The 144179-nt window shown below is 39.5% G+C and overlaps 3 protein-coding genes, 1 long non-coding RNA gene and 1 other non-coding gene across 13 annotated transcripts; 1 reads left to right on the top strand and 4 right to left on the bottom strand.

Annotated features, from left to right (window-relative positions):
• Positions 1-11679: 11679 nt before the first annotated feature.
• On the bottom strand, positions 11680-11752 carry TRNAA-UGC (transfer RNA alanine (anticodon UGC)). The gene has a single exon. It is a non-coding gene; the product is annotated as a tRNA-Ala (tRNA).
• Positions 11753-13284: 1532 nt separating this feature from the next.
• LOC140790099 (uncharacterized) lies at positions 13285-14760 on the bottom strand. The gene has a single exon (XM_073140026.1). It carries the CDS (start codon positions 14678-14680, stop codon positions 13502-13504), a length of 1179 nt encoding a protein of 392 aa, XP_072996127.1. The 5' UTR covers positions 14681-14760; the 3' UTR covers positions 13285-13501.
• A 19802-nt stretch (positions 14761-34562) lies between these two features.
• Positions 34563-113195, top strand: LOC140791375 (phospholipase A1-Igamma1, chloroplastic-like). Of its 5 annotated transcripts, none has more exons than XM_073141921.1 (2): positions 34563-36155; positions 113076-113195. In XM_073141921.1, the coding sequence occupies exons 1-2, from the start codon at positions 34816-34818 to the stop codon at positions 113077-113079; spliced, it is 1344 nt and encodes a 447-aa protein (XP_072998022.1). In that variant the 5' UTR covers positions 34563-34815; the 3' UTR covers positions 113080-113195. The 5 variants fall into 5 exon arrangements, with proteins under 5 accessions (XP_072998022.1, XP_072998018.1, XP_072998019.1 ...); XM_073141917.1 differs by lacking the exon at positions 113076-113195 and adding an exon at positions 98692-98758; XM_073141918.1 differs by lacking the exon at positions 113076-113195 and adding an exon at positions 98439-98658.
• Positions 38609-50376, bottom strand: LOC140791377 (uncharacterized). The gene is made up of 3 exons (XR_012109560.1): positions 50219-50376; positions 49882-50060; positions 38609-38696 (listed from the first exon to the last, which is right to left on the bottom strand). It is a non-coding gene; the product is annotated as an uncharacterized lncRNA (long non-coding RNA).
• Positions 87963-125005, bottom strand: LOC140791376 (uncharacterized). 5 transcript variants are annotated; one of them, XM_073141922.1, is made up of 13 exons: positions 124770-125005; positions 122627-122862; positions 122425-122551; positions 106846-106973; positions 106666-106735; positions 106458-106560; positions 102493-102610; positions 95881-95962; positions 92508-92569; positions 92166-92238; positions 91998-92081; positions 88823-88903; positions 87963-88480 (listed from the first exon to the last, which is right to left on the bottom strand). In XM_073141922.1, the coding sequence occupies exons 2-13, from the start codon at positions 122824-122826 to the stop codon at positions 88292-88294; spliced, it is 1317 nt and encodes a 438-aa protein (XP_072998023.1). In that variant the 5' UTR covers positions 122827-122862; positions 124770-125005; the 3' UTR covers positions 87963-88291. The 5 variants fall into 5 exon arrangements, 4 of the variants coding, with proteins under 4 accessions (XP_072998023.1, XP_072998026.1, XP_072998025.1 ...); XM_073141925.1 differs by having other exon boundaries at positions 106893-106973; XM_073141924.1 differs by lacking the exon at positions 124770-125005 and adding an exon at positions 123814-123988.
• Positions 125006-144179: the final 19174 nt, after the last annotated feature.

The following is a 144179-nucleotide window of genomic DNA, read 5'->3' as shown; positions in this document are numbered from 1 at the left end:
TAATAGATGATGGTCCATCTCTATGAAAATCCATGCCTATCTGATCTCTCTCAAAGAGTGAGAGAACCTGCTCTGATACCAATTGAAAAAAAACCCTAGGCACACGTATGTATCTAAATACTAGGCAATGATATCACTCGTTCGCTTAAGTAAAAGTTCAAAGAAATATTAAGAATGAAAGCATAGACGAACGCCAAGATTTTAACATGGAAAAACCCAAACAGGAAAAAACCACGGATCCAAACTCGGATCAAAACCAATTACTAGTGTAGTAGCAGTTACAAGACTAACTCACAAAACAACCCGTCGATCCAAATGACTTTGTTCCTCTCAGTCTTGCTCGCTAGAACCCACGATTCACTACTTCTTGTGATTGAAGTCCAATCTCAGTAGCCCTCGAGATTGATCTTTCGTCTAGATAACCCTTAAGACGAAAGATTAAGTTTTGTAGATGAGTGGAACCTTGATAGTTGAAGAATCAATTTAGCCTCAAGAAGTCTCCTTCAATAATGCTTCTTCAACCACCCTAGAGATAGGGCATCACAATCCTTATATATGATCTCCAAGATAGAGCCAAATCCAAGTCTTATCCGTACTCACGAAAGTACAAGATAGAGCCAAATCTAAATCTTATCCATACTCACGAAAGTATAAGATAGAGCCAAATCTTAATCTTATCCGTACTCACGAAAGTCCAAGATTGTCAAACTTCGTTGGTGCATTCGAACGCGTCCCGGGTGCGTTCGGCATGACTTGATCTCATCAACTTTGCTCCAATAATTTTGCAATTCTTCAAACCAGATATTTTCTAGACTTGTGTAAAGCTCATATACATGTAAAAAATACACTTAGAATATTTTGTACACAATTGCCAACAATTAAAAACCTAACAATCTCCTCCTTTGGCAATTTATTACAAAACAACTAGATTACAAGATATTACACAGATTTCAAAATGAGCATTCAACAAGTCTAGGAGATTTCGTACTTCAATCCCTGCAAATAATAAAAATATACCAAGCCAAGATCAAGTGAAAATAACTTGAAATGAATAACAATCCAAACACAAGTTATCAAGTAAGCATTTCACAAGTATTCACGCAAAGTTATTATGCAGTAAACATAAACTAGTAAACTCCCCCTACGCTAGTACTCCCCCTACACCAGTAAACTCCTAACTTTAAACACACGTCTAGACTCACACTCACTCTCACCCTTTTTGACACAAATGACAAAGTCTAGGAACTCGGAGGAAACTGACGCTGAAGAATCGTCAACACAGAATCAAGGACAGTCCCCTGACGAGCTTGCTCAGCTAGTAAATCATTTACTGCCGAATGGAGACCATGCACTTGAGTACTAAGCTGATCGAAACGGTCAGAGTAGTGTGGTAACTCCCCCTCAGAGTGAGATGTGTCACCGTCAGAGCTATCATCAGAACTGTCGAGGTGCGAGGAGAGACCAGCGGCGGAAGAGGACGGCTTGAGAGGAGACGACTGATCATGAACTGTCATCAGAAATGACTCCCCCTTTTTATTTAAATCACTAAAAAATACAAAAAAATCTTTTTGGAGATGCACTTCTAAAAAATTCAAAATAGATTCAAGACATATAATATGACAATCAAATGAAATAAGTCATACACATATCAATCAAATCATTAAGAGCATATTATAATCAATTCTAATGCATAACTCAAGATTAAATTAATCTTGATTGATCATAACGATACGCATATGCAAGATGAGCATAGATAACATGAACCAATCTTCTTAAACAAACTTTCCTATATAAACAATGATGCAACACAGTAGTCAAACCGACTTAGTATTTAAATTTGCACTTTTCGACTTATTCTCCATAACCGAACAAGAATTTTTCCTATATTATTTTTTTATATATATAAACCATATAGGTGCAATGATGGCTTTCACACATGAGTAGGTAGCCATTTTCTTGTAGTATATATCAAACAATGTGCAAGAAGATATTCACAAACATCAAAAAAATTTATTTAATTTGCAAGCAATGTACTGAGTCAAACTGGACTCTAAACAAGATGGCTTTCACACAAATCAACGTCAATAGTGAGCTATTTATGAACACATTTGTGATGACTAAGCATGAGGTCAAACTGTGCAAATCAACGTCAATAGTGAGCTATTTAAAAAAAAAATTCATGATGTCATGCTCACTCAAGAATATACACATGTTATGAGTGCATTAATTTCAGTATAATTATCATAGAAGTCGAGAGAGTGAATAAATCATAAATGATACAATATACTACAAGATGACAAAATTGACTATAATAACTCATAATCAAGAGAAAAATCATATTTATATGTCAAGAGTATATTATTGAATCTAGGAGTGCATCAAATTTTTTTTTATATATGTCAAAAACTCTCGACAAATCTGAAACTAAAACTAAAGAAAATTTCAGAGTACAGAAAACCTAAAAAGAAACGAAAAGAAATAATGCAAACCAAAACACGCAAACCAAAACAAAAAAAATCAATTCAAAGCACAAATTCCTAAAGAAATACGAAGAACCTGAAATCTCTGTAAATCCAAAGATTTTGTAAACAAATCACCCAACTGTTTCTCCGTCTCAACATGTTCTAGTGCTATTGTTTTGTCTTGTTACATTTCAGATTATGTAAAGTTCTAACAACATAGCAATTATCAGATGTTCTAGATCCAAAACATATAACTTTACCATCATGATCTAGAATAGTACAATCATTTTTAGAGAATTTTACCTCATAACCTTCTTCACAAAATTGAATGATACTTAATAAATTTGCTTTCAAGCCATTAATATAAAGAACATTTTTGAGACTAGGAATCCCTGGAGTACTTACCTTTCCTTTACCTATTACCTTAGATGAATTACCATCTCCGAATGTCACAACTCCCCCTTCATGTTTGTCGAGATTAGAAAATAAAGACTTGTCACCCGACATATGTCTTGAACAACCACTATCTAAATACCACAAATCAAAATTTAAGGCTTTCAAGGCAGTATGCACAACATAACATTTCAAATCAGATTTCTTGATCCATATGGCCTTTGTTTTCATCCCATAAATGAAAGCACTTCTACGTTTTTGCAAAAGTTTGCAATGAGGTCGAATATGCCCTAGAATGCCGCAATGATAGCATGTCGGAACAAACATTTTTCTACTCACCTTTTGTCGAGGAGTGTGACTAGAGTTTACCTTTGGTACCATTGAAGATTCACCAGTTTGTAGATTCAACTTCAATTTAGAAGCATTCATCCAGGATTGCTTTGTAAATACGGTTGATAACCTCAGGTTTTTTTCCTTTTGTATACCTGCAGAAACAAAGACAGTTTTATTATTATTTGAATTACTAGTGTATCCAATACCATACCTGTCTTTTCCAGAAATCTAAGCTTTTAATATCTCGTCAAGTTTGTTCTCCCCTTTAAGAAATGTCACTTCCTTTTGCAATCGATGTTGTTCAATTTCATTAGCCTTCATCTTATTTTTCGCATTGTCAAGTTGTTCAGAAAGGTCTTTAACACGTTCAAGTTCCAATTTGTACTTCTCCTCAAATTGATTTCTTTCTGATTCGATTACCTTGAGTCGTTGAAGTAGTCTAAGATTACTTTTCTTGAGTTTAAACGACTCCAGGTACAAGTCATTATATGCCTTTTGAATTTCAGATTCATCTTCCTTAGTTGGTAACATATCAAAATCATCTGTACTATTAGTATCAACAACAGAGTTAGTATTAAGTAGAGAAGATGTAAAAGCTACAAAGTTTTCTTCGTCTTTTTCAGAATCAACATTAGATTCATATGAGTCATCCCAAGTAACTTTCATAGCTTTGCCCTTCCTCTTAAGACGATTAGGACATTCTTGTGCGATGTGTTCAAAATCAGAACATTCAAAACATCGAACTTTATTCTTAGAATTCTTATTTTTCTGTTTGACACCATTGTTGCTCACACCTGTATTCGAACTCGCAGTATTCTTCTTTTTCACAAATGCTTTGCTTTTCTCAAGTTTTTCAGCATTCAACTTGTTTGGCTTCTGAAAGAATTTATTAAACTTTTTGACGAACATGGCCAACATCTCAACATTTAAATCACCTTCATCATCAGACTCCTCTATACTTTGTTCAACTGTGGATATGGCAATCCCATTGGACTTCCTCGATTTTGAAAGGATGGACTCAAATGTTTGTAGATTTCCTACCAATTGTTCAACTTTCATAGAATCGATGTCCTTACTTTCCTCAATAGCTGTAACTTTCGCCTGAAACCTCTCTGGAAGAGACGTAAGAATCTTATGGACAATTCTGTTTTTAGGAATTTTCTCTCCTAGGTTGAAACTAGAGTTGACTATATCACTCAGCTTTGCATAAAACTCATCAAATGTCTCATTCTCCTCCATACGTAGAGTTTCAAAACTAGTAGTCAACCTCTGAAGTTTTGAAAGTTTTACAGCCATAGTTCCTTCGTGAGTAGTTTCTAAGATCGTCCAAGCTTCTTTTGCTATCTCACAAGTAGAAATTCTTCTAAATTCTTCCGAGAAAACACAACTAAAAATTGCATTTATTGCCTTGCTATTGCATCCAACTTTTTCATAGTCTGACCTATCCCATGACTCTATCGGTTTATCAACAAGTTTATCATTCACCATGTATATTGGTGGACTCCAACCGTTCACAACGACAAACCATACTCGTTAATCTATAAACTTCAAGTAAGCTCTCATCCTAGCTTTCCAATATCCATAATTTGATCCATCTAGGATAGGAGGTCTAATAGATGATGGTCCATCTCTATGAAAATCCATGCCTATCTGATATCTCTCAAAGAGTGAGAGAACCTGCTCTGATACCAATTGAAAAAAACCCCTAGACACACGTATGTATCTAAACACTAGACAATGATCTCGCTCGTTCGCTTAAGTAAAAGTCGGAAGAAATATTAAAAATGAAAGCAGAGATGAACGCCAAGATTTTAACGTGGAAAAACTCAAACGGAAAAAAACCACGGATCCAAACTCGGATCAAAACCAATCACTATGATAGTAGCAGTTACAAGACTGACTCACAAAACAACCCGTCGATCCAAACGACTTTGTTCCTCTCAGTCTTGATCGCTAGAACCCACGATTCACTACTTCTTGTGATTGAAGTCCAATCTCAGTAGCCCTCGAGATTGATCTTTCGTCTAGATAACCCTTAAGACGAAAGATTAAGTTTTGTAGATGAGTGGAACCTTGATAGTTGAAGAATCGATTTAGCCTCAAGAAGTCTCCTTCAATAATGCTTCTTCAACCACCCTAGAGATAGGGCATCACAATCTTTATATATGATCTCCAAGATAGAGCCAAATCCAAGTCTTATCCGTACTCATGAAAGTACAAGATAGAGCCAAATCTAAATCTTATCCGTACTCACGAAAGTACAAGATAGAGCCAAATCCTAATCTTATCCGTACTTACGAAAGTTTAAGATTGTCAAACTTCGTTGGTGCATTCGAACACGGCCCGGGTGCGTTCGGCATGACTTGATCTCATCAACTTTGCTCTAATAATTTTCCAATTCTTCAAACCAGATATTTTCTAGACTTGTGTAAAGCTTATATACATGTAAAAAATACACTTAGAATATTTCGTACACAATTGCCAATAATTAAAAACCTAACACCTTCGTCTATATCTCTTAATCACATCCACCATCCACCTTTATCTCCATACCCATCCATAACCCTAACATCCACTACACCCGTCACCACCACTATTACCCATGTTATTCCATATTTTTATTCTTGCTACAGTTCGAATCTGCAAAGTACATAAATAAAAAAGTTGTAGAATGGGAAGTTACAGATCTAACCCAGTTATTTTTGTAATTTTCTGACTATCGGAGAATATTTGACTAATATTTTCTCATGGTTGCATGGACTGATTTCTATAATACATCCAGATTTTGAAGGAATCATTGCGTAACCTATCTTTGGTTTCAGAACCTATCAATTGGTATTAGAGCCTAACAAATTGGTATCAGAGCCTATCAATTGGTATTAGAGCCTATCATAGTACTAGAGCACGACCATCTTTGAGACCTTCTTCTAATGTTAGAGGAAGCACAAGACCCCATTTGAACTCTCACACCAGCCCAGGTGGAGAAGCGAAGAGCAAAGGGCCGTTGCTTTTAATGCGATGAACGTTTGACCCCCGATCATTGGTGTTCCAAACCGATTGAGAGTGTGATGCTCATCGAAGGTCTCGAGGAGGACGATGAGGTTGTTGGTGATGGAGAGTGCTCAGAGGAGGTCCATGTGGAGGCCATGGAGGAAGCCGTGGAGGAGGCCGCAGAGGAAGATATCCAAGATGAAATATCGATGCATGCATATTCAGGTACTTCCGCGCTGAGGACATTGTCAGTGGACAGACTCGTTAGAAAGCATTGTACGCACATCTTTATCGATTCGAGGAGCACACATAACTTTCTAGATGAGAGGTTAGTGAGGAGATTAGGCTTGGACGCTGAACCGACCGCGGGGTTTGACATTGTTATTGGAGACGACACGAAGCTTTGGGTGAAGAGCTTGTGTCACCAATTCGGTATACGGGTGCAAGGACACAATATTATTGTGGACTTGTATCCGTTGGCATTACGAAGGGCGGATAATGTCTTTGGCACTTAGTGGTTATAGAGCTTGTGATCCGTCACATTTAATTTTTAGAGCATATGGATGAAATTTAAGCAAGGAAACAAAGATGTGCGGCTTGATGGCCCTCGATCTCCGCCGATTCCAGCGAAGCAGCCGATGGTGGGGTTGCCTTGTGTGAGTGATTTGGCCTATCTTCTTCAGTTAGGACCTGCAGAGGATGAGCCTCTAATGAGTCCAGGTACTACAATTGAATTATCTAATTTATTAGATAAATTTATTAGACTATTTGAGAAACCAAAGGAGTTGCCACCAAGGCAAATGACGGACCATCGCATAGAGATTGTGCTGGGATTGCACCGACGAACGTGAGGCCGTATTGGTATCCACATGTGCAAAAGGAAGTTATCTCCAAGATGGTAGCCGAGTTGTTAAACCAAGGCATCATCCAACCAAATCATAGCTCTTACTCATTACCTGTGCTATTGGTGAGAAAAAGGGATGGGACATGGCATTTTTGTGTCGACTACCGGGCCCTAAACGCTATCACCGTCAAGAACTGGTATCCCATTCCGATCAAAGAGTAGCTGCTGGACGAGCTTGCAAGGGCAACTATATTCAGTAAACTTAACTTGAGGGCCAGGTATCATCAAATTAGAGCTCACCCAGCAAATGTGCACAAAACTGTATTTCAGACTCCAGACGGGCACTACCAGTTTTGGGTGATGCCCTTTGCTTTTACCAATGCTCCAACTACTTTTCAAGGCCTTATGAATGATATTTTTTGGCATCTACTACAAAGGTATGTCTTGGTATTTTTTTTGATGATATTTTGGTGTACAGCATGACTAAATTGGAGTATTGGCAGTATTTGGAGGATGTGCTGAATTTATTGAAGCAAAACTAGCAGAAGATTAAGAAGTCTAAGTGTCTATGAGTGTACCACAAGTGGAGTATTTGGGTCACATCATCACAGTGGAAGAAGTGGTGGCAGATCCTCAAAATGTAGCTTGCATGACCGCTTGGCTGATCCCTACTTCCACCATAGGATTGCAAGAATTCTTGGGGCTGACCGAGTATTATCGCCGCTTCATCGTCGAGTATGGCAAGATCATTGCTTCTCTCACCTCTTTGCTGAGGAAGGACTCTTTTAGATGGACGGATGAAGACACTACAGCCTTTGAAAAATTGAAAAACAGCAATGACAACGACGCCTGTTCTAGCTCTATCAGACTTCACTAAAGAGTTCGTTGTGGAATGTGATGTATTGAGAGTTGGCATTGGAGCTATACTAATGCAAGGAGGACGTCCCATAGCCTTTTTTAACAAGGATTTATCACAAAAATCCTAAGAATTATCGACCTATGAGAGAGAGATGTTGGTAATTCTGCTTGCGGTGACAAAGTTGAGGCCTTATTTGATCGATAGGCGATTCATTATCCGAACCAATCAAAGGAGTCTTTCATACTTTATGGGACAGCGTATTCACACTCCGGTATAGCAGAAATGGGTCACAAAATTGTTGGGGTATGATTACGAAATTCAACACAAAAATAGAACGGAAAATAGAGCGGCGGATGCACTATCGTGCCAATCTGATACTGTCGATCTTGTAGCATATTCTTCTCCTACTTTTCCCTTCCTTGACGAGCTGTGGTATGCAATGTTTTGAGATTGTTACAGGAGGTATTGGATGATCCAGAGCACCATCTAGAGTTGGAGAACCGAGGCAATTTACTACTTGACCGTGGGTGCATTTGGGTGCCCGCAAATGATGGAATGCAACTTAAATTGTTAGAGCACTTCCACCAAACTCTAGAGGCTGGTCATGAGAGTGTTAGGAGGATATCACAGAGCTGCACATGGCTAGGACTGAGGCGGGATGTGAGAAGTTTTGTCCGTGCTTGCAAAATTTGTCAGAGGGCTAAAGCAACCACATTAAAATTGGCCAGATTACTTCAGCCTCTGTCAATGCCGAGCCGTGTTTGGGAAGACATTTCTATGGATTTCATAGAAGATCTTCCATTGGTATATGGATATTCCATTATTTTTACGGTGGTTGACAGATTGAGCAAGTATGTGCACTTTTCTGCATTATCACATCCATTTTCAGCCAAGTCAGTGGCTGAAATTTTTGTTTAAAATGTTGCTCAGTTGCATGGCATGCCATGCACGATTATCTCCGATCCTGATCGTGTATTTATGAGCGACTTTTGGATGGAGTTTTTTAGATTGTAGGGGACTTGACTGAACTTTAGTTCGGCCTACCATCTACAGACGGACGGCTAAATTGAGATGGTAAATCGAGCCATTAAGCAGTACTTGTTGTGCTTTGTTGGAGAGATGCCGAGATGATGATTGGAGTTCTTACCGTAGGCAAAGTGGTCTTACAACACTGCCCACCACAGTAGTATTGGCATGACTCCATTTGAGGTGGTGCATGGGCGCACGGCTCTAACATTATGCGCTTATGACCTAGTGGCATCTGCAGATCGGACGGAGGTGGACTTAGCTTTGATAGATAGAGACGCCACATTGAGGAGGTTGCGTGCCCATCTTAAACTTGCTTAAAACCGCATGAAGCAAGTTTATGATCGCAACCATCGGGAGCAGGAGTTCGACATCGGCAGTTGAGTGTTTGTGAGGGTACAACCGTATCGACAGGTGACCTTGCATCCGATGCGTAACCAAAAGTTAGCACATTGTTACTTTGATCCGTTTTGGGTGTTAGTGCCTTATCCGTCCGATTGCATATCGTTTGGAGCTGCCGAAGGGGTTGAGAGTACATCTTGTCTTTCATATTTTATTGCTGATGGAGCGGATTGGAGATTATCAGGTCATTGGATCAATTCTACCCGGAGCCATTGGAGGAGATAGAGATCGTAGAGCCAATTTGAGTATTTGCTAGGCATCGCCAATGTCATGATACCAGATTAGAGATGGAGGTTCTAGTTGAGTGGCTTGGCAAGCCATCCGATAAGGTGACATGGGAGTTGGAGATAAACATCTTAGAGCGTTTCCCCGACTTTACACCCTGAGGGCAAGGTGGGGGAAGCATGGTGTGCTGATACACTTTGTTAAAGTCTTTTCTTATTGCATTAGTTATATTAAAATAAATTTTTTGTAGGTCACGTTCGAACGAAGAAGAAGGTGCGTTCGAATGCCTTTGCGAATGCCTGCATCAGGTTCGCAAAAATAGAGAACGCGAAATATACTTTCAAACGCAGTCGGGCATGTTCGAACGATAGTGAACATCTGCATCAGGTTCGCATCGATAGTGAACGCCTTTTATGTGTTCGAACGTGGTCAGGCGTGTTCTAACACGATCGGTGGGAGTCCAATAGAATTATGGTTAATAATTGTTATTTTGGTTTGTTGGCTAGCCTCTGTAAATGTGTGGATGGCAGTCAAAATCATTATGCTATTGGAATATTAGTTTCTTGCCTCTCTATCTTCTCTCTAGTCTCTCTACCCTAATCTCCCTCCTCCCTCTTCACCAACCTACCACCTCTATCATTGGCAAGGTCTCTCTTAACTTCTAATCTCCCTCGTCTGTCGAGTTCTCTCTCTTTTTTCGGATCTCGACCACTTCTTCCTCTTCGTGTTTATCCCTTAAACTATATCAACCATCCACCCTCATCTCCATTATCATCCATAACCCTAACATCCACTCCACCCATCACCACTACCATCATCCGAACTATATCATATTTTTGTCTCAGTTTCAATCAGAATCTGCGAAGGGTGTAAATACAAATAATGTAGATCAGGAAGTTACGAATCAATCCAACTTTGTTTTGTAATTTTTTGACTACAAGAGAATATTTTTCCTCGGTTGCACATATTGCTTCCTACAATTAATCCAGATCTTGAAGGAATCGTTCTGTAGACTATCATTGGTATCAGAGCCTATCTTTTGGTACCGTAGACCCTATCACAACAATACTGACTGCGTAATGAAAATTTCACAGGTTTCACATTTACGACCGATACCATTCTTCGTGAACTCCATAATTTTTGGCCTACAAGATGGTAGGGTAAGAAAAATGAATTTTTCCAATTAGTATTTATCCTTTTGTTAAGCTCATTATCATGTATGCTTCTTTCCCCAACGACAGTATCGACTAGAGCACAACTCAAAGATGAGAATGCTAGACAAATTTATACATTAATTGTCACTTGCCTTTTCACAATTTTAACTAACCCTTGCATTTTAAATAAAATGAACACCTTGTGCAACCATTACATTTCTCATTATATTTCAAAAAACACCATAAGTAGGGCTTGTTTGCTGAACTAATGAGAAACGTAGGGTGCAATTGTGCAAAATAGAAAAATCGCTAAGGAGAAACGTAGGGCTTTTATGGATTACAGTTTAGGCTCATGTAGCCAATGAGAAGTCCATGAAATCATCTAATATACCTTTCTGGCCGAGCATGACTAATAACAACAAAACTGCAGCATTTGCAATTATAAATATTATGCATGGATAATAAAAGTAAGTTATTTGAAAGCACACAATGGCTACATTAATGAACAGTTGGCGGAGCTAGGGAGAACGGAGGGCACGCAAAGTAGGAGTGGACTCACATCATTAGCATGCCGACCAACCCGTGTCAAGCGACCTACTTGACTGTAGTGGCAAAGTAGCAGCGGAATTGAACATTCAAATTGTGGCGGAGAATAACAATGCATAATGTCGGTGACCAGAAGTTTGTGATATAAATGGAATAAAGTTAGCCAGATTTAACGTACAAAGTAAAATTAGAATAAAATGAAATCTATGGCTATATGTGGATAAATTGTTATTGTACTTCTCTTGGAAGATGATAAAAAAAAAACCCTAAATTAACTAGAAAGGGAGAGATGGAATACAAATTTGCGCAAAGGAGTGGAATTTTTTGAAGCAAAATTAACTGAGTGTTTGGGATCTCCCTCTAGTTGGGTTAGTGTTAATGCGTTAGCGAGAGTACAAAAATTTCGAGGCATTTCAATGAAAAATTTTAAATAATAAAATCTTATGGAGATGCAGGGGATCGAACCCTGTACCTCTCGCATGCAAAGCGAGCGCTCTACCATTTGAGCTACATCCCCAGATAATAATTTCCTATTGATTTTTATTTCCTAAAAATAAATCATAATTTCACTTAAACGAGCCTTGGAATCTGTGGCCAGTACTATCCCATCTCATACAGTGATCACCAACTGCTATCGAGCACCTATTCTTATAAAATCCTATGAATATAGTCAAGAAATGCTGGATTACCGAATGATGCCTCTCATGGCAATCTCTGGAACATATTAGCTACAGTTCAAGAACAACTGCATGGCTTAGCTCAAAGCTGTACTATTTGCATATTCGAGTGCAGGGGCAAAATAGAAAACTTTTATGAAGCAAATAAAACTAACAATATTTTAGGATGAATAGCAACCAAAACATGACCTTTGCAACCGGAAGAGAACGGCAAAATATGGCTTTCCAAACACAATCAGAACTTTCTTCACTTCGGTCAAGACCAAATAAAATTCACGGCATGTTACTACGGACTAATTTGCACACGGTAAACTGCAAATATGCTAACAGAAAATTGATCTTTCAAGTCTGCAACGGCTGACCTCTTTTGCTGTCGCATCCTCCAACATATCTCCTTTGCCTTGAAATTTTCTAGACTTCAGAATTCCTCAGTTCATCAAACTTAAATTACCTCGAAAATATTGATATAATATGAAAACAAAAAAGAATGCATAAGGCTTCACTGAATGACATGGTGGCGAAATGATGCTTTGTCAATAAGATTTAAGCTATCTTACTTAAAATATCACTCTTAAAAATTGAATAATCGCTGTTGAAAAAGTAAACAGTTTCTGCTACTTTACATCTTCATGAATAGCTCAAAATCCCTCTACTTCTAGCATTAGCATAAGCATAAAAAAGGAAAACTAGTAGAGTATATTAACATAACTTGTCAAGCAACACCAAAGCTCTCAGATGAGGCAATCTGGTATGGCAAGGCATCATCCCTTACTTTTAAATTGTTTAGAAAAAAAAGGATTGTAACTAGTCAAATTATCTACTAAACCCAGAGGTGCTCGCATGAATCCAAAGAAACATTGCAAATGAAATGGTCATCAACTAACAAGGAAAAGCCAGCATTAGATGATAGAATTTTCCCTCATTAAAGAACATAATCTAATCAATCGCAAAGTGAACCTTAGTAATCATAGTAACATACAATAAAATATAAACATAATATCATCAATTCAATTCCATGATATAATTATAAATAATTTCATTTTCAATCCATCAGTGGCAGGTGTAATTGTTATAGAGAAAAAATAAAAATAAAAAGACCAATAAAATTTCCTGACATATTGCATATGCACATAATCAATCCTATTTAAGAATATGAAAATGCGTTTGATACCTAGCAACAATACCCAAACATATATTCAGGACTGCTAGAATTAGCACAACAAACGTAAAGAATAAATTCAGCTTCGCACAAAATATGAGAAGTCAACACTAACTGATGTTACCACTACATCAACACTAACTCTGCAATGCATGCGTTGATTTACCACATTTACTGGACCATAATTGGGTCAATTTCAAACTGCACAAGCTATTGGCAAATGCCCGCAATTCTTTCCTTTAAGCAGAGAACTAAATGGAGGTCCCAGAGACTCCAAAATTAACAACATTTATGCTCCTGAACAACGTCAAGGATCAGGTTAAGTACTTGAGTTTGAGCCAAAAGAAAAGCAATAAATTTCTCAAGCAGCAGAAGTATCGATGGGATACTAGAATTTGAGCTTTCCAGCTCAACAATTGCTGCTTTCTTATTATTTGTGCGGCTTAAATTGCATCTCCACAAACTCTATATTTCCTTGATAAGCCTCATTGACCTCAGGAAATTTCTCCCCGTACGGGAGAACGTAGCGATCTTGGAACTCCTTCTCCGTCATCATCAGCACCGTGTGCACAGGTGTTTTCCATTGTGACGACAAGTTATTCAAAGCTAAAACATTTAGAACCGCGCACCGGGGAATTATCCTCTTCTCTAGACTAAGGGAGATAAGCTTGGGCCGCCGCAACAAAGACAACGGATCCCACTGTAATTTCTTCATGAAGAACTCCATTGCATTCTTGATCTTCTCATCTGATGCAAGCATACAGAAGGGATGCCGACTGAATGCCAAAAGGGTATCCTTCTCCGACCACCCAAAACTACGGTATATCGATAGCTTCCTCTGCCACGTAGAAGTGGTTAGCCCCGACATCGCATTGATCCCGAGGATAAACGTCGTCGACCATGGATTGATCCCCAACTCCTTGAGCTTTTCCACGGTATGAGCGAACCTATCTGAATTCTGTGTCATAACTCGTGGGTAAGCCGTCGCCAATTGGACGATGTTTTTCGCGGGGAGGCCGTGCGACTTCAAAGTTTCCACATTTGGCAGCATCATTTTCTCCAGTTTGTACCGGAGGAGGCGGGAGGAGCCGCGGATGGCGGTGATGACGTGCTCTTTGGATCCGAGAATCTTCTGGAGTATTTCAAAGTTGGGGATCAAGCGATTCGCGAGGCTGATGCGGAGGAGGTTGGGATCAGCGGAGATGAGGTTGACGAGGTCGTCCTGGGAGTAGCCGTAGTCGAGCAAGAAGTCAAGCTTGGGGCGGATGGTTGCGTCGGGGTCGGCGAGGAGGAGGTTCGGGTGCTTGTGGAAGACAGCGGCCATTTGGGACCGGGAGAAGTTGTAGGAGCGTAAGAGGGCGAGGACGGAGTCGGTCCTGGAGGTGGAGGAGGGTTTGAGGCGGATGTGGGAGGCGGCGGAGACGGCATCGGGGATGGGGAGGCCGCAGGCTGTGGTTAGGTAGGAGACAGTGAAGGATGCATCGTCGTCGGTGTCGGTGTCGGCGTCGGAGGAGGTGATGGTTGATTCGTGGAGGAAGCGGAGGAGAACGGACGAAGGTGAGAGCTGCGGAGTAATCCGGAGAGGGTTTCTCCGGAGAAGATGAAGCATTCTCTCTTCGAGGAAGGAAAGAGTAGAAGAGAGAAAAGAGGGAAGTGGCAGATCACAGACGGTAAAACCCTAGAGAGGACGCGCCCGCTTTAAATTTTGCAATTGTTAAAAAAAATCCTTGACGGAACCAGTGAATTGACTAAATTGCCCTCCACTTATAATAACAAAATAGTTAAGTGGTTTAGCTAATATTAAATATATTTTTAATTCTTTCATTACCCTCTGTCCTAATCTCATTTCTCCCAAAATTCCTTTAAATTATCATATTTTATATGAATTAATTCTAACCGGATAAATAACTAATTTCATACTACTTAAATATTTTTCAGACTCTGAACCCCCTTATTTGAGACCCCAGGGACCTTACTAGCGATGAGTGATGGTTGATCAATGAACGTGAAGGATACGTGCATTAGGTCTTATGATCGAAAGTGAGTAACCTTATCCCCTAGCCGCATTTCTCAAATTAGGATATATTATATATTATGTACATACATGTTTTGGCCTTCAGTATGATTATATGACTTTATCTGGAGATGATTTTAGTCAAGCATATTTTATCATGCATTTGATTAGGCTGATCTGAGATATGAGTACATTAGTGATATATAGAGATGATTGAAGATGATTATATTATTATAATTTTATACCGAGATGATCTCTAGCATGAGTGTGCATGTGATAGACTAGCAAGAGTATGCATGTGTTAGATACATGGTTGGAGTCTACATTACATCATTTTTCTCTTGGCTTCTTTACCACCTAAATTCCTAAGTTGCATAATCTGTTGCAGTACTAGATATATGCATATGATCTATCATGTATAGGAAATCATAAAAATACTTGTGTATATGATAATATGGCTGGAATGGTATCTGGTTCGAACTGGTACTAGACACTCTTAGTGTGTGGCATAGTATAGTGATGACTGATAGTTGTACTCTTAGTGTCTGACAGGGTACAACTATCATTGATATACCCTTAGCGTATGGCAGGGTATGATTTATCTCCAGAGATACTCTTAGCGTATGATAGGGTATGCTCTAAGCTTGTGGTATGATGAGTATCGAGTTTAGGGCCGAGTACCGTAGTCTAGCATGGTGAATGATATTCAGAGTTGAGACGGATGATTGTGATAGTGAGAGATATGTGGATTATATCTAGCTCTAACATATACGATTATCTAGTGGTTGACATGCATCATGCATCATCATTGATGTGACTAGTATCATTGGATCATGATTGTTATACATGGTATGTTGTTATATATGGTGATGTTATATTATAATTTTATCATGAGATATATTTTTGGTTGAGGATATAATATGCTCATTCATGATAATTGATTTCATTTATATATATGTCATTTATGATACATATATGCATGCTCATACATGGCATTATGCTTTTTTCTAATTCATATTATCTAGTATGTAATTTACTCTCTGTTTGGCATCACTGATTTGGGGTAAGGTCTATTCACTGAGCCTTTTGCTCATGACTCTCTTTATTCTTTTCTAACCCCTTAAATATGTGATATGTGATAACGACTTTAGATATCTTGAGAAGATATTTTAGAGCGATGATGATATGAGCTATAGATGCGAGACAGTATAGATGATAGTTTATACAGAAAATGAGTTGTACTAGAATTTGATATTTGTACTCGTTTATATTAGACGATGATTTGTATAATATAGGTTGAATCATAGTGTACTCTTGTATTAATTATTTTAGTTGTATCTTGATGATACAATTTGGACATCGATGATATCTCGAGCATGGAAACACTTTACAGGTGTCTTTTATTCTTGTTTAAGTGTTTATTTCATAGAAAAATAAGTTTTCTGTATGTCGCGTTAGAACGCGAATGGAGTGCGTTCGAACGCGTTTGTGAACGCCTGCATTAGATTCGCAAAAATAGAGAACGCAAAATGTGCGTTCGAACGCAGATGGAGTATGTTCGAATGCGCTTGTGAACGCCTGCATCAGGTTCGGAAATATAGAGAACGCAAAATGTGCGTTCGAATGCGATCGGGCGCGTTCGAACGCGATTGGCGAAAATCTACTATTTTAGGATTAATAATTGCCAATTTTGAATTGTTTGGTATCTAAAGGTATGGATGGCAACTATGGAATCATTATTGAATGAATTAACTTTTGCCCTTGTCTCTTTCATCTTCTTCTCTCTCGTTCTCTTATTCTCCGGCGACGCTGCTTCTAGCCTCTCTGACCACCAGCCAATCACCCTAATCCCTTAGGGGCGGCCCACTCCTCTCCCTTCTTCCAATCTATCTATCACTTTGCCCTAACCGTTCCATCATCCGTAACCCTTCCACCTCCACTTACTCACCGGTGCCACCCCATTATCGTCGGTCCATCATCCTCCACCATCATCAAGGATCTCGTGCCTCCATCCACAAATCCAAAGACGGATACCCAGACATTCATCTACTAATCAGACAATATGTTGAGATCCCACCGTCAGATTTGCCTAAAATGGATTTATTGGAAAGTTCTTTCCGAGAGCTACAACATATCAAAATTTCATATCAATCCGACGGCTATATATTTCGAGATCTATTTTTAAAGTTCCATGTCAGATATTGTCTAGATCTAAAAATTGAGATAGATCTAACTTTCACCTAAATGAGAGATTGTGTCACTTGATGGTTTGTCGTAGCCTGTGTGGGTTCTGTCAGATTATATAGTAGTCTAGTGTATATTATCATGGACCAGGATATTCATATATTAACATGTTTATTTAGTTAATAGTGTGATTTATTTGGTAATGGATTTTGTGAGCATGAATATGTTAGGAGGTTATATTTAATGATGTCATGATTATATGTGCATAAGAGTGCATCTATGCATGACGGGCTCCGGCTGACCTATCGCATGCGTCGCGCGTGCCGTGTGGGCTCGTGGGCGTGCACGTGCTTATGCTGGGCGGGGGCATTATAATTTCCGTCGTGGCCAGCGTCGTTGGTGACATGGGCTGGCTGTGCTGTGTTAGGAGAACGACCATCAAGGCTTAGATTGCCATCTCGATCCTTTTGGAGCTCTCTTTCGATGATTCTCTCAACGAGTCAACAAACTCTATCAGTGCCTTCACCTACGCGGGTGGCTCATCGTTGGCGGTTGCCGGCGGTGATAGAGGCATTAGGGAAACTCTCATAAGAACGAAGGTGAGTTCATAACCGTCCATGGTCACTCCTTCCTCATTCGTCTTGGATTGCGTGTTAATCATCGTCTAAGAAACGTCGACACTAATACCAATTTGATACGAACCGGCTTGACCTGATTCTAATCAATTTTTGGACAGAAATTTATACAGAACTTGTAAGAAAGTTCTCGATAGATGTGGTCATTGGATCGATATGAAATGTTGACAGATTGTAGCCCTAGAAATGATCTTTCTAATGAATCTAATTTACCGTAGATTGGATGGCTAGATTATAAGATTATTTTAGAAAAGTGAATAAAGGTCGGAGAGTTAGCTTAGATACTAATGTTACGAACCAGATATGGATCGATTCAGATGTAAAAAAATTATAAAAATTTATGGTGGTAGTCTCATGAGTTAGAATTCTAGTGGCTCTAATCTCACCTAAATTGGAGGTCTGGATGAAAAGATATAAATAAAATAGTAGAAGAAAGTTGAAATAGGGTAAAATGATAAATATCTGACGTTGTGGCAGTCATTGAGGGTGGTGGACGGCTAAGGGTGGTAGTAGTCGACCATATAGTAGGGTGGCTACTAGCGGAAGGTGGTGGCTAGGGTTTGAGTGCTAGAAAGAGTTCTATGGTTACGATCAATTCCCATGAAGATAAAGACGATCTTACGGCTATGATAAAAATAGTAAATACGATAATAAGAAAATAACTAAATTTAATTAATTCCCAATGCTTGGATACTTGGATGAATAAACTAAGATGCCCAGCTCCTCTATATATATACGTCAAGTACAATGAATCCTACTCAGACTTAGCGCTATAGGCTTATATGACTCGAACTAGGACTTACCGTAGAGGCCTATATGTCTTAATTAAACTTGTCTTTGTGGCCTACATGATTTAATTGAACTTGCCTTGTTGATTTACATAACTTAATTAGACTTGCCTTAAGGGCTTACATAAGCATAAATCAATTAAAAGATAAATAGGCTCGATCGATCGAGCCAAATATCCTCATGATGCAATCCAGTCTGATCTAGTTCGCATTAGCTGTGGCGTTTGCATTCGCGAAGTCCTGCCAAGACTCGAATGGTCAAGTCCAGTTAGTCGACTTGTACCACCTAATCGCCACACCCTCCAAGTCAAATAATGCTAGTTGAACCTTCTAGTGGTCTGGCGTGCGATGGTACGTGAAAAATTATTCCGCTAGAAAGGTCTAGCTCAACAAATCTCTCCTAAAGAATAGTAAGAAATCAAGCTTGACTATCTAAGCTTCGATCCTAAAATGTGGCTTGTCATTGCGGGCCAAGTGACTGATAGGTTCTGAACTAAAGATAGGCTACGCAACGATTTCTTCAAGATATGAATGTATTACAGGAATCAGTCTGCATGACTATGGGAAAATATTCGTCAAATATTATTCGGTAGTCGGAAAATTATGAAACTAATTGGGTTAGATCCATAGATTCCTGATCTACAACATTCTTATTTATGCCCTTCATAGCTTCGAACTATAGCAGCGACGAAAATACAGAAAAATGTGGGTGATGGTGGTGGTGACGGGTGGAGTGGATGTTAGGGTTATGGATGGGTATGGAGATGAAGGTGGATAGTGGATGTGATTAAGAGATATATACGAAGGGAACGAATTGGACGAAATCCCAAAAAAGAGGGAGGCTCGATAGTCGAGGGAGATTAGAAGTTAGGAGAAATCTTGCCAACGGTAGAGGTGGAAGGTTGGTGAAGAGGGATGAGGGAGAAGTCTAGAGAGAAGATAGGAGGCAAGAAATCAATAGTCCAATTGCATAATGAATTTGGCTGCCATCCATATATATATAGAGGCTAGCCAACAAGTCCTAAAATAATATGAAACCATAAATCTAGAGGATTCCCGTCGATCGCATTCGAACGCGCCCGATCACGTTCGAACGCACCAAAAGACGTTCTTTGTATATGCGAACGTGCCCGATTGTGGGGAAATATTCGTCAAATATTCTCTAGTAGTTATAAAATTATGAAACCAATTGGGTTAGATTCTTAACTTCCTGATCTACAACTTTTATATTTATGCCCTTCATAAATTCGAACTATAGCAAGGACAAAAATATGGAATAACGTGGGTGATGGTAGTGGTGACGAGTGGAGTGGATGTTAGAGTTATGGATGGGTATGGAGATAAGATTGTGGATGTGATTTAGGGATATAGACAAAGAGAACAAAGTAGTCAAGATTCCAAAGAAGAGTGGTGGCTCGATAGTCGAGGGAGATTAGAAGTTAGGAGAAACCTTGCCAATGGTAGAAGTGGAAGGATGGTGAAGAGCGAGGAGGGAGAAGTCTAGAGAGAAGATAGGAGGCAAGAAATCAATAATCCAATAGCAGTCTTATCCCTAACAAACCAACTAAACCAGTCACCACCACTATTACCCACATTATTTCATATTTTCGTTCTAGTTGTAGTTTGAATCTGTAAAGGGCATAAATACAAAAGTTGTAGATCAAAAGGTTACGGATCTATTTTGTAATTTTCTGATTACCAGAGAATATCTTACTCATATTTTAACACGGTTGGACAGACTGCTTCATGCTATAAATTCAGATATTAAAGGAATTGTTCCGTAACCAACCTTTTAGTACAAGAACCCATCAAAGTGGTATCAGAGCAGGCGAACCTCAGACCCTCCATTAATGGTTGAAACAAGGAAGATGACATCAATAAGGAGACCTATGGAGAGCACACCGACTAGGGAGGACTCAATCCACGATGACTCTATCCATGAGGCCGATTTCTTTGGAGCAACCACGGCAGGACCAAGTCAACCAACGTTTATGGGTGCAAATATGGATGAACTTAGGGGCAAGTTTCAAACATTGTTGCATAGACTTGACAACATGCAAAAGGATCACAATGAATTTAAGGAATATGTCGTGAACCAATTGGGTTCGTTATCTCCTCGACGACGATCGGAGTTTCAAGAAGGACCAGCGGTGGGCCTCATCGAATTGATACCCCACAGGTCTAGGTGCGTCATATGAGTGTCAATGATCCCCTCTTACCTATGCCTACACATCATCCTCCACCTCCGATACAAAACCCAAGATTGGCGGTGGTGGAACTCGAGAGGCGTGCGGCACCGGTGCGCTTCGTCGATAAGGAGGATTGGCACTATGGGGATGAGGTTGATGCCTATAAAGATGGTGATGGACGTGCTCGAGGATTTAGAGAGGGTGATCAACCTACACAAAAGTTTAGACCTGAACCAAAGATCTTTCGCGAACTCAACAACACTATTCGGGGGAGAACCGCCGCTTGGACTTTCCAAAATTCTAGATCATGGATTAGGTGTTTCAAGTTTAACAATATTTTGATTGTCAAGGTACAGTGGAAGATGCAAAAGTCCAGATGGCAAGCTTTCACCTCCAAGGAACGGCATTGCATTGGTATAAATCAATTATTCATGGTGGAGGAATTATTAGATGGGCTAATTTTTGTAGGAGGATTACACACAGATTTGGGACAGCAGCATATGAAGATTTTACTGCCACATTAAGCAAGATGGTTCAGAAGACGACCGTATTGAAGTACCAAGCAGAATTTGAAAGAGTTAGTAGTCGTTGTGAGCCACCTTGGCCCGAACCGACATTAATGAGCACATTCATTTTAGGGCTGCGGGATGAGATTCAGGCATATCTTCATGCTCTTTATCCTACTACTCTTGAGAAATTCTTTGAGAAGGCCGTCAGGATGGAGCAAAAGCATAAGGCTGTAAAGATGGCACCGAAAACAAATTAGGGCAACCGAGATGGGTGGTTTGTACTTAGAACACCGGCTGGAAATTCTGCGGGTTCAAAATTAGTGGCTGCAAGCACTAGACCACGACCACCTTTGAGACCTTCTTCTGATGTTAGAGGAGGCACAAGACCCCCTGTTCGAACTCTCACCCCTACCCAGATGGACGAGCGAAGAGCGAATGACCTTTGCTTTCGATGCGATGAACGTTTAACCCCCGATCATCAGTGTTCTAAACTGATCGGGAGTGTGATGCTCATTGACGGTCTTGAGGAGGATGATGAGGTTGTTGATGATGGTGAGTGTCTAGAGGAGGTCCATGAGGAGGCCGTTGTGAAGGGTGCTAAGGAAGATATCTAAGCTAAAATTTTGATGCATGCATATTCGGGTACTTCTACGCTAAGGACGTTACGAGTTGACAGACTCGTTAGAAAGTATTGTGTGCACATCCTCATTGATTCAAGTAGTACACACAACTTTTTAAATGAGAGGTTAGTGAGGAGATTGGGTTTGGATGCCGAACCGACCACAGAATTTGACGTTTCTATTAGAGATGGCACAAAACTTAGGGCTGCGAGCTTGTGTCGCCGGGTCGGTATACGGGTACAAGGACACGACATCATTGTGAACTTGTATCCGTTGGCGCTGCGAGGATCGGACATTGTCCTTGGTGCTAAGTGGTTACAAAGTTTGGGACCCGTCATATTTGATTTTCGGAGCATGCGGATGAAATATAAACAAAGAAACAAAGATGTGCGACTTGATGGTATTCAGTCTTCGTCGATTTCTGCGATGCAACCTATGGTGGGGCTGCCTTGTGCGTATGATTTGGCCTATCTTCTTCAGTTCAGACCAATGTTTTGAAAGGCGGCCGCGGGTGGCTGGCGGTTACCCTACCGCCTAGCGCCTAGGCGGAAGGCGGGTGACAAGACGGTTTAACATTTTTAATATAAAAAATAAAAATAAATAAATAAACATATATAATATACATTACATACTTAATGTAATTACTGACAAACAAACTAATAGACTAATTACTAAGTGATTAACATTTAACAGATTAAAACATTTCAACAGATTAAGTGATTCATAGATAATTACTAATTTACAACTTTATAAGCATTTATTCTTCAACAGATAATTAATTTAGTTGATTTTTGACTTGTTATTTTGTCTAATTGCTTATCATAACTGATTAACTGATTAAAATAGATTTAAAAAAAGGGCATTCGATCTGTTCGACTGAGAGAGTGAGACTGTGAAGGGGAGAGTGAGAGAGAGAAAGAGGATTGTGTGTGTGAGAGAGAGAGAGAGGGGGAGAGAGAGAGAAAGAGAGTGTGAGAGAGGGAAAGAGGATCGTACCTCTTTCGCTTCTCGCCATCCACTTCTTGCTCCCTACCAACTCGTCCGCTTCTTACTGTTGCTGCACGATGCTACTAGCCGCCGCTTTAGCTACCTTGGAGCTCGCTGTTGGCGATCATGGACGGGAGAGCTGAAGAGGATCAGAGGTTTAGGCCCTTTAGGGTTTCTAATTTCTCTCCTGAGACTCGGGAGAGGAGAGCATCAAGAGAGAGAGAGAGAGAAGAGAGTTTTTAGGCCCTCCACCTCCCTCACAGTTTGAAGTTGATGGCCATGGCCTCATAGGGTGGATATGTTGTGCTAGGAGAATGGCCATCAAGGCTTGGATCACCTTCTCAATCCTTTTGGAGCTCTCCATCAATGATTCTCTCAATAAGTCGATGGACTTTATCAATGCCTTTGCCCACGCTGGTGGCTCGTCGCTCATGGTCGCCGACAATAGTGGCGACGCTAGGGAAACTCTCATAGGAACGAAGATGAGTTCTTAACCTTCCATGGTCATGCCTTTCTCGTTCGTCTTGGATTGTATGTTAACCATTATTTGAGGAATGTCGGCTCTTATACCAATTTGATACAAATCAGCTTGACTCGATTCGAATCAGTTTTTGGATAGAAATTTATACATAAATTTTAAGAAAGTTTTCGATAGATTTGATCATTGGATCAATATGAAATTTTGACAAGTTGTAGCCTTGGAAAAGATCTTTCTGATGAATCTAATTTACCGTAGAACAGATGGATAGATTAGAAGATATCTTGAGAAAAGAAGATAAATGTTAGAGAGTTAGCTCTCATATGAATGTTATGAACCAGATTTGGAATAATTTGAACGTAAGAAAATTATAAGAATATAGGTGATGATAGCATCATGAGTTAGAGTTCTAATAGCTCTAGTGTCACCTAAATCAAAAGTTTGGATGAAAAGATATAAATAAAATAGTGGAGGGAGGTCGAATAGGGGAGAACGGTAAATATCCGACGTTGTGGCAGTCATTGGAGTGTGGCGAACGACCAAGGGGGGTGGTCGACGGCCGTATAGTAGGGTGGCTGCTAGAGGAAGATGGTGGCTATGGTTTAGGTGCTTAGAAGGGTTCTATGATTATGATATATTCTTATGAAGATAAAGACGATCTAACGGCTATGATAAAAACAATAAATACGATAATCAAAAAATAAATAAACTCAATTAATTTTTAGTGCTTTGATACTTGGTTGAATAAACTAAGAAGCCCAGCCCGTCTATATATAGAGGTCGGGTACAATGAGTCTTAATCGGACTTAGCCCTAAAGGCTTATACGACTCAAATTATGACTTTTCTAGAGGCTTACATGACTTAATTGAACTTGTGGCTTCTGTGACTTAACTAGACTTGTCTTAAGTACTTACATAAGCATGAATCAATTAGAAGATAAACAAGCTTGATCTATTGAGCCTAATATCCTCATGATGTGATCTGATCTGACACGGTTCGCATTAGTTGTGGCGTTCAAACGACAGGTGCTAGCCGTTCGAACGCCCAAACCTAAGAGCATTTATTCATCAATTGGGTTGTTGTGTTCAAACGCTTGGCACTCTAGCGGTTGAATGCCTGATGCATCCGTTTGAATACCAAAACTTAAGAGCATTTATTCTTTGATGGGCTTGTGATGTTTGAACATCGATCGTTTGAATGCCATAGTTTGAAATTGCTACTATTGAAAAAAAAAACTCCCAATGATAACCTAGTTTGATCTAGCGTACCCAATATCTCCTGTGAGGTGACCCGAGCAGGCCCACATCATCCGTAGATACAAAATAAAAATTTATAAATGTAAAATAGAATTCCACATGTACAAGTAGTAAGAAAATTATAAAATAGTTTGAATGCCTTGACAAGTGTTGGAGCAAATAGTGTATAAAACACTTGGATATTTACATCATTAGGATTACTCCAACAAGAGCTTATACTATGCTCTACTTTTTTTCTCAATTTTGAGTGTCTCTTCCTATTTACTTTCATATTCTTGTAATGGGACAATATTCTTTAATGCAGCTTGTGAAATAGGTAGGTATGCATATCCTATAGTATAAAAAATATATAAATATTATTTAGTGCATGTAAAGATTGAATTCTAGACAACATACATCAATAATCCCAAAATATATCTACGAAATCTATTAATTAATTTACAGAATCCACAAATATATTTATGGAATCCAAAGATGAATTTTTACATAATATAAAGATGAATATTTACAAAATCTATAGTTATATTTATACTTGTATATTTTACTTATATCTATACTTGTACATTTTACTACCAACTATGTATGTGGTTTTATTCCACAATAGGCATACTTTATGAAAAACCCCTAGACACAATTATGTATCTAAATACTAGGCAATGATATCACTCGTTCGCTTAAATAAAAGTCCGTAGAAATATTAAGAACGAAAGCAGAGATGAACGCAGTACCCGTGTTCGAATGCGTTTGTGAACGTAGCTCTCGGTCTAGGTTTCTTGGAAACAGCAGCTTTTCTAGGCATTCTTGAGAAAGAAACAAGATGTAAGATTCAATACATGCCCAAAACAAACAAAAATATAGCAAGAAAAAAAAATTCAAGAAACCATGAAGGCCCTAAATGAAATCCATCATCCACTTGAAAACGCTAAGATATCACGTTCAATCACACAAGAAACATCAAGATTGTAACTTTAACGTGATCAAAACTCAAAAATGCACGAAATCAATCAAGATCAAGAGACTTAATTGAATAAAAATTAGGAAAATTGATGGATGATCATACCTCGCAAAAATGAAAAAAAACTAAGAAATTCGATAGAAAGATGCTAGATCCGGAGGAGAACCACCCTTTAAGAGGGTTTGTAGTGAGAAATTTGATGAAAAATACCAAGATCTTGAAGATTTGATAGGGAGAAAATGAAGGGTTTCTAGGGTTTGGAAGATGGAAGATGAAAGATGAAAATCCTTAGGTTCGGACGCAATATATAAAGAATCCTTGAGTGCGTTCGAACGCACCAGTCTGCGCGTTCGAACGCGCCAGTCACCGCGTTCGAACTCAAAAATTTGCGTTCGAACGCCCCTTTTTTTTAAGTAGAAAATCTAAGAAAAAATCAAAAAATCTTTTTGGAGATGTACCTCTAGAAATTCAAAATAGATTCAAGACATAGAATATGACAATCGAATGAAATAAGTCATACACAGATCATTCAAATAATCAAAAGCATATTATAATCAATTATAATGCATCACTCAAAATTAAATTAATCTTGATTGATCATAACAATATGCATATGCAAGGTGAGCATAGATAACATGAAACATTCTTCTTAAATAAACTTTCCTATTTAAACAATGATACAACATAGTAGTCAAACCGACTTAGTATTTAAATTTTTACTTTTTGACTTATTCTCCATAACCAAACAGGAATTTTTCCTATATTTTTTTTTTTCTAATACATAAACCATATAGGTGCAATGATGGCTTTCACACATGAGTAGGTAGCCCTTTTCTTGTAGTACATATTAAACAATGTGCAAGTAGATATTCACAAACATAAAAAAAAAATTATTTAATTTGCAAGCAATGTATTGAGTCAAACTGGACTCTAAATGAAATGGCTTTTACACAAACTCATTGTAGCCCTTTTCATTGATCTTTTATGAACACATTTGTGATGACTAAACATGAGGTCAAACTATGCAAATCAATGTCAATAGTGAGCTATTTAAAAAAAAATTCATGATGTCATGCTCACTCAAGAATATACACACGTTATGAGTATATTAAATTTAGTTTAATTATCATAGAAGTCGAGAGAGTGAACAAATCAGAAATGATACAATATACTGCAAGATGACAAAATTAACTATAATAACTCATAATCAAGAGAAAAATCATATTTATATGTCAAGAGTATATTATTGAATCTAGGAGTGCATCAATTTTTTTTTATGACAAAAACTCTTGACAAATCTGAAACTAAAACTAAAGAAAAGTTCAGAGTAAAGAAAACTTAAAAAGAAACGAATAATAAAAAAGAAACATGAAAACTAAACAAAAAAAAAATCAATCCAAAGCACAAATCTCTAAAGATGTACGAAGATACTCAAATCTCTGTAAATCCAAAAGTTTTGTAAATAAATCACCCAACTGTTTCTCCGTCTCAACATGTTCTAGTGCTATTGTTTTGTCTTCAACTAACTCGCGTATAAAATGATGTCGGATATCAATATGTTTTGTACGCGAGTGTTGAACAGAAATTTTCGATATATTAATAGCACTCATGTTGTCACAATAAAGCACCATAGTATCTTGTTCAATGCCGTAATCTTTGACCATCTGTTTCATCCATAGTAACTGAGAACAACTTCCCCCTGCAATGTACTCGGCCTCCGTAGTAGATAAAGATATCAAGTTTTGTTTCTTACTGTGCCAAGCAACCAGATTGTTTCCAATATAAAAGCATCCACCTGAGGTACTTTTTCTATCATCACATGAACCTGCCCAATCAGAATCCGTGTATCCAGATATGATAGCTCCCGAGTCATACGTAAACTAGATACCTAAGTCAACTATGCCACCGACATATTTTATAATACGTTTCATAGCAAACAAATATGTCTCCTTAGGTTCAGACTGAAACCTAGCACACACACCGACACTAAATGCAATATCAAGTCTACTAGTAGTTAAGTACATAAGACTACCAATCATGCTCTTATACAGTGTCTGATCAACACTTTTTCCTGAAATATCCTTACCTAGTTTGGTAGTTGTACTCATAGGAGTTCTAGCATGTTTTGCATTTTCTAAACCGAATTTAGTCACAAGATCCTTAGCATACTTGGTTTGAGCGATAAATATCCCTCTTTCCAACTGAGTAATTTGAAGTCCCAAAAAGAACTTCAACTCACCCATCATGCTCATCTCAAAATGACTATGCATAAGATCTACAAACTCCTTAGCGAATGATCGACTCGTTGCCCCGAAGACAATGTCATCCACATATATTTGTGCCACAACTAAACTCTTGTTTGACCGTCTAATAAACAATGTCTGTCCACTCCCCCTCGAGTGAATCCCGCATGCACTAAAAAAGTAGTCAACTTCTCATACCAAGCTCTTGGAGCTTGTTTTAGCCCGTAGAGGGCCTTTTTCAGTTTAAACACATGAGAAGAAAATTTTTGATCTTCGAACCCTTTCGGTTGTTCCACATAAACATTTTCATTCAGAGTACCATTCAAGAAAGCACTTTTAACATCCATTTGAAACAATTTAAATTTTAAGTGACAATCAATAACAAGCAGTATACGAATAGATTCTAATCTAGCAACATGAGCAAATGTCTCATCAAAATCTATACCCTCAACCTGAGTATATCCTTGTGCTACGAGTCTAGCTTTATTTCGAATTATATTGCCATGTTCATCACTTTTATTCTTGTAAATCCATTTTGTTCTAATGACGTTCACATTCTTAGGTCTAAGAACTAAATACCAAATATCATTCCTAGAAAATTGCTCTAATTCCTCATGGATAGCATTAACCCAAGAATCGTCTAACAATGCTTCATTCACATTTTTAGGTTCAAAAGAAGATGTATAACAAGTAAATGATACCTCACTTTGGATTTGTCGTCTTGTTTTAATTGGTTCATTCACGTCTCTAATCACTTGTGACAGTGGATAATTTGATTTCACTCTGGCAGATGGTTCCGGTACGTTGCAGTCATCTTTGTTCATTTCAACTTTGTCCTCGTCCTGATTGTCAATGTCCAGATCAAGCTCCTTTCCTATTTCTTCGTCATACGTATCTGCAAAAACAGAAATAGGAGTAGCTTTAGTTAAATCAGTCATGAATTCATCTATCATAACATTAGCAGATTCCATAATAGTAGAAGTGTCAAGATTAAATACTCTGTAGGCTCTACTATTGTTCGAATACCCCAAGAAGATGCCTTCGCTATTTCTAGTGTCAAATTTAGTCAAATATTCTCAATCACCAAAGATATAACATTTACTACCAAAAAATCAAAAATATTTAACACTAGGTTTCTTACCTTTCCAGATTTCATAAGCAATCATTTTTGTACCTAGTCTTAAATAAACACGATTTATCACATGTACCGCTGTATTGACCGCCTCTGCCCAAAACCTTTGAGTAACATTTTTAGTGTGAAGCATAACCCTAGCCATTTCCTGCACAACTCGGTTCTTTCTTTCAACAATCCCGTTTTGTTGTGGAGTTATAGAAGCTGAAAACTCATGTTAAATACTAAGAGAATCGCAAAATATAGAAAAACTTTTATTTTCAAATTCTCTACCATGATCAAAACGAATCCTAACTAGGGTTCTAGATTTTTCATTCTGCAATTTTAAGCATAGTGATTTAAAAACTTCAAAGGTTTCAGACTTCTCACGTAGAAAGGCAACCCAGGTATATCTGGAGTAATCATCGACCATTAAGAATATATAGCATTTACCTCCAAGACTTTCTGTTTTTGTTGGACCCATCAAGTCCATGTGAACTAATTGAAGCACATAATCGGTGGAAGTTGTATTTACCTTCTTGTGTGAGATTCAAATTTGTTTTCCAATTTGACATGAACCGCACACTATTTTTGATATTTATTTCATCTTAGGTATTCCTCTTACCACTTCTTGTTTGGACAGAGTAAATAATTCCTTGTGATTCACATGTCCAAGACGTTGATGCCAACGATCTACAATGTTGAAAGAGGCACTGTTACATTTCAGTTTATGTGACGTTCCAACAACATAACAATTATCAGATGTTCTAGATCCATAACATATAACATTACCACCATGATCTAGAATAGTACAATCATTTTTGGAAAATTTTACCTCTAATCTTCATCACAAAATTGACTCATACTCAGAAGATTTACTTTCAAGCCCTTAACATAAATAACATTTTCAAAAATAGGAACCCCCGGAGAACTTACCTTTCCTTTACCTATTACCTTGGATGAATTACCATCTCTGAATGTATCAACTCCCCCTTCATGTTTTTCAAGATTAGAAAATAACGACTTGTCACCCGACATATGTCTTGAACAGCCACTGTCTAAATACCACAAATCAGAATTTAAAGCTTTCAAGGCTGTATGCACAACATAACATTTCAAATCACTTTTCTTGACCCATATGGCCTTTGTTTTCATCCCATAAATGAAAGCAGTTCTAGGTTTTTACAAAAATTTGCAATGAGGTCGAATATGCCCTAGAATGCCGCAATGATAGCATGTCGAAACAAACCCTTTTCTACTCATATTTTGTCGAGGAGTGTGACTAAAGTTTACCTTTGGTGTCATTGACGATTCACCAGTTTGTAGATTCACCTTTCGTTTAGAAGCATTCATTCAGGATTGCTTTGTAAATGCGGTTGATGACTTCAGATATTCTTCCTTTTGTATACCTACAGAAACGAAGACAGTTTTATTATTATTTGAATTACTACTGTATTCAACACCATACCTGTCCTTTCCAGAGATCTGAGCCTTTAGAATCTCGTCAAGTTTGTTCTTCCCTTTTAGAAATGTCACTTCCTTATTCAGTCACTCTAGTTCAATTTCATTAGCCTTCATTTTATTTCTTGCATTGTCAAGTTGTTTAGAAAAATCTTTGACACGTTCAAGTTCCAATTTGTACTTCTCCTCAAATTGAATTCTTTCTAGTTCCTCAGCTAGTAACATATCCTGATCATCTGTACTATCAGTATCAATAACAGAATCGATATTAAATATAAAAGAGGCAAAAGCAACAAAGTTTTCTTTGTCTTTTCCAGAATCATCATCAGATTCATCTGAGTCATCCCAAGTAACTTTCATAGCTTTACCTTTCTTCTTAAGGCGATTAGGGCATTCTTGTCCTATGTGTCCAAAATCAGAACATTCAAAACATCGAACTTTATTCTCAGAATTCTTATTTTTTTGTTTGACACTGTTGTTACTCACACCTATATTCGAACTCGCAGTATTCTTCTTTTTCACAAAGCTTGTTTTTCTTAAGTTTTTTAGCATTCAACTTGTTTGGCTTCCGAAAGAATTTATTAAACTTTTTGACGAACATGGTCAATATCTCAATATCTAAATCACCTTCATCATCAGACTCCTCTATAATTTCTTTAACTGTGGATAGAGCAATCCCTTTGGACTTCCTCGGTTTTGAAAGACTGGACTCAAATGTTTGTAGATTTCCTACCAATTGTTCAACTTTCATAGAATCGATGTCCTTACTTTCCTCAATAGCTGTAACTTTCGCCTGAAACCTCTCTAGAAGAGACCTAAGGATCTTACGGACAATTCTGTTTTCAGGAATTTTCTCTTCTACGTTGAAACTAGAGTTGACTATATCACCCAGCTCTGCATAGAACTCATCAAATATCTCATTCTCCTCCATACGTAGAGTTTCAAAACTAGTAGTCAACCTCTGAAGTTTAGAAAGTTTTACAGGCATAGTTCCTTCGTGAGTAGTTTCTAAGATCGTCCAAGCTTTTTTTGCTATCTCACAAGTAAAAATTCTTTTAAATTCTTCCGAGGAAACACAACTAAAAATTGCATTTATTGCCTTGCTATTCAATCCAACTTTTTCATAGTCTGACCTATCCCATGACTCTATCGGTTTATCAGCAAGTTTATCATCCACCATGTACATTGGTGGACTCCAACCGTTCACAACGGCAAACCATACTCGTTTATCTATAGACTTCAAGTAAGCTCTCATCCTAGCTTTCTAATATCCATAATTTGATCCATCTAGGATAGGAGGTCTAATAGATGATGGTCTATCTCTATGAAAATCTATGCCTATTTGATCTCTCTCAAAGAGTGAGAGAACCCGCTCTGATACCAATTGAAAAACCCCTAGACACAATTATGTATCTAAATATTAGGCAATGATATCACTCGTTCGCTTAAGTAAAAGTTCATAGAAATATTAAGAACAAAAGCAGAGATGAACACAGTACCCGCGTTCGAATGCGTTTGTGAACACAGCTCTCGGTCTGTGTGAACGCAAGTACCCGCGTTCGAACGCGTTTTGTGAACGCAAGTACCCGCGTTCGAACGCGTTTTGTGAACGCACCGCGTTCGAACGCATTTGTGAACGCGGTGTGAACTCAACAGCTTTTCTGCAATAATTTTGTAATTGTTCAAACCAGAGATGTTCTAGACTTGTATAAAGCTCATATACATGTAAAAATACACTTAGAATATTTTATACATAATTGCTAATAATTAAAAACCTAACACTTTAAATATAAACAAAGATCTTCATCCTCTATAATGAAGACAAAATAATTAACTTCTTCAATAGGAAAAGATATTTAATAGCACTATTGTGTTCATCTAGATGCCCTTTGATTAATTTATAAATTTTTGATTTTACTTCTAGCACGGTGAAATTATTTCAAATACTTAAAAAGATGAGTTCTTCCACCTTGGTAATAAAAGAAATATTTTATACTCATTCACTCTTATAACATTATTTATATGGAAAAGACTGTAGTATGATTGTATAGGTTAAGTTTCTTACCGAAAATTTTCATGAGAGAGGTGAAAAAGAAAAAGAGAGAATTTGTGAACAACTTTTTGTTGCAATTGCAAAAAAAGTAAAATGAAGTATAATTATATTATTGTAGAAAAAAAATATAAGTAACATATAATTTCTCTCTTCATATTTGGCCCTATCTCTTATAGACACGTTCTCTCTCTTAATTAATAAAAATAGAAAATTAGAAAAGACAAAAGTCATTATTTAATAGTGCATGTGATGGTTACTTTCTCCTCCGCTATAATAGGTTTAAGAGTGTCACGATCATTTTACAGAAAAATAGATAAAATTATAAAGTTAAAATGGAATGGACATAAATTATATTGGTTTATGAAATACGAGGGATACAACTATACACACTATTGCTTAATAAAAATAAAGGTAAATTACATATTGCCCCTGGTACTTATGCCTAAATTTAAAGCATCCCTCTAAACTTTTATTTCTTTCACTTTTCCATGTGATAAATATTTATATAAAACTCTGAACTTTTCGTTCAAACTAATAGAGAAATTAATTTATAAATAATAACTTATGGTATTAATTTTGAGGTTTGTAATTAGAGATTGGAGAAGATAGAAGAATTTGAAAGTACATTTTATTTTAAATTTGAATAATAGGATTAAGATATAAAATTTAATAGAAAGAGAAAGGCAATTCTTGACATTTTAACATTATTCTCAGATTGTCAGAAACTTGTCTGTATGAAAGTGGGATCTAGCCAAGTCAGTGTCATGTGGGCAGTCGAACCCATAGTGAAGGAATGGTCACTCATCTTATCTAAAAACCATTCTTTAGAAGTATGCTTTATCAGTAGAAACAACAACGTTATCGCTAATAGCTTAGAGTCTTTTACTTTCGCCAAGAAAGTATGTAGGGAGTGGGCCAATCCCCTTCCTGATTTTCATTGTAACCTGTCTTTAATTTAAATGAATAGGTCAGTCGACCTCCCTTTTAAAAAAAAAATATTTATTATTGTGGGAAAACTTTTTCCAATAATTTTTAAAGCTTTTACAAATTTTTTGTTATTTTAGATGTAAAAGTTAACGGTTACACATTAGTCTAAATCAAAGGATGAGAAAATATGGCAAATGAAAGTTTAGATAATGATTTGATTTTATACACAGGGGCAATTTGTAATTTACTATAAAAATAATGAAAAAGAAAAAATTAGAGAAAACTTAGTGTACTGTCTTAGGACTTAGGGTTGTGTTTAGTTTGAGTTCACCGCTAGTCTTAACTTGATAAGGGACCTTAGTCATATTTAGTAAGTCTAAGTTTAAAATCTTTTGAAATTATAAATTTACTCTTGGAAATGACTACTTTCATATTTAACAATTTTAATAATAATATTTTATTAGTATTCCTTAAATTTTCTAAACAAATACATAATTTTTACTCTTTGGTGTCACATTTAAGTAATAATGGTACTCATATTTGGAATTATCTTTCATATAACCTTAATTTCTTTCAAAAATAAAACATTTCTCACCAAAAGAATTTTTTCAAACTTACTTAGCCCGCAATATCTTTCAAGGTGGTTAGGGCTTATATACTTTTTAGCTCACAAATGATTGTAAGCCTGCAATAGTTACTTGAATAAAATTTGCAATATTGAGAGATTCTTTATAACAAAAAGACAAACTTTACATATGGGTTTACAATGTGGCAAGATAATTAAAAACCGTAACTACATACGAGCTAAAAAAATAAAAATAAATAAAAACAAAATAATTATATTCAAACATGCACACAGGTACTTAGAAAAGAAAACAAGAACTGTATGTTATGCCGGCTTGCAAACCCATGAGTAAAAGAAAAAAAAAATTGACGGTGGCCATATGATTGCGGATCTAAGGCTAAAAATCTGAAAATTATTTTTATTTCTTTCAAAAAAAAACAAGAAACTATTATTCACGAAAATATCAATAATAATATTTTTATATTAATGTACTTCAAACTCAAAGGGTCAAAGAGGCATTTTGATCCATTTGTCTTGGATATCCTCATATTCACTTCAAAACCAATGTATTTCACTTTTTTATATCACATGCAACAAAAGGTTATAATTATACTCTTACTCTAATTTACAATCAAACTCTATTATTCTAAGCCTAATTTAAGATATCTAGAATTACTCGAGAATTACTCGCCCACCCACATGTTCTGACGACATAGTTTATACATATACCCTTTACTGCACTCGCCATTCATTTCCCCAACATCAATCATGCACTCGTTCCAATCTCCCCAATCGATGGCGATCCCACACCCGAAACTCGGGAATCCACTCTCCGGCCCCACCCACGACCCTTCACTAATTGGTTCCCACCACCACCACCACCACCACCTTCCTCATCTCCTCCCCGTCCGATCCTCCAAACTAGGAATCTTAAAGTCGAGATCAGCACGGATATCGACGACCCATCTGCCCTCCGCCGCCAAAGACGACTCCTTCACATCCCTCGTCACCGAACTGGAAACCGAGCAACAGGAAGGGCAGGAGCAAGAGTCGTCATCCAATAGCCATCTCGCGGAGCGGTGGCGGGAGATCCACGGCAGCGAGGAGTGGGCTGGCCTTCTCGATCCGATGGATCCGCTCCTCCGCTCCGAACTGATCCGTTACGGCGAGTTCGCACAATCCTGCTACGACGGCTTCGACTACGATCCCTTCTCCCGCTACTGCGGCAGCTGCAAGTACCACCGGCGCGCGTTCTTCTCCGAGCTCGGAATGGGCGACTGCGGCTACGAGGTCACCCGGTACCTTTACGCCACCTCCAACACGAAGCTCCCAAACTTCTTCACCAAGTCGCGCTTATCCAACAAGATCTGGAGCCAGCGTGCCAACTGGATCGGCTACGTCGCCGCCGCCTCCGAAGAGACCACGGAGCGGCTCGGCCGCCGCGATATCCTGATCGCGTGGCGCGGCACGGTCACGAGACTCGAGTGGGTCGCCGACTTGATGGATTTCTTGAAATCAGCTTCATCCGAGGGGATCCCGTGCCCGGATCCGTCGGTTAAGGTGGAGTCGGGATTCGTGGATCTCTACACCGACAAGGACCCGACATGCCGGTTCTGCAAGTACTCGGCGAGGGAGCAAGTGCTCACCGAGGTGCGGAAGCTAGTGGAGCAATTTACAAGTAAAGGAGAGGAGGTCAGCATCAGCGTTACCGGGCATAGCTTGGGGAGCGCGCTGGCGATGCTTAGCGCGTACGATATTGTGGAGGTGGGGATCCACGGCGGGATCGGAGGCGAGAAGGCGGCGATCTGCGTGTTCTCGTTCTCGGGGCCGAGGGTGGGGAACGGGAGGTTTAAGGAGAGGTTCGAGGGGTTGGGTATCAAAGCTCTGCGAGTGGTCAACGTTCACGATACGGTGCCGAAGGTGCCAGGGATCTTCGTAAACGAGAGGGTGCCGCATATGGTGCGGAGGATGGCGGAAGCGTTCCCGTGGAGTTATAGCCATGTGGGGGTGGAGCTATTGCTGGATCATAAGCACTCCCCTTTCTTGAAGGACACTGGCGATCCCTCCTGCTTCCATAACTTGGAGGCCCACCTGCATCTACTAGACGGGTATGCACTTACTTCTTGTTTCCTTTTTCAATTTTTTTTCCTTTTTTTTCTAAAAAATTTTACTTATCACACTCTATATTTTATTTATTTTATAATTAACAGCTTGTTAAATTTTATAATTTAAATTTTTTTATTTTTTTCAATAAGTCTAATTTAACACCTTGAATTAATTAAGACGTACCAGAATAATTTATAAAGTAGTGGGCCGGTTTCTTTAATTATCTGAGGTTAGTGGCTGTAAAATTCCCTATCTTAGTTAGCGAATATTAATATATAAGAGTAGACTAATAATGCCTGAAAGGTCCGTTGGCACCGTTGCCAGCTTGCTTCGCATTAATTTTATGGGTTTGTTTTTCTTATTAGATCGCTATACGTCACCCTTGAAACGTATACTTATTTGAAATATAATTATAATAATTCTTTCCTTTTTTTCTAAAAAAAGACTACCGGTGTAAATTAAATTAGCTTGATAATTCATTTAAATTAAAATAAATGAATTAGCTTGATAATTTATTAATCGGGATCAAATAAAACTTAAAGTAAATTCAATTGAAGGACATAGATATAAACCATTGACCTATGATCCAATAGTTTTAACAATATATATTTTACAAAGTCATTCTTCTTCTAGTCTACCCTTTGAATTAAACAGTAATACTAGATTCAAGGATTGTTGACCTTGGTGGGAAATCTTCTCATTATATGGCGGACCTAAATGCTTTAATTCTTTCTCGTCGAAAACTAGAGTTTTGACTAAACTAGACATTCTTTGAAATTTATATACCCAAATAGCTAATTCATGTATCTAATTTAATATCAAAATGGATCTGTTTGTGCACGTAAGTTGCAACCTCATAGTCCAAAAGAAAATGCTAAAAAGTTCATCGTTTTACTCACTCTTTTTATATATTGTTATATTTGTACTTATTTCTTGTATGAAACACTAATGAGATGAGATCAATATCTTCTGATTGGATAAAACATACTTTTAACATATTACCTATTCCATAAGACATTGAATAGTTAAACATTTTTTCTACTTGGTCAGTTTCTTTGCAACTAATATTTTAAAAATAAACTTATTTAGATAATATGTTTAAAAGTTGACTATTTTAGGTGAATAAGTTTGTGAGAAGATCTAATATAGTCAAAAACACTTAGACTCGTTTACTTGTGGAAGCGTTTTCTATTAGTAACAAAATAATAACTTATTTTAATATTAATTTATTAATATATATAGAGGCGATCATTGGATGGGTTGGGTTAGGTTTAGGCTACGCTAAAATATTATAGCTTATTATCGCTTATTAGCCTATAAAATATCGAGCTTGGGCCAGAAATAATAGGCGAGTGTAGTTGGTTGGATTTAAAAAATTTTAGATCTTACCAAAAATAATGGGTCTTAATGAAACTAGCTTTCATAGGACCATTATTGTATAGTGATATTTATTTTACTAAATATTCAATATGGGACTAAAAATTATAGGAATAAGCAGGCTAAGGTAGTGGGCCGGGTTTTTGATCCAAACTATATGGGCAAAGACTTAGTTCATGCTGTCGATTACCATCTCGAGTTGATGTGATCTGGGTTAGATAGGACCACCTCGTAGACATTAGGTGTAACACCCACCACTAAACACGTGGGTAAAACTCACGTCATTACCACGTGACTTGCTAATCAATGTTTCAACACAATATACAAGCAAAAAGTCTACGTTTTTATAAATAAAACAGATAAAGAAACCCATAATACCAAGACCACAACAAGCCAGAATTACATATTCATAAAAATATAAGTCAAAGCAAATGCTAGAGCTATAAGCCATCTAACTTAATTACATTCATAGAATAAAAATAAGAATTAGAAGACTAAAAGCCGGTCTTTGCTAGATCCTCCATGGGCCCGCGGGTCATCTATTAATATGAAATAATTCTACTAAATGGTAGTGATCATAAAGCCTACTAAGTATTTACTTCTACAGTCTACAAGTAGCGTAAACAATGATAGAATAATAGGTAAATATGAATATGCATATCATGATCAAATAGAATACATCAGTACCACATACTCATTGTAACGCCCCCGCCCGGCACGGGCACGTGCATGCACAAGCGCCCACGCGGCACGCGCGGCGCACGCGACATGTCGGGCGGGGCCTATCACACCCAGATACTCTCTTGTACACATATAATCATGACATCATCAAATAAATCATACTATTAACCAAATAAACCGGTTAACATATGAATATCCCAGTCCACAATAATATACATTAGACCACTACATAATCTGGCAGGACCCACACAGGCCACAATAAACCATCAAGATACAACTAAAATAATTAATACAAGAGTACACTATAATTCGACATGTAATATCCAAATCATCGTCTAATACAAAAGAATACAAATATCAAATACTAATACAACTCAATATCTGATTAAATTATCATCTATACAGTCTCGCATCTATAGCTCACCTCATCATCGTTATAAAATATCTTCTCAAGATATCTCAAGTTGCTATCACGTACCACATATCTGAGATGGTTAGAAAAGAAATAAAGATAGTCATGAGCAAAAGACTTAGTGAATAGACCTTACCCCGAATCAGTAATGCCAAATAGAGAGTAAATCATGTACTAGATAATATGAATCAGAAAGAGCATCATGCTATGAATGAGAATATGAATGTTCATCGATAATACATAAGTGAAAAATAAATAACATGTCATGTCATAACTGATAAAATACATAATCCTCGACAATGTATAAATAAATCTCTAAGTCATATCATCATCATAACTCTATCTCTAATATGACAAATGATGGATGCCGACCATGACCATACTATGATATCAAATACAACCATATATGATGCATATTGTTCACCCGATAATCAAGTAACCAAAAGATAATAAAATAATATGTATTTCTCAACATCACAATCATCACCGACATCTCAGTATCATATCATCATACTAGACTACTATGCACAGTCAACACCTGGTACCCAGTCTCAACATCATGTCTGAAGGTTCAGAGCATACTCCGCCACCCGCAAGAGTATCTCAAATATAATTATACCCCACCACCTGCTAGCGTATCAACATCCATCCAGACCGGGCACCCACATAGTTGATAGAAACCTCGTGAGGATAACTTGCCACGTATGCCCTAGCGAACGGCATGTGTCCGAATGTCTACTGCGCACAAAGACTAACGACCTCGGACGTAAGGCCAACACTATCGCGACTATGTCGAGCGATTAATCATCCACCAAGCGCGTCCTAACCCTCGCGCCCACTCGAGTATCCTCACGCTTTCTATCAACTATCCTATCAATCATATTTCATGCTTTTCTTCTAAATGTTAGATCGTATGTATATATCCAGTACAATAATAAGTCAATGCATAACAGGAATTTAGGTGGAATAGGAATCAAGAGAAAATGATGCAATGTAGTCTCCAACTGTATCATCAACACATACATACTCATGCTAATATATTATATGCATACTCATGCTACAGATCAACTCGGTATACAATCATAACAGTAGAATCATCTCTAATCATCTCTAATCATCTCTATATATATCACCAATGTACTCATATCCCAGATCAGCATAATCAAATGTATGATAAAATATGCTCGACTGTAATCATCAATAGGTAAAGTCATATAATCATGTTGGAGGCCAAAACATGCATGTACATAATATATAACATAACCTAATTTGAGAAAAGCGTCTAGGGGATAAGACTACTCACAGTCTGATCATAAGACACCAACCACGCATCTCTCACGTCCATTAGATAATCGAGTGACACTCATTGCTAGCAAGATCCACGGGGTCTCAAATAAGGGGGTTTGGGATCTAAAAATATTCAAGTAATATTAATTAGTCATTTATCCAATTAAAATTAATTCAAGTAGAATATAAAAGTTTATTTGGTTTAAAATCACTTCTTTTACTTTGTACATAATTCACATTATATGTATTTTCGAATATTATGACATACTATTATTATAAAATGCTAGTTATAATATACGGGGAAAGGTTCATTTCTTTTTATTTAATAATCTAAATATATAATTATAAAGTAAAAGCTAAATAATTATAAATGCGATATAAGTATAGATAAGATCTATTTATAATAAATTTATATTTCTTAGTCTATTTTGATTAATTAGAAGTTATATAGTATTTACTTAATTATGCAAAATAATTAATTAATTAATAAGACTAGTATCTTATTCTACACACAATAGTATATAATAAATTGTTAAGATTACTTAAATTTCATATATTATGAATATCAGTACATAAATCTAATAATTATAATTTACAACACTATCTATTAATCTAATAGAAATATAAATACATAGTTACATCAAAATAAGTATTATCTATATTTATGCATAATATTTTATAACCTAGTTAATCATTAATTGTAATATTTATAATTAATAATCATCATGTTGAAGAATATATATTATTATTAAAATAATTAATGTCTAAATAATTTATCTACATTAATTAAGGAAGTAATACCTAATTAAATAAATAAATAAATATAAAATAAAGTAGATAATAAAATAATGTCACTAGTGCTGGGCTCGGCCCAGCACTACCTGCTATAGTGCTGGGCCGAGCCCAGCACTATGCAAAAAAGAAAGAAGTAGAAACAAAGGAGGAAGAAGAAAAAGAAAGAAAGCAGAAGAAGAAGAAGAAGGGAGGAGAAGAAGAAGAAGAAGAGAGAAGGGGAGCTGAGGGAAAGAAAGGAGAAAGGAGAAAGGAAGAAGAAATAAGAAAGAAGAAGAAGAAGAAGAAGAAGAAGAAGAAGAAGAAGAAGAAGAAGAAGAAGAAGAGAAGAGGAAGATAAGAAAGAGAGGAGGTGAGGGAGGAGCTTGCGGACCGGGGCCGGCGGGGAGGGCACCGACCGCTGCTGGCCAGCCGGCGGCTCGGCTCCGACGAGCCTGAGCTCGGGCAAGAGAGAGAGAGAGAGAGAGAGAGAGAGAGAGAGAGAGAGAGAGAGAGAGAGAGAGAGAGAGGGAGAGGGAGCTTCTCACCGGCCGCGACGGCTTCTAGAAGGTGGCGGCGCAGCCGATGTCGCAACGAGGAGTGCGAAAGAGGGTGGAGAGAGAGTGGAGAGAGAGTGGAGTGAGAGAGAGACCGAGAGAGATAGATAGATAGAGAGAGGGAGATTTAAAGAGAGAGAGAGAGAGATGGCGGTGGAGGGGGTTGCGACAGCGGTAACGGGTGCGTGGCACCCCCACCACGCAAGCTGCATGCACAGTTTGCATGGGCACGAGGCCGGCCACAGTGTGACCGGGCGCGTCATGCCCAAAATTAAAATTTTCTTTTTAGATTGAGTTGTTACACTTATCATGCTCATTCAATGCGCACATGCATTGGCAAACAGTAACGTGCCATGTGCTAATACGGACTAACATGTCCTCAATCTCAAGCTCACACTGAGCTTTTCCCATAGGCCATATTAATACTACACTATATAATATGCATCACCTTAGATTACCGAGTTTGTAACTTAGGCTCATGCAGAGCTACGCCCGAAGGCCACATCAAATACTCACGCCCGACCACACACATACCCCTAAGGGAGGGTAGACCATAGCGATAGAATCACCAGCCCATCACTCGGCCAACATCATGACTGATTCTCCGCCACAACAGACTAAGGACCTTAGCTATAAGCCCATCACATAGGTTAGTATCACACATTAGTACTACCATCTGAGCCCTCGACTCCACATCATCGAATCACCGTGCAAAAATTATGAGCCATCGCTCATGGATGCCATCACCCTATGTCATCGAGTACGCTAGATTTACATCAGCCTACCATTCTATCTCTCTCAATTTTAAATTGTTGCAGATCTTGATTTAGAGGCATAGTGAACTTCTTCAATTTGTATCAATTTTTATTTATGTTTTAGGAAAATAAAATAGTTTCTAGAAGGTGCGTTCTTACGCAAATGGATAGCGTTCAAATACGGTCATTCGAATGCTAGATTTGCGTTCACACATATATGATATGACCTTCCCTAGATTAAAGTTTGATCTATCCCATTTTAGATTTGGACAAGATCTTGCATGGAACTTTAGAAGAGGATTCCTAGAAATATAGCCATCAGATCAACGTGAAATTTTGACATGCCGTTGATATGATCTCCCTTTTTGGCTAAGGTTCAATCTCTTCCAATTCTCAGATATGAACTGATTCTTTGCATGGAATTTTGTAAATAGATCTAGAAATATTCCACCGTCGGATTGACGTGAAATTTAAATATGTTGTAGTCTCAGAAAAGAGCTTTCCCACTAATCAAGTTTCAGATGAATCGGATGTGGGAATCTCGAGATATCGTTTGATTAGTGGATGAACATCAGGGGGTCTAATCAGGATCCGTGGATGGAGGCACGAGATACTAGGATGATGGTGGTTGGAGGTGGACCGGTGTTAATAGGGTGGCACTGGTGAAAAGTAGTGGTGGAAGGGTTATGGTGGATGGAAGGGTTAGGGAAAGTGTTGGGTAGATTAGAAGAAGGGGGAGGAGAGGGCCACCCCTAAGGGACTAGGGTGATTGGCCAGTCGAGGGAGGTTAGAAGCGGCGTCGTCGGGGATTGAGAGAACGAGAGCGAAGAGGACGAAGGAGGCAAGGCAAAACTCAATTTTTCAATAATGACTCTATGGTTGCCATCCACATCCTTTAGGGGCTAACAAACAATTCAAAATTAACCCTAAACAGTACATTATCATTGACCGCGTTCGAATGCGCCTGCTCGCGTTCAAATGCACCTAGTTCGCTCTTCTCTGGATTTGCGAATGCGATGCAGGCATTCGAACGTGCGACCAAACACACCTATTTCCCACTTCTATGGATTTGCGAATGCGATATAGGCGATCACAGCACGTTCGAATGCGGCGTTTGAATGCACAATTCACACTCTCTCAACGTGATGCAGGCGTTCACAACCACGTTCGAACGCACTCCACCCACGTTCGAATGCGACTTATAGAAAACTTATTTTCTTAGGAATTAAATTTTAAAACAAGAAACAAAGACACCCCTAAAGTGTAACTATGCTTGAGACGATATTAGTGAAGTTCGAATCGTATCAGCTGTAGCCCTAGAAAATATCTTTTCAACAAATCTAATTTCAGGTGAATCGGACGGTGGAACTTGGAGATATCTTTGGATAAGTGGATGGACATCAGGGAGTCCATTCTTTGGATCCGTGGATGGGGGCATGGAACCTTAGGTGGATTATGGAGGTGATAGGCCGGAGGTAATGGGGTGGCACCAGTAAGGAAGGTGGTGGTGGAGGGACTATAGATGATGGAAAGGGTTCAAGTGAAGGTAGAGAGTTCTAAAGATGAGAGAGGAGGGGGCCGCCCCTAAGGGACTAGGGTGAGTGGCCGGTCGAGGGAGGCTAGAGGCAGCGGAGCCGTGGGATGAGGGAACGAAAGAGAAGGAGAAGAAGAAGATTAGGGCGAAAACTCAATTCTTTAATATCCTCTTTTTAGTTGCCATCCATACCTTAAGAGGCTAACCAAACAATTCAAAAATGACAATTATTAACACTAGAAATAGTGGATTTTTACCAACCACGTTCGAACTCACCAGTTGCTTTCTCTGTATTTGTGAACACCTGCAAGCATTCACAAGCGCGTTCGAACGTACCCACCCGCATTCAAAGGCAACCTACATAAATCTTTTTTTTCTTTGAATAAAATACTAACATAATATGAAACGACGCCATAATGTGTATCCACGCTCGAGACGACATCGGTTGCACACGTTGCTCCATGAAGTAGGGTAAGCTACACTAGTCCGTGCGGATAGTAAACCATCGACCAATCAAATAGGGTCGCCATTTGATGACGGCATGCAAAATTGCTAGCATTTCACACTCGTAGGTGGATAATTGTCATGACTAGTTTGACAATGCCTTGCTTATATATGCCACGAGCCTACCCTTCTGCATTAAAATAGCTCCAATATCTGCACCTGAGGCGTCGCATTCTACCACGAAGGCCTTGCTGAAATCCGGCAAAGCCAAAACTAGTGCAGTAGACATAGCTATCTTCAATGCTTCGAAAACCACCGTCGCTTTGCTTGTCCGTTGAAACTCTCCATTTTTGAGTAAGGAGGTCAGTAGGGCAGTGATCTTGTCGTAATTGACAACGAATCACTAATAGTACCCCGTCAACCCAAGGAATCCCCTCAATTCTTGCGGATTAGTAGGAATATCGTCAAAAAAGACGAGCACATACTGACGCAAGAGTGGATGAAAAAGGTTATTCATCAGCCCTTGGAAGGTCGCCGGTGCGTTGATGAGCCCAAACGGCATGACTCAGAACTCATAGTGGCCATCGTGAGTTCGACACATCATTTTGTGTACATCTTTCTAGTCGATGCGGATTTGATAGTGAAAAACCGCTAGACACAAGTATGTATCTAAATACTAGGCAATGATATCACTCGTTTGCTTAAGTAAAAGTCCGTAGAAATATTAAGAACGAAAGCAGAGATGAACGCCAAGATTTTACCGTGGAAAAACCCAAACGGGAAAAAACCACGGATCCAAACTCGGATCAAAACCAATCACTAGAATAGTGTCTTGACACACAAAACAACCCGTCGATCCAAACGACTTTGTTCTTCTCAGTCTTGCTCGCTAGAACCCACGATTCACTGCTTCTCGTGATTGAAGTCCAATCTCAGTAACCCTCGAGATTGATCTTTTGTCTAGATAACCCTTAAGACGAAAGATTAATTTTTTAATGATGAGTGGAACCTTGTTAGTTGAAGAACTGATGTAGCCTCGAGAAGTCTCCTTCAATAATGCTTCTTCAACCACACTAGAGATAGAGCATCACAATCCTTATATATGATCTCCAAGATAGAGCCAAATCCAAGTCCTATCCGTACTCACGAAAGTCCAATTTTATCAAACTTCGTTGGTGCGTTCGAACGCGGCCCGGGTGCGTTCGAACGGCATGACTTGATCTCAGGTGTGTTCGAACGGGCCCGAGTGCGTTCGAACGCGACAACTTGAATTCTTCGAGTTGCATTCGAACGCGTTTGTGAACACAACTCTTGGTCTGTGTGAACGCAAGTACCCGCGTTCGAACGCATTTGTGAATGCGGCTCTCTGTCTGTGTGAACGCAGATTCCACGTTCGAACGCGTTTGTGAACGCGGCTCTCTATCTGTGTGAATGCGGCTCTCTGTCTGTGTGAACGCAGATTCCACGTTCGAACGCGTTTGTGAACGCGGCTCTCTGTCTGTGTGAACGTAGATTCCGCGTTCGAACGCGGTGGGAACTCAACGGCTTTTCTCTAATAATCTTGCAATTCTTCAAACCAGAGATATTCTAGACTTGTTTAAAGCTCATATACATAAAAAAATACACTTAGAATATTTTGTACACAATTGCCAAGAAATAAAAAGCTAACAATCTCCCCCTTTGGCAATTTGTAACAAAACACCTAGGTTACAAGATATTACAAAGACTTCAAATTGAGCAATCAACAAGTCTAGAATATTTTACACATCAATCCCTGCAAATAAACATATACCAATCCAATATCAAGTGAAAATAACTTGAAATGAATAAACAATCCAAATACAAGTTATCAATGGAGCATAAGTTCAAAAGTACTTAAAACAGACAAACTTAACAATTCCTCCAAGCAAAGTTATAAGCAAGGTTAGAACGACAGAAAGACTCTAATAAACTCCCCCTATTACCATGCTTCCCCTACACACCTAGACACCAAGACACTCTACCCCTTTTTGACACAAATGTCAAAGACTAGGAACTCGGAGGAAATTGACGATGAAGAATTGTCAACACAGAGTCAAGTACAGTCCCCTGACGAGCTTGTTCAGTTCGTAAATCATTCACGGCCGAATGGAGATCCTGCACTTGAGTACTAAGCTGATAGAAACGGTCCGAGTACTGTGGTAACTCCCCCTCAGTGTGAGATGTGTCAGTGTCAGAGCTATCATCAGAACTGTCAAGGTGCGATGAATGACCAGCGGCGAAAGAGGACGGCTTGAGAGGAGACGACTAGTCGTGAGCTTGACTCCGCTTAAGAGTAATCCAATCCAACGGTTTGTGCGAAGTAAGGGAAGGTTCCGAAGCATCCACACGCACCCCACTCTGAGTGCACAAATTTGTAATAAAGATGCCAAATGGTAAGCCCTCACGAGGTGCTTCTTTTTGTGCAGCTGTGAGTATTGAATCATAGATCACCGCAGCCAAATCAACTGAGACTTAGACTCTAGATAACATTGCATGAAGAAGGAATGCCTGATCCAGACTAATACTTGAATGTCGAGTCTTGGGGGTGACGTTGTACAGACAAAACAGGTGAAGTATGCGAGCCACAGACGTCAGCTTCGCATGCGGCATCATGTTTCCCTTCCAACGTTCCCCTTTGATCAGTACAGTGCCAGCATATTCATTGACATCTGGAAGTGGAGCAGACGTTGGATACTGGAACTCACCATCAAGAAGACGAAGTTCAGCGCGAATAACATTTGAGTCCAAGTATACAGACACCCCACGAACAGTAGAACGTATACAACGATCTAAGACCGTGGCATTACTAAAAAATTCGCGAACAACTTCCACATAAGCAGTCCCGCTTATCCCACACTCCGATAACCATCCTCGCTCAGTAAATATCTGTTCTAATCCCAAAGAAGAAAAATCGGAAATGACCACGGGTCATTCACAGATAACAGGACGGGTGCCAAAATTATGTTTGTAACGCCCCGCAGCCGTAGATGTCGAAAACTTGGGAGCCGAAGTAGGTGAGGAAGGCGGCCTAGGTTTCTTGGAAACTGCAGCTTTTCTAGACATTCTTGAGAAAGAAACAAGATGCAAGATTCAATACATACCCAAAGCAAACAAAAAGATAGCAAGAAATAAAAAAAATCCAAGAAACTATGAAGGCCCTAAATGAAATCCATCATCCACTTGAAAACGCTAAGATATCATGTTCAATCACACAAGAAACATCAAGATAGTAACTTTAACGTGATCAAAACTCGAAAATGCACGAAATCAATCAAGAGCAAGAGACTTAATTGAATAAAAAATAGGAAAATTGATGGATGATCATACCTCGCAAAAGTGAAGAAAAACTAAGAAATTCAGCCGAAAGACGCTAGATCCGGAGGAGAACTACCCTTTAAAAGGGTTTGTGGTGAGAAATTTGATGAAAAATACCAAGATCTTGAAGATTTGAGAGGGAGAAAATGAAGGGTTTCCAGGGTTTGGAAGATGGAAGATGAAAACCCTTGGTTCAGACGCAATATATAAAGAATCCTCGAGTGCGTTCGAACGCACCAGTCTGCGCGTTAGAACGCGCCAGTCACCGCGTTTGAACTCAAAAATTTACGTTCGAACACCCTTTTTTTAAATAAAAAATCTAAGAAAAAGTTAAAAAATCTTTTTGGAGATGCACCTCTAAAAATTCAAATAGATTCAAGACATAGAATATGACAATCGAATGAAATAAGTCATACATAGATCAATCAAATCATCAAAAGCATATTATAATCAATTCTAATGCATCACTCAAAATTAAATTAATCTTGATTGATCATAACAATATACATATGCAAGGTGAGCATAGATAACATGAAACATTCTTCTTAAATAAATTTTCTTATTTAAACAATGATACAACACAATAGTCAAACCGACTTAGTATTTAAATTTGCACTATTCGACTTATTCTCTATAACCGAATAGGAATTTTTCCTGTAATATTTTTTATATATAAACCATATAGGTGCAATGATGGCTTTCACACATGAGTAGGTAGCCCTTTTCTTGTAGTATATATTAAACAATGTGCAAGAAGATATTCACAAACATTAAAAATTTTATTTAATTTGCAAGCAATGTACTAAGTCAAACTGGACTCTAAACAAGATAGCTTTTACACAAACTCATTGTAGCCCTTTTCATTGATCTTTTATGAACACATTTGTGATAACTAAGAAAGAGGTCAAACTGTGCAAATCAACGTCAATAGTGAGCTATTTAAAAAAAAATTTCATGATGTCATGCTCACTCAAGAATATACACACGTTATGAGTGCATTAAATTTAGTTTAATTATCATAGAAATCAAGAGAGTGAACAAATCAGAAATGATACAATATACTACAAGATGACAGAATTGACTATCATAACTCATAATCAAGAGAAAAATCATATTTATATGTCAAGAGTATACTATTGAATCTAGGAGTGCATGAAATTTTTTTATGACAAAAACTCTTGACAAATCTGAAACTAAAACCAAAAAAAAGTTCTGAGTAAAGAAAACTTAAAAAGAAACAAAAAGAAATAATAAAAAAGAAACACGCAAACCAAACAAAAAAAAATCAATCCAAAGCACAAATCCCTAAAGAAGTACGAAGATACTCAAATCTCTATAAATCCAAAGGTTTTGTAAATAGATCACCCAACTGTTTCTCTGTCTCAACATGTTCTAGTGCTATTATTTTGTCTTCAACTAATGCGCGTATAAAATGATGTCGGATATCAATATGCTTTGTACGCGAGTGTTGAACAGGATTTTTTGAAATATTAATAGCACTCATATTATCACAATAAAACACCATAGTATCTTGTTCAATGTCGTAATCTTTGACCATCTGCTTCATCCATAGTAACTGAGAACAACAACTTCCCGCTGCAATATACTCGGCCTCCGTAGTAGATAAAGATATCGAGTTTTGTTTCTTACTGTGCCAAGCAACCAGATTGTTTCCAATATAAAAAACTCCACATGAGGTACTTTTTCTATCATAACATGAACCTGCCCAATCAGAATCCGTGTATCCAGATATGATAGCTCCCGAGTCATACGTAAACTAGATACCTAAGTCAACTGTGCCATCAACATATATTATGATACGTTTCACAGTAAACAAATGTGTCTCCTTAGGTTCAGATTGAAACCTAGCACACACAATGACGCTAAATGACTATGCATAAGATATGCAAACTCCTTAGCTAATGATCGACTCGTTGCCCCGAAGACAATGTCATCTACATATATTTGTGCCACAACTAAACTCTTGTTTGACCATCTAATGAACAATGTCTTGTCCACTCCCCCTCGAGTGAACCCCGCATCTACTAAAAAAGTGGTCAACTTCTCATACCAAGCTTTTGGAGCTTGTTTTAGCCCGTAGAGGGCCTTTTTCAGTTTAAACACATGAGAAATTTTTTTTTGATCTTCGAACCCTTTCGGTTGTTCCACATAAACATCTTCATTCAGAGTACCATTCAAGAAAACACTTTTAACATCCATTTGAAACAATTTAAATTTTAAGTGACAAGCAATAGCAAGCAGTATACGAATAGATTCTAATCTAGCAACATGAGAAAATGTCTCATCAAAATCTATACCCTCAACCTGAGTATATCCCTATGCTACGAGTCTAGCTTTATTTCGAACTATATTGCCATGTTCATCACTTTTATTCTTGTAAATCTATTTTGTTCTAATGACGTTCACATTCTTAGGTCTAAGAACTAAATACCAAACATCATTCCTAGAAAATTGCTCTAATTCCTCATGCATAGCATTAACCCAAGAATCATCTAACAATGCTTCCTTCACATTTTTAGGTTCAAACGAAGATGTATAACAAGTAAATGATACCTCACTTTGGATTTGTCGTCTTGTCTTAATTGGTTCATTCACGTCTCTGATTACTTGTGACAGTGGATAATTTGATTTCACTCTAGCAGATGGTTCCGGTACGTTGTAGTCATCTTTGTTCTTTTCAACTTTGTCCTCGTCCTGATTCTCAATATCCAGATCAAGCTACTTTCCTATTTCTTCGTCATATGTATTTGCAGAAACAGAAATAAGAGTAGCTTTAGTTAAATCAGTCGTGAATTCATCTATCATAACATTAGCAAATTCCATAACAGTAGAAGTCCATCAAGTCCGTGTGAACTAATTGAAGCACACGGTTGGTGGTAGCTGCATTTACCTTCTTGTGTGAGATTCGAATTTGTTTTCCAATTTGACACGAACCGCACACTCTTTTTGATATTTCTTTCATCTTAGGTATTCCTCTTACCACTTTTTGTTTGGACAGAGTAAATAATTCCTTGTGATTCACATGTCCAAGACGTTGATACCAAAGATCTGCAATGTCAAAAGAGGCACTGTTACATTTCAGTTTATGTGACGTTCCAACAACATAACAATTATCAAATGTTCTAGATCCATAACATATAACATTACCACCATGATCTAGAATAGTACAATTATTTTTGGAGAATTTTACCTCATAATCTTCATCACAAAATTGATTGATACTCAGAAGATTTGCTTTCAAGCCCTTAACGTAAAGAACATTTTCAAGAATAGAAACCCCTGGAGAACTTACCTTTTCTTTACCTATTACCTTGGATGAATTACCATCTCCAAATGTCACAACTCCCCCTTCATGTTTTTCAAGATTAGAAAATAACAACTTGTCACCCGACATATGTCTTGAACAGCCACTGTCTAAATAGCACAAATTAAAATTTAAAGCTTTCAAGGCTGTATGCACAACATAACATTTCAAATCACTTTTCTTGACCCATATGACCTTTGTTTTTATCCCATAAATGAAAGCAGTTCTAGGTTTTGCAAAAATTTGCAATGAGGTCGAATATGCCCTAGAATTTTGAAATGATAGCATGTCGGAACAAACCCTTTTCTACTCACCTTTTGTCGAGGAGTGTGACTAAAGTTTACCTTTGGTGCCGTTGATGATTCACCAGTTTGTAGATTTACCTTCAGTTTAGAAGCATTTATCCAGGATTGCTTTGTAAATGCGGTTGATGACTTCAGATATTCTTCCTTTTGTATACCTACAGAAACAAAGACAATTTTATTATTATTTGAACTACTAGTGTATACAACACCATACCTATCTTTTCCAGAGATCTGAGCCATTAGAATCTCGTCAAGTTTGTTCTTCCCTTTTAGAAATGTCACTTCCTTATTCAGTCGCTCTAGTTCAATTTCATCAGCCTTCATTTTAGTTTTTGCATTGTCAAGTTGTTCAGAAAGGTCTTTGACATGTTCAAGTTCCAATTTGTACTTCTCCTCAAATTGAATTCTTTCTAGTTCGATTACCTTTAGTCGTTGAAGTAGTCTAAGATTGCTTTTCTTGAGTTTAAATGACTCCAGGTACAGGTCATTATATGCCTTTTGAATTTCAGATTCATCTTCCTCAGCTGGTAACATATCCTGATCATCTGTACTATCAGTATCAACAACAGAATCGATATTAAGTAGAGAAGAGGCAAAAGCAATAAAGTTTTATTCGTCTTTTCTAGAATCATCATCAGATTCATCTGAGTCATCCCAAGTAACTTTCATAGTTTTACCCTTCTTCTTAAGGCGATTAGGGCATTCTTGTGCTATGTGTCCAAAACCAGAACATTCGAAACATCGAACTTTATTCTCAGAATTCTTATTTTTCTGTTTAACACTGTTGTTGCTCACACCTATATTCGAACTCGCAGTATTCTTCTTTTTCACAAAGGCTTTGCTTTTCTCAAGTTTTTCAGCATTCAACTTGTTTGGCTTCCGAAAGAATTTATTAAACTTTTTGACGAACATGGCCAACATCTCAACATCTAAATCACCTTCATCATCAGACTCCTCTATAATTTCTTCAACTGTGGATAGAGCAAACCCTTTGGACTTCCTCAGTTTTGAAAGACTGGACTCAAATGTTTGTAGATTTCCTACCAATTGTTCAACTTTCATAGAATCGATGTCCTTACTTTCCTCAATAGATATAACTTTCGCTATTATGGCCGAAATCTACCAAACTCTAAAGGCTAGTTATGAGGGTGTCTTGAGGACTTATAAGAGGATATCTCAGAGTTGCACGTGGCTAAGATTGAAGCGAGATGTGAGGAGTTTTGTCCGTGCTTGTGAAATCTATCAAAATGCTAAGGCAACCACGTTGAAATCGGCCGGATTACTATAGCCTCTAGCGATACCGGACTATATTTAGGAAGACATTTCTATGGACTTCATATAGGGTCTTCCGCTGGTACGTGGTTATTCTGTTATTTTTGTGGTGGTTGATAGGTTGAGCAAGTATGCACACTTTTCTACATTATCACATCAATTTTCAGCCAAGTCAGTGGCTGAAATTTTTGTTAGAGATATTGTTCGGTTACATGGCATGCCTCGCATGATTATCTCGGATCGTGATCATGTATTTATGAGCGACTTTTGGATGGAGTTTTTTAGATTGCAAGGGACTCAATTGAACTTCAGTTTGGCCTACCATCCATAAATGAATGACCAAACTGAAGTGGTCAATCGAGGCATTGAGCAATACTTAAAGTGTTTTATTGGAGAGATGCTGAGATGATGGTTGGAGTTCTTATCATGGGTGGAGTGGTCTTACAACACTGCCTACCACAGCAGTATTGGCATGACCACGTTCGAGGTAGTGTATGGGTGCACACCTCCGACAATTACGCGCTTATGATCCAGTTGCATGTGTAGATCAGACGGAGGTGGACTTAGCATTGATGGATTGGGACGCCACATTGAGGCGGTTACGTGCCCATCTTAAGCTTGCTCAAAACCATATAAAGCAAGTTTATGATTGCAGCCATAGGGAGCATGAGTTTGACATTGGCAGTTGGGTGTTCGTAAGGGTGCAACTGTATTGACAGGTGACCTTGCGTCCGATGAGAAACCAGAAGTTAGCACATCACTACTTCGATCTATTTCGGGTGCTAGAGTGTATCGGTCCGGTTGCATATCGTTTGGAGCTGTCTGAGGGGTCGAGAGTGCATCATGTCTTCCATGTTTCATTGCGGATGGAGCGGATTGGAAATCATAAGGTTGTTGGATGAGTTCTACTGGAGCCATTGGAGGAGATAGAGATCGTAGAGCCAGGCCATGTATATTTTGAAGCGTTTCCCTAACTTTACACCTTGAGGACAAGGTGGGGGAAGTGTGGTGGCCATTGTCGTCGGCCATCTTGAAATAGTCGCTACCTCCACTTTCAAGCACTAACAATGATGAAACTGTGGAGACCTTCAAAACCACGGCAACCACCCTTCCTTCGACCGCAGTGGAGCACCATTCATCCGTGTAGGTCGAGCCCTCTACCATCGCAAAACTAGAACAACCCCTATCAATAGTTGCAACACCATTTTCCCCACTCACGATGGAAGCTAGAGTCGAAAACCCTAGATTTCCACTAGCATCAATCCAAGATCCCCCCCCCGCCCGATCCAAACTATCATGACTAATCACTTTCTTGGACCTTCTACACCCGAGCCATGGCCTAAACCACATGTGCTAAGACCTCGGCTCGAACCACCCATGGCAAGGGTTTGATCCAAACCAACTATAGCTTGGGCAAACTATGGCTCGAACAAGTGGGCCTTGAGCATAACACACCTTGGGCCTTTCACATGGCAGACAAGACCCACATGTTGATCAAGGACATGTAGTTTGAGAGAAACATAAGGCATGGAAACTACCATGAACACCTAGAGTACAAGGTGGTTGGAAGCGTGGTGGATTGATGAGATCTAGGTCTAATTGCCGAATAACGAGGATATTGGGCTCGATGGATCGAGTCTATTTATCTTTTAATTGGCTCATATTTATTTTTTATGTTAGACCTTAAGATAAGTATGTCATGTAAGCCCTTAAGGAAAGTTTACTTAAGTTATGTAAGCCACTAAGGCAAGTCCAATTAAGTCATATAAGCCACTAATACAAGTTCAATTAAGTCTCATGCAAACCTCTAAGGCAAATCTTAATTTGAGTCGTATAAGCCTTTAGGGCTTGTCCAAGTGGGACTCATTGCACCTGACCTCTCTATATAGAGGGGTTGAGCTTCTTTGTTTAATCATGCAAGCATCTAAACATTTAAAAATTATTTTAGCCTTGAGTTTATTTTATGAGTAAGAGTAAGATAATCTAGGAGTAGAAATAAATTAATCATAGACATTTATTTTCCTACGAGTAGATCTAAGTTAGAACTCTAATTCTATTAACAACCCATAGCCACTCTACCTTACATCTGTCCACCCCCACCGTTGGCCATTCGCTACTCTCCGACAACCGTCGCAACGTTAAATAATTTCCAATATATCCAATTCTGACCTTTCTGCACTGTTTTAATTTTTTCTTTTCACTCCAACCTCAAAATTTTGTGAAACTAAAACCATTAGATATGTGGCTTCTGAGACTTTCTCTTATTAAAATATTATAATTTTATTACATCTAGATTGTTCTAGATCTTGTTCATAATAGGATATGGCAACGATAGTGGGGTTAAGATATAAAGCTAGATGAAGGGAGAGAAGTGGACCATACTAGGGGATAATTAGATGTAAGGGAAGGGTGGTAGCAGTGTTAACTATGGCCGAGAATGACGCTTGGCGAGAGAGAGGGAGGTCGCATGAAAAGAAGAGTGAGGGAGAAGAGTCTTGCTCAAAGCCAATGGGTTCAATATTCATTTGATAATCCAGACATGATCAACACCTAATTATTTATAGGTGGCCATGGTACAATTCAATTCGGCTAGCCAAACCGTATTAATTCAAATCAACTAAAGATAAAAGAAAATTACCCTAGTACAAGGACTAAATTACAAAAGCAAATAAATCCAATTAAGCTAAGGGGCCTCGGCTCCTATCTAGTTAGCTCGAGGCGATTGGATTGGCCTGAGTCATATCACCCTTTAACCCAATTAGGTGAGGGACGAAGCTAATACTACTCTCCATTTAAAAAAAAGGTATCTAGCATCATCTTGAAGGTATCTAGCTAATACTACTTTAGAACTTTTGAAATTTGTACTATTTTTGAGAAATAGCTAATGGCAATTATATTATTCAACGTACCTACTTAAATCAAAGTTGATGAAACGGTAGATTTAGCTATGACAAAATGATAATTGAAAATGACATACATAAGCAGTGCTAGACCTACGTATGTCTAGGATGTCCTATATGATAGTCGATGTATATAACGATAGTGTCTGATGGTATGGCTTATTATGTAATAGTTGAAAAATATAATGGAATGTAATGGACTTTGCTAAGGACCAATTTGATTTGAGTTCACCTTTTTGTTGCGACTATGCAAAGATCACAATAAATTAGCCCTAGACAGCAATTAGAACCCTTACTATCTACTAGATGTGATGCACATCGAGGCCTAGTGGGTTCATACCAAGATCAAGCTAGCAATCATATTTCTTATGAGGAAGCAATATGGACTGAGTATCATGGGGTGCACATTGATGACAACTTATAAATACAATGTAGCTCATCTAGCTGTCTATTGTAGAGGAGACTCTAGGTGGAACTTTAGAGGATTGTTAGGCACTATGGAGTGGTGTTTGGACTGAAAGAAATGTCATGGAAAGACTTACTAGCTATGAGATGAGATGATCTAAGGTTTGTATACAGTAGATGGACAACTAAGGTGATACATTTAGTTAGGATCTTTTCTTACTGCATTAGTTGTTTATTTTCATTAAAATAAAATTCCTGTAGGTCACATTCGAACGCAAGAGGGGTCGCATTCGAATGCCCTTGCAAACGCCCACATCAGGTTCGCAAATACAGATAACGTGTAATGCGCGTTCGAATATAGTCGGGCGTGATCGAACGTGGGCATCGCATTCGCACATACAAAGAATGCCTTTCGTGTGTTCGAATGCGATCGGGCGCATTCGAACGCAATCGGTGGGAATTCTCTAGAATTAGGGTTACTTATTATTATTAGGACTTGTTGGCTAGCATCTATAAATATGTCGATGGCAGCTAAATTCATTATGCGATTGGAATATTGATTTCTTGCCTCTCTATCATCTATCTACCGTAATCTCCCTCCTCCCTCTTCACCATCCTTCCACCTCTACCGTTGGCAAGGTTTCTCTAAACTTCTAATCTCCCTCAACTATCGAGTTACCCCTCTTCTTTGGGATCTCGACCACTTCGTTCCCTTCATTTATATCCCGTAATCACATCCACCATCCACCTCCATCTGCATACCCATTCATAACCCTAACATCCACTCCATCCATTTCCACCACCATGACCCACATTATTTCATGTTTTCGTCTAGTTACAGTTTGAATCTGCGAAAGGCATAAATACGAAAGTTGTAGATCAAGAAGTATGAATCGAATCCACTTGGTTTCATAATTTTTTGACTACTGAAGAATATTTGACAAATATTTTTCTACAGTTATGCGCATTAATTTCTATATTACATCCATATCTTGAAGGAATCGTTCCATAGCCGATCTTTTAGTATAAGTACCCATTAATTTGGTATCAAAGCTGACGAACCTCAGACCTCCATTAATGATTGAAACAAGGAAGATGACATCAACAAGGAGACCTATAGAGAGCACACCAACAAGGGAAGACTCAATCCACGATGACCCTAACCGTGAGGCCAATTCCTTTGGAGAGACTACGATAGGACCGAGTCAACCAACATCCATGGGTGTGAATATGGGCTTGGCAGATGAACTTAGGGACATGTTCCAAACGTTGCTGCATAGAGTTGATGCAATTCAAAAGGATCACAATGATTTAAAGAAATATGTCATGAACCGATTGGGTTCGTCATCTCCTCAACGACGATAGAAGCTTCAAGAAGGACCAGCGGTGGAATCTCATCGAACTGATACCCCACAGGTCCAGGTGCATCAAGTGAGTGTCAATGATCTCCTCTTACCTATGCCTACACATCATCCCCCACCTTCTTTACAAAACCCAAGACCGAGAGACTTGCGGTACAAGTGCACTTCATTGATGAGGAGGATTGGCGCTTTGAGGATGAGGTTGATCCCTTTGGAGATGGTGATGGACATGCTCGAGCATTTAGAGAAAATGATCAACATGCAGAAAGGTTCAGACCTAAATCAAGATCTTTCGCGAACTCGACAATGCTATTCGGGGGAGAACCGCACGCTTAGACTTTCCAAAATTCTAAGGTGGTGATCCAACAGATTGGTTGTTTCAAGTTGAACAATACTTTGATTGTCAAGGGATAGCAGAGGACACAAAATTCCAGATAGCAGGCTTTCACCTTCAAGGAACGGCATTACATTGGTATAGATCGGTTATTCGTGGAGGAGGATTTGTCGATTGGACTGATTTTTGTAGGAGGATTATACGCAGATTTGGGACAGCGGCATATAAAATTTTTGCTGCCACATTAAGCAAGATGGTTCAAAGGAGGATGGTATTGGAGTACCAAGCAGAATTTAAAAAAGTTAGTAATCATTATGAGCCACCTTGGCCTGAATCGACATTGATGAGCACATTTATTTCAGGGCTGCGAGAGAAAATACAAGCAAATGCTCATGCTCTATGTCCTACCACTCTTGAGTTGGCCTTTGAGAAGGCCATGAGGATGGAGCAAAAACATTAAGCTCTCAAAATGGCAGCAAAAATAAGTTGGGGCAACCAAGATGGGCGGTTTGCACCTAGAACGCCGGTTGGAAATTCTGTAGGTTCAAAGATAGCGGCTACGAGTACTCGACCACAACCACCTTTGAGACCTTCTTCCAATGTTAGAGGAGGCACAAGACCCCCCCGTTCGAACTATCACACCTGCCCAGGTGGAGGAGCGAAGAGCGAAGAGCCTTTGCTTTCGATGCGATGAACTTTCACTCCCAGTCATCGGTGTTCCATACCGATCAGGAGTGTGATGCTCATCGACGGCCTCGAGGAGGATGATGAGGTTGTTGATGATACAGAGTGTTCAGAGGAGGTCCATGAGGAGGCCGTTGAGGAGGGCATGGAGGAAGATATCAAAGTTGAAATATTGATGCATGCTTATTCGTGTACTTATGCGTCGAGGACGTTACGGGTAGACGGACTCGTTACAAAGCATTGTGTGCACATCCTCATCGATTCTGGGAGTACCCACAACTTTCTAGACAAGAGGTTAGTGAGGAGATTGGGATTGGATGCCAAACCGACCATGGGATTTGACGTTGCTATTGGAGACGGCATGAAGCTTAAGGTGGAGAGCTTGTGTAGCCAGGTCGGTATTTAGGTACAAGAACACGACATCATTGTGGACTTGTATTCGTTAGCGTTGCGAGGAGCGGACATTGTCCTTGGCACTCAGTGATTACAGAGTTTGGAACCCATCACATTTGATTTCCGGAACATGTGGATAAAATTTAAATAAGGAAACAAAGATGTGCAGTTTGATGGCGTTCGGTCTTCGTTGATTCCTGCGATGCAACCTATGGTGGGGCTACTTTGTGCGTATGATTTGGCCTATCTTCTTCAGTTAGGACCAGTAGGAGATGAGCCTCAAATGAGTTCAGGTATTACCATTGAATTGTCTAATTTATTAGTGATATGATCACACCTCTGGCTATGGAGCTCTAATACCAGCTTGATACGATCTCTCCTTTAGGGCTAAAGATCGATCTTTTCTAATTCTCAGATCTGGACTAGATCTTGCACGGAACTTTGAAATAAGATCCCGAAATATTCCGTCGTCGGATCGACGTGAAAGTTTGATATGTTTTAGGCCCGGAAAAGAGCTTTTCAACAAATCAAGTTCTAGGCGAATCGGAGTTGGGGATCTCGAGATATCGTTCGTTTAGTGGACGAACGTCAGGATGCTCTATTTTGGAATCGTGGATGGAGGCACGAGATCCTAGGCAATGGTGGATGGTGGAGGACCGGCGTTAATGTGGTGGCACTGGTGAAAAGTGATGGTGGAAGGGTTGTGGTTGATGGAAGGATTAGGGCAAGTGTTGGATAGATTGGACGAAGGGGGAGAAGAGGGCCACCCCTAAGGGACTAGGGTGATTAGCCGGACGAGGGAGGTTAGAAGCGGCGTCGCCGGGGATTGAGAGAACGGGAGCGAAGAAGACGAAGGAGGCAAGGCAAAACTCAATCTCAATAATGAATAATAATTTTGGTTGCCCTACACATCCTTTTATAGGCTAACCAACAACTCAAATTAACCCTAAAACACAATTTTTGTCGACCGCGTTCGAACTCGCCCGACCGCTTTCGAACGCACCGAATTAGCTCTTCTGGATTTGCGAACGTGATGCAGGCGTTCGAACGCGTGATCGAACGCGCCTGTCGGTATTTGCGAACGCGATACAAGCGTTCACAGTGCGTTCGAACGCACCACGTTCGAACGCACAGTACATTCTCTTCACCACGTTCACAACCCCGCTCACAAACCGCGTTCGAACTCACTCCACCCGCGTTCGAACGCGACTTACAGAAAACTTATTTTAATGGAAATTAAACACTAAAACATGAAGCAAAAACACTCCTAAAGTGAATCCATGCTCGAGACGACGTCGGTGAAGTCCGAATCGTATGAATCCACCACGCTTCCGCAACCTTGTCCTCAATGTTTGAAGTTCGGAAAGCGATCCATGATATCTGACTCTAGCTCCTCCATGGTATGATCTTCTGCATTGGTTTCCCACATATCTGAAGATATAGGAAATGTTGGTGCCGAGAAAGAGGCAAGCTCACTTGTGTCAGGTTGGCGCGAAAGGGCATCAGCCGCTCGATTCTCGATTAGCAAGTTCCAAGTCAAGCTCGATCCGATCCGTCGCCGCGAGTCTTTCGTAGGAACACAAGATAGGGGTAGTGCGATCATAACCGCCTCAAAGGGGTTCATCCTCAGTCGAGCTTGGATACTCGTACTCCAACTAGTCCAAGGTGAAATTCGGGTCCATCTACATTGAGTCCACTTGGTCTCGGGTGGTCGAACCAATTGACTCAATGTCAGTTCAGCAATAGAAATCTGGTGCATCCGATTGCGCTCGGGAGGTCGAGTTAGATGCAGTTGGTGGATCCAGATTAGGTTCTCCCAAGTGACTCAAGTTAGGTTCAGCTAGCCAAACCGATTGTTGGTTGTGCTCATAATCATTCTCGCCCACTCCATGGATTAGGATCCGAGTCAAATGTATCCTGGTATAAGCAAACTCGTCTTAAGTCAAGTAGAGGGTTTCTAATCATGTCCCTTATTTGACTTAACTGAGTCCCGAAGTCCAGAGATGACTCCCACTTGACTTGACCCCTTTGGCTCTTAGGTCCAACCCAACTAATGTCTAGCAATTCCACCTGGTCAAGCCCAACAATGTAGCCTTCTTGAAATTCTAACCACTTAGAGTCTTCAAAAATATTTGAAATCCCTAATCTTTCTCTCTTAGTTCCATCTCCATTAGCCATTGCCATAGGAGTTGCCTTAGCACGTGGCAGCCTTGTCTAAGTAGTGACCACCTCCAGTAGTTGCTTAAGTAGGGTTCCCGACGGTGTGGCAGTAGTCGGCGTCGATGGAGGCCAAAGTTGGCCTAAAAAATAAAATCTTCAGGTCCTTCTCTGTCCCGTTGCAGCCATGGCAAGGAGCCTTTGGTCATCCGGAATACTAAAATAGTTGCTGGTGAGGCCCCTCTTGGGGTGGCGACGGTTGATTGCTGTGGAAGGCTGAGGTTGACAAAAACTAAATCTTCATCTCCTTCTTCTTCATTTTGTCGTAGCCATGGCAGGGAGCTTTCGACCATTGGGGTGAGAAAAGCATTAGCCCACAAGGTCTTTACGAGGCTGTCAGAGGCTGGTGCTGTCGTGGTTGGAAGATTGTGGCCTTCTTCTTCGAGTTGTAGCTCGGTGGAAAGCTGCAACATTATCGCCGGTGATGGCGCTATCGCGGTCGACTTTCGATTGACCGAGGAGAAAGGTGGAAGGTCATTAGAGGCCATATATGATTTCTTCATAGTTGCTGACTCGCTGTGGTTGCAAATGAAGGTGGTGTTAGGCGGCCCAAGTGCCGGAACTTGCGGTCGGGATCATCTCCTCACCACCGATGAGGATTCCCGATGAGGAATATCCGGTGGCCACGTGTGGTCTTCCTCCATTCAACGGTGGTTCGCACGGTTGTCGACTCGTCGAAGAACTCCGTTCGACGTCAAAAGAACATTTCCAACCGTTGAGCTTGCCGATGGAAACCGCCGCCTTGAAGCTAGACTCCTCGCCGTTTTCGCGGGGATCGGGAATGGTGCAGCCAGCCCTTCACGGTTTGTTGACGAGGTCTCGGTGCATGGGAAGATGTGGAGGTTCCGAGGGCTGCTACAATGGTCGAGATCCCATTGTAGCGGACAGCCGTTCGTTGCGGCTAACCATGGGTCGAGGTGTAGAAGCTCGATCTTGCCTGATAGCCGAACCCTCCCCTACTTTTGTGATGAATGGGGAGGCCGTGGAGGATGTTGGGTATGTTGCAGAGGGTTCCCCATGCTGCCTTGTGATTGCCCTGCTTGTTGAAGAAGGTTTCGGCCACGCCCGAATTTCCCGCAGCATCTCCATCATCATTTGATTATTGATGGCCATCTGCTTGGAAAGAGACCCCAACACGGCTTGAACACCAGGTTCTTCCGTATTCCGATTAGATCGGGCGGTTCCGCGGGTGGAAGTCCCCGCAACCATTTCTCTCTCCTCTATTGGGATAATCTCTTCTTCATCATCTCGCCGTGCAGCCATGGATCTGGTTGTCGTCATTGGAAGCGCTTGTCCGAGGAACGGTGGCTTTGATACCAGCTTGATATGATCTTCTCTTTGGCTATGGAGCTCTGATACCAGCTTGATACGATCACACCTCTGGCTATGGAGCTCTGATACCAGCTTGATACGATCTCTCCTTTAGGGCTAAAGATCGATCTTTTCTAATTCTCAGATCTGGACTAGATCTTGCACGGAACTTTGAAATAAGATCCCAAAATATTTCGCCATCGGATCAACGTGAAATTTTTATATGTTTTAGGCCCGGAAAAGAGGTTTCGAACGAATAAGTTTCAGGTGAATCGGAGTTGGGTATCTCGAGATATCATTCGTTTAGTGGACGAACATCAGGATGCTCTGTTTTGGATTCGTGGATGGAGACACGAGATCCTAGGTAATGGTGGATGGTGGAGGACCGGTGTTAATGTAGTGGCACTGGTGAAAAGTGATGGTGGAAGGGTTGTGGTTGATGGAAGGATTAGGGCCAGTGTTGGATAGATTGGACGAAGGGGGAGAAGAGGGCCACCCCTAAGGGACTAGGGTGATTAGCCGGACGAGGGAGGTTAGAAGCGGCGTCGCCGGGGATTGAGAGAACGGGAGCGAAGAAGACGAAGGAGGCAAGGCAAAACTCAATCTCAATAATGAATAATAATTTTGGTTGCCCTACACATCCTTTTATAGGCTAACCAACAACTCAAATTAACCCTAAAACACAATTTTTGTCGACCGCGTTCGAACTCGCCCGACCGCGTTCGAACGCACCGAATTAGCTCTTCTGGATTTGCGAACGTGATGCAGGCGTTCGAACGCGTGATCGAACGCGCCTGTTGGTATTTACGAACGCGATACAAGCGTTCCTTTATTTATTAAAGTAAGGAGAGAGAAGTCACAGTGCGTTCGAACGCACCGCGTTCGAACGCACAGTACATTCTCTTCACCACGTTCACAACCCCGCTCACAAACCGCGTTCGAACTCACTCCACCCGCGTTCGAACGCGACTTACAGAAAACTTATTTTAATGGAAATTAAACACTAAAACATGAAGCAAAAACACTCCTAAAGTGAATCAATGCTCGAGACGACGTCGGTGAAGTCCGAATCGTATCAATTAGATAACTTTTTTGGATTATTTGAGGAGCTATACGAGTTGCCATCGAGGCGAATGGCGGACCATCACTTAGAGATTGTACCTGGGGCTGCATTGGCAAACGTGAGGCCATATCGATATCCACATTTGCAAAAAGAAGTTATTTCTAAGATGGTAGCCAAGATGTTGGAGCAAGGCTTCATACAACCAAGTCATAGCTCATACTCATCCCCCGTGCTATTGGTGCAAAAAAAGGACGGAACATGGCATTTTTGTGTCGACTATCGAGCACCAAATGCTATTACCGTCAAGGACCAATATCCTATTTTAGTTATAGAGGAGCTATTGGACGAGCTTGCAGGGGTGACTATATTCAGCAAGCTTGACTTGATGGCTAGGTATCATCAAATTAGAGTTCACCTGGTAGATGTGCACAAAACTGCATTTTGGACTTCGGACGAGCATTACGAGTTCCGAGTGATGCCTTTTCGTCTCACCAATGCTCCAGCTACCTTTCAAGGCCTCATGAATAATATATTTTAGTCTCTCTTGCGAAGGTATGTCTTGGTATTTTTTGGCGGCATTTGGAGGATATGCTGAATTTGTTGAAGCAAAATCAATTGAAGATCAAGAAGTCCAAGTGCCTAGGGGAGTATCACAAGTGAAGTATCACAAGTGGAGTATTTCGGCCAAATCTTCTTAGCGGAAGGTGTAGCAGCGGATCCTCAAAAGTTTGCATGCATGACTACTTGGCTTATTCCTATTACTAGCACTGGATTGAGAGGATTTTTGGGACTGACCAGATACTATCACCGTTTCATCGCCGGATATGGCAAGTTCGTTGTTCCTCTCACTTCTGTGTTGAAGAAGGACTCATTTAGATAGACGGATGAAGCGACTATAGCCTTTGAAAAACTAAAAATAGCAATGACGACGGCACCCGTTTTAGCGCTACCAGACTTCACCAAAGAGTTCATTGTGGGTTCATTGTGGAATGTGATGCGTCGGGAGTTGGTATAGGAGCTGTACTAATACAAGAAGGACATCCCATTGCCTATCTTAGTACGGCTTTATCATAAAAATCTCAGCAATTATCGACTTATGAGAGAGATGTTGCCAATTCCGCATGCGGTGACAAAGTGGACGCCTTATTTGGTTGGTAGATAATTCATTATACGAACCGATCAAAGGAGTCTTCCATACTTTATGAGACAGCATATACACACTCCAGCACAGCCGAGATGCGTCACAAAATTGTTGGGGTATGATTATGAAATATAATACAAGAGGGAAACGGGAAATAGAGCGGTAGATGCACTATCACGCTAACCCGATACCGCCGAGCTTGCAGCCTATTCTTCTCCTACCTTTCCCTTTCTTGACCGCGGATGCATTCGGGTGGTCGCAAATGATAGATTGCAGCAAAAATTATAGGAGCACTTCCACCAAACTCTAGAGGATAGTTATGAGGGTGTCTTGAGGACTTATAGGAGGATCCTCAGAGTTGTACGTAGCCAGGATTGAGGCGGGATGTGAGGAGTTTTGTTCGTGCTTGCGAAGTCTGTCAAAGAGCTAAGGCAACCACATTGAAACTGGCCGGATTACTTCAGCCTTTACCTATATCGGACCGTGTTTGGAAAGCCCTTGCGAATGCTAGTACGTGGTTATTCTATTATCTTGGTGGTGGTTGATAGATTGAACAAGTATGTGCACTTTTTGGCATTGTCACATCCGTTTTCAGCCAAGATGATGGTTGAAAATTTTGTTAGAGATGTTACTCGATTATATGGCATGCCACGCACGAGTCTCAGAGCGTGATCATGTATTTATGAGCGACTTTTGGACGAAGTTTTCCAAATTGTAGGGGACTCGATTGAACTTTAGTTTGGCTTACCATCCATAGATGGACGACCAAACTAAGGTGGTCAATCGAGGCATTGAGCAGTACTTGAGGTGTTTTGTTGGAGAGATGTCGAGACGATGGTTGGAGTTCTTACGGTGGGCAGAGTGGTCTTATCACACCGCTTACCATAGCAGCGTTGGCATGACTCCATTTGAGGTGGTGTATGGACTCACGGCTTTGATGTTACGCATTTATGATCGAGTGGCATCTGAAGATTGGACGGAGGTGGACTTAGCCTTGATGGATAGAGACGCAACATTGAGGAGGTTGCGTGCCCATCTTAAACTTGCTCAAAACCGTATGAAGTAAGTTTATAATCGTAGCCATAGGGAGGTGATCGACATCGACAGTTGGGTATTTGTGAGGGTACAGCCGTATCGACAGGTGACCTTACGTTCGATGCGTAACAAAAAGTTAGCTCATCACTACTTTGGTCTGCTTCGGGTGTTAGAGCGTATTGGTCCGGTTGCATATCGTTTGGAGCTGTCGGAGGGGTTGAGAGTGCATCATGTCTTCCATGTTTCATTGCTGAGGGATCTGATTGGAGATCATGAGGTCATTGGATCAGTTCTATCGGAGTCATTGGAGGAGACAAAGATCGTAGAGCCAGTTCATGTACTTGATAGGCATTGACGACGACATGGTACCAGATTGGACATGGAGATTCTAGTTGAGTGGCTTGGTAAACCATCCGATGAGGTGACGTGGGAGTTGGAGACTGATATCTTGGAGTGTTTCCCCGACTTTCCACCTTGAGGGCAAGGTGGGGAAGAGTGGTGGGCTGATACATTTAGTTATGATTTTTTTCTTACTACATTAGTTGTTTATTTTTATTAAAATAAAATTCTTGTAGGTCACATTCGAACGCCCTTGCGAACGCCTACATCAGGTTTGCAAATTCAGAGAACGTGTAATGCGCCCGTGTTTCGAATGCTTGGATCGCGTTCACACATATAGAAAATGCCTTTTGTGCGTTCGAATGCGATCAGTTGGAATCCTCTAGAATTAGGGTTATTTATTGTTATTAGGACTCGTTGGCTAGCATCTATAAATATGTGGATGGCAGCCAAATTCATTATGCGATTGGAATATTGATTTCTTGCCTCTCTATCATCTATCTCCCTCATCCCTCTTCACCATCCTTCGACCTCTACCATTAGCAAGATTTCTCCTAACTTCGAATCTCCCTCGACTATCGAGTCACCCCTCTTCTTTGGGATCTCGATCACTTTGTTTCCTTCATCTATATCCCATAATCACATCCACCATCCACCTCCATCTCCATACCTATCCATAACCCTAACATTCACTCCACCCATTACCACCACCATCACCAACGTTATTCTGTGTTTTCGTCCCAGTTGAAGTTCGAATCTGCGAAGGATGTAAATACAAAAATTGTAGATCACGGAGTTACGGATCTAATCTACTAAGATTCGTAATTTGCTGACTACTGCAGAATATTTGATGAATATTTTTCCACGGTTGCGCAGACTGATTCCTACACTACATCTAGATTTTGAAGTAATCGTTCCATAGCCGATCTTTTGGTATAAGTACCCATCATAAGGCTAATGTGAATGATAATTGAACATGGCAAGGGTTGAGAATAGAATATGACTAGTGATGGAGGGTGGTGAGTGGAGGCCAAATATTTGATGGAGGTGGCTTGGCAATAGATGGTGACTTGTGGATGTGATAGATGACTGAAGACTATGATGAACATGAAGTCGTGGCAATGGCAAAGCCGAGAACCATAGAGGAGGTAGAGATGGATAAGGCAAGAAAGACAAAATGAAAAGAATTAGAGATAAAAAAAGACTAGGGTTAAGCCATATTGGGGTCTATTTCAGAGCAATTGGCCATCAACAACCAGATGATGATGGAGATGATGCGGGAACTACGGGCGAACGGGAAAGCACCATCGACCCAACGACGCGAGTCCACCCCCTTGAACCCACCGCCACCGGTTCAGCCTTTGCAACCACAAGAGCCGCTGCTACCACCACCCTATGGGCAGAGGCAAGCAAGGATGGTTACACCAGTCCAGTTGCGAGTGAACCCATCCGACGGTGAACCACTATGGAGACCGCCTTGGAGATCAAGATCCGTGGGCGGGTCAATACGATCCGGAACCACAACAAGTTAATCAAAACCGAAGGAGGGATCATCAACCCTTCATGGTGCATCCTCCCCCGGTTAGACAAGGACATGTTCCGGAACGAGACAATGGCATCCGTGGACAAGTCGTGCGTCTCGAATTCCCCAAGTTCAAAGGTGGCGACCCGATCGATTGGTTGTATAGGGCGGAGCAATTCTTTGCATACCAAGGAACGACAGAAGAGTCCGTATTCTGATTAGATCGGGCGGTTCCACGGGTGGAAGTCCTTGCAATCGTTTCTCCCTCCTCTATTGGGAGAATCTCTTCTTCATCATCTCGCCGTGCAGCCATGGATCTGGTTGTCGTCATTGGAAGCGCTTGTCCGAGGAAAGGTGGCTTTGATACCAGATTGATACGATCTTCTCTTTGGGGCTAAGGCTCTGATACCAGATTGATACGATCTTCTCTTTGAGGCTAAGGCTCTGATACCAACTTGATACGATCTGGCATGGAACTTTGAAATTAGATCCCAAAATATGCTGTCGTCGGATCGACGTGAGATTTTGATATGTTGTAGCCTCGTAAAAGAGCTTTCCAACAAATCTAGTTACAGGCGAATCGGAGTTGGGGATCTCGAGATATCGTTCGTTTAGTGGACGAACATCAGGATGCTCTGTTTTGGATTCGTGGATCGAGGCACGAGATCCTGGGTAATGGTGGATGGTGGTGGACCGGCGTTAATGTGGTGGCACCGGTGAAAAGTGATGGTGGAACGGTTGTGGTTGATGGAAGGATTAGGGCAAGTGTTGGATAGATTGGACGAAGGGGGAGAAGAGGGCCACCCCTAAGGGACTAGGGTAATTAGCCGGACGAGGGAGGTTAGAAGCAGCGTCGCCGGGGATTGAGAGAACGGGAGCGAAGAAGACGAAGGAGGCAAGGCAAAACTCAATCTCAATAATCAATCCTGATTTTGGTTGCCCTACACATCCTTTTATAGGCTAACCAACAACTCACATTAACCCTAAAACACAATTTTCGCCGACCGCGTTCGAACTCGCCCGACCGCGTTCGAATGCACCGAATTAGCTCTTCTGGATTTGCGAACGCGATGCAGGCGTTCACAGTGCGTTCGAACGCACAGTACATTCTCTTCTCCACGTTCACAACCCCGTTCACAAACCGCGTTCGAACTCACTCCACCCGCGTTCGAACGCGACTTACAAAAAACTTATTTTAATGGAAATTAAACACTAAAACATGAAATAAAAACACTCCTAAAGTGAACCCATGCTCGAGACGACGTCGGTGAAGTCCGAATCGTATCAGTTTAGCCCCTAGAATGATCTGGATGCGATGGTCGTGCCGATGGGTCAACGGCAGTACTCGAGGTTCCTCGAAGAGATCCTTAATTTTCTTGCAGCTGCTCTTGCATGCTAGTGGCTATTTCCCTTGATGGTGAATGTTCTAGTTCAACAACAACCATTTGCAATAGTAGAACTCAGTCCTCTGCACATGAAAGTCCCAAAAGTGGTTGCAATGTCGGCCCTTGCCGCAGTTGGTTTCCATCTAGCAGCACTCTTCATCCATTCCTCTGAAATGTAAGTGTGAGGTTTGAAAAATCAAATATTACAGGCCCCAAGCTTTGAAGCCATTAGGTCCCAAAGACAATGTCGGCACCTTGCAAGGCCAACGAATAAAGATCCAATGTGAAAGTTTGGCCTTGCACCTTCAATTCCACACCTCCACAAATAAAATCTGCCTGCAATGTGGTGCCGTCTCCAATCGTCACGTCGAACCCTTCCATGGGTTCCGACTCGAGCCCAATCTTCCTAAGGAGCCTCTTGTCAATGAAGTTGTGGGTGGACCCGATGTCAATCAAGATTCTCATGGTGGTTTTCTTGACTACACCATTCACCCGCAAAGTCTTTGGCGCGGCTGTCCAGCTATCATGTCCTCCACGGGTTGCTCCTCAGCTACTCCTCCTTGCTGTCCAGCCACCCATTCATCTTCAGTTGCCATCTCATCCTTAGCCTCCTCCAATCCATTGATTAGCATCACCAATTCCATCGGTTTAGCGCAGCGATGCCTGGGTACAAACTTCTCATCACAACGAACGTATAGGTCTATGGCTCTTCGTTCCTCCATTTGAGCATGTGTGAGTGCTCGTCTTGGACCTCTAGGCGCATACTTCACATCTTGGGATAGCTTCAGAGGTGCCCAAGGAGGCACCATTGCAGCAACGGTTCTTGGTACGCCGGTAACATTTCTTGCCACTTTGGTTGTTTGAACCGGATTGCGGCTTCCTTGGCTTATCCAATTCTATTTCAGGGGTAACTTCATAGCCCGATGTTTGTCTTCCATGAGCACCGCATCATTGAAGGGCTCCTTTAAGGTTCTAGGCCTTAAAGCCCTTATGTCAGCTTGTATATCTCCCTACAGCCTGGAGATGAAGGAGCTACAAAGTTGCTGATCCGTCCATGGGGTTGGCATCGGCTACTTATCCTCTCAAATTCTTCTTGGTATGCCCCAATCGTGGTCCTTTGCACCATCTTTGAGAGGAGAGCATTGAAATTTTCATACCTCGATGCTCCAAAACGCTGCATGATATCGGCGCAAAAGTCGGCCCAAGTTTCAATAACCTCATGGGCATTGGCTACTCGAAACCAATGAAGCACCACATCTTCAAGGTGGAAGCTCGCAAGCGTCACCTTATATTCTCCCGTTGTACCCTGGTATGCGAAGAATTGCTCCGCCCTATACAACCAATCGATCGGATCGCCACCTTTGAACTTAGGAAATTTGAGACGCACGATTTGCCCATGGATACCGTTGTCTCGATCCGGATCATATCCAAGTCCTTGTCTAACCGGAGGAGGATGCACAATGAATGGTTGATGATCCCTCCTTCTATTTTGATTAACTTGACGTAGTTCCAGTTCGTATTGCCCCGCTCACGGATCTAGATCTCGAAGGCGATCTCCAAAGTGGTTCGCTCGTTAGATGGGCTCACCTACAACTGGGCCTGGTGGAACCATCCATGCTTGTCTCTTCCCATAGGGTGGTGGCAACAAAGGATCTTGTTGTTGCAAATTATGAACCGGTGGCGGCGGTTTCATGGGGGTGGACTCGCGTCGTGGGGTCGATGGTGCATTCCTATTCACCATAGCTTCCCTTGTCACCCGTAATTTCCGCATCATCTCCATCATCATCTAGTTGTTGATGGCCATTTTTTCGGTAAGAGACCCAAACATGGCTTGAAAGCTAGGCTCTTCCATATTTCAATTTGATCGGGCGGTTCTGCGGGTGGAAGTCCCCGCAACTGTTTCCCCCTGCTCTATTGGGAGAATCTCTTCTTCCTCATCTCACCATGCAGCCAAGCTCTGGTTGTCATCATAGGAAGCGTGTGTTAGAGGAACGGTGGCTCTAACGCCATGATTTGACCTGTATTATACAAATCATCATCTAATACAAAAGAGTACACATATCAAATACTGGTACAACTCAATTTCTATATAAACTACATCTATACTGTCTCGCATTTATAGCTCATCTCATCTTTACTCTAAAATATCTCATCACGATATCTCAAGTCGGTATCACATACCATAATATCTGTGGGGGTTAAAAAAAAAGAAATAAGAGAGTCATGAGGAAAAGGCTTAGTGAATAGACCTTACCCCGAATCAGTGATGTCAAATAGAGAGTAAATCATGTACTGGATAATATGAATGAGAAAGAGCATCATGTCGTGAATGAGTATATGAATATTCCTCAATAATACATAAATGAAAAATAGATAACATGTCATGACTAATAAATTGTATAATTCTCGACAATGAATAAACAAATCTCCATATTATACTATCATCATAACTCTCTCTCAAATATGACACATGATGCATGCCGACCATGACGATGCTAGGATATGAAATGCAACTATATATGATGTATATTGACTACTCGGTAATCAGGTAATCAAATGATAATGAAATTATATGCATTTATCAGCATCTCAGTCATCAATGTCAGCTCTATATGTCATCATATACTAGACCACTATGCATAGTTAACACCCGGTACTCGGTCTCAACATCATGCCCGAAGGCTCCGAGCATACTCTACCATCTGCAAGGAGTATCTCAAATATAACCATACACTACCATCTGCTAAGGGTATCAACATCCATCCAGATTGGGCACCCTTCTAGTTGAGAGAAATCTCGTGAGGATAACTAGCCACATATGCCCTAGCGAACGGCATGTGTCTGAATGTCTACTGCGCACACAGACTAACGACCTCAGACGTAAGGCCAATAGGATTGCGACTATGTCGAGCGATCAATCATCCACCAAGCGAGTCCTAACCCTCGTGCCCACTTGGGTATCCTCACACTTTCTATCAACTATCCTATCAATTATATTTCATGCTTTCCTTCTAAATGACAAATCATATGCATATATCCAGTACGATAACCAGTCAATGCATAATAGGAATTTAGGTGGAACAGGAATCAAGAAAAAAATGATGCAATATAGTCTTCAACCATGTAGTCAACATATGCATACTCGTACTACAGATCAACTGAACATAACATTATAACAGTATAATCATCTCTCATCATCTCTATATATATCACCAATGTACTCACATCCCATATCAACCTAATCAAATGCATGATAAAATATGCTCGACCGTAATCATCTCTAGATAAAGTTATATAATCATGCTGGAGACTAAAACATGTATGTACATAATATATATAATATAACCTAATTTGAGAAAGGCGTCTAGGGGATAAGACTACTCACCCTGACAAAACGCAAACCATGTATCATTTACATCCGCCAACCAACCAAGTGACACTCATTGCTAACAAGGTCCATAGGGTCTCAAATAAGAGGGTTCAAGATCTGAAAATATTTAAGTAGCATGAAGTTAGTCGTTTATCTAATTCAAATTAATTTAAGTAAAATATAAAGGTTTATTAGATTTAGAATCACTTTTTTTTATTTTTGATTACATAACTAGATCTATCTTATAGATATGATTCAAATACTATAATTATACTATTATAAAATACTAATTATAGTATAAGGAGAACAAGTCTACTTCCTTTATATAAGGATATTTCTAAATATATAATTACAACCTAAAATAAAATAGAAGGCTAAATAACTATAAGTATAGACAAGGTCTAATTATAATTAATTTTATAATTCATACTCGATCTTGATTAATTAAGAACTGTGTAGTCTTTACTCGATAAGATAATAAATAAATAACTAAATAAGCCTAATATTTTATTTGTTGCAGAATAATAATATATAATAAATTAATAGAATTACTTAAAATGTATATCATAAGAATATTAGAATAGAAATCAAATAATTATAATTTACAAATTTATCTATTATTCTAATATATATATATAAATAAAATAAATAAATAAACGTATTACCTATATTAATACCTAATTAATCATTAATTATAAAAATTATCATTAATAAAATTATATTAAAGAATATATAATATTATTAAAATAGTTAATGTCTAAATAATCTATTTGCATTAATTAAGAAGAAAAATACCTAAATAGATAGCATAAATAAAATAATTAATTAATTCTGCCATCACTACTCAGCTCGACCCAGCACTGCCTACTACAGTGCTGGGCCGAGCCCAGCACTATGCAGAACGAAGGAGAAGAAGCCAAGGAAGAAGGAGAAAAAGAAAGAAAGAAAGAAAGAAAGAAAGAAAGAAAGAAAGAAAGAAAGAAGAGGAGGAGAAGAGGAAGAGAAGAAAGAGAGGTGAGGGAGGGGGTTGTGAACCCAGACATAAATACGAAAAGCATAGTTCAGGGAGTTACGGATTGATTCCACTTGGTTTTGTAATTTTCTAACTATAGGAGAATATCTGGTGAATATTTTTCCTCAATTACGCGGACAGCTTCCTACAATAAATTTTGATCTTAAGGGAATTATTCTGTAGTACTATCATAGGTATCAGAGCCTATCTTTTGGTACCGTAGACACTATCCTTGGTATCAGAGCTAGGCGAATAGAGAGCACACCGACAAGGAAAGTGTCAATCCACGATAACCCTAAACGTGAGGTCGATTCTTTTGGAGTGACCACAGCAGGACTGAGTCAACCAACATCCATAGGTGTGAATATGGGCTTAGCAGATGAACTTAGGGGCATGTTCCAAATATTGCTGCATAGAGTTGACGCAATGCAAAAGGATCACAATGATCTAAAGGAATATGTCATGAACCGATTGGCTTCGTCATCTCCTCAACAACGATCGGTGCCTCAAGAAGGACCAACAGTGGGACCACATCGAACTGATACCCCATAGGTCCAAGTGCGATATGTTATGTTAGTGTCAATGATCCTCTTTTACTTATGCCTACACATCATTCCCCACCTCCGATACGAAACCCAAAACCGGCGGTGACGGAACCCGAGAGGCGTGCGGCACCGATGCACTTCATCGATGAGGAGGATTAACACTTTGAGGATGAGGTTGATCCCTTCGAAGATGGTGATGGATATGCTCGAGGATTTAGGGAAGAAGATCAACATGCATAGAGGTTTAGACCTGAACCAAGGATCTTTCGAGAACCCGATAATGCTCTTCAAAGGAGAATTGCATGCTTGGACTTTTCAAAATTCCAAGACAGTGATCCAACATATTGAGTGTTTCAAGTTGAACAATACTTTGATTGTCAAGGAACAACGGAGGACAAAAAGGTCTAGATGGCAAGTTTTCACCTCCAAGGAACGGTATTGCCGGTGGAGAATTTACCGGTTGGGCTGACTTTTGTAGGAGGATTACACGTAGATTTGGCACAACGGCATATGAAGATCTTGCTACTACATTAAGCAAAATAATTCAGAGGATGACCGTATTGGAGTACCAACTAGAATTTGAAAGAGCAAATAGTCGTTGTGAGCCACCTTGACCTAAACCGACATTGATGAGCATATTTATTTCAGGGCTGTGAGAAGAGATACAAGTGGATGTTCGTGCTCTTTGTCCTACCACTATTGAGGAGGCCTTTGAGAAGGTCATGAGGATGGAGCAAAAGTATAAAGGCTCTCAAGATGGCAGCGAAATCAAGTCGGGGCAACCAAGATGGGCAGTTTGTACCTAGAATGCCGGCTGGAAATTTGGCGGGTTCAAAGACAGCGGCTACGAATACTAGACCACGACCACCTTTGAGACCTTCTTCCGATGTTAGAGGAGTTACAAGACCCCCTGTTCGAACTCTCACAGCTGCCCAGGTAGAGGAGCGAAGAGCGAAGGGCCTTTGCTTTCGATGCAATGAACGTTTCACCCCCAGTCATCGGTGTTCCAAACCAATCGAGAGTGTGGTGCTTATTGGCGGTCTCGAGGAGGATGACGAGGTTGTTGATGATGGAGAGTGTCCAGAGGAAGTCCATGAGGAGGCCGTTGAGGAGGGCGTAGAGGAAGATATCCAAGTTGAAATATCGATGCATGCATATTCGGGTACTTCCGCGCCGAGGACGTTACGAGTAGACAAACTCGTTAGAAGCATTGTGTGCACATCCTCATCGATTCTGGGAGTACACACAACTTTCTAGATGAGAGATTAATGAGGAGATTGGGCTTGGATGCTAAACCGACCACGGGATTTGACGTTGCTATTAGAGATGGCACGAAGCTTAAGGCAGAGAGCTTATGTCGCCGGGTCGGTATATGGGTGCAAGGACACGACATCAATGTGGACTTGTATCCATTGGCATTGCGAGGGGCGGACATTATCCTTGGCACTCAGTGGTTACAGAGTTTGGGACCCATCACATTTGATTTTCGGAGCATGTGGATGAAATTTAAATAAGGAAACAAAGATGTGCGGCTAGATGGCGTTCGTTCTCCGCCGATTCTAGCGATGCACCCGATAGTGGGGCTGCCATGTGTGAGTGATTTGGCCTATATTCTTCAGTTAGGGCCAGCAGGAGATGAGCCTCAAATGAGTTAAGGTACTACAATTAAATTGTCTAATTTATTAGATAACTTTCTAGACTGTTTGAGGAGCCATAGGAGTTCCACCAAGGCGAATGACGGACCATCGCATAGAGATTATACCCGGGGCTGCACCGGCAAACATGAGGCCATATCAATATCCACATGTGCAAAAAGAAGTTTTTTCTAAGATGGTAGCCGAGATGTTGGAGCAAGGCCTCATTCAACCAAGTCATAGCTCATAATCATCGCACTTGCTATTGGTGCAAAAAAAGGATGGGACATGGCATTTTTGTCTTGACTATCGGGCACTAAACACTATTACCGTGAAGGACTGGTATCCCATTCCGATTATAGAGGAACTACTGGACGAGCTTTTAGGGGCAACTATATTCAGCAAGCTTGACTTGAGGGCTGGGTATCATCAAATTAGAGTTCACTACGTGGATGTGCACAAAACTATATTTCAAACTCCAGACGGGCATTACAAGTTCCGGTGATTCCTTTTGGTCTCACCAATGGTCCAGCTACCTTTCAAGGCCTCATTAATGATATATTTCGGTCTCTATTGCAAAGGTATGTCTTCGTATTTTTTGATGACATTTTGGTGTATAGCAGGACTGAATTGGAGCATTGACAGCATTTGGAGGATGTGCAAAATTTGTTGAAGCAAGACAAGTTAAAGATCAAGAAGTCCAAGTGCCTATGGGGAGTACCACAAGTAGAGTATTTAGGCCACATAATCTCAGCGGAAGGTGTAGCGGTGAATCCTCAAAAGATAGCATGCATGACCGCTTGGCCTATTTCTACTACCACCATAGGATTGCGAAAAATTTTTAGGCTGACCGGATAGTATCGCCACTTCATCGCCGGGTATGGCAAGATCGTTGCTCCTCTCACTTCCTTGTTGTAGAAGAACTCTTTTAGATAGACAGATGAACCCACTATAGCCTTTGAAAAACTAAAAACAACAAATGACAACAGTGCCCATTTTGGCTCTACTGGACTTCAGCAAAGAGTTCATTATGGAATGTGATGCATCGACAGTTGGCATAGGAGCTTTACTAATGCAAGGAGGACATCCCATAGCCTTTCTTAGTAAGGCTCTATCACAAAAATCTCAGCAATTATCGATATACAAAAGATAGATGTTGGCAATTCTACATACGGTGACAAAGTGGAGGCCTTATTTGATCAGTAGGCGATTCATTATCTGAACTGAACAAAGGAGCCTTCCATACTTTATGGGGCAGCATATACACACTCTGTCATAGCAGAGATTGGTCACAAAATTACTGGGTTATGATTATGAAATCCAATACAAGAAGGGAACGGAGAATAGAGCCGGGGATGCACTATCACGCCAACCCGATACCGCCGAGCTCGCAGCCTATTCTTCTCACACCTTTCCCTTCCTTGACGAGCTAAGGTATGTATGTGTTGAATGATCCGGATGCTATCCAGAGCTGGAGAATCGAGGCGGTTTGCTGCTGGACTGCGGATGCATTAGAGTGCCCGCAAATGATAGATTGCGGCAGAAATTGTTAGAGCACTACCACCAAACTCGAGAGGCTGGTTGTGAGGGTGTCTTGAGGACTTATAGGAGAATATCTCAAAGTTGCACGTGGCCAGGATTGAGGTAGAATGTGAGGAGTTTTGTTTGTGCTTGCAAAGTCTGTCAAAAGGCTAAGGCAACCATATTAAAACCGGTCGGATTACTTCAGCCTTTACCTATATCAGATCGTCTTTGGGAGGACATTTCTATGGATTTTATAGAGGGTCTTCCGCTGATATGTGGATATTCTGTTATTTTTGAGATGGTTGACAGATTGAGAAAGTATGCGCACTTTTCGACATTGTCACATCCATTTTCAGTTAAGTCGGTAGCTGAAATTTTTGCTAGAGATGTTGCTCAGTTATATAGCATGCCACGCACGATTGTCTCAGATCGTGATCATGTATTTATGAGAGACTTTTGGATGAAGTTTTTCAGATTGCAGGGAATTCAATTGAACTTCAGTTCGACCTACCATCCACAGACGGACGGCCAAACCGAGGTGGTCAATCGAGGCATTGAGTAGTACTTGAGGTACTTTGTTGGAGAGATGCTGAGACGATGGTTAGAGTTCTTACGATAGGCGGAGTGGTCTTACAAGACCGCCTACTATAACAGTATTGACATGACTCCATTTGAGGCGGTATATGGACGCACGACTCTAACATTACGCGCTTATGACCCAGTGGCATCAGCAGATCGGACGGAGGTGGACTTAGCATTGATGGATAGAGATACCACATTGAGGAGGTTGCGTGCCCATCTTAAACTTGCTCAAAACCGCATGAAGCTAATTTATGTTCGTAGCCATCGGGAGTAGGAGTTCAACATCGGCAGTTGGGTGTTTGTGAGGGTACAATCGTATCGATAGGTGACCTTGCATTCGATGCGTAACCAAAAGTTAGCACATCGCTACTTTGGTCTATTTCGGGTGGTAGAGCATATTGGTTCAGTTACATATCGTTTGGAGCTGCTGGAGGGGTCGAGAGTGCATCCTGTCTTTCATGTTTTACTGCTGAGGGAACGGATTGGAGATCATGAGGTCGTTGGATTAGTTCTACCAGAGCCATTGGAGGAGATAGAGATCGTAGAGCCAGTTCGTGTACTTGCTAGGTACTGACGACGACATGGTACTAGATTAGAGATGGAGATTCTAGTTGAATGGCTTGGTAAGCCATCTGATGAGGCGACATGGGAGTTGGAGACTGATATCGTGTAGCGTTCCCAAACTTTACACCTTGAGAGCAAGGTGGGGGAAGCGTGGTGGGCTGATACATTTAGTTATAATCTTTTCTTATTGCATTAGTTGTTTATTTTTGTAAGGTTTTTAATTATTGGCAATTGTGTACAAAATATTCTAAGTGTATTTTTAGATGTATATGAGCTTTATACAAGTCTAGAATATCTTTGGTGTGAAGAATTGTAAAATTATTGGAAAAAAGCTATTCAGTTCACACTACGTTCACAAACGCGTTCGAACGCAACCTGAAGAATTCATATTGTCCCGTTCGAACGCACTCGGGCCCGTTCGAACGCACCTGAGATCAAGTCATGTCGTTCGAACGCACCCGGGCCGCGTTAGAATGCACCAACGAAGTTTGAAAAAATTGGACTTTCGTGAGTACGGATAAGACTTGGATTTGGCTCTATCTTGGAGATCATATATAAGGATTGTGATGCCCTATCTCTAGGGCGGTTGAGGAAGCATTATTGAAAGAGACTTCTTGAGGCTACATCGGTTCTTCAACTATCAAGATTCCACTCATCTACAAAACTTAATCTTTCGTCTTAAGGGCTATCTAGACGAAAGATCAATCTCGAGGGTTACTGAGGTTAGACTTCAATCACGAGAAATAGTGAATCGTGGGTTCTAGCGAGCAAGACTAAGAGGAACAAAGTCGTTTGGATCAACGGGTTGTTTTGTGAGTCAGTCTTGTAACTGCTACTATTCTAGTGATTGGTTTTGATCCGAGTTTGGATCCGTGGTTTTTTCCCGTTTGGGTTTTTCCACGTTAAAATCTTGGCGTTCATCTCTGCTTTCGTTCTTAATATTTCTTCGGACTTTTACTTAAGCGAACAAGTGATATCATTACCTAGTATTTAGATACATACTTGTGTCTAGGGGTTTTTCAATTGGTATTAGAGCAGTCCTCAAGGTGCAAAGTCAGGGAAACGCTCCAAGATGTCCATCTCTAGCTCCCATGTCGCCTTGTCGAATGGTTTGCTAAGCCACTCGACTAGAATCTCCATATCTAATCTGGTACCATGATGTCGTCAATGCCTCACATAGTACACGAACCGGCTCCATAATGCTGTCTCCTCCAATGGCTCTTTAGAACCGATCCCATGACTTGGTGATCTCCAATCCGTTCCCTCAGCAATGAAACATGAAAGACTGAGTGTACACTCGACCCCTCAAGCAGCTCCAAGCGATATGCAACCAGCCCGATACACTCTAGCACCCGAAACAGATCGAAGTAGCGATGTGCTAACTTCTGGTTTTGTATCGGATGTAGGGTCACCTGTTAGTACGGTTGCACCTTCACGAACACCCAACTATCGATGTTGAACTCCTACTCCCGATGGCTGCGATCATAAATTTGCTTAATGCAGTTTTGAGTAAGTTTAAGATGGGCACACAACCTCCTCAATGTGGCATCTCTATCCATCAATGCCAAGTCCACCTCTGTCCGATCTGTAGATGCCACAAGGTTATAGGCGCATAATGCCGTAGTCATGCGCCCATACACCACCTCAAACGAAGTCATGCCAATACTGCTGTGGTGGGTAGTGTTGTAAGATCACTCTGCCTATAGTAAGGACTCCAACTAGCGTCTTGGCATCTCTCGCACAAAGCACCGCAAATACTGCTCAAAGCCTCGATTGACCACCTCGGTTTGGCCGTCCGTCTGTGGATGGTAGGCCGAACTGAGGTTCAGTCGAGTCCCATGCAATCTGAAAAAGTCCATCCATACACGATCATGATTGGAGACAATCATGCGTGGCTTGCCATGCAACCTAGCAACATCTCTCACAAAAATTTTAGCCCCCGACTTGGCTGAAAATGGATGCGACATTGTGGAAAAATGTGCATACTTGCTTAATATGTCAACCACCATAAAAATAACTAAGTATCCACATACCAGTGAAAGACTTTCTATGAAATAAATAGAAATATCTTCCCAAACACGGTCTGGTATCGATAGAGGCTGAAGTAATTTAGCGAGTTTCAATGTGGTTGCCTTTGCCTTATGATAGACTTCGCAAGCACGGACAAAAGTTCTCACGTCTCGCCTCAGTCCTGGCCACACGCAACTCTATGATAGCCTCCTAAAAGTCCTCAAAACACCCTCACGATTGGTCTCCGGAGATTAGTGGAACTGCTCCAATAATTTCTGCCACAACCCGTCGTTCGCGGGCACCCGGATGCACCCGCGGTCCAACAGCAAACCGCCTAAGCAAATGCACTGAGAGGAGTAGCGATCTTGCCATACCCAACAATGAAGCGGCGGTAATACCCGGTCAGCCCCAAGAAGCCACGCAATTGATACACTTAGTTAGGATCTTTTCTTATTGCATTAGATATTTATTTTTATTAAAATAAAATTCCTGTAGCTCGCGTTCGAACGCATATGGAGTCGGGTTCGAACGCTCTTGTGAATGCTTGTGAACGCCTTGTGAACGCCCGCGTTCGAAAGCCTGTGGCGCGTTCGCAAATCTAGAGAAGGAGCTTTTTGAGTGCGTTCGAACATGATCGGGCGCGTTCGAACGCGATCGATGGGAATCCTCTAGAATTAGGGTTTCATATTGATTTAGAACTTGTTGGCTAGCCTCTATAAATATGTGGATGGCAACCAACTTCATTATGCTATTGGATTCTTGATTTCTTGCCTCATATCTTCTCTCTAGACTCCTATCTTCCCTCTTCACCATCCTTCCACCTCTATTGTTGGTAAGGTTTCTCCTCGCTTCTAATCTCCCTCGACTGTCAAGTCACCCCTCTTCTTTGGGATCTCGACCACTTCGTTCCCTTCGTCTATTTTCCTTAATCACTTCCACAATCCACCCTCATCTCCATACCCATCCATAACCCTAACATCCACTACACCCGTCACCACCACTATCACCCACGTTATTCCATATTTTTGTCCCTGCTACAGTTCGAATCTGTGAAGAGCATAGATACGAAAGTTGTAGATCATGAAGTACAGATCCAACCCAATTGGTTTCATAACTTTCTGACAACAGAAGAATATTTGACGAATAGTTTCGCATAGTTGCGCAGACTGCTTCCTACAATAAATGCAGATCTTAAGGAATTGTTCCGTAGTCGATCTTTTGGTTCCAGATCTCATCATTTGGTACATGAACCTATCATTTGGTATCAGAGCCTATCATTTGGTATCAGAGCCTATCAATTTATCAATTTGGTATCAGAGCCTTAACAAATTGGTATTAAAGCCTATCAGTAATCCTGTGGTGGAAGTAGGGATCAGCCAAGCTATCACACACGCCACCTTTTGAGAATCCGCCGCCCTCCTTCCGCTGTCACACACTTGTGGTACTCCCCATAAACACTTAGACTTCTTAACCTTCAGCTTATTTTGCTTCAACAAATTCAGCATATCATCTAAATGCCGCAGATGCTCCATTTCGATCCTACTGTACACTAAAACATCGTCAAAGAATACCAAGGCATACATTTGCAGCAGATGCCAAAAAATATCATTCATGAGGCTTTGAAAAGTTATTGGAGCATTGGTGAGGCCGAACGGCATCACCGGAACTCGTAGTGCCCATTTGGAGTACAAAATACGGTTTTGTGCACATTCGTCAGGTGAACTCTAATTTGATGATACCCAGCCCTCAAGTCAAGCTTGCTAAATACGGTTGCCCCTACAAGCTCGTCCAGTAGCTCCTCTATGATGAAATGCGATACCGGTCCTTGACAGTGATAGTGTTTAGTGCCCAGTGTAGTCGACAAAAATGCCACGACCTGTCCTTCTTTCGCACTAATAACACGGGCGATGAGTAAGAACTATGACGGTTGTATGAGGCCTTGCTCCAACATCTCGACCACTATTTTAGAGATAACTTCCTACTGCACATGTGGATACCAATATGATCTCACGTTCGCCGGTGCAGCCCCGGGCACAATCTCTAATCGCTGGACTCGGTAGGGATCGAACACCATCAAGTCACACCTCTTTGTTTTCTTGCTGGAATTTCATCCATATACTCCGAAAATCAAATGTGACGGGTCCCAAGCTCTACAACCACTGAGTGCCAAGGACAATGTCCACTCCTCGCAGCATCAACGAATACAAGTCCATAATGATGTCGTGTCCTTGCACCCGTATATTGACTCGACAACACAAGCTCTCCGCCCAAAGCTTCGTGCCGTCTCCAATAGCAACCTCAAACCCTACGGTCAGTTTAGCATCCAAGCCCATCTTCCTCACCAACCTCTTGTCTAAAAAGTTGTGTACTCCCGAAATTTATAAGGATGTGCACACAATGCTTTCTAACGATTCTGTCAACCCACAATATTCTCGGCGCAAAAGTACCCAAATATGCATGCATCGATATCTCAACTTGGATATCTTCCTCTGCACCCTCCTCCATGTCCTCCCCATGGACCTCCTCGGCATACTCTCTATCACCAACAACCTTATCGTCCTCCTTGAGACCGTCAATGAGCATCACACTCCCGATCGGTTTGGAACACCGATGACCGGGGGTAAAACATTCATCACATCGAAAGCAAAGCCCCTTCGCCTTTCGCTCCTCTACCGGGGCAGGTGTGAGAGTTCGAACAGGGGTTCTTGTGCCTCCTCTAACATCGGAAGATGGTCTCAAAGATGGTCATGCCCCTGTACTAGCAGTCGTTGTCCTTCAACCCGCAGAATTTCCAGCCGGCGTTCTCAGCGCAAACCACGCATCTCAGCTGCCCCAACTTGCCTTCGCTACCATTTTCAGAGCCTTATGCTTTTACTCCATCCTCATGGCCTTCTCGAAGGCCCCCTCAAGAGTGGTAGGATAGAGAGCACAAACGTCTGCCTAGATCTCCTCCCACAGTCCTGAAATAAAAGTGCTCATCAATGTCGATTCAGGTCAAGGTGGCTCACACTGACTACTAACTCTTTCGAATTCTGCTTGGTACTCCGACAAGGTTGTCCTTTGAACTATTTTGCTTAATGTGGCAGAAAAATCTTCATATACCACTGTCCCAAATCTGCGCGTAATCCTCCCATAAAATTTTGCCCAACCGATAAGTCCTCCACCTCGAACGGGCGATCGGTACCAATGCAACACCATCTTGTAGAGGTGAAAGCTTGCCATCTTCACTTTTGTGTCCTCCGCTCTCCCTTGACAATCAAAATATTGTTCCACTTGAAATTACCAATTCGTCAGATCCCCAACTTGAAATTTTGGAAAATCCAAGCGTACGGTTCTCCCCCGGATAGCATTGTCGGGCTTATGAAAGATCCTTGGTTTAGGTCTAAATAGATATGGTTGCTGCTCTCCTTCTCGGAATCCTCAAACACGTCCAACACCATCTCCAAAGGGATCAATATAATCGTCGAAGTTCCAATCTTCTTCACCGACGAAGCGCACCGGAGCCGCACGCCTCTCAGGTTCCACCACCACCGGCCTCGGGTTGTGTACAAGAGGTGGAGGATGTTGTGTAGGAATAGGTAAAAGCGGCTCGTTGACATTAACATGTTGTACCTAGGCTGTGGGACATCGGTTCAGTGTGGTAACACCGTTGGTCCTTCTTGCAGCACTGATCTTCATCGAGGAGATGATGATACCCTCCAAGGCGTACCCCTGAGCGTCATCGAAGACATGAAGAACCCCCTTTATCTAGAGAGGGGAACCGACGAGTACTGATCCTGGAGTCACCATGGCAATAGCGCGACGAACCGCACGGGCACCGCACTGACTTACCACCCTTGCACTTGAGCTCCACAACATGACGAAGGACCGCTGAGGTATACATTACCATCAAAGGAGACCCTGCTGCCCACATCGACAGCTAGGAATCCCAAAGCGGTCGTCAGCCATCATTAATCGCCACCCAAGCCGTTGATTGAGGGCATTGAAGCTTTGAAAGATATCGAGGATCCGATACCTCGACGGCCCAATCATATGGTCGTGGCTGCCTATCAAGTTCCTTATCAATCTAAAGGACAATCTCCTCAGCCCATAAGCAATGTGCCAAAGCCTAATCTAATCAGCCCTTGCGCGAGGCCTAGACTAGAATCGAGCTTACATTGGATTGTGGGTGAGTTAAATCTTAGCCTTGGACTAATTGGACGAGCACCAATCAGCGGGCTACATCGTGTTACACTTGGCCGAGCCATGGCCTCCTCCACAAGTCTTGTGCTCTTGGACTAGGCTCGGATGTTCGTGGGAACGATTCGACAAATATGGAAGGTTTGGAAACTGCCATGGACACTTTGAGAACAAAGTGGTTGAAAGCGTGGTGGATTGATGCGAACCGGGTCAGATCGGTCATATCAAAGGGAGATTAGGCTCAATGGATTGAGTCTAATTATCTTATTTGGTTATTTGGTTTAGTTAGAGTCTTAGCAAATTAGTATTTTATTTAATTAGCTAAATACAACTCTGCGCAGTTTTGGAAAAATATTCGCAGAATATTCTACATATATCCGAATAATATCACATAGTTGGATAAGATCATCAACCTCTAAATCTACAACTTTTATATTCATGACTTCTCCAGATTCAGAATATATCTGTGGCAAATCTAAGGGTTAATCCGAGAAGATAAGGAAGACTAGTTTAGTTAAATTTGTTTGACTTTTTGATTTGATCTCTATAAATAGGGTCTTATGGCTTGTATCTTAGGCATGCTTGGAATGAAAGATTAATTGGCTTTTGCCCTGGCATCTCTCTCAACTAGGCTGCATGCCTCTACATCTCCCTCCTCCCTCTTCACCAACTAGAACCACCTCTTCCATTACCATGGTCTCATCTAGCTTCTAATCTCCCTCTACCGTCGATCCCCTTAGTCCCGTAGGCAGGCCTACTTCTCCCTTTTCATTTTTTTTATCTTAACCGTCTCTACCTCCTGTACGATTTTTATCACAGTTGTAGGCCAATCATAGCCTTCAACCATCTATCACATCCGCATCTGCAAATCAACACTACCATCATCTATTGCCGAGACACCACCATCAACTACTCGGCCTCTACTCCATCATCACCTCCATCCTATACCTAGGAATCTGTGCCTCCACCCGCGGATCCTAAATCTCGTGCAGAATTGCTACGAATCGAATCAAGCCGGTTCGTAACCGTAGCTGCACCAAGGGGCTTGGCCTCTAGGTTAGGATTTTTGTGGGTCGAGTCTTCCGCTGTTGGTGCGTGATAGGTTCTTGTACTAAAACATAGGCTACGAAATAATTCTTTCAAGATCTGGATTTATTACTTAAATCAGTCCGCACAACCATGAAAAAATATTCGTCAAATATTCCCTATAGTCAGAAAATTACGAAACCAATGGATTAGATCCATAATATCCTGATCTACAATTTTTGTATTTACGTCCTTCGCAGATTCGAACTGAAACTGGGACGAAAATACGGAAGAACATGGGTGATGGTGGTGGTAACAGGTTGAGTGGATGTTAGGGTTATGGATGAGTATGGAGATGAAGGTGGAGGGTGGATGTGTTTAAGGGAAATAGACAAAGGAGAAGAAGTGGTCGAGATCCCAAAGAAGAAGGGGGAATCGACAGTCGAGAGAGATTAGAAGTTAGGAGAGACCTTGCGAACGGTAGAGGTGGAAGGATGGTGAAGAGGGAGGAGGGAGATTAGGGTAGATAGATGATAGAGAGGCAAAAAATCAATATTCCAATAGCATAATAAATTTGGCTGCCATCCACATATATATAGAGGCTAACCAACAAGTCCTAAAACAATAAGTAATCCTAATTCTAGAGGATTCCCGCCAATCGTGTTCGAACGCGCCCAATCGCATTTGAACACACAAAAGACGTACTTTGTATGTGCGAACGCGATGTAGGCGTTCAAATGCGCCGTTCGAACTCGCCTGACCGTGTTTGAACGCGCATTACACGTTCTCTGCATTTGCGAACTTAATGCAGGCGTTCGCAAGGACGTTCGAATATGACCCCTCCTGCGTTCGAATGCGACCTACAGAAATTTTATTTTAATGAAAAATAAACAACTAATGCAGTAAGAAAAGATCCTAACTAAATGTATTAGTGCGCCCTCCATTGATCTCCTTGATGCCATAACCTTGTCTCCACTATTAATGGAGGTCCGAGGTCCACCGGGCTCTGATACCACTTGTTATGAATGGAACGTCCTCTTCCCGATCTGGATCAGTTGTAGGAAATCAGCCTGCCCAGCCGAGAAAAAATATTCACTAGATGTTCTATTGTAGTTGAAATATTCCAAAACTATGGGTGGTCGATCCGTACCTTTTGATCTACGTTTTTGGTATTTACGCCCTTTGCAGATTCTGACTGCAACTAGGATGAAAATACGCAAAAGTGGGGGTGATGGTGGCAGTGACGGGTGGTGGTGATGATAAGGTTAGGTATGATAATGGAGATAAGGGTGGATGGTTGTGAAGGTTAGGGGATAAGGATGAAGGAGGAGAAGGGGCCGAGATCCCAAGGAGGAGGGAGGACTCGACAGACGAGGAAGGTTAGAAGATCACCGGCGTCGAGATGGTGCACGGCTAGGGCTTGAACGAAGGGGAAGGGAGATTAGGGTAGAGAGACAAGAGAGAGGATAGAACTCAATATTCATTCATCATAATATTTTTGGTTAGCATTCACACCATAAGAGGCTAACCAAATAAGCCAAAAATGATAATTATTAATCCTATAAACAGTGAATTCCTGCCGATCGCGTTCGAACGGGATCGAGCGCGTTCGAACGCACAAATTACGTTCTCTATTGATGTGAACGTTTACAGGCGTTCGCAAGGGCATTCGAATGCACCTCCTCCGCATTCGAACACAATATACAAAATCCTTATTTTTTTTGAATTAAATAACCAGCACAATAAGAAAAGACTCCCGTAAGGTGTATCAGTTTGCGAGGAAAATGCCATAAATAGTGAAAAATAGACGTATGTTAGTCTTGAATGTCCGCAAACAAGCTCCAAAAGTACAAAAAAATTTGTAAAAGTGTCCCACTAACTTATATTTTAGTGCACTGAACTCCCTCGTGTATGTAATTAATAAATTGCACAACTTGCCAAAATTTCACCAACTTCCTCAATTTCTTTTACCTAAAATTAATGTTTTCCAATAGAAAAGACGCATATTATAATTCATTTGTATAAATGTTTGAATTGATTCGGACATAAGTTCTTCATTTCTAACAAATTGCTTTCGAACTTTATTCAGAATGAAATAAGTTGTCACTTGTCTATGACGTCCAACCATCACCTTATTGTATGTAATTTTATCAATAATCTTTTCTATCTTAAAAATTAAAACTCCATTCAATTTTCTTGTCATTGTCATCAATGGGCAGTCCAAGGGCCTTTCATTATCTTATAATACTTACACTTTGTGGGTTGAAATTTAAATCGATGACTGTATGCATCTTTAGTGCATCGTTGAAATTAGTTATCCAAAAAATAGGGTCCAATTTGTAAATTTGAGGTATTAAGTATCACCCTTTAGGATAATAAAACTCATCAACAAAATCCTCAAATATTTCTTTCAATAGTGCATCCACTATAGTTATAGGTAACCCTTAAAGCCCGTGATCAACTCATTTTAATCTTTTATAATCAAATGGGTGTTGAAGTAGGTTACTTGCCTTCACAAACAATGTCTTCTACTACTTTATTATCATCAATAAATTCATCTGTAAAGATATAGTCATTTGTAAGAAATTGTCTACATTCAACATTTCTTATTTCCTCTAAACTTTGCTTAGAGAATATCAAGCCTAAAATAAAATAATATGCATCATTAATTGCTTAAGAAAATGTATTTCATAGACGCAACAACTATACAAAACATACACATCATATTTCTCTCAGTTAATTACTTAGCATCATTTGATACATATATTTTGCATGTTGTAAATAGATCTTACATTATGCATTACACACGCCCAAGCTATGTAAGCTTCGGTCTGATGTTGTAAGAAATAAGCACAACATAGTGCGCGTTTATATTAGTAAATTATGTGCATCATTTATAAAGTATACATCAAAAAAGGAAAAAAAATTGCTTACATATGATTTTTTTTTTTTTTTTTTGAGAATTCTTGAACCACATGAGATGGTCGAAGCACAAATAAGTAGATAACCATGCCCATTAATGAAAAGCGTACAAATAAGAACGAAAAAAGGGTGAGATCAAAGCTAAATACTATTTTATAAGATTGCCAAATAATACCTTTGTAGAGGAAGAAGAAAACTTCAACTGCTAGTTATGGATAATAATAGAAGATGAAAGAAGACTGGGAAGGTAGAAGATGGAATAAGAGTGGGTATCACAGAGAATCACACTAGGGGAGAAAGAAATGTAGTTTGACGTGTAATTATAGTTAGTGCAATACTTGCTGTCTATAACAAAGCAGAATAGATAGTCTTTTTTTTCAGTTTTTAGGATTAAATAAGTAAAAATATTCTTCTTTGCTATTTTAAAACTCAAGAGCCCAAAACTACTACTATCATAACTAGCTGGCTTTTTTCTGCAAATAACCCGCTCCCCTTTTACTGTTCATTGGTGTGCACAAATTGCAGGCAAAAATCATGCTGCATTTGAAATAAGTTATAGACAACTAAATATCATGTATTCGCAGCTAAGCTGCATGTTTAGGAATTTTGTCAAGCTCACATCTTTCAACTTGATGAGGTTAGGCATACTAATGACTCCGACTGATCTTTGGTACGCACCGCATATTTTGGAGGAAGCAAATAATCTATATCAGCAACATCTCCTTCCAGATTTGATGGACTTCTCGTAAGAATTGAATCCAATACAGAGTCGGGTATGGCATCCAAGGTCTCATCAAGAAAGGATTTGATTGTCTGCAGAGACCAAGCCCAAATTAGTTTATATCAAAGTTGGAGCTTACTTCCCTCATGGAATTGCTCATACTAAGGGAAATTTCCTAAACAAAACCATAAGCAATTTTCTTGACATAATTTCTTTCCGTGATACACAAGTAAAAGAGACTCTAATGTATGTGCATCTTCTGTCTACCAAATTTACCCAACTCCATAAGCAATTTTCTTGACATAATTTCTTTCCGTGATACACAAGTAAAAGAGACTCTAATGTATGTGCATCTTCTGTCTACCAAATTTACCCAACTGACTAGTGATAGATTAGGAAAGTATGGTTAAGAAAAATGATCTTTCTTAGCATACCTTGCAATGCCGTAATGCAGCATCAGCTTTGCGTTTCCACAGACCATTTCCAGGTTCTGAATGGAATAAATTCAGTAATGGCTGCATTCAGATAGATGGAGTACCGTAAGTCCTAGTCGAGGAGAAATATGCATGATAATTTGTATAATTACCGATATCTAGAAGAAAATTGCATGATAATTTGTATAAGTACACAATAACAATAATAGATATTGGTTGATCAGCCTCAGGTAAAATTTGATCCTCATGATATATAACAAATGTTCATTATTAATCAGTTACTGGAACCAGCAGGGTACTGGAAATGGAAGTCTTAATAAGAAACTGAACTAGAGATAAAATAATCAAGGACAATGCATCGGACTTAATACCCTCCCCAGTATGCACAATCTGTCTGACCCTAGAGTTACTGTGTTTTCCCGAATTGCAAACAGAAAATTCTTATTATTTACAAAATGCCAAATCATGTTACCAGAATATATTAATGCTTTCCAAAATACAAGGTTAAAGTTAATTTGACTCTTGCATATCATGATACCAACATAATCACTTAATGAAATTATGAAGATCTCTTTAAATATTGCCTATAGTACCCATTGCTTTTGAGTTATACACTAATAGACACAATTTTAGGGGAAAAAGTACAGCTAATCATTTCCATATATCCAGTGACGAGGCAACAATTAGAGCAGTACAGCTATAAGATGGTAACAATAAAGCCAATTTTCTAGGACCCATCAATTACACCAATCATTTTATCAATGCCTTATATTGATTAGAACTGCCTTATTTCCAACTCCCAGAAACCTGTCGCCTTTCCAAATAGTTTTCTTGTTTAGAAATACAGTTCAGCTAGACCGAGCCCAGTTAGAGGTGTGAGGACATTGGGTTCAACGCCCAATGCAAGAAAAGAGAAATTCAAATAAGACCCTGGTTTTTTATTAATTGCTTTCAGCTTTTGCTTTTGTTATTTAGAGTTGTAATTCAAATTAGACCCTGGAGTCTAATCAACTGCCTATTAGTCATATTTGCTTATCGAGTCAGTTGGACCCTAGCCCAATCAAGCTAAACCGACTTAAGCTAAGGGAATCTATCTATATAGTCTGTGGTGTGCACCCTAGTCAAATATCTTATCCCACCTCCTCAACTGGCCACCACCTCCTGCCTCTAGGAGATGGCCAACCTTCTCCCTCTTCTCTCTCTAATTTCTCTATCGACGCTTTAAACCCTAACTGATGTCCACATCCTTTCACCACCACTAACCCTACCGGAGCAACCTCACCACCACCGGCCCCTTCACCACCATCCCACTCCTTAGAGTCCGTATCTCCATCTATAGAATCCCCACAACCCAACTCAAGACCTTCACCCTGTAAGTTTGTCCACTTAGACCTTTGGCAACTGTTCAGTCGATATCTCAAAATCTAACTAGCCAAACCTTGCGATCTTGGATTCATTGGAAAGCTTTCTTCCAGAGCGACAATATATTCAAATTCTAAAGATTCCAATAGGTAAATCTCTTGCAATCACTCTCCAAAAATTGTTGCGGATCGGATAAAGTCGTTCTCCAATCTGATTGGAGCACATGTCATTTGGTTATCATCATGATTCAAGTTTCGTCCAACATCAAGACATATCAGCCAATACGTATAAGGCAAAACTACGAAGATTTCGAGTTGGGTTGGGTTTTGATGGTATTGCTTGATACAAGGCCATATCAGCCACATATAGGGCGTTTCAACTAATATCCAAGCCATATCGATCCAAACAGCTAAAATTTTCTTTTCCTACTTTGGGCTATAGATTTAGGTTGGATTTGTTGGATCCAATCCAAATCCTTCGTTAGAGATGATTTTTCCTTTTTCAATTTCCCCCCTCTCTAGATGTGAATGTCAAAATCTGACCTAGTGTACATCAATCTAAAAATTGGAGGTACAGCAGACTACCCAACAATTTGAACTTTTCAAATTTCCTTTTTTCTTCCTTTTTTTTCCTTTTTTTTCCTACATTCCACATTTTTCTTTTAGAACCGGCACCACCACTACCTTTTCCACAAATTCACAGTTTTAACTTGAAATTTCTTATTCTTGTCAAGTTTATTAGATTTATATTTTTGTTCCTGCATTTTACATCATTTGTTTAGAATTTTATGTGATTAAAATAGAACTTGCTATTGGAAAAATTGATGCAACAGCAGATATACCCAATACAACTGATATATATATCACTTTATCTTTGATACTGCTATTAATACTGATATTCAAAACTTTTGTTCCCATATGCCCTTCTCATCTTTCAATTAACAGTTCACAAATTTGAATCCTAAACCAATAAGTGTTTAGTAACCGCTAGAACAACATTCTCTATTAGGCATCAAATAAATAAATTTACTTCGTAGAGAAGCTCTAACTGAAACTTTTGTATTGGATTAGCAAAGACTATACAACAGCATAATCAGATGAGCCCATGATAGCTTCCATCTAGATACTAGCAGAAACTACAGAACAAAAAGAAAATTATAGGCTTGCACTGGCAGAAAAACATTATTTAGTTCTGAAATACACAATGAATTGTTTGAATCATGATAGTACATTTTCTACCTTTACTCACTATCAAGGAAATTATGATAGTATTTCCATATTTGATTACTTTTTATAAAGATCGGGATTCTGACCAACTAATAATCATCATATAGCCTTAGTAATGTAATTGTTTACATGCTTCTCATTTGTACGGAGCGAGCGCATACATCTTTTTTTCTTTATTTCTTTTGAAACCCTATCTCATTTTCTAATAAAGGGTGGATAAAATCAAGGCTGGCTGGTTTCAGGCCAGTTTCGGCCGTATCGGCTAATACAGCTTGTTTCAAGATTCAAGCCGAATACAAATGGATCTAACATGAGGGATATCAATAATTGATGTCTCAATTACCTTCTTTTAAGTTTTCAACTTTTACTCTCTTTTTCTCGTACTCTCCTCACATCCCATACCCCAAAAAGTGATAACAGCTTTGGCCATGGACAATAGTATGATAAGAAAACAATAATGTGTTGATGACCTATGTGACATAATATGTATGGTAGTGTCAAACTTATTCAATCTTAAAAGAAAACAAAATGAACAAATTTGTTCCCTATATGCTAAAATAGAAGAGTATTCTGCAAGTTTTACGAACCTTAACAAGTTGTCTAATATTCGGTCTGTTAGCTCCATATTTTCCTGTTACTGAGTCACCATAGATTTGATAATTTTCAAGGATCTAGAAATAATAGATTACTATAAGCAGAAGAAATTGCAAACCTTCAAAATTTTAACACCAAAATCATCATGATTATCACTAAACCTGGCGACGAGAAATACTATTATTTGGCACACCATATACTTCTCCATCAACGTGTCCCAGAGTAAACCATGGGCTGCATGAAATATCTTTGTTTGAGAAACCATCAAAGGAAAAAAAAAAGGAAATATGCTTGCAGTACATAAGTGTTCATTTTGCAGACATACTATTAATGCAAATAGTGTTTTAGTGTTCATCCATACTCCTGCTGCCACAAATAAGTGAAAGCAAAATGAACTGTTTCAGCATTTTAGTGGTCAATTTTTAAATTAGGATGACAGTACCATACTATTTCCAATTGACATGAGGAAAAGAACTTGTGCAACAGAAAATCAAAGATCATACTTATTGTAAGCTGCACGACCAACCATGACCCCTTGGGCACCTTGCCTTACTGCTGCATTAACCTGCCATTAACAAAAAAGCATCGGTGAAATTGAAGCTGATGGGGATAAGATCATATGCAGATTCGCATGACAGTGGAGTCTGAAAACAAGGACATCAACTATTGATCCTTAAAACAATGATGGCTGTGCCGATAAGGGCATGACACCTGGCACGGGCTATACCAGTGACACGGTCATCTGGCAACTCATGCCAATCGAGCACAAGATGACACGATTTTCTTTTTCACTTTAAAAACTAATTTGGGATCTAAAAATGATAGCTCTAGCTCAATTTTGCTAGATCTATTATTTGTAAGGGTCTTTCTATATAGATATAGTATTTTGATGCAAAATCTATGAAAAATAACTTTTAAAATGTAGGAATCAAAGAAAATTTTGATTTCCCTAAATTTCAAAAAATCCAAAATTAATATGTCAAATTCATTCAAATTGAATCAAAATTAAAATAAGAACTTGTTAGATTAACTCCACATGAGTTGATTTTAAACCCAAATTTTAGCTAATATTTTATATTTCTCCAAAAAATGCAAAATTTATCTCAAAATCATTCAAATTGAGTTAAAAGTGATATAAGAACATGTTAGATTAACTACGTTCAACTAGGTTTTGGTTTTAACTATTGAGCTAGCACCAAATAATAAACTCATTCAATCATATTATATGTTGAACCTATTTCTACTTGACTATTATTATGTCTTTAATAAAATAAGCCATTTACAATATTATCTAGAGATAAAAGTGTCACGACCCGAAATAGGAATCATGACCGGCCATGCATCTCAATATGCTTGAGATGCACGAAGCCTTATTAATTCTCTCTACGTGTACGATGGCAAATTAAATAAATAAAATGAGAACGTGCTTTATTAAATTTTATAACTAATTGCAATAAAGATATAAAACAATTTTAATGTTTTTGAGTCTCTAAACTAAATAAATAAAATGTCTAGTCTAAACCATAAAATCAAAAGAGCGGAAAAGTAAATAGGTGAATCCTAAGTGGAGGTGGAGTCGGGGTACATCTCACTCAGTCGCCCCGCTGACTATTACCTGAAATAAATAAACAAAAATAAAAACAATAGAACCCATGAGCCAACAATTATAGCTCAGTGAGTGGAATCCACTCACTAACCAAATAAATTTTAAATTCATATTAATGCTGAATAAATTAAACTAAAAGCAACAATATCCGTCACAATATGCAATAGGCATGCTCTCTAAATAATAACAATAGAGAGAGATGTTACAACTTGTAACCTTGCACGTTTTCAACATATTAACATCTTTTGATATTTATACTGTCATATGTCTCAATGGGTCTAAACCCTGTGGATCCACATCAACTAGAAGTCACCTCGAGATGACGCTCGGGACTTTTCTTCATAGCTGATCCGGTTAGAGTCCTCAGAGGGTATCATCGTGTGATTAACACACTCTGTCTTTTCCTCTAACCGTTGAGAGAAGTTAGAGTCACCTAGGAATTTTTCTCATTCGTCCTAAGACTGTTCCCTAACCCCGCTAGAGTCACCTAAGAAAGTCACCGCAGTGATTTAATTTAGGACTTTTCCCTGGACTTCCAAATAGACTTGAGTCACCACGGAAAATCACAAACGATTTATACCGGGACTGTTCTCTAAGTCGTATCAATACTAGTCTCATTTTTTTTTTCACAAATTTTAATATTTGCACGAAGTATGGTGATGCATTGAATATAATAATTAAATGCACACAGGAAAATAAAACAATTTAATTTTCACGTACGGATGAAATAAATAGATTGCACACAGAAATTTCAACAATTTAAGTTTTACATATAAGGGTGAAATAAATAATTTGCACATAGAAAATTTACATGGTCTGACAAAAATACGAAATACAATAAAATAAATATGTGAGTGAACCCACTCACCTGAGTCTAAGGCAAGACAACCGAAATCTCAAATCTCTAGCTCACATACTAAAAATCACCACCTTAAATAATAAATAACAATAACATTTTTAATTAAAACAATTATTAAAAATCTTTCTACAATTTAACCCAAGAATAATTAATTTGGGCTAAAAATAAGCCCAAATCAGTTGGGCTGGGCTGCAGTTGGCCCGCAGCCCACCCAACTACTACTTAAATGGATTGGGCCTTGGCTCAATCCAATTAGCTAATGGAACCGAGTCGGGTTCCTTGGATTCGGATCCAACCCGACCCGAATCCAAATACTAAAAGGGAGAAGATCAGACTCCGAGTCTGTCTTCTCCAAGCCGAAGAGAGAGAGAAAAGAGAAAGAGAGAGAGAGAGAGAAAGAGAGAGAGAGAGAGAGAGAGAAAAGAAAGTCCATCGGCGACCGCCGCCGTCGGCGGTCGCTAGCCAACTCTAGCTCTCCCGCCTCCCCTATACGGTGCCGCCATCGTCGCGAGGTGGGGGAAAACCCGCAAACGGCGGTCGATCCCTTGACCGACGGCGATCGGAGCCACGAGGGCTCCAACGATGACTGCCCACGGCATGAGGCCAATGGCAAGGTGCTTCCAGAGGTAGCGGCTGCGACTCGAAGTCGCCGTCCGGCCAGATTTGCCGATGAAGCCGAAGAACCCCCAATATTTAGGTATTTTCACTAAACCCTATTAAACTTTAATTAAAATTTATGGGTGGGAGAGGGCTTACCAACGAGTCGCGTGGTGGTCTCCGATGGCTCTGGCGACGCTTCGGCGGGCCGATCCCACAGTGACGACTCCGACGGTGAGGAAGAAGAAAGCGAAAGATAGGAGGAAGAAGAGAGAGAAGAGAGCTCCGATCGTTAAACAGAGATTAGAATTTTAATTTATAGATTTGAAGAGAAATCTAGACCTAATCCGATCCGGATTAGGCGTGATTTCTCTCTCTGCACCTCGTTGCGTGCTGGAGAGGGAGAGGGGAGGGGCTGCACGTGCAGAGCACGTGCACCCTCCTCTCTCAAACCCTAAATTTTTTTTTTTTATATATATATATATTTTATATTTTGATTCTGGTTCTGACAGCTAATCCATTGATTGTAAGGGAGAAGCGAAGAGTAATCTTGCACAAGGATATATATTTGCATCATGGAGTTTCTCCTCAGCCCTCAATACATAGATAAGTGGACAAGAACAAATCCCTATGAAGCTAATCTAGATATTTCCTAATAGTAAGTAAATTGGGACTTTTCTCAATTTAAGTTACCAACCAAATGATCCAACTCTCCCAGTAAAATTGGGACTGTTTTCAATCTAAATAGATATATATTAGAAAAGGAAAAAGAAAACTCAAAACCTATTTTACCTAGTTTACATCATCAACTTACCTGGTCAATTGAAGTTATGCCTCCATTTAGTGTAAACTGAACTTCCGGGAAGTCACGCAACAAAGCAAAATAGTACTCATATCTGCAAGTGAATTTGTAAGAAACATGATATAAGTTTGAAAAGGAAATAGTTATCAAATTAGAATATAAGAAATGATATTGTAACACCCGTTAAAAAATAAAATAAAATAAAAAATTAGCGTGCGCGTGCACCTTAACCGCACCACAGCACACGCGCTTGGCGCGTGCGCTAACTCCTTCTTCCCCCTCCCCCACCTCTCGCAGTCAATTGCAAGAGGTGGGAGAGGAGTGCGCCGTAGTGGAGTTAACTCCACTCCGTTGCCCTCTCCACCTTTTCTCTATTTAATTCCCCTCCTTCCCCTCAAGTTTCTTTCTTTCTCAATTTCCTCTTCTTCGCTCTTCTCTTCTCTCTTTTCTCTCCCGAGCAGCCAAAGTCCTCGTCGCGGGCAACAAGTCACCGGAGCGCCGGCAATCAACCAAAACCCCCTCACCTCGATCCTCAAGTTAGCCTTCATCCCCTCTTTAGTTCAATTTGAAAATAGCCTAGTTAATCATATGTAATTAGGATTTTATTTTCGTCTGCTTTCGCCGGGGAAATTCGCTGACCGGCGACCTCAGGTCGACCACCCATCGGTCCGGGAAGTTTCCCCGCTTCAACTCCTTGCTGTGGGTACCCAAATTGGGTACCCACGGGGCGCGAGGGAGGCGATGCCATGTCGCCTCCCACCGCCAGGTTTCTTTGGCACAAGCGACCACCACGGCGGTGGTGGCCTCACTCGTCAACCTCGGCTGACCCACCTCTTCACTTGGAAAAGGTAGGTACCCGAGAAGAGGGCTTCGAGCCCACCTAGCACTGAGTTGAAAACTTCATGGTCGCCAGCCATGGAGTTCCTCAACTCTCACCCTCCAGCCGCACTAGTCGGAGAATCTGATCACTCCTGCACCCAGTCGACTTGGGGAGGAGTTGCCGGAGCCGAGGGCTGCCGGTGACCCTCGTCACCGGCAGCAACACCCCTTTCTCCTCTGTTTCTTCTCCTCTGGCAAGGAAACGAGGAGAAGGTGGGGGTTAGGCCCGCAGCCCACCTTCTCATTCTGTTGGACCAGGCTCTTAAGCCCAGTCCACTGTTTCTAGTCCAGTAGGCTGCAGGTAGGTCTGCAGCTCACTCTCTCTCTCTCTCTCTCTCTCTCTCACCTAATTTGCTGGGCCTTGAGCCCAGCCCAACCATTAACCCTAAGACTGATTTATTTATTAGTCTGTTATTTTTTTTTTTAAATTCTATTAGCTACATAAATTGTAATTAATTAAATTTTCTCAACCATGTTATTAATAAAATTAGGATTTATACATAATTAAATTAGATATTTGAATTCATTAGTCTTTTCATTTATCTTCGACACTTACATTGTAAACGACTCTAAATGACCGTTATTTTTTTAAATTAAGACAAATAATATTTCGGACCTAGAAAATCAAACTTAAATTCATACAACTAGATAGTTAGTCTATAAGTCCATTAATCTTATGTTTATTTTATTTATAAATTATTAGATCCATTATTGTGCGGGAAGGATCTCGAAAATCAAGAAGAGCCGACTAATTAGGAGAGTAAAACGGATTCTAGAAATAACTCAGGCGAGTAGAATTCTATAATAGTCTATGAAAAATGCATACTTATGTCATTTCTTACCTATAATAAATAAATGTCGTTTTCTTACTTGTGAAACTTATATGACATTTCATATCTGTATTTAACATGTCAATTCTTACTTGCATTATTTATCACTTAAATCACTTAATGCACATGTATGATAGACTCTATGCTTGCTTATAATATCTGTTATTGTGATGATTATGTTAAATAAATAATAGAGGTCATAGCACCACGTGCACGTATCACTGTTAGTCAAGTCCCAGTTAGGCAGTGCCCTTTTACCCACTCAACCCGGGGTTAAGGGTAGAGTGTATATTATATAGTATTATATTAGCAGTCCACACCTGAGGTCAGTAGCTGGTGGAGCATTCAGGTGATTACACTGCCCTAGTTGGAGACTAGACCAGTATGATATTAGAAAAGATGATTGAGAGGTAGGGATTGTAGTTCTAGCGGTACCCGAGGACGCAGGGTTAGGGCGTCTATCGAGCTATGTGCTCTTATCAGCCGTATGTGATGATTTCGCTCTGTGCGATGATTACTAGAGCGGTGTTGATGGGCCTACGACTGGGGTCCTTAGTCGATAGCCAACAGACAATCGGTCATATGCAGCATCGCCAAGCATGTATGGGCGATAATACCGCTAGTTGACTAGTCTCCCTCAATTTTTATGGTGCTTTGTGAGATATGTTATTGTGACTCGACTCCTGTGTGGATTTCTATGTAAAATGAGCTATAATGATGGAAGTTATTAAAAGTCATAATGTACATTTTCCCTAATATGTTATGAGTTGCATTTTTATTTATTATGTAATATTCTTAGATTATTATTAGATTTTACTTGCTGGCCCCGTGCTCACCGCCATTTTGGTGGAAATATTTCAGAGCTGATTATAGAGGATGCGGACATCGAGGAGTAGCAGATTGATTCCTTTATTTTTTCAGCATTTGTTTATTCTATTATTTCAGTTGGACTTAGCCCCTGCGAGGGTATTTATGTTTTAACAAAGTTGTGTTGGACTTGTATTCCTAGAGGCTTGTTGAGGCCTGTGATATTATAATTCTGGATTATTTGTTGGATTATTTTGATATTTTTCTTGACTCATTCAGATACTTGATGAGATTATTTCACTGACAGGTCACGTGGAAATCACGTGGACATTCTCCACGTGAGGAACATGTGAATTTTGAAAGTGGGTGTTTCAGATATGACCAAGAGTCTCAAGATTTCCTATCCCAGCATTACAAGTCAAAAGGACAGCTTGTTAACCTCGACAAGTAGGCTATTTCCATTATTTGCACAAAATATACATTCCTTATGGCAAAACCAATTTGGCATAGTTGATATTAGTCATGTATTTATACATATTTTGCAAGAAATGTTCTCAATACTCATTTATGAGTTGTTAAAATAAGTGCAATTGGAGTACCAAACAAACAAAATTTTACAGAAATAACTAAAAGATAACACAAAGTAAACAATATGAAGCACATTGATAAACAAACAGGTAATATGTAGGTTGAAAAAGAGCCATTTCAGCATATCTACCGACAAGATAAAGAAAATTAATCTTGAAACTACCTTGTACCTAACACCACCCAAAAATCTGGAAGTTCCATTAAACTGTCATCAAAGTGTAAAACTAATCATTCATGCCTTGCTTGCACACAAGACAGCATTAATGTGCATATTAGCATAATGCTTAGGCTCTTATCATGCAAAAAGAAGCTCAACTCTGGTAATTGATCCACCACCAGGAAGAATTTTTTGACAGTAGTGACAAATTACATGGAAATCCGTAGGGAAGGAGGCTTAAAATGAGGAAGTGCCAAGACAACTCAATTGATAATTCCAGAAATCAGAATAGCAAGATTGTTATCCTAGTGAATTTTACATCATATTCTGTGGCAGATAAACAAAACATGATTGTCACCCGGGTCCCGGGCAATGTTACTATACTCGTTTAGATTCTTATGGCAGCCTTGATGGTCATAAAAGAAATTAAAAAAACCTCCTAAAACACTGATTTAGACTCATTTGTAGTGCACCTGAAGTAACGGACACTAGAAAGTGACTTGCCAGTAAATTAGTATAAATTGTGGAAGAAAATGTGCATTCCAAGATCCATATCTTAGATATAATAGAAGACTAATTAGGGCAGAGAATATTGTTCACTCAGTGAAAATGTCAATAATATAAATGTTTTGAGTCTTAAACAACAATAAAAAGGCATCACTATGGTATGTAAACTAAGGGCAGCTGAACATGTGGAGCTCGAAGAAATTTTTTGAAAACACTCATAGGATACATTCTAAAATGAGGTACAAAATGCCAACAAACTTTACTCATGATACTTCCAAAATAAAAAGTGATGCATCATGGCCACAGGGAGGGAATTGAGAACATCCTAGATGGCCAATAGGTGCTGGAAAACAAGGGATGCGCTTCCTAATAAGCTCCCTAACCAACATTATTATTTCAGATACTGTAAGAACCGAAAAAATGGGGGTTGAGAGAGAAGGGTGCACGTGCAACCCCCTCCCCTCTCTCTCCCTCTTCGGCACGCGATGAGGCAGTCGCCAAAATCTCGCCGAATCCAAATCTAATTTAGATTTTAATTTTTGCACTATAAATTAAACCCTAATTTTTCTCTCTCCTCAACCCCTTCCCCCCAGCCGTTTCCGTTTTCTTCTTCCTTACCGTCGGAATCACGACGTGGGTTCGGCCTGTCAGAGCATCGCCGAAGTAAATAGGGACCATCACGCTCCTCCTCGGTGAGCCCTCTCTCATCCCTCTAGTTTAATTTCAATTTAATGGAGTAAATTAGAAATACCTAATTTCGGTGTTGTGGCCTCATTGGTGAACCTCATCGGCCGGCAACTTCAGGTCGCTACCACTCCATCACTGGAAGCTTCGTGCTTTAAGCCCGGTGTCGATGATATCTTCTAGGAGGCCCTCATGGCTCGGGTTGTGGTTGACCATGGGTGGGAAGTCTTCCATTGTTGGTCGCCGTGATCGACCTTCCCTCTAGTACAGGTCGTCGAGGTCGCTAGGAAAGCTTCGACAAGGTCGATAGGCTGCCAGTGACAATGGTCACCGGCAATGATCTCTCTCCCTTCCCTTTCCTCCTCTCTTCTTTCTCCCTCACCAATCTCATTGGGGAAGAAAAAGGTTGGGCTGGGTTGCGGACCCGACTCGACCTCTAGCTTTAAGTCATGGGCTGCAGGCTGACCTACAACCTAGTTCCTTGTTGGCTTTGGGTTGGGCCTTGGCCCAGCCCAACTAGCATGAAGTTGGGCTGCGCCAGTTGCAGCCCAATCCAATCCAATAGGTTTTGTTCAGCCCATTATAGTCATTTATTTGGTTTTAAAAATTAAATTATGGTTACTTTTGTATTGTTTAAAGGTAGTGATTTTCAGCATGTGGACTAGATACTAGAAATTTCAATTATCTAATCTAGACTGAGGTGAGTGGGTTCACTCACATATTTATTTTTATTATATTTCGTATCTTGTCAGACCATGTAATTTTCTGTGTGCAAATTTATTTATTTCATCATAACGTGCAAATTTAATTGTTACATATTCTGTGTGCATTTAATCGTTATACTCAGTGCATCGCTATACCTTGTGCAAATATTAAATTTTAGTGAAAAGAAAAATAAAACTAGTATTGGTACGACTTAGAGAACAGTCTCGATATAAATCGCTTGCGGTTTTCCGTGGTGACTCAAGTCTACCTGGAAATTCAGGAAAAAGTCCTAAATCAGATCACTGCGGTGACTTCCTTAGGTGACTCTAGCGGGGTTAGGGAACAGTTCTAAAATGAATGAGAAATTTCTTAGGTGACTCTAACTTCTCTTAACGGTTAGTGGAAAAGACAGTGTGTTGATCACATAGTGATACCATTTGATAACCCTAACCGAATCAGCTATGATGAAAAGTCCCGAGCGTCATCTCGAGGTGACTTGTAGTTGATGTGGATCCACAAGGTATAGACCCATTGAGACATATGACAGTAAAAATATTGAAAAGATGTTAATATATTGAAACTGTGCAAGGTTACAAGTTGTGACTCTCTATTGTTATCATTGTCATTATTTAAAGAGGCCTATTGCAAATTGTTATGTATATTATTGATTTTAGTTTTTTAGAATTTATTTGGTTTTCGAGTAGATTCCACTCACTGAGCTATAGTTGTTGGCTCATAGATTCCTTTTTTTTGTATATTTATCTACCTTAGGTAATAGTCAGCGTGGCGACTAAGCGAGACATACCCGGACTCCACCTCCACTTAGGATCCACCTATTTACTTTTCCGCTCTTTTAAATTTTATGCTTTAGATTAAAAATTAAATTTATTTCGTTTAGAGATTCAAAAACAATGACATTGTTTTATAATTATTACAATTAGTTTAAATTTAATAAAGCAGATCTTCTTAATTTATTTATTTTTGTCATCGTACACTTAAGAAGTATTAATAAGACTACGTATATCTCAAGCATATTGAGGTGCATGGCCGGTCATGATTCCTATTTCGAGTCGTGACAAATACTTTCTGGAAAGTTCACCACTGTACATACATTTTTCCAACTTCACTATCGCAAGAATATCTCAAATTAGAAAAGTTCAATAACTAATTTAAGCATTGCTTATTCAGAATTATGTTTTTCCTGTAACATTCGTCAACCTATGTTTACATAAAAAAAGCTGTAGTTTATGTCAGATAATCTGGCAAGCAAGCTGGTAACTGGTCCACTAGTAAGTTGATAAACAACTAAATGATGCAGAAAAAATGTGCCTGATAAAGCATCTGTTGTGGTAACTAATCTACGAATAGCAAATATTGTACACATAACATCACAAATGAGCATCTTGAACAGATGTTTCCACTTTTCCACCATAAGATCAATACGACTTCCACATAAATCATACATACTTTAAAGGTGGAATCTTGCGATTCGCAGCAGGTGATAGGCCATTGAGCAAAGCCTTCCGTGCATGTATGATAAAATGCCTGCTTGGAGATTTAGAGATTACTGTATCTACAAAGCCACCTAAAGGAAGCAAACAAAATGAGTTTAGAAAGTTCCATGTCTAATGTACAGTAAGCACAAAAGCATTGGTTGTTAAGAATCTTAAGATCAACAATTATTAGCTAAATTAAGTAAAAAAGGGATTTACAAATTGGACCCGAACTCCCGAACAATTTCAGTACATATGGCGCAAGATGATTCCACATATCGAGGTCGGAATGGGATATTCTTCTCCCAGTCAGAATGAAGTAAAACTGAAAAAGAAAATTTTCTTGGAAGTGTTCCCAACTGTGTATCTTTTAGTATTTTGTAGTAGAATTTCTAAAAAAATCAACAAGGTACTTATCAATGTTGATTAGCTATGTATTGAATGACAAAAACATCCTGGACAAACACTAGTACCATGACACATCACCTATTCACATAAATCTATGATTTCATAGGCTAGACACATTTCAAAGTTCAAACAAACCCTGATTAACTGAGAAATGTATACCTAGTTTAGTTATACAGCAATGAACCAGGGATGAGACAAAAGTCTACATCTTGTATGCATTAGCAAGAATAAAAGGATTGCATGCTCAGGCTTCTTAAATTTACCGGTGAGCACAACTTCTAAGGTATATACAAAGAAATAGTAAAAGTGAAGGTGAAAATAAGTAGGAAATAGTAGAAAACAAATCATGTCTAAAAGTTACGTATCAAACAAAAATCCACATTATGCAAGGTTCTAAATATTGATATCGGTCATTAGAATAAACTTATATATTGGCAATATCAGCCATATTGGCCATTTTGACCACTATATTAGCTATATTTTGGTTGCACACTATATTTTTAATTACTTAATTTCTAAAAAATAATATAAAATATAGAAAAATCTAAAAGTTCAAATAAAAATGATAAAAGTAAGGAAATTTAGTTTGCTCACATAAGATAGTAATAACATAATATAAATAGTGAATATACCACCAAAAAAAAAAAATGAATTCCAGGTGCATTTTGCAAATACTTGAGCACATTGTCAGCATCACCTAGGAATAGAGGTGGCAGGACAGCCACTTCCAGATGAGGCTAAGTACCACCTTTGCAACAGAGATGATCAGATGGGGTGTTAAAAGGAATGGTAAAAAAGAGTTTAGTGAAGAAAAAAATAGCAACAATTAGGGTAGAGAGAGAGAGAGAGAGAGAGAGAGTAGGAAGGAAACATACAATGTCATGCTCAAGACATTAGGACATCAAATAATTGATGTCCCAAGTTGGATTTAGTTAGATCAAATTTATGATGCAATTCATATATAGTCTGTATAATAGGAAAATCAAAATTTTGTATTTATGGTCAATACAAAATACGTCAAACCATGGTGTTTAAGCAAATAAACATTTGCATATGTGCAACATAATTTAAACAAAGGAACACTTCAATTTCATAAGGGAGAGCTAACTTAGTAATCCTAGTTGTTGACCTAAATAGTTCATGAAAGGAATGATCCATTGCGTCAACAATATTTACCATGTGCAAAAGCATCTACATATAAAAATTCAAGTAATTTGAATTTTTGGAGAAAAAGATGTAGAGATAGTTGATGCTTAATAGCCCACCTTAGATCGAACATAGCTAGGCTCCGCTAAGGTTCCGCCTAGGTGACTGCCTTAGCATTATCTCATATCATATTTTAGCATGTAGATTGTCTTTAAAAATCAAAATTGTTGTACATATTGATAAATTAGTGCATTCTAATAGCCTAGCGCTTAGGCACTACATGAGCCCTTGCCCACCCGTCTACTGTCTATAGTTTTCTAAAACCTTGATTCAAGAGAAGAATTACATTATAGACACTACATTTACACAAATTTATAGTTTACACACTACCTTTTTGCATTTACAATTCGGGCCCCATGTTTTGGACTTTATTCTTGTAAAACAATCCCAACTATGGCTTATAAAAAGGTATCAATGGATTACGTTATATTTTCTAAAAATACTCTACTTTAGCTCTCTAGAAGATACACCCTCTTAAACTATGAGAAAATATTACTGGAAAACCAAGTTGACTCTAACATAATATTACTTTAATATATTTTCATTGACTCCTATTAACATTGGGTGATAACTAAGCACATTTCCATAAGGAATGCATACATTTGCATAACAGGTGCGTATCTTTTTGTGCACAATGCTTTGTCTATTTAAGCAATGTAAACTTTGTATTTATACACAATGCATACATATACAATGTGAGAACCGGAGAAAAAAAAAGGGGGTTGAGAGAGGAGGGTGCACGTGCTCTGCACGTGCAATCCCCTCCCCTCTCCCTCTCCGGCATATGACGAGGCAGTCGCTGAAATCTCGCCGAATCCAAATCTATTTTAGATTTTAATTTTTTTGCACTATAAATTAAAACCCTAATTTTTCTCTCTCCTCAACCCCCCAACCTCCTTTTCCCTTTTCTTCTTCTCCTCCTTCGTTTTCTTCTTTTTCACCGTCGAAGTCACGCCGTGGAATCGGCCTACCGGAGCCATCGGAGACTACCACGTGACTCCTTGGTGGTAATTTTTAGTACGTGAGCTAGAGATTTGAGATTTCGGTTATCTTGCCTAGACTCAAGTGAATGGGTTCACTCACATATTTATTTTTATTATATTTTGTACCTTTGTCAGACCATTTAAATTAGAAGTTAAATTTATTTTGTTTAGAGACCCAAAAACAATGACATTGTTTTATAATTATTGCAATTAGTTTAAATTTAATAAATCAGATCTTCTCCGTTTATTTATTTTTGCTATCGTACACTTAGGAAGTATTATTAAGACTTCGTGTATCTCAAGCATATTGAGGTGCATGGCCGGTCATGTTCCTATTTTGGGTCGTGATATACAACATATAACAATAAGCAACATGAGTTTTGGTCTATGTTTGCTAATGTGATTATAAAGTGGAATTAATCTGCAAATCATTCTTTTCACAGAATTTGACCTCATATTTCTCCATAATTTAAAATTTTGAATTTCCTAATTGAAAGTTAAAACAATAGAAAGAATCAGCGAAATATAACTAGCATACTACTATTAGCTATTGTCAAAAAGACAACAGAATGAATATGTAGAAATTACAAAAAAGTTCAGAAAAATTGGGAAATCACTACTGTTACATTCCATCTTAGAGGTGTCTTCTTTAGCTAATTAGCTACATTTTACTTTTTCCAACCATATAGTCTAGGTTCAGATAGTTTCAACATAAGTATAAAGGTGGTAGTATGGGAAGATAGTTGCCAGCAAAAGATTCCATTTAGTGCCACTACATCAACATCAAGAAAAGATGATTGCAACATGGAATGTTGGAAATGTCCTAAGTTGCAACAGAAGAAATAAATGATCCTAATCTAGTGTTTCACAGCCATCAATTATTGAAGGACAAGATAAACCACTATATGGTGGCATCTTAATCGTCAGATAAAGAACAAGCATACAAGAGTAAAATGCAAACAATTGAAGAAGTTGTAAGCAAATCCATGGATCAGTTGGTGCTGAATTGGAGTAACAAAGTCTATAACTATGTTCATAGAGTGATATATCAATTTGACTATTTGAGAGACAGATTGTATTTTTTTTTAACTCGAAAACTTATTAATTAGATGAGCGATAACTAAATACAATAACTTCAATTGCAGTCGATCATGTGATACAGTCAACAAGAAGTTTTTCTGCAGTAATACAATATTTATTGGATCCATCAGACTCTTCCTTCCAGTATTGAATAATGAAATGTATGAAAAAGTTACAAACTATTTCTTTTCCAAAGTTCATGTAAGAAGGCCTGTAGTTATTTAAAATTTATTCCAAGGACAAAAAAATTGAGGGAACTCACAGAGTTCTTCATATGAGTCGTGATCATCGACTCCAATTCTGCATTTTACACTAACAGGAACATCACAGTTTGCAGCAATAGCTGACATAGCATCCCCAACAAACTTCGGACAAGAATGTAAAATTCAGGTTAGCAATATTTAAAAGAAGATATTAAAAGGTTTGATCTACATTGTATTCTTCTTTTCTTATCACAACATTAAACAAACCTCAGGGTTAAACATTAAGCGTGCACCAAAGCAACCATGACCAGCAACTTTCCCACTTGGGCAACCACAGCTGAAAGAACATCATCATCTAGGATCATACAAATGAAATATATATATATATATATATATATATATATATAATGTAAAAGTTAATAGAAGAAGTTTAATATGATATCAAACTTTAAATTAATCTCGTCATAAGAATAAGCATTTGCAAGTTCAGCTGCCTTAGCCAAGTTGTCCAAGTTACTTCCACCAATTTGCAGAACAATCGGGTGTTGTTCAGGAGGAAATGCCAAGAATCTGTCCTGTAAATTATATCAAGATATAAGCATATTAACTTCCCATAATAGTTATCAACTATTGAACATAAATAATTAAATATGAAAGGCATTAAGACATTCGACTACTTCTATTAGCCTCAAAATGGAAAGTTTATCTCTTTTGTTATAATCTGGATTCTCAATCATTTAAAACATATAAATTCATAATGTAAAATGTGTTAGACAAACCATACCTTAATATATGAGAAAAAAGATTAACAAATCAACCATGTTAGCAGAAAAAGATCATGAGACATGTCAAGGATTACCGTGTTGATATCCTGTCGGCATGCCCTATGTGTCACGACCCAAATTAGGAATCATGACCGGCCATGCATCTCAATATGCTTGAGATGCACGAAGCCTTAACAATACTGTCAAAACCAAAAAAAAAAAAAAATAGAGGTGGGTGCACGTGCTCTGCACGTGCAGCCCCTCCCCTCTCCCTCTCCAGCACGCAGCTAATTTGGGGGGATTTCATCTAATCCGAATTGGATTAGATTTAATCCTCTCCTAATCTATATTTAGCCCTAATCCTCTCTCTCTGGAACCCGAAGCCCTCTTTTCTCTCTCTCTCTCTCTCTCCCTCTTTTCTTCCTCCTTCACCGACGGAGTCGTCACCGTGGAATCGGCCAGCCGGAGCATCGCCGGAGCCAGCAGAGACCACCACACGACTCCCCCGTAAGCCCTCTTCCACCCCTCTAATTTAATTAAAGATTAAATAGGTAAATCCGAAATACCTAATTTGCGGAATTCGGCCTCGTCGGCAAATCTGGCCGGCCGGCGGCTTCGAGTCGCAACAGCATCGTCACCGGAGGCTTCGTGCTTCAAGCCAGGTGTCGGAGACGTCTTCTACAAGGCCCTCGTGGCTCTGATCGGCATTGGATTTCGCGTCGGCCAACGGTGCTGAGTCTTCCTCCACCTCGTGAGGACGACAGAGGAAGGGTGAGAGGGAGAGGAGAGGTTGAAGGTGGTCGTGAAGGGATCGCGGCGAGAGGTCGCCGGCGGTCACCCCTCTCCTCGGCCCATCTTCTCGCGTCGGTCGGGGGAGAAAAGGGTTAGGCTGGGCTCGGGTTTCACCCGAGCCAACCACCTTTTCCTTTTAAGTCGGGTTCGGTTCGGGTTTGGATTTCGGATCCACAAACCCGAACCGAACCACTTAAGTTGGTGGGGCGGGTTGCCCGAGCCCAATTCAATTAATTCGCCGGGCCTCGGCCCAATCCTATTTAGTTGATTTCTTTTGGATTGGGTCGGGCAGCCTCACCCAATTGATTTGGGCTTATTTTAGCCCAAATTAATTATTCTTAGGTTAAATTGTATAAACATTTTTAATAATTGTTTCGATTAAAAAAAAATGATATTGTTATTTATTATTTAAGGTGGTGATTTTTAGTACGTGGGCTAGAGATTTGAGATTTTGGTTGTCTTGCCTAGACTCAGGTGAGTGGGTTCACTCGCGTGTTTATTTTATTGTATTTTGTATTTTTGCCAGACCATGTAAATCTTCTACGTGCAAATTATTTATTTCACCCTCATGTGTAAAAATTTAATTGCTTTATTTTCTGTGTGCATTTAATTATTATATTCAGTGCATCACCATACTTCGTGCTAATATTGAGAATTTTGAAAAGAAAATGAGACTAGTATTGATATCAAGGTTCCCAGTATCGGGATCGGGATCGGTATCGGCTGTCCAGAAAAACGATACGTATCGGCCGTATCGGCCGTTCGTATCGGATCGGACTATTTTTTAATTATATAAAATTCTAAATATTATTTAAAAATGCAGAAAAATTTAGAAAAATGACAAAAAATAAGAAAACAAAAATTACTCACATATGAAGTCTAAAAACTTAAAAAAATGTATTAACTTACTCAAAATTTAAAACTTTGTTGAATACCGAGCTGGTTCTCGTAAATTTTTATAGTCTTCATCATCATAATCACCATAAGTTTGTAAATATTGATGTCTGAGACCTGATGCTCCAAAAAGTGATTCCATCATACTAGTCATATTCTATGGATCTTGTTGTGTGACTTGTGTTTGAGGAGGATAATAACCAGCATTTGGATCTTGTTGTGTGACTTGCGTTTGAGGAGGATAATAACCAGCATTTGGATCTTGTGCCTGAGAATACTGAGGATACTGAGGACAATAACTAGCATATGGATCTTGTGATGGCTCCAAACAATAAATATTCGATGTACCATAATCATAGGAACCAAAATGCATCTCATGACGACATCGCTGATATGTATATATATCCTCAGTTTCTTTGTCTTCACTCCTTATGCCTCCTTGACTTTCCTCAACAAATTTAGATGGAACGATCTCACCAACATATGTATCATCAGGACTATGACTCGTACCAGCCTCTGCCCTCGTCGTGATCTCTCCCAATATTTCATCTAACCATGGGTTATCTCTATCATCTAATAACCTGTCCTCCATTTCTCTGATCCATGGAGTCAAGGGGTCTTCTTCATCAAAAACATGATTTAAATCAATCAGTTGTTCATTTTCTGTCTTTCTTCTTAAATTTCTCTCCCTCAATCTCATATTATAATGACAAAAAACTAACTTATCCAATCTTTCCATTGTCAGTCGGTTGCGTGTTTTTGTGTGGATTAAGGAAAAAGTAGTCCAATTTCTTTCACACTGTGATGAAGACACAGTTTGACTTAAAATCTTCTTTGCTATTGGCGTCAAATTTGGTGCCTCCTCCCATCCATAAATAGACCACCATTCATTTGAGTGTTATGAGATATAGGCAAAGAACTTTAGCGATCTTGAATTGCCCACTCTCAATCTATATCTCTCCATCCGAAATCGAAATATATTATTAGCTTATTGATTATATTGAAAGTTAAAACTTGAAACAAATAATAATAAAATTATTTAATTGAATCATAACTCACTTCTTTATCGCACAGGATTTGTTTATGAATATCGGGCTCAAGCTTGCTGATTACCTTTCTAACCCCCAACAAGACTTCACTATCATTATTGACATTTTTAGAGAATTGAAATCTTGGATTAAGAAAATATACCGTAGAAATTTAAAATTTGTAAATTGTAAGCATTCAAATTTTTAAATATTCATAAATAAAAGTAAATTAAAACTTAGAACTTAAAAGCATACTTACCAGCAGCGTGTATATCTCTATGTAGTTGTTTGTTCCATCTAGAATCAATCATCTTCCACCACTTCCTATAACTTTGGCCCACATTTTTTTTTATTGATTCTTTAGCTATGTCCATTGCCTCATATAAGAAACCCATCTCAGACTTGTCATCACTGTCTACAAGTCTTAATACTTTGACAAGAGGCTCAAATACTGCGGTGGCAATTGTAATATTATTCCAAAATGTATTTCCAAGAGCCATATTTTTCAAAGTTTCACCTAAAGATTTATCTTTAGGTTTCATATTCTTAATTTTCATAGACCACTCCTGTGATGTAAACATCCGCATAATATCATCCTTGTAGCGGATGATGCTCTCCCAAGGCTAAAAAGTGAGTGGCAAATCTAGTGACGCCGGGTCCGATGATCTCCCTACCACCACCATCATCTGCCTGAGTAAATTAAGAACCCACCCATGGTTATATATAAAATTTGTTAACTTCTGACCTTCACATATGACCATGTCAATTTCAGGCTCTTTTGCAATATCCTCTAACATCAGATCAATACAATGTGCAGCACATGGCGTCCAATATAAATGAGGTCTTTTAATCATCAGTAAATTTCCAGCAGCTTTATAATTTGCCCCATTATCAGTAACCACTTGGACTACTCTTTTTTCACCAATTTCTTGTACCACCTCATCCATCAACTGACAAATATAATCTGCATTTTTGAAATGAGCAGTAGCATCCACAGACTTCAAAAATATTGTCCCCATGCCAGAGTACACTAAGAAATTAATTATATTTCTTCTGTTTTGTGTACTCCACCCATCACACATCAGTGTACAACCAAATTCATCCCAATACCGTTTAAATGTCTCAATATAAGTATGAAGTTCATCTACCTCTGAGTCAAGATATTTAGTAGCAATATCATTTGAACTAGGAGGGGAACACCAGGCCCTACTGATTGTATAGCATCCACCATAGTGTGATAGTAAGGGCTATCAGCTACATTGAAAGGAATATGGTTGTAGAAGAAAAATTTAGAGATAGCTTTACCAATGTGTTTCTTTGCATTTTTAATTCTTTTTGAGAGTTGTCTTGATTGAAGTCGTATGTATACGACTTTTTTTTTGAAGATATGTATCCATTGGTCCAATATTTTCGGACTCTGCCGTAACACCGTGAGTCCTATGGGTAGAACTACGCCCCCATATTCTCTCTCTCCTCGTATATTAACCGATCTAGATCTCGAAAATTACCACCGTGATTTCTTCTCATCTCTTCCTCTTCTCTATGCATATTTCTGCTCTCTTTCATTGCCCTCCTCATCTGTCTATCCTCCTCATTCTCCTCACTTTGCTCACTGCTATCATCATCAATGTGTACAGGATTATGCATCAATTCTTCACGAATCATTGACTCTCTTTGTTGTGCAAATTGTTTATCCTTCTTTTTACCAATTAAATGAGCCAACATCTGCTTTCTAACTTCCAAAGACACTTGAGTGCAAGCTGCTACATTTCCTTGCCTTCCAGCTAAATGTTCTTTCAAACGGCTGACACCACCACTCATTTCCTTTCCACACCAGTTGCATTTAACGCGTCTTTTATCTTGCCCAATAGTGCTGCAATGTTGCCACCCAATGTCGGTATCATATGACTTCTCTTTCGGAGCCATTGATATTTTAGCTCTGCAACTAAAAAACATAAATAAAAATTAAAATAAAATATAGTCTCTACTTCATCTGCAGCGGCGGCGAAGAGAAGTCTCTGCTACTGACTCACAAAGGCGAAACATCTTTGCGGCAAGCATTGCTTCGCTGCAGCAAAGATCTTTGCGGCAAGTCTTCCGCTGCAGCAAGCATTGCCGCTTGTCTGCCGGCAGCAGTGCGGCGGCGGCGGCAGCCCACATTGCGGGTGCGCGGCGCACTTTGCAGTGCGGACAATGGAAAAAAAAAAAAAAAAAAAAAAAAAAAAACTTACCGAAGGTCGCCGGAGATCGAGGTCGTCGGATAACGTCGCGGAGGTCGAGATCACTTAGGAGAGATGGAGATCTACTCACTATTGAGTCCTTAGGTGAGAAAGAGAGTAAGAGATCCGTGAGAAAGAGAGAAAGAAAGAAAAGAGAGAAAGAAAGAAAAGAGAGAAAGAGAGGAAAGAGAGGAAAAGAGAGAAAGAGAGAGAGAAAAGGGAGAGAGGCAGGTGGGGGGGTGGGGACATCAATTATTGATGTCCCCCGGGTCGGATCCGACCCGTTCCCACTCGTTTCGGTCGGGATCGGCCGAAACGGCCGAAACCGCAGCCGAAACCAGTCAACTGACTGGTTTCGGCTGGGATCGGGATCGGCCGAAACTGGGAACCTTGATTGATATGACTTAGAGAACAGTCCCGGTTTTTCCGTGGTGACTCAAGTCTATTTGGAAGTCCAGGAGAAAGTCCTAAATTAGATCACTGCGGTGACTTTCTTAGGTGACTCTGGCGGGGTTAGGGAACAGTCCTAGGAAAAATGAGAAAATTTCCTAGGTGACTCTAACTTCTCTCAACAGTTAGAGGAAAAGACAGAGTGTGTTGATCACAGGGTGATACCCTCTGATGACCCTAACCGGATCAACTACGAAGAAAAGTCCCGAGCGTCATCTCGAGGTGACTTCTAGTTGATGTGGATCCACAGGGTTTAAACCCATTGAGACATATGACATTTTAAATATCAAAAGGATGTTGATATGTGGAAAACATGCAAGGTTACAAATTGTGACATTTCTCTATTGTTATCTTATTATTATTTAGAGAGCATGCATATTGCATATTATGATATTGTTACTTTTTGTTTAATTTACTCAGCATTAATATGTAGTAAAAATTTATTTGGTTCGAGTGGATTCCACTCACTGAGCTATAGTTGTTGGCTCACGAGTTCTATTGTTTTTTTTGTATTTGTTTATTTATTTCAGGTAATAGTCAGCGGGGCGCCTGAGCGTGATGTACCCGGATTCCACCTCCACTTAGGATCCACCCATTTACCTTTCCGCTCTTTTAGATTTTGTGCTTTAGATATAGAAGTTTTATTTTAGTTTATTTTAGTTTAGAGACTTAAAAACATTAACATTGTTTATTTTTTTTATTGCATTTTAGTAATAAAGTATTTTTTTTTAATAAGCAATTTCTCATTTTAATTATTTATCTTATCATCGTATACGTAGAGAGTATTGTTAAGGCTTCGTGCATCTCAAGCATATTGAGATGCATGGCCGGTCATGATTCCTAATTTGGGTCGTGACATCTCCCTCCTCCTTCTTCACCATCCTTCCAACTCTACCGTTGGTAAGGTTTCTCCTAACTTCTAATCTCCCTCGACTGTCGAGCCACGCCTCTTCTTTGGGATCTCGACCACTTTGTTTCCTTCGTCTATGTCCCTAAATCACATCTACAATCTACCTTCATCTTCATATCCATCCATAACCCTAATATCCACTTCACCCGTCACCACCACCATCACCCACGTTATTCCGTATTTTCGTCCCTGCTACAGTTCGAATCTGCGAAGGGCGTAAATATGAAAGTTGTAGATCAAGAAGTTATGGATCCAATCTAATTGGTTTCTAATTTTCGACTAACCAGAGAATATCTAACGAATATTTTCCCACAGTTGTGCGGACTGATTCATGTAATATATCCAGATCTTGAAGGAATCATTGCATAGCCTATCTTTAGTTCGAGAATCTATCAATTTGGTATCAGAACTTATCAAAATGGTATCAGAGTCCATCACATTAATAGTGAAAATCAATGAACAAAGAGAAACCACCATCATATATTGTTCATAACAGCTTCCTTAATTATATATTCATTTGAAATGGCATGTGTATGTAGTCATTGCATCTGATGACAGTGGAAAATTCATGAAAGCATGTTGGTTTGGTCTATGATCAGCAAGAACAAAGTAACAACAATGTCCAATTTCTTTCAAGAATAATGATATGAATGAACTCCTATGAGTCAATGTTTCTCATATTATTATTGCAGTCCTTCAGAACTCTTTGTAAGGTCCAACCTATTCTGCACATAAACAATAGACCTAAATAATTTTGCTGATTAGAACCTATATAAAGATTTCTGTGAAATGCCAAAGGGTTTCAGCAGTAATAAGTGAACTTTAATCTTTGTTGATAAAACGAGAAATACAATACTTGAATGTACATAACCAAGAAGTTAACAAGATAAACCAATTATGATTATATAGCTCACTATTATAGCATAAAGCCAATATGTAAAGCATCACAGGTTCAATTGACTTAGTTAGGTTTGATATTTAGAGCCATTATGATGGAGAACGAGATGGCTTACACACTTATGTGTCTTTCGAATAAATATCCTAGCCTTCGGATTTGTAACCATAGAAATTTCACATCAAGTTTTAGGCACAAGAGGATGTATTAGGTTTAATTTGTTGTTGAAGTCATGTTGGGTTTGTTTTATACTTCATTCGAGTTTATTCTGAAGTCTATTAGAGTCATATTTATAAGTCCAAACTTATGTAATGGCAAGTTCGTGGACACAAAATACTTCAAAATATGATGTGCAATTTAGTTTTAATGTTAGGTCAAGATATATGACTTGTAAAAAGATAATCGTGCAAAGAAGATCAAAGAACAAAACTAAAATCAAGTCAAAATCAGATTCTTCAGTTCTACGGTCTGGGTGCATATCCCAAATAGTGTGATGTGCACCCCAGCACGAAATTAACTTAGGAGTTTCAATGTAATTCGAAGCTGGATGTGCACCGAGTAAGTCGGGTGTGCATTTTACCAGATAATCAGAAATAGAAAATTCTAAAACTCACTCAAACTTGGAATTTCCTTTTGGGATTCTCCTAGAATGAATCAAGGACATAGAGAACTCAAGGGAGATCAAAGTTTAAGAGTTCTAGAGTTCTATTTTCTTCAAGGCAAAGATTAAGAATTTTAGGGTTCTACTTTTCTCAGGGAGCTTACTTTCTACTTAAGTTGAGGAGAAATTTTATATGTTCGTTGCTTGGAGTTCAATTACCATATTTAAGCAATGAAGGAGCTTAACAGATAGTGAACATGTCTACCATCTACTGAGGTTGATCCATGTCGCATTTAGTGCAATTAGTAAGATGTATCTATTTCACTAAGTAGTTCATCGATGTGTGAAGTTCGAGTAAAAGAAAGACTTCAATCAATAAGACCATCTAAAGCACGATGAGAATGGTTGTAAGTGAGTAATCTATTTCACTAAGTAGTTCATCGATGTGTGAAGTTTGAGCAAGAGAAAAAGATTTCAATCAGTGAGACCATCTAGAGCAGAGTGAAAATGGTTGTAAGTGAATCTTGTAACTACGCTTTGAGTGTGAAATAGATTGATCCAAGAGGTTGATTGGATCAGTGATTTTTCTTTGGTGAGAGATTTTTCACATTAGAAAAATCATGGTAAGGTGTTTGTCGTGCTCTTTTGCACTTGGTTTCATGTCCTACTCGAGATTGATTTCCAAAGTTAGGGTTAGTATTCGGACTTCCATCTTCCACTTGTTTTTGGTTTTTAAAGTTTGATTCTTATTTGATTTTCTTAAACCTAATCAGATTCGTGAAACGATCCGGCTACATGGGTTAAATCAGTCAAGTCAGTTGAATCAAGTTGAGTCTAATTGAGTTAGTTAGTTAAATTTATCTTATTGCTTTAAATTTCAAATAAATCGGATAATTCGCATGTAGATCCGATCAGCTAGGACTTTACTCCTATAAATAGAGGTGGTCGTGTGTTGATTATTATTGTGAAATAAATCTTGAATTTAGCCAATTATTTCTTATTGCCTTTATTTTTTCTTTCAACCGTTAGATCGTCCTTATCTTTATAGAAGTAGATCGTAGCCGTAGAACCTCCAAAGCTTCCAAACCCTAGCCACCTTCCTCCACCACGAGCCACCTTACTATATAGTCATCCACGACTACCCTTGACCATCTGCTACACACCGATAACCGCTACAACGTCGGATAATTACAATTCTACCATATTTCAACCTTCCTCCACTATTTTAATTTAATTTTTCATCATGGCCTCCGATTTATGTGAAACCAAAACCATTAGAATCCTAACTTCTGAAGCTACCACCACAAAAATTATCACAATTTTCTTACGCCTAAATCAGTCTAAATATGATTCGTAACATTGGTATTAGAGCGACATTTATCGAACGATGATTAACATGCGATCCAAGACAAATGAGGAAAAAGCAATCATGTGGGTATTTTCCCGATGCCACCGCCACCACCAGCGAAGATCCACCTACATGGGCAAAGGCATTGATAAAGTCTGTCGACTCGTTGAAAAAATCATCGAAGAAGAACTTGAATGAGATGCAAACCTCCCTCAAAGACTCAATCCAGGCCTTGACAGAGGCCATACTAGCTGCCCTCCACGGCCCTGCGCTGCCCGTGTCGCCAGCCATAACCAAAATGCCCTATGTGGCAAGCAAAATCCAAACTGAGACGGAGGGGACAAGCTAGCCCAAACTGCTATCACAACCTCTCTTTCGGCCACTTGGTTGTCTTCCCCACCCATGATGGAAGCTAGGGTTAAAAACCCTAGCTTTCCACTAGCAATGATCCAACATCCACCGGTTCTAACCTAAACGTTCGATCCCTTGACCGTCATCAACAGCCACTATCGCTGCAACCAACCCGCGACTAGTGGTTGCGGTTTCGACACTCCCACGACTACCAACAGCCACGGCTAGATTCCTCAAGCCGACTGTTGGCTAGTGGTGGCCACCGCAGTCGCCGATGACCATCAGGTGGCCAAACTCGACAGCTACCACCCCGAGAAGCTACCTCTATATCTGGGTGGCTTTGCTAGGGCTTCTCGCTCCCATATAGTGGGTCCACTAGCCCTATCCATAGCCGTCGGGGACCGGTGAACCTAGCGATGACATGCCCTGGCCACCACGAAACCAGCCCGAGCTTGATTTTGTGGACATGCCGAATAGTGACTACCGCCGGCCACCTACCCTACCCAGCCGCCATTGAGGCTATAGTGGCCTGCGGGGCTGCCTCTAGGCCATAATCCTATCTCAACCCTAGGGTGAGGATTAGAGCACTTCCATGGAGAAAATAAAGTGAGCAAATTCTAAGGCAAGCCAAATTTTAGTAAATCGACTCGACCATCTCGTGTAAACCAATTTGGGGCCTATGCGCATGACCCCGAGCCCAGATACGAGCCTGAGGATGACTAGTGAAACGACCCAGTGGGCCCACACTATCGGACTTAGCCAAATCCGCATGCAGCCCAGGCGCGACATGAGCCGGACTAGTGGGCCTATGACCCACGTGACCAACCTCGACCACGAAGTCACGTAGCCCGCGATAACAGACCACACTTTGGAATCCAAGCTCTGACTATCAAGCTTGCTTTCCCAAAATTTTCAAAAGGTGACCCGCTGGACTAGACCAATCTAACGAAGCAGTTCTTCACGTACTATGGCATGCATCATTTCACTTGGAGGGTGTGGCAATTAGATGGTACCAATCGGCTGAGCGAACTCGACCCTTCAAGTCTTGGTAGGATTTTGTGAATGCAATTTGTGGTCGGTACAATCCGACCCAGTTCGAGGATTTCAGGCCATGTTGACTAAAGCTAACTCAGTCAACAATAGTTTGAGCTTACGGGGAGGAGTTCGAACGGATCTGCAATTAGATCATTAACTGGTTAGACTCAACCCTGAAGAGCACATTTATTAGTGGGCTCAAGCATGACATTCAGGCTGAGATCAAGGCTTTAAAGCCCACTACTTCTGATGAGGCTTTCTCCTTAGTTGTTTTGATGGAGTCCAAGTTGGATCGGTTGAACCAGATCCACGAGAAAAGAAGAAAGACGGCTCAAGCCCACGGCCCGCTAGAGACTGCACCTACCTCGACTCAGCCCGCGTAGACAGCTTAGCCCAACCACCAGCAAATCTCATGTCGCTTTATACTTAATGACTTGGAGGTGCGCAGAAGGAAGGTGTCAGAACTAGAAAAAATAAATAAATAAAATAAAATAAAAATTACGGGTTAAGAGAGGAGGGTGCACGTGCTCTGCACGTGCAGCCCCTCCCCTCTCCCTCTCCCTCTCCGGCACGCGACTAGGCGCAGAGAGAAATCGCGCCTAATCCGGATTGGATTAGGTCTGGATTTCCCTTCTAATCTATAAATTAAACCCTAATTCTCTCTCTCTCCTCAAACCCCCTCCCCAGCCTCCTTCTTCCCCTCCTTCGTTTTCTTATTTGCTCACACCGTCGGAGTTGTTGCTGTGAAATCGGATCGCCGGAGCATCGCCGGAGAAAATTAGGACCACCACACTCCTCTCCGGTGAGCCCTCTCTCATCCCTCTAGTTTAATTTAAATTTAAATAGGTAAATCAGAAATACCTAATTCGCGGATTTCGGCCTTGTCAACAAATCTGGCCGGCCGGCGGCTTCGGGTCACAACCGCATCGTCACCGGAAGCTTCGTGCTCCAAGCCGGTGTCGGTGATGTCTTCTAGGGAGCCCTCGTGGCTCCGATTGTCGTTGACTTCGATTTTGGCCGTCGATGGTGAGTTCACCTCCACCTCATGAGGACGACAGAGAAAGAGTGAGAGAGAGAGGGAGAGGAGAGGTTGAAGGTGGTCGTGAAGGAGTCGCCGGCAAGGGGTCGCCGGCGGTCACCCTCTCCCTCAGTCCTCTTCTCGCGTCGGTCGCGAGAAAGGAGAGAAGGGATTGGCTGGGCTCGGGTTTAACCCGAGCCAACCCTTTTTAATTAAGTTTGGGTTCGGGTCGGGTTTGGATTTCGGGTCCACAGACCCAACCCGAACTAGTTAGTTTTGGGATGGGCTGCGGGTTGACCCGTAGCCCAATCCATTATTTTGGCTGGGCCTTGGCCCAGCCCAATTAGCTCATTTTTTAGAATGGGTCGGGCCAGCATTAGCCCAACCCAATCCAATGGATGAATTTTAAACCCATTTTCGTTCTTTTCATTTTTTTTTTAATTTTAAAAATAGTGTTATTATTCAAATTAAAATTTTGATTATTATTTATTATTTAAGGTGGTGAATTTTAGTACGTGAGCTAAAGATTTGAGATTTCGGTTGTCTTGCCTAGACTCAGGTGAGTGAGTTCAATCACATGTTTATTTTATTGTATTTTGTATCTTTGTCAGACCATGTAAATTTTCTGTGTGTAATTTATTTATTTCACCCTTATGTGTAAAAATTAAATTGTTGCAATTTCTGTGTGCAAATCTATTTATTTCATCCGTACGTGCGAAAATTTAATTGTTTTATTTTCTATATGCATTTAATTATTATATTCAGTGCATCACCATACTTCGTGCAAATATTAAAATTTGTAAAAAGAAAAATGAGATTAGTATTGGTACGACTTAGAGAACAGTCCCGATATAAATCGTTTGTGATTTTCCATGGTGACTCAAGTCTATCTTGAAGTCCAGAGGAAAGTCCGAAATTAGATCACTGCGGGTGACTTTCTTAGGTGACTCTGGCGGGGTTAGGGAACAGTCTTAGGATGAATGAGAAAATTTCCTAGGTGACTCTAACTTCTCTCAACGGTTAGAGGAAAAGACAGAGTGCGTTGATCACAGAGTGATACCCTCTGATGACCCTAACCGGATCAGCTATGAAGAAAAGTCCCGAGCGTCATCTCGAGATGACTTCTAGTTGATGTGGATCCACAGGGTTTAGACCCATTGAGACATATGACAGTATAAATATCAAAAGATGTTAATATGTTGAAAACGTGCAAGGTTACAAGTTGTAACATCTCTCTCTATTGTTATCATTGTTATTATTTAGAGAGCATGCCTATTGCATATTGTGACGGATATTGTTGCTTTTAGTTTAATTTATTCAGCATTAATATGAATTTAAAATTTATTTGGTTAGTGAGTGGATTCCACTCACTGAGCTATAATTGTTGGCTTATGGGTTCTATTGTTTTTGTTTTTGTTTATTTATTTCAGATAATAGTCAGCGGGGCGACTGAGCGAGATGTACTCGGACTCCACTTCCACTTAGGATTCACCTATTACCTTTTTGCTCTTTTAGATTTTATGCTTTAGATTAGACTTTTTATTTATTTAGTTTAGAGACTCATAAAACATTAACATTGTTTTATTTTTATTGAAATTAGTTAATAAATTTAATAAAGCACATTCTCATTTTATTTATTTATTTTGCCATCGTATACGTAGAGAGTATTAATAAGGCTTCGTGCATCTCAAGCATATTGAGATGCATGGCCGGTCATGATTCCTATTTTGGGTCGTGATAGAAGGGCTTGTATTTTTACTATGATGACCGATTTACCCTTGATCATAAATGCAACCGTCGGCCAGCCTACGCCATGTTCCTAGGCAAACTTGAAGAGAATAATCGTGAGTCCACTAATTGGCACGACAAGTTGTACGAGTACAAGGACAAGAGGGACTAGTCACCTAGAAGACAAAGTGTCGAAAGCGTGGTGGATTGATATAATCCGACCACGTGAGTTAGGTCAATCGAGTCAGTTGAGTCAAATTGAGTTAATTAGTTAGATTTATCTTATTGTTTTAAATTTCAAACAAATCAAATAATGTGCATGTGGATCTGATCCACTAGGACTATACTTGTATAATTAGGAATGATCATGTATTGATTATTATCATAGAATAAATCTTGAGTTTAGCCAATTATTTCTTATTGTCTTTATCTTTCTTTTCAGCTGTTAGATCGTCTTTATCTTCATAGGAGTATATCGTAAATGTAGAACCTCCAAAGCTTCTAAACCCTAGCCACCTTCCTCCACCATTAGTTACCCTAGTATATGGCCGTCCACCACCACTACCGTTTGGCGTCCACCACCCTCCAACGACTGCTGCAATGTCGGATAACTACAATTCTGCCCCGTTTTGACCTTCCTCCATTGTTTTAATTTTAACTTTTCATCCTGACCTTCCTCCACTGTTTTAAACCAATTTGGATTTGGTTTTTAACTTTTTGACTTTTTTAGTTTGACTTGGTTGACTTTTCGTATCTCTTTCTCCTAGTTGGTCTAGGTTTTATATCTCTCCCGGAAATTTAATATTTGGTTTAGTTATGGTTTATTCGTAATAAAAAGTATAAGTCAAGGCAAAATAGTCATTCGTAATTAGAATCCCAATTAAAAGGAATTAGCCCTATTTGTACGGAAGATCATTTCTGGGATACAAAAAATCAGCATATGTTCTTCCCCACTTCTTCATGTGAAGCATCATAGGTGTAAATCTGGATACTTGTCTAAGTCAAGACAATCCAAATATTTGTCTACTAGAGCCATTTTAGATGTCAATTGATTCCTCTAGTGTGGATATGGATATTTATCTGCTTTACTTTTTATCTTCCTCCTATGCTATGTTTTCTTCCTCTCTTTCTTCTTTGTTGCCTTTAGAATTGTCGTTGCTGAAAGTAGAAGAAGTTTTTAGGGGGCATTCAGTATTCCTCTCTTTCTTCTTTGTTGCTTTTCTTCACATCTTTGGAACTGGAAAGAATTCTTTCATGTTTCTCTTCATCTTGTTCCTATTTTCAATCTACAAATTATCAAAGACAATAAAGATATTGATTTGTTGATACCTAGAACCTGTCAATTCTTGGAAGAATGGACTTTGAATCAAATCTTGGAAATATTCAAAAATGGTAGAGACTAGCCCCGACTACAACATAGTAATTATCCAAAGTTTCAAATTATTAATTACAGAAATTATATAATTTGCAACACATATAGATCTAGATATCTGTCTTTCCGTAACATAGAATATTCAATTTGTGAGCGCATTTACTTCATACATATTAGATCCAACTCCTAGGTTGTTCTACATTGCACCAATGAAATCAATCTCTGTGTTCCCTTTAAGTAGAAGGATTGCAGAATATACATGTTTCACATCAGCTTAAAGTATTACTTTTCATTTTAACCATTATATGGTACATCCTACACTCTGGTACAAGCTTGTTAAGGTCTGATACCTCATTAGTTTACAATTGTCTACAATAGTAGGCTAAACCTAATGAATTACAGAAATATTAGACATTAATTTAATAAATATATCAAATTATATAAATAATTATAAGTAAACATTGTTAAAATTCATTTGGCTTCAAAATCTGTCAATAAGTACAAAACATCAAGCAAAACAGATAATATTTTACAAATATTATAATAAAAATTTGCGAATCTTGTATTAATGAATTTATTCAACTGACAGAAAGATCAGGACCCAGACAATAGTATCCTTACCAAATTATCCTTTTGGTGAACAATGGTTTCTGCAACAACCATTTCCGTGTATAACCAAGCATGTTTTGATATGAGTCGTGCAAGAGTTCTGAAATGATTATCCGTCCAGTCCATCATAGGGGCCACACTGCAGAGAAAAGCAGCTAGTGACCACAGAATATCTTTGGAGTTCAGAGAATAATTGCTGATATTCTCTATATACCTGAACCAAGGAGGAAGATACTTTCCACTGACCACAGAACTTTCCACATGACTTGAACTTTTATGACTATGACACTGAAATCTTCTATATTGGACACAAAATCTATTTAATATAGTAAATGATCTATTTCGATGAATAGTGAGGCTATTATAATCAAGAGGAACCAGTATAGAAAGCAAGCTACATGCAGCAGACTTCATCACCCAATCAGAATAGGTGCCTGCCTCATGCAGAACCTGCATGAATAAAAGAACATATGACTTACTAGAGAGTACACTATGCAAATAATAATGAAAGTTGAATAAATTTTATTGCTACAAGGGCGGTAACAACTAATTACATGGTTAATTAACCTACAGAGATGTCCTTGTTTGCAGTTCTGTTAAAATAAGACTAAGAGAAAGAATCCAAAAGCACCAGATTAGCAACCTTAATGATTTCAAATATAGTACGACAATACTATAAAACCAGAGCAAATTTGGCTTATCAGAATAAAAATGATTGTATGAAGACATTTTACATTTTATGTATCAGTAACTCAGTTTGTGGCAAAACGCCTGTAACCATTGCTCACAATTAGAGATGTGATATGATGACCTAGGTTTAAAACCAATACTTCTCTTTTCGTAGCATTTAGACATATACCTTACATGCAGTTGAAATTGCACTAATTACCACTGAAGGGATTCTTCCAACTTCTCTGTGCATAATGGTTGAAGAATAAATAAATCTTATTGCTGATAATATGCATCACTAGCTAAGTGATCTGTTTAAGATAGATAATATGTCATCTCCTTTGTGGGCTAAGTTGATGCAAAATAACTTGCAACCGCAAATATTTATTCTACATTTCAAACCACAACCAAGTTGTCGGGTATCAATCTGCAATGTTTCCCATCCTCCAATCCCCACCGCTTACTCATCTCACACTAATAGAAAATCTAGTCTTGCCCTCTATTGCATTAGCCAAGGCTTTCATCCATTATTTCTTAATGCAAGAGACTAAATTTCCTACATTTGCACATAAATTCTAATAACAATTTATGCAAAGCTTCAGTTGGAAAATTCAAAGGGAAGCAAAAGTTTGTTTTCATATCCTGTTCTTTGGATGAAGAAAAAATGAATGGAAAATAAAACTATACTAACTTAAACACAATATAAAGGAGATTTCGAGACTGGTAGACTACCGCCGCTAAACTGCAAGAGTCACTCAAGCTTGTACGAGAAGATAAACAGATTATACGACGGTGTAAGGAGGAGATAATTTGGAACCGCTATTTGCTGCTTCCCTAGTTTTAATATGGAACAGGATAACAACTTTACAAGGTCACAGATTATGCCCAACTCACAACCTACAAGACTAACTTTTTCATTATAAGGTTTTCTTCAAATAACCCTAGCTATTACGCTATTCTCTTCTTTTTTTCTTTCTGATTAATACTATTACTAATTTTGACAGTACCCCATGACTCCATAAACTTAGTTCTATATAGGTGAATAAACTTAGGGATGTAAATGAGCCGAGCTTGAGCAAGCTGGGCCCAACTTGGCTCGAGAGGTGGAAAAGTTCAGCTAGACTCATCTCTAGCTCAATAAGGCTCAAGCTCTGCTCGACAGCTCAAAGTGGCTCAGGCTTGAAAACTGTTCAGACTTCAGAGGTCAAGAGAAAACAAAGTTAACCAAAAAGTAAAGGCATACAGGGAACTAATTTTGACATTTTACTTGTTATAACAAAAGAACAACTTTGAGTGTGATCATATACTATACTAAATCAGTAGGAAGAATCAACTTAACACTTGCTATAAATTTAGATCTAAAGTTTTCTCCTTACTCTAAACTGAGACAAGAAATCTTTATGGATGCCTGGATAGTTTGCACTTTTTTTTTTAATAAAAAGAAAGGCCAAAGCCTACAGGAACTGAGAAGCAGACGCATGGTAATTGGTCTGCCGTTTATGCGTTGGTTTGGTGTTGTTTGCCAAGCATGGGCTGTAGGAAAACAGGGCGAATGAAATTCTTTGAATGGAGCACAGCGACTCAATGCCTAGGTGAACAGAAATCTCTGAGCAGAAATCAGACTAAACAGTGGGTCGGTGAACAGAAATCAGAGCTTGGACAATTTGACCTTGGAGTCTTGGAGATACCTTTTAATATGGGAGCTTGGAGATGGGCGATGGGAGCTTGTAGACCACTAAATACAGTTTCGGTGGCGATGGCCGACGGGAGCTCGGAGATGGAGATAGGTTTCGGTGGAGATGGATTCGGTGGTGAAGACGGAGATGGGTTTTGGCGGTGAAATGTGTTTCAGAAGAGAGAGTTTGGGGAGGGGAACTTGAGAGGTTCACGGGCTTTTACTTACATAGACATCATCCTATCCGTTGCATTTTAGATACAATATATATATATATATATATACGACCCCCCGAGTTTGAGTGAGCCAATGCTAGCTCAGCTAGAGCTCTAATATCCGAGCCCATGACCTTACGAATCTAGCGGCTTTTTTGAAACCGATACTTCTCTTTTTATGGCATTTGAACATATACCTTATATGCAGTTGAAATTACACTAATTACCACTGAAGGAAAAACAGTGTGCAGTTAGACATGATAACCGGGCGGGCCGGGCCGGGTTCGGGCCGGGCTTTTCGGGCCAAGCGGGCTTAAGTCTTTGTTCACGGCCCGACCCATTAATCACTCGGGCCGGGCCGGGTTCGGGCCGAGCTAGAATAGTCTAGCCCGTTACCGCCCGTTGGCCCGTAAGAGATCGGGCCGGGACAGCCCAACCCACCAATCACTCGGCCCAACCCATATTTCAGCTATTTTTAGAATTTTTTTAACTATTAGTTTTTTTTTTAATATTTATATTCCTCTATTTAAAAAACTTAAAAAAAATTAAAAATTTTTAAAAGTCTTCTTAAAATAATGCAAAATAGTATAATACTAAAATATTTTTTTACTGTAGCAATGGTAAATTACTGTAGCAAACGGGCAAAGCACTATAGCAGACGGGCGGGCTTTCGGGCCGGGTCGGGCGGGCAAAGGGCTGGCCCGTGCCGCCCATGGGTAGTTCGGGCTCGGGCCGGGCCGGGCCTAAACCGGGTCCGGGCGGGCTTAGCCCGGGTCCAAACCGGGCCGGGTCGGGCTGAGCCATTTGATCATGTCTATGTGCAGTTCACCATTTTTCCAACTTCTCTACGCATAACAATTGCAGAATAAATAAATCTTATCGCTGATAATATGCATCACTAGCTAAGTGATCCACTTGAAGATAGATTATATGTCATCTCCTTTGTGGGGCTAAATTGTTGTAGAAGAACTTGCAACCAAAAATATTTATTCTATATTTCAAATTGTAACTAAGTTGTCAGGCGTCAATTTGCAATATCTCCCATCCTTCAAGCCCCACCGCTTACTTCTCTCTCCCAAATAGAAAATCTAGCATTGCCCTCCATTGCATTAGCTAAGGCTTTCATCCATTATTTCTTAATGCAAGAGACCAAATTTTCTACAACTGCACATAAATTTTAGTAACAATTTATGCAAAGTTGAAAATGTAAAGGAAAATATAAGTTTTTTTCCATATCTTATTTTTTGAATGAAGAAAAAATTAATGGAAAATAAAACTATACTAACTCAACACAATATAAAAGAGAATTCAAGATCGGTGGACTACTGCTGTGCTGCTATGTTGCAAGAGTCAGTCAAGCTTGTACGAGAAGATAGACAAATTATATGGCGATTTGAGGAGGAGATAGTTGGGAACCAGTATTTGTTGTTTCCCTAGCTTAGTATGGAACGGGATAACAACTTTATAAGGTCACTGGTTATATCCAACTCACAGCCTACAAGGCTAACCTTTTTATTATAAGATTTTTTCAAATAGCCCTAGCTATTACGTTATTATCTTTCTTTTCTTTCCGACTAATACTATTGCTAATTTTGATAGTACCTCATGACTCTGTAAACTTAGTTCTAGATAAACTTAAACTATACGACATGCTAACATTTTGATGAGATGTATATTCTTTTCTTATAAATGGGTATAAATACCCATCCCCACCCATTACAATTTTTTTGAGAATTTAGAGATTAACCCCAATTAATATTATTAAAATAATAAAATAGAAGGATACTCGGAAATTAAATATCTAACAAATTATTAAAAGAGGAAGAAGAACGTTTGGGTTTAGAAGGGAAATAACAATTTCATTTAGACTAAAAAGCCTTTAGTTGCAGGATGAAACTAACAAGTGTAGAAGCATCCCAATGGGAAAATTTGCTTGTTATGTTTTTTCAGCAGGAAAAAAAATAGTAATCATTCAAAGGATTAAAATTGATAGAAGTTAATCTATGATAGCAAACTAAAGAAAAATTCTCAGTTTAGAGTGAATATTATGATTCCAAAGGATTCTAGCATAAGGAGAAAGTTAGTCATGTTTAGTAGTGTACATTACGAGTAGCTATCATTTATTAATAAGGTAGTTATTTGTGGTAGTTATTATTGTAACGCCCTCGCCCGGCACGGGCACGTGCATGCCCACACGCTTACACGGCACGCACAGCCCACGGGACAGAACAGAGCCCCGTCATGTACAGATAGACAAATCATATGCATATATCAAGTACGATAACAAGTCACTGCATAATAGGAATTTAGGTGAAATAGAAATTAAGAGAAAAATGATGCAATATAGTCTCCAACGATGTAATCAGCACATGCATACTCCCGCTAGTCTATCACATGCACACTCATGCTAGAGATGATCTCGGTATACAATCATAATAGCATAATCATCTCTAATCATCTCTATATATCGCCAATGTACTCATATCCTAGATCAGCCTAATCAAATGCATGATAAAATATGCTTGACTGTAATATAAGATGATCATATACATATATCCAGTATGATAGCAAGTCACTGCATAATAGGAATTTAGGTGGAATAGGAATCAAGAGAAAAATAATGCAATATAGTCTCTAACTATGTAGTCAACACATGTATACTCACGCTAATCTATTACATGCATACTTATGCTACAGATCAACTGGACATAACATTATAACAGTATAATCCTCTCTAACCATCTCTATTTATCATCATCATACTCATATCCAAGATTGGCCTAATTATATGCATGATAAAAATATGCTCGACTATAATCATTTCTATATAAAGTCATATAATCATGCTGGAGGCCAAAATATGTATGTACATAATATATAATATATCATAATTTGAGAAAGGCGTCTAGGGGATAATATTACTCACAGTCTGATCAAAAGACACGAACCACACAAATCTAGCGTCCGTCAGTCAAACATCAACTCATCATCAAGGTCCACGAGGTCTCACATAAGGGGGTTCGGGGTCTAAAAATATTTAAGTAATATGATGTTAGCCGTTTATCCCGTTTAGAATTCATTGGTGTAAAATATAATAAATTATTTGATTTTATTAAATAACTTGATATACATTATATATATATATATATAATTATGATAACCTTATTATAATTATATATTAGGCATATAGTAATTAATCTCTTTAAGCATAAAAGAATCAGATATACAATAATATAATTAAAATATATGTACATAAAATAACTAACTATAATTCGATTATTTGGCAATTACTACTTTTACTTAACTAGTTACTAATCATACATATACTAATCATTATCCATAAATATAAAAATAATTATCTGAGCTCAGCATTCTATTCCATAAAAAATAATATATAATAATAATTAGGTGCTAGAAACACATTGTATATTCAAATATATTAAATATATGCATGTATAAGCATACATAAACATTAATAGAAACTTATATAATTTAATTATTTTTAATAAAACTAACTATATAAAATATAAGATTATTATCAATATGATTACAAGTATTAATCTAATAATCAATGGCTAAACTATATATAATCATATGCAAGTATTTATAACTATAATTAATAAAATATTATACTAAAAAATACTTATACTAGTGAGAGTAAATTATCAAAATAATCTACCATCTAGATAAATTGATTTACCTAAATTTTAGAAACTAAATCACATAATTAATGTAAACGTAAACAAATTAAAAGGAAGCAATCCCTTGACACAGTGCTAGGCTCGGCACTGTTGCAGAAGGGGGGAATAGCTGAGGAAGAAGAAGAAGAAAGAAAGAAAAGAAGAAAAAGAAGAAGAAGAAGAGAAGAGAAGAGGAGGGGAGGGAAGTACGGACCTAGGCTAGTGGGGAGGGCACCTGCTGCTGCTGGCCAGTCAGCGGCCGACTTCTCGCCGGCGGCTCGGCTCCGACGAGCCCGAGCTCAGGTGTGAGCGAGAGAGAGAGAGAGAGAGAGAGAGAGAGAGAGAGGGAGAGGAGCTCACTAATGCTCGCGGAGGTGGCGGCAGTGGTTTCCAAGGATGGCGGCAGTGGTTTCCAAGGATGGCGGCGGCGGTGATAGGTCGGCCTCAGCGAGAGAGAGAGAGAGATCGAGAGAGAGAAAGCGAGGGAAAGAGAGATATAGAGGGAAAAAGAGAGGCGATGGAGGGGGAAATGGGCGGCAGCGCCAGGGCCCGCCGTAGCCGGTTGGCTGCGGCAGTAGGCGCGTGGCTCCTTACCACGCAAGCTGCATGAGTAGCTTGCATGGGCACGAGGCCGGCCACGTCGTGCCCAAAAACTTTTAAATTTTTTTTGGGGGCGGGGGCAGGTTGTTACAATTATGGTATTCTTATATTTATGCTTCTTGGTTTTTAAAAAGAACTATCTTTCCAATTTGTTCTTGTTGAGTTTGAGATCACTTTCGAAGAGACCTGGTTATTAATCTTGTCATCTTTTTCTGTGATTTTTTCTTTTTATACCTTACAATTAATATTAGAGACAACTTTCCTTAGATGATAGATAGTGCTAAACTTAATCAGTTAGTGGAATATGTGGCTTAATTAAAAGCTTCACAAGTAAAATTTTAGGAAGTTCCTCACGAGATTTCTATCAGCTAGAAGGGTGCCCGGTCTAGATGGATGTTGATACCCTTAGCGGATGATAGGATATGGTTGTATTTGAGATACTCCTTGCGGATGGTAGAGTATGCTCTAAGCCTTCGGGCATAATGTTGAGACCGGATACCGGGTGTTGACTGTGCATAGTGGTCTAGTATGATGATGATGACTTATAGAGCTTACATTGATGTCTGAGATGTTGAGAAATATATATGATTTCATTATCATCTGATTACCTAATTATCGAGTGGTCAATATACATTGTATATGGTTGGATTTGATATCACATGCCGTGTCATATTTGAGAGAGAGTTATGATGATGGTATAACATGGTGACTTATTTATTCATTGTCGAGGATTATATACTTTTATCAGTTATGATATATTATCTACTTTTCATTTATATATTATTGAAGATATATTAATATATTCATTCATGACATGATGCTCTTTCTGATTCATATTATCCAGTACATGATTTACTCTCTATTTGGCATCACTGATTCGGGGTAAGGTCTATTCATTGAGCCTTTTGCTCATGACTGTCTTTATTTCTTTTCTAATCCCCTCAGATATGTGGTACACGATAGTGATTTGAGATATCTTGAGAAGATATTTTAGACTGATAATGGGGTGAGCTATAGATGCGAGATAGTATAGATGATAGTTTATATAGAAATTAAGTTGTACTAGTATTTGATATTTATATTTTTTTATATTAGATGATGATTTGTATAATACAGGTCGAGTCATAATGTACTCTTGTATTAGTTATTTCAGTTGTATCTTGATGGTTTGTTGTGGCCTATGTGGGTCATGCCAGATTACGTAATGGTCTAGTGTATATTTTTGTAGATTTGGATATTCATATGTTAACAGGTTTATTTGGTTAATAGTATGATTTATTTGGTGGTGGATTATGTGATCATGGATAGGTTAGCAGGTTTTATTTGATGGTGCTATGATTATATGTGCACACGAGAGTATCTATGTGTGATTGGCCCTGCCCGACCTGTCGCGTGTGCCGTACGTGCCGTGTGAGCGCGTGGGCGTGCATGTGTCCGTGTCGGGCGAGGGCGTTACATCCTGGTTAAAGCACTCACATAGATAAAAGGTTGAATTTGAATTGTGGGACAAATAGAATACCATTAAGAACCAATTGAGAAGAAAGTCTCATAGCGCCAATAAAGAACACAAGAATCCTATACTGATCAAGTAAAGTTATATAAGCATCCTTGATAGGTTGTAGAGAATCAAAAAACATCTTGATAGAAGCATATATGACTTATGGCACCTAAATCAACTATCCAATATTTGGAAGAATAAAAGATTGGATTTACTGAGATTGATAAGCAAGTGCCTATTGTTTGAGGAGCGTTATCACCATCATCACAAACCGTAGTAGAAATGTAACACCCAAAAAAAGGGGCGGGGGAGGGCGGGGCATGTGCCCACCCTCACCCCTCCCTTCTCCCTTGGTGGAGGTTAGTCCCCCTATGCATGCCACCGTTAGTGTGCGTAGAGGGCGGACCTCGAGCAGAGGGTTGCTACCCTCCCTTCACACACACACACACAACACACACACACTCTCTCTCTATCTCTCTCTCCCTATTTCTTTCCCTCCCCTCGGTTCACTCCTCTCACCTTCCTTCTCTTTCCACTATTCCCCCTCTATCCGATCATTGCTGTGGTTGTCGCTGCCATAGTCTAGCAAGCGAAGTCATCGTTGTTTCTAGTAGGTGACGACATGGTGCTTCTGGTGTGGCACCTTCATTGATATGGATCGTGCGTCCATTCCCGATCAAGCTCGGATGCAGGGAAGCAGTCCGCACAATCGGAAGAGAATATTTTACAAAACTAGTGGTGATCGTTATGTATCTTCTTGATCTACATTTTTGATATTCACGCCCTTTATAGATTCTGGCTACACCTGGGAAGAAAATACGCAATATTGTGGCGAAGGTGGAGATGACGGGTGATGGTGATGATGGTGATGACGGTGATAAAGATGGTGATAATGGTGATGGATTTGGTGGCACATGGTGTTGAAGGGATAAGGATGAGGGAGGCGAAATTGGTTGAGATCCCAAGGAGGAGGGAGGACTCAACAGTCGAGGGGGATTAGAGGTATTTGGTGTCGAGATGACACACAGCTAGGGCTTGAACAAGGAGGGAGAAAAGTTAGGGTAGAGAAGGAAGGAAAGAAAATTCAACATTCATTCATAATTATCCCTTAGGTTGCCATCCACATCTTAAGAGGCTAACCTAACCAGCCAAACTAACAAGTAATAACCCTAGAAACAGTGCATTCTCGTCGAGCATGTTCAAACGAGGTGCGCGTTTGAATGCGCAATTCGCATTCTCTATTATTGCGAACGTATGTAGGCGTGTTCAAACGCACAATTTGCGTTTTCTGTCAATGTGAACATAGGCATTCACAAGAGGTATTCGCATGGGGCGTTCTCTTTAGAATTCTTATTTTCTAAAGAAAACAACTAAAACAAAACAAGAAATAAGGCCCATAGTTTGTATCCATGCACGAGACGACTCAGTGTGGTCCAAATCACATCATTCATCCTTCCTCCGCCTTTGGCGATGCGGCGATGGTTGCCCAACCAACACTATACCACCCCTATGAAGGGGGAAATACTGACATTGACGGCCAACCACCGCCACATTGTCAAAGGTGAAGGGAGGATGTCGGTTCTTCCCCCCTCATAGGGGTGGTGTTAGTGTTGGTAAGAGGGGGAGGGGAGGAGATACCTCCCCTCTGGTGCAGCACCCCAGCTTATTAAGCTAGAGACTATCACTCGGGCTGGTAGGTGCCTAGCCCTTGCAAGCCTGGGGCTCGAGTTGGGTGGAGATAGCCCGAGTGCGCTTGGGGCTTGAGCTAGGTGGAGCTAGCCCGAGCGCACCATGGTGGCTGCAGGTTGGGCCTAGGCTAGCCCGATAGCCCTACCTTGGGCTGGGTTTGGCCTCGCTATTTGCTTGAGCCACTTTTGGGTTTTGTTTCATTAATTCTTGGACTTGGCAGGGCCTGAGCCCAGTTTCTTTTCTCCTCCTCCTTATTATTATGTTTAGTATTTTTAATTGTCCCCTCTTTCTCTACCCCTATAAATTTAGAAATTGGTGTTGACCTAGTGATTCTTTTGTAGAGAACCCTAGGACCAGCACTCACTTCGAAGCCGATCGTGACTAAGTGGGGACTATTTATTGCTAGAAATTTTAGCAAATCCAAACAAGTGGTCTATTAACTCTTGAATTATCATTTGATGTGATAAGTGACAACATGGGCATCTATGGCATGCTAATTCATGTATCGTAGTGAAACCTATTTGATTAACATATTGCTTGACATAACTTTTATTAATTTAATTATGATATGCTTTCATCCGCATGCTTAGATATTCTTGCTTATGATTATGTTATGCTAGTCATGTTCACCTTATCATGCCATTTGCACATGTGCACAACCTTAAAGGAATGACTTCTATATCTCAATAGTATCCGACATCTCCTTAGCCAGGTTCAGAGCGGGGGATATTTATTACATAGTAGAGCCCACATCTAAGGTCTCAGTCTATGGATCCTAGACAATCAAACAACTATTTCACCGAGCGATGGGCGATTTACTATCGATTAGCAAGTGGTAACCCATTTAGGGTGTTTAAGCTAGAGAGTAAGGGTTGGATGACATAGACTTAGCAGTATCCAATGACACATTTAAGGGCATTTGTGAGTAACAACTCATGAGTTACAATATAGTGGTGCGATGCTATGGAGCCGCAGGCTTAGATGATCATATTAATGTGCGATATTGACTTATGTGATAGGCTTATGACTATAGCCCCTAGTCTATAGTGGCAGACAATCAGTTATGCTGTTCACTGGATGACAAGCAAGCAATTCTATAGCTACGGTCTACCCTTTCTTGAAGGCCGCTATGATTATTGAGTAGGGGTTGGTGGTCGAGAGCCTGTGTAGAAGGCGTGCCATGTATAAGTGATGGATAAAATAGCTATAATTTTGTCAGACCAAGCTAGTTCATTTCATGACATGTATATTTCAGCTTATATTATATTTAGTTGTATAGTGCACATGTCATTATCTTTCTAGACTGGGTGTATTTTTATCCATGATGTTTAACTAGTGATAGTGTCACTTGCTAAGCGTTAGGCTCATTCCTTGTTGATACTGGATGTAGATTGACTTGTACCCTAGTGGGATGCTTGGCAATAGTTTAGCTTGTAGGGCAATAGGTCATTTCCTTTTATGCTTTATTTTGTACTCATGTTAAGGACTTATGTTCTCTTGTTGTAGCTTATTTTGAGCATGTACTCTTGTAAGGGATTCTTACCCTTTTATTATATTTTGGATGGATTTGTTATGGACCGTATGCCCTTTTATTGTTTTCCATTTAACTTTTGGGTCTTTTCGTTCTTGGTAGAGTGTTATTGAGCTCCTAACGCCCCTGTGATGGGGAAAGGTAAGCCATGTGAGTCATGTGGCGGAGTCCGATTGTTACAATAAAGATGGGATGTGAGGGTCATGTGGTGAAGTCTGGTTGTTACAAGAAAAATGGGAACTCAACATTGACATCAGATGTGAGTATTGGGAGGGATTCAATATTTGAACAAAATTTCCCAAGTTGCTAGATGATGCACTGATAGGCTCTGATACCACTTTTTATGGGTTCTTGCACCAAAAATAGGCTACACAATGATTCCTTCAAGATTTGAATGTATTATAGGAATTAGTCCGCCCAATAGTGAGAACATATTCGTCAGATATTCTTTGGTAGTTAGAAAATTACAAATCAATTGGGTTAGATCTGCAACTTCCTGATCTACAACTTTCATATTTACGCCCTTCGCAGATTCGAACTGTAGTAGGGACGAAAATATAGAATAATGTGGGTGATGGTGGTGGTGACGGGTGGAGTGGATGTTAGGGTTATGGATGGGTATGGAGAAGAAAGTGGATCGTGGATGTGGTTAAAGGATGTAGACGAAGGGAACGAAGTGGTCAAGATCCCAAAGAAGCGGGGTGGCTCGACAGTCAAAAGAGATTAGAAGTTAGGAGAAACCTTGCCAACGGTAGAGGTGGAAGGATGATGAAGATGGAGGAGTGAGAAGTCTAGAGAGAAGATAGAAGGCAACAAATCTGAAAAAATCCCTAGACACAAGTATGTATCTAAATACTAGGCAATGATATCACTCATTCGCTTAAGTAAAAGTCCGTAGAAATATTAAGAACGAAAGCAGAGATGAACGCCAAGATTTTAACGTGGAAAAACCCAAACGGAAAAAAACCACAGATCCAAACTCAGATCAAAACCAATCATTATGATAGTAGCAGTTATAAGACTGACTCAAAAAACAACCCGTCGATCCAAACGACTTTGTTCTTCTCAGTCTTGATCGCTAGAACCCACGATTCACTACTTCTTGTGATTAAAGTCCAATCTCAGTAGCCCTCGAGATTGATCTTTCGTCTAGATAACCCTTAAGACGAAAGATTAAGTTTTGTAGATGAGTGGAACCTTGATAGTTGAAGAACCGATGTAGCCTCAAGAAGTCTCCTTCAATAATGCTTCTTCAAGATAGAGCCAAATCCAAGTCTTATCCGTACTCACGAAAGTCCAATTTTATCAAACTTCGTTGGTGCGTTCGAATACGGCCTGGGTGCGTTCGAACGGCATGACTTGAACTCAGGTGCGTTCGAACGGGCCCGAGTGCGTTCGAACGCGACAACTTGAATTCTTCAAGTTGCGTTCGAATGCGTTTGTGAACGCAGCTCTCGGTCTGTGTGAAAGCAGTACCTGCGTTCGAACGCGTTTGTGAACGCGGCTCTCTGTTTGTGTGAACGCAGTAACCGCGTTCGAACGCGTTTGTGAATGCGGCTCTCTGTCTGTGTGAATGCAGTACCCACGTTTGAACGCGTTTGTGAACACGGTGTGAACTCGACGGCTTTTCTCCAATAATCTTGCAATTCTTCAGATTAGAGATATTCTAAACTTGTGTAAAGCTCATATACATGAAAAAAATACACTTAGAATATTTTGTACACAATTGCCAACAAATAAAAACCTAACAATCTCCCCATTTGGCAATTTGTGACAAAACACCTAGGTTACAAGATATTACACAGACTTCAAATTGAGCAATCAACAAGACTAGAATATTTTGCACATCAATCCCTGCAAATAAACATATACCAATCCAAGATCAAGTGAAAATAACTTGAAATGAATAAACAATCCAAATACAAGTTATCAATGGAGCATAAGTTCAAGAGTATTTAAACAGACAAAGTTCACAATTTCTCCAAGCAAAGTTATAAGCAAGATTAGAAAGACAGAAAGACTAATAAACTCCCCCTATTGCCATGCTCCCCCTACACACCTAGACACCTAGACACTCTCCCCCTTTTTGCTATAAATGCCAAAGACTAAGAACTCGGAGGAAACTAACACTAAAGAATCGTCAACATAGAATCAAGGACAGTCCCCTGACGAGCTTGCTCAGCTCGTAAATCATTCACTGCCGAATGGAGACCATGCACTTGAGTATTAAGCTGATCGAAACGGTCAGAGTACTATGGTAACTCCCCCTCAGAGTGAGATGTGTCACCGTCAGAGCTATCATCAGAACTGTCGAAGTGCGAGGAGCGACCAGCGGCGGAAGAGGACGGCTTGAGAGGAGACGACTGGTCGTGAGCTTGACTCCGCTTAAGAGTAATCCGATCCAACGGTTTGTGCGAAGTAAGAGAAGGTTCCGAAGCATCCACACACACCCCACTCTGAGTGCACAAATTTGTAATAAAGATGCCAAACGGTAACCCCTCACGAGGTGCTTCTTTCTGTGCAGCTGTGAGTATTGAATCATAGATCACCCCAGCCAAATCAACCGAGACGCCATATAACATTGCATGAAGAAGAAATGCACAATCCAGACTAATGCTTGAATGTCGAGTCTTGGGGGTGACATTGTACAGACAAAACAGGTGAAGCATGCAAGCCACTAGTGTCAACTTCGCATGCGACATCATGTTCCCCTTCCAACGTTCCCCTTTGATTAGTACAGTGCCAGCATATCATCGATATCAGAAAGTGGAGCAGATGTGGGGTACTGGAACTCACCATCAGGAAGACGAAGTTCAGCATGAATGACATCTGAGTCCAAGTACACAGACACCCCACGAACAGTAGAACAAATACAGCATTCTAAAACCATGGCATTACTAAAAAATTCCTGAACAACTTCCACATAAGCAGTTCCGCTCATCCGACACACCGATAACCATCCTCGCTCAGTAAATATCTGTTCTATCCCCAAGGTAGAAAATCGGAAATGACCACGGGTCGTTCACAGATAACAGGACGGGTCCCAAAATTATGTTTGTATTGCCCGGCAGCCGTTGAAGTAGAAAACTTTAGAGCCGAAGTAGGTGAGGAAGGCGGCCTAGGTTTCTTGGAAACTGCAGCTTTTCTAGGCATTCTTGAGAAAGAAACAAGATGCAAGATTCAATATATGCCCAAAGCAAACAAAAAGATAGCAAGAAATAAAAAAAATCGAAGAAATCATGAAGGCCCTAAATAAAATCAATCATCCACTTGAAAACGCTAAGATATCACGTTCAATCACACGAGAAACATCAAGATAGTAACTTTAACGTGATCAAAATTCGAAAACGCACGAAATCAATCAAGATCAAGAGACTTAATTGAATAAAAAATAGGAAAATTGATGAATGATCATACCTCGCAAAAGTGAAGAAAAACTAAAAAATTCGGCCGAAAGATGCTAGATCCGGAGGAGAACGACCCTTTAAAAGGGTTTGTAATGTGAAATTTGATGAAAAATAGCAAGATCTTGAAGATTTGAAAAGGAGAAAATGAAGGGTTTCTAGGGTTTGGAAGATAGAAGATGAAAACCTTTGGGTTCGGACGCAATATTTAAAGAATCCTCGAGTGTGTTCGAACATACCAGTTTGCGCATTCGAACGTGCCTATCACCGCGTTTGAACTCAAAAATTTGCGTTCGAACGCCCTTTTTTTTAAGTAAAAAATAAAATTTAAGAAAAAATCAAAATTTTTTTTTGGAGATGCACATCTAAAGATTCAAAATACATTCAAGACATAGAATATGACAATAAAATGAAATAAGTCATACACAGATCAATCAAATCATCAAAAGCATATTATAATCAATTCTAATGCATCACTCAAAATTAAATTAATCTTGATTGATCATAACGATTCGCATATGCAAGATGAGCATAGATAACATGAACCAATCTTCTTAAACAAACTTTCCTATATAAACAATGATGCAACATAGTAGTCAAACCGACTTAGTATTGAAATTTTGCACTTTTCGACTTATTCTCCATAACATAACAGGAATTTTTCCTGTATTATTTTTTATACATAAACCATATAGGTGCAATGATGGCTTTTATACATGAGTAGATAGCCCTTTTCTTGTAGTACAACTCAAACAATGTGCGAGAATATATACACAAATAGCAAAAATTTTATTTAATTTGCAATCAATATACTGAGTCAAACTGGACTCTCAACAAGATGGCTTTCACACTAACTCATTGTAGCCCTTTTCATTGATTTTTTATAAACACGTTTGTGATGATTAAGCATGAGGTCAAACTGTGCAAATCAAGGTCAATCGTGAGCTATTTAAAAAGAATTTCATGATGTCATGCTCACACAAGAATATACATACGTTATGGGTGCATTAATTTCAGTATAATTATTATAGAAATCGAGAGAGTGAATAAATCAGAAATAATACAATATACTACAAGATGACAAAATTGACTATAATAACTCATAATCAAGAGAAAAATCATATTTATATGTCAAGAGTATATTATTGAATCTAGGAGTGCATCAACTTTTTTTTTTTTTATGACAAAAACTCTCGACAAATCTGAAACTAAAACCAAAGAAAATTTCAGAGTAAAGAAAACCTACAAAGAAAAAAAAACTCATAAAAATGAAACATGCAAACCAAAACAAAAAGAAAGTCAATCCAAAGCACAAATTCCTAAAGAAGTACGAAGATACTCAAATCTCTGTAAATCCAACGGTTTTGTGAATAGATCACCCAACTGTTTCTCCATCTCAACATGTTCTAGTGCTATTGTTTTGTCTTCAACTAACTCGCATATAAAATGATGTCGGATGTCAATATGTTTTGTACGCGAGTGTTGAATAGGATTTTTCGATATATTAATAGCACTCATGTTGTCACAATAAAGCACTCATAGTATCTTGTTCATTGTCGTAATCTTTGACCATCTGTTTCATCCAAAGTAACTGAGAATAACAACTTCCCGCTGCAATGTACTCGGCCTCCGTAGTAGATAAAGATATCGAGTTTTGTTTCTTACTGTGCCAAGCAACCAGATTATTTCCAACATAAAAACATCCACCTGAAGTACTTTTTCTATCATCACATGAACCTGCCCAATCAGAATCCGTGTATCCTGATATGATAGCACCTGAGTCATAAGTAAACCAGATACCTAACTCAACTGTGCCACTGACATATTTTATGATACGTTTCATAGCAAACAAATGTGACTCCTTAGGTTCAGACTAAAACCTAGCACACACACCGACACTAAATGCAATGTCAGGTCTACTAGCAGTTAAGTACAAAAGATTATCAATCATGCTCCTATATAGTGTTTGATCAACACATTTTCCTGAAGTGTCTTTTCCTAGTTTGATAGTTGTACTCATAGGAGTTCTAGCATGGTTTGCATTGTTACATTTCAGATTATGTGAAGTTCTAACAACATAGCAATTATCAGATGTTCTAGATCCAAAACATATAACATTACCATCATGATCTAGAATAGTACAATTGACTGATGCTTAGTAGATTTTCTTTCAAGCCCTTAACATAAAAAATATTTTCAAGAATAGGAACACCTGGAGTACTTACCTTTCCTTTACCTATTACCTTGGATGAGTTACCATCTCCAAATGTCACAACTCCCCCTTCATGTTCTTCGAGATTAGAAAATAAGGATTTGTCACCTGACATATGTCTTGAATAGCCACTGTCTAAATACCACAAGTCAGAATTTAAAGCTTTCAAGGCAGTATGTACAACATAACATTTCAAATCACTTTTCTTGACCCATATGACCTTTGTTTTCATCCCATAAATTAAAGCACTTCTAGATTTTTGCAAAAAATTGCAATGGGGTCGAATATGCCCTAGAATGCCGCAATGAAAGCATGTTGGAATAAAACCTTTTATACTCACCTTTTGTCGAAGAGTGTGACTAAAGTTTACCTTTGGTGCAGTTGAAGATTCACCAGTTTGTAGATTCAACTTCAGTTTAGAAGTATTCATCCAGGATTGCTTTGTAAATGCGGTTGATGACTTCAGGTATTCTTCCTTTTGTATACCTGCAGAAACGAAGACAGTTTTGTTATTTTTTGAATTTCCAATATATCCAACATCATACTGTTCTTTTCCAGAGATATGAGCTTTTAGAATCTCGTCAAGTTTGTTCTTCCCTTTTAGAAATGTCACTTCCTTATGCAATCACTCTAGTTCAATTTCGTCAGCCTTTATTTTATTTTTTGCATTGTCAAGTTGTTCAGAAAGGTCTTTGACACGTTCAAGCTCCAATTTGTACTTCTCCTCAAATTGAATTCTTTTTGGTTCAATTACCTTGAGTCGTTGAATTGTCTAAGATTGATTTTCTTGAGTTTAAACGACTCCAGGTACAAGTCAATATATGCCTTTTGAATTTCAGATTCATCTTCCTCAGCTGGTAACATATCAAGATCATCTGTACTATTAGTATCAACAATAGAGTCAGTATTAAGCAGAGAAGAGGCAAAGGCTACAAAGTTTTCTTCGTCTTTTTCAGAATCATCACCAGATTCATCTAAGTCATCCCAAGTAACTTTCATAGCTTTACCCTTCTTCTTAAGGCGATTAGGGCATTCTTGTGCTATGTGTCCAAAACCAGAACATTCAAAACATCGAACTTTATTCTCAGAATTCTTATTTTTCTGTTTGACACCGTTGTTGCTCACACCTGTGTTCGAACTCGCAGTATTCTTCTTTTTCACAAATGCTTTGCTTTTCTCAAGTTTTTCAGCATTCAACTTATTTGGCTTTTGAAAGAATTTATTAAACTTTTTGACGAACATGGCCAACATCTCAACATCTAAATCACCTTCATCATCAGACTCCTCTATACTTTGTTCAACTGTGGATAGGGCAATCCCTTTGGACTTCCTCAGTTTTGAAAGGCTGGACTCAAATGTTTGTCGATTTCCTACCAATTGTTCAACTTTCATAGAATCGATGTCCTTACTTTCCTCAATAGCTGTAACTTTCGCCTAAAACCTCTCTGGAAGAGACCTAAGGATCTTACAGACAATTCTGTTTTTAGGAATTTTCTCTCCTAGGTTGAAACTGGAGTTGACTATATCACTCAGCTTTGCATAAAACTCATCAAATGTCTCATTCTCCTCCATATGTAGAGTTTCAAAACTAGTAGTCAACCTCTGAAGTTTAGAAAGTTTTACAGCCATAGTTCCTTCGTGAGTAGTTTCTAAGATCGTCTAAGCTTCTTTTGCTATCTCACAAGTAGAAATTCTTCTAAATTCTTCCGAGGAAACACAACTAAAAATTGCATTTATTGCCTTGCTATTCCATCCAACTTTTTCATAGTCTGACCTATCCCATGACTCTATCGGTTTATCAGCAAGTTTATCATCCACCATGTAAATTGGTGGACTCTAACCGTTCACAACGGCAAACCATACTCGTTTATCTATAGACTTCAAGTAAGCTCTCATCCTAGCTTTCCAATATCCATAATTTGATCCATCTAGGATAGGAGGTCTAATAGATGATGGTCCATCTCTATGAAAATCCATGCCTATCTGATCTCTCTCAAAGAGTGAGAGAACCTGCTCTGATACCAATTGAAAAAATCTCGAGACACAAGTATGTATCTAAATACTAGGCAATGATATCACTCGTTCGCTTAAGTAAAAGTCCGTAGAAATATTAAGAACGAAAGCAGATATGAACGCCAAGATTTTAACGTGGAAAAATCCAAACGAGAAAAAACCACGGATCGAAACTCGGATCAAAACCAATCATTATGATAGTAGCAGTTACAAGACTGACTCACAAAATAACCCGTCGATCCAAACGACTTTGTTCCTCTCAATCTTGATCGCTAGAACCCACGATTCACTACTTCTTGTGATTGAAGTCCAATCTCAGTAGCCCTCAAGATTGATCTTTCGTCTAGATAACCCTTAAGATGAAAGATTAAGTTTTGTAGATGAGTGGAACCTTGATAGTTGAAGAACCGATGTAGCCTCATAAAGTCTCCTTCAATAATGCTTCTTCGAACGCGTTTGTGAACGTAGCTCTCGGTTTGTGTGAACGCAGTACCTAGGTTCGAATGCGTTTGTGAACGCAGCTCTATGTCTGTGTGAATGTAGTACCCGCGTTTGAACGCGTTTGTGAATGCGGTGTGAACTCGATGGCTTTTCTCCAATAATCTTGCAATTCTTCAGATCAGAGATATTCTAGACTTGTGTAAAGCTCATATACATGAAAAAATACACTTAGAATATTTTGTACACAATTGCCAACAAATAAAAACCTAACAATCTCCTCCTTTGGCAATTTGTGACAAAACACCTAGGTTACAAGATATTACACAGACTACAAATTGAGCAATCAACAAGACTAGAATATTTTGCACATCAATCCCTGCAAATAAACATATACCAATCCAAGATCAAGTGAAAATAACTTGAAATGAATAAACAATCCAAACACAAGTTATCAATGGAGCATAAGTTCAAAAGTACTTAAACAGATAAAGTTCACAATTTCTCCGAGCAAAGTTATAAGCAAGATTAGAAAGACAGAAAGACTCTAAATACTAGGCAATGATATCACTCGTTCGCTTACTTTTTTTGCATCTATGAGAAAACTTTTTTTGCATGTGCGGATACCGATATGGCCTCACGTTCGCTAGTGCAGCCCCGGATACAATCTCTATGCGATGGTTCACCGGTCTCCTCGGTGGCAACTCTTGTGGCTCCTCAAATAGTCCAGAAAAGTTATCTAATAAATTAGACAATTCAATGGTAGTACCTGAACTCATTTGAGGCTCATCTTTCTGCTGGTCCTAACTGAAGAAGATAGGACAAATCATACGTACAAGGCAGCCCCATCATAAGCTGCATTGCAGGAATCGGCGATGAGCGAACACTATCAAGCCGCACATCTTTGTTTCTTTGTTTAAATTTATCTACATGCTTCAGAAATCAAAAGTGACGGGTCTCAAACTTTGTAACCATTGAGTAACAAGGACAATGTCCGCTCCTCGCAGTGCCAGCGGATACAAATCCACAATGATGTCGTGTCCTAGCACCTGTATACCGACCCGGCCACACAAGCTCTCCATCTTATGCTTCGTGCCGTCTCCAATAGCAACTCAAATCCTATGGTCGGTTCGGTATCTAAACCCAATCTCCTCACTAACCTTTCGTCTAGAAAGTTGTGTACTCCCCGAATCGATGAGGATGTGCACACAATGCTTTCTAATGAGTCTGTCTATGCGTAACGTCTACGACGTGAAAGTACCAGAATATGCATGCATAGATATTTCAGCTTGGATATCTTCTTCCGCACCCACCTCAACGGCCTCCTCATGGACCTCCTTTGGACACTCTCCATCATCAACAACCTCATCATCCTCCTGAAGACCATCAATAAGCATCACACTCCCGATAGGTTTAGAACACCGATGACTGGGGGTGAAACGCTCATCACATCGAAAGCAAAGGCCCTTCGCTCTTCACTCCACTTGGGCAGGTGTGAGGGTTCGAACGGGGGGTCTTATATCTCCTCTATCATCGGAAGAAGGTCTCAAAGGTGGTTATGGTCTAGTACTCGCAACCGCTATTTTTGAACCTGCGAAATTTCCAACCGGGGTTCTAGGTGCAAACCGCCCATCTCAGTTGCCCCAATTAGTTTTTGCTGCCATCTTTAGAGCGTTATGCTTTTGCTCCATCCTCATGGCCTTCTCAAACGCCTTCTCAAGAGTAGTAGGACAATGAGCATGAACATCTGTCTGAATCTTATCTCGCAGCCCTAAAATAAATGTGCTAATTAATGTTGGTTCGGGCCAAGGTGGCTCACAATGACTACTAACTCTTTCAAACTCAACTTGGTACTCCAATACGGTCGTCCTTTGAACCATCTTGCTTAATGTGGCAGCAAAATCTTCATATGTCGCTGTCTCAAATTTGTGTGTAATCCTCCTACAAAAATTAGCCCATCCGATAAATCCTCCACCATGAATAACCGATCTATACCAATGCAATACCGTTCCTTGGAGGTGAAAGCTTGCCATCTGGACCTTTGCATCTTCCGCTGTACCTTGACAATCAAAATATTGTTCAACTTGAAACACCCAATCTGTTGGATCACCGCCTTGGAATTTTGGGAAATCCAAGCGTGCGG

This window comes from Typha latifolia, chromosome 6, assembly GCF_019914945.1.
Source record: "Typha latifolia isolate L0001 chromosome 6, TyphaL0001v2, whole genome shotgun sequence".
Lineage (NCBI taxonomy): Eukaryota > Viridiplantae > Streptophyta > Magnoliopsida > Poales > Typhaceae > Typha > Typha latifolia.
This window is presented reverse-complemented; position numbering and strand designations above follow the sequence as displayed.

Bases quoted from the DNA above. Each gene is read 5' to 3' on its own strand.
- LOC140790099 (XM_073140026.1), bottom strand. From the start codon at position 14,680: ATGCTTCATCTTCTCCGGAGAAACCCTCTCCGGATTACTCCGCAGCTC.
- LOC140791375 (XM_073141917.1), top strand. From the start codon at position 34,816: ATGCACTCGTTCCAATCTCCCCAATCGATGGCGATCCCACACCCGAAA. The intron at 36,156-98,691 runs GTATGCACTTAC...TTTCACTGACAG, and splicing joins CACCTGCATCTACTAGACGG to GTCACGTGGAAATCACGTGG.
- LOC140791376 (XM_073141922.1), bottom strand. From the start codon at position 122,826: ATGAAGTCTGCTGCATGTAGCTTGCTTTCTATACTGGTTCCTCTTGAT. The intron at 106,736-106,845 runs GTTTGATATCAT...ATGTTCTTTCAG, and splicing joins TATGACGAGATTAATTTAAA to CTGTGGTTGCCCAAGTGGGA. The intron at 88,904-91,997 runs GTTCGTAAAACT...ATCTGAATGCAG, and splicing joins ATATTAGACAACTTGTTAAG to CCATTACTGAATTTATTCCA.